Below are 112379 nucleotides of genomic sequence, written 5' to 3' on the forward strand. Positions count from 1 at the left end.
GGCCTTAGTAAGGGTGGCTTTGGTCCCATTATACACAGAAGAGCCTAAAAAGGGGAAGGAGGAGACACCGTCATGTACTTTACCACCTCCAAGTCCCTCAACCCTGATATCACCAGGCCAAAATAACAAAGAGGAAATGGAGGTTTTGCCTGAGCCCCCTCCTCCAATAGATAGGAAAAAAGACAGGAGACACACTCCAGCTATGGGACCTTGTCTTAAGCAAGCGGCATTGGAAGGGGAGCTCTTAGCCTGCCTGGTAATGCAAGACCGACAAGGCAATCAGGTACGTGAACCCATTTCTTTTAATGCTTATAAGGAGCTAAGAAAAAGCATTAAAGAAAACAGAGCTGCTAGCCCATTTATGAAAGGAACGGTTGAGGCCTTGGCAGACCACTTTTCTATGACCCCATGGGACTGGTCAATGCTAACTAAAACAACTTTGGAGCCTAGCCAATACCTCCTCTGGAAGGCAGAATATGATGAGCTGTGTGAACAACAAGCTAACCAGAATCAGGTGGCCGGGCAAGACATAACAGCTGCTATGCTCCAGGGGAAGTATCCCCATGCCTATGTGCAACAACTAGATTTTGATCCCCAGGCCTATGCTCAAGTGTCTTTGTGTGCTCTCAGGGCTTGGGACTGAATTCCTGAAGGTGGAGTTCAGCAGGGATCTTTTATAAATGTTCGACAAGGGCCTCAGGAGCCATTTGTTGAGTTTGTCAATCAGTTAACCTAGGCAATTAAGAGACAAATTAGTCACACCCAGGCCACTGGTATCTTATTGTTGCAGGTGGCTTTTGAAAACGCTCATGTGGATTGCCAGCAGGCAATGCAGGCAATCAGAGGAAAGGCAGCCACAGTCGGGGAACTTATATGAGCACGTCAGCTGGTGGGAACTGAGACACACAAAGCCAAAATATTGGTTATGGCACTAAGGCCTCCTAAAGTGAAAAGGGAGAGAAACCAAAATTGTTTTCTATGTGGAGAGCCAGATCATATGAAGAGGGAATGCCCCAATAATAGAGACCAAGGTAACGCAGGGAAAGAACCCCCTCCTATATGCCCCTGATGTAAAAAGGGGAAATATTGGGCAAATCAATGCAGGTCAAAATTTGATAAAAACAGAAACCCCATAAGTAACCAGGCAGGAAACCTCATGATGGGCCGGCCCTAGGCCCTGCTTCAAACTGGGGCAATCCCAGCAGCTTTCCTCGGTCCGATGGAAGGCCCAGGGTCCTCTCTCCCGGAGCAGCCACCACTGGAAGTGCAGGACTGGACTTATTCTGCCCCAACGAATTAGTGCTGAAAGAAGGAGAAGACCCTAAAAGGGTTGCAACTGGGATCTGGGGCCTTCTGCCTCCGGGAGCAGTGGGATTAGTCCTAGGGTGGTCTAGCCTATCCAGTAAAGGAATTAATGTGCTCACTGGGGTAATTGGTAGTGATTACCAAGGTGAGATATTGGTTATGATGGAATGTAAAGGTCTGCATATTCTTCCCCCTGGATCAAAGATAGCTCAGTTATTGATTTTGCCATACTGGGTCCCCAGTGACCACGGAAAGGAAAGGAGAAAGGGAAGTTTTGAGAGCACAGGAGCCACGGGAGTATATGGGACTCAGTTAATCATTGATCAGAGACCCATGATCACCTTAAAAATTGGAAATAAGAATTTTACTGGCTTATCGGACACAGGGATGGACATTTCAATCATTAGTGGTCAAAACTGGCTAGAAATTTGGCCTTGGGTCACTCAGAAATAAAAAATTGTCTGCATCGGGAAAGCACACACAGCCAAGCAGAGCACACACCCCGTAACCTGTTGTGATTCAGAAGGAAGAAAGGCAGTTATACAACACGTAAGCATGCTCATCCCTGTTAATCTTCGGCGACGGGACTTATTAGCCCAATGCGGGAGGGGTGACTCTCAGACCCCTTTGTAACAATGGCCACTGTTATTATTCCTCCCCTACCCCTGTCATAGCTCTCTCAAGATCTGATTTGGGTAGAACAGTGGCCTCTGAAGGGAGAGAAGTTACAAAAAGCCTATGAATTAGTTGAAGAGCAACTAAAAGCTGGGCATGTAGAACCATCTATCAGTCCTTGGAATTCGCCCATTTTCATCATTCCCAAAAAGTCTGGGAAATGGAGACTTTTGCATGACCTATGTGCTATTAATGCTAGTTTGCAACCTATGGGACCCCTTCAACAGGGCCTCCCATCCCCTGTGGTGATTCCTCAAGATTGGCCTATAATCATTATTGACTTAAAGGACTGCTTTTATACGATTCCCCTAGCAGAACAGGACAGAGAAAAATTTGCATTTACAATACCAGCTAGCAATAATGAAAGGCCAGCTTGTCGATTTCATTGGAATGTGCTTCCTCAAGGGATGCTAAACAGTCCTACCATGTGTCAGTATCATGTAACTCAAGCTTTTCTCCCAGTAGAAAAGAATTTCCTAATTGCAAGATTATTCATTTTATGAATATTTTACCAACAACCCCAACAGAGTCAGTACTTTTAAATTTATATACCTCTGTCATAAAGAATAAACAGCTAAGAGGTTTAATCATTGCACCTGAAAAAGTACAACTTTCTTCCTTGGAAATATATCTTGGGTATATGCTAACTTCCTGGTCAGTAAGACCTCAAAATGTTAAATTAAATACTAGCAACATACCTTAAATGATTATCAGAAATTACTAGGTGATATCAACTGGCTCTACCCCACTTTAGGCATTCCTACTTATAAGCTGCAAAAGCTGTTTTCTATCTTAAAGGGCAATATAGCCCTGAATTCTCCCAGATATTTAACCTCTGTAGAAAAAAGGGAAATTGAGGAAATAGAACAAGCCATCTCTCAGAGGCAACTAGATCACATAGACACCCATTATTCCATCCAGTTGTTTATTTTCCCCACCAAACACTCCCCTTCAGGGTTAATAGGACAGATGATCCCAGGACTGCGCCTTCTAGAATGGGTATTTTTTGCTCACATACCAGGACTGAAACACTCTTTCCCTATATTCAGTTAATTAGTAAAGTCATATATTCAGGCCTCAAACAGTGCAGTCAGTTGCTAGGCTATGATCCTGATATCCTGAAATCATCAGGATTCCTTTAAGTAAAAACAATTAGAAGCAGTTTTGTCCCTATTGTTAGATCTGCAAATAGCTCTCTCTGATTACACAGGACAAATAGAGCATGTTCTTCCTGCTAATAAACTCCTTCATTTCTTATCTCCTACTTCTGTGATCTTGCCTACAAAAATAGTTCACTCCTCCATACCTAATGCTTTAACATTGTTTACTGATGATTCAGGTAAACATGGAAAGGCGGCAGTCTGGTGGAGACCACATAATTCACTCACTCGATCTGGGTTTACTAGCACTCAGAGAGGTGAGATCGGGGCCCTGATATTGGCCTTGGAAACTTTTTCTACTCAGCCCATCAGTATAGTTAGCAATTCTGCCTACTTTGTTTATTTATTGCAAAATCTTGAAACAGTCCTAATTAAGTCCACTCTGGAGCCCACCCTGTGTGCTCTTTTTCTCTGATTTCAGCAATTGCTAGATCAATGTACACATCCTATTTTTGTTACACACATTCAAGCCCACAGCTCACTGCCTGGCCCATTGGCTTATGGCAATGATCAAGCAGACCTTCAGGCTATGACATCACTGCTTGACCAAGCCACCCAATCGCATCAATTTTTCCACCAAAATTGGAGAAACTTATCTAAGCAATTTCAACTTACCCAGAGACTGGCTAAACAAATTATCCTACAATTCTCGAGTTGCCAGCTAACAGGCACGTCCCCTCCTTCAAAAGGTGTTAACCCTAGAGGATTAGAACCTAATCAGTTATGGCAAACAGATGTGACACCCATCCCTGAATTTGGAAAACTAACATATGTACATATATCCATTGATACCAACACTCATCTAATTAGTGCACACGTTCTTCCTGGAGCGTCCACTCAATATGTCATTAAACATCTTTTTTAACTTTTGCATTTATGGGGCGGCCCACAAAAATTAAAACTGATAATGGTCCAGTTTATGCCAGCTCACAATTTCAACAATTTTGTCATATGTGGAATATCCAACATTCCATAGGCATCCCGTATAACCCCCAAGGACAGGCCATAGTAGAACGTGCCCATTCCACCCTTAAAAATATGCTCAAAAAACAGAAAAGGGGGAGTATGGGTAAAGACCCTGCAACACTATTGGCACAAGCCTTATTTACCCTTAATTTTTAAAATGTAGGTGATAAATTTCAATCAGCTATAGAGAAACACTTTTTGCTAAAACTTCTCAAGACATAAAACCTGCAGTTTTACGGAAAGATGTAAACAGTAATGTATGATGTGGTCCAAATGAATTGTTAACTTGGAGAAGAGGGTATGCTTGTGACCCAGGTGCAGGAACAGGCTTGGTTTGCCTCGTCTATCACTAATTACAATATATCTAATTTAAATATTACTAGTGTCATGGTATTAAGGAGAAAATCTGAGGCATTCCTACCCAGTCAATTTGACATGTGATTGGCAAGGTTCCTCTGCCCTTGCCACCTAAGAATGTGCCCTGTCCTAGGCCAGACCCAAAAGATGCATAGGCACACTTACAGCCTTTACAGTCTCAGCCACAGTCATCCTAGCAACTGCTAGTGTGGCCGTAGCATCTATTACTGAATCAGTACAAATAGGTGCTTTTGTAGATAATATGGCCAGAAATGTGTCTAATGAACTTCTCTTACAGCAGGGTATAGATCAAAAGATTCTTGCACATCTGCAAGCCCTTGAGGCCCTTGAGGCTGCTCTGGAATACATGGGGGAGTGACAAGACGCACTGGCATTCTGACAGCAATTAAACTGCGACTGGGAGCATAAACATATCTGTGTCACTTCTCTACCATAGAATCAATCAATACATAGTTGGGATGAAGTGAAACAACACCTCTGGGGAACCTTTCATGACAATTTAACAGCAGATGTAAAGCAACTTAAAACTAAAATTTTAGAATCTACACACACAATAAACAGCCATATGGAAGGGTGTGCAAGATCATCACTCCTAGTTAGACCCCGGCTCCTGGGGTTCACTCTTTGACTGGAAAAGAATGTTGCTAATTATACTCATGATTGTCTTATGTTATTTGCTAATTCTAGGATGCAAAGCTGGAATAAAAGCAATGACTGCCTCACCTGACAGACCTGTTGCTGCACACATCTGTAAGCTTCAGTCAACAGAACCCGATGCAAAAAACAGAAAAGGGGGAGATGTGGGGGTTCAGTCAAGATGGTGGGAGAAATTGTAAAATTATAAGATAATAGACACAAACCTTCTTAGAAGGCCAGAAGGTAATTGCAAAAGTCTCAAGATAGGATTATGGCTGAAAGCAGTGTAATCCTTACCTTGAGTTATTTGCTTGGGATGCAGATACAAAGGAATGTAGAGTAGTTTATCTAAATAGCTTGTTACTCATATGGTCATATGGTCGTAAGACCAACCTTTGATCAACTGCGGGTGCATAATTGCTCTCTACTGGGGGGGGTGTGGGGGGGAGGTCGGCAACCAGGTCAATTACCCTCTAGTGGTGTTTACTCACGACCTCTGTCATTTAATCTTTACTGAACAAATGTGAGCTTCGCTGGCTGATCACGGCCGTAGCTGCAACTCTTTACAGCACCTTCCTTGATGTCTCTGTGTGGCCCGGACCCTCAGCCAAACTGACAAGCAAGATATCTGTGTCAGTGTACGCCTCTAATCCATTGCTGGGTCAGGGGTCTGCAGGTCAGATGCCCACAGTCTGGTTAGCAGTTTATCAATTTGTTTATCTTTTCAAAGAACCAACTTTTTCTTTTATTGATCCTTTGTATTTTTTAATGTCAATATTGTATTTTGTTCTGCTCTGATCTTTATTATTTTTCTTCTGCTGATTTGGCATTTTGTGCATTCTTGCTGTTGTATTTTGTTGAAGTGCATTGGTAGATTGTCTATTTGAAATTTTGGTACTTTTTTGATGTGGGTGTTTATTGCTATAAACTTCCCTTTTAGTTTTCTTATGTTGTATTACACAGGTTTGGGTATGTTATATTTCCATATTTATTTGTTTCAAGAAATTTTTTTGATTTCTCTCTTAATCTCTTTTTTTTTCTTTCTTTTTTTTTTTTTTTTTTTTTTGTTTGAGGAGGAGTTTCACTCTGTCACCCAGGCTGGAGTGCAGTGGCATGATCTCAGCTCACTGCAACCTCCACCTTCTGGGTACAATCAATTCTTCTGCCTTAGCCTCCTGAGCAGCTGGGACTACAGGAGCATGCCACCATGCCCAGCTAATTTTTGTATTTTTAGTAGAGACACAGTTTCACCATATTGGCCAGGCTGGTCTTGAACTCCTGACTTCATGATCCACCCACCTCAGCCTCCCAAAGTGTTGGGATTACAGGCATGATCCACCGTGCTGGCCTCCCTCTTAATTTCTTTATTTACCCAGTGGTCATTCAGGAGCACATTGTTTAATTTCCATGTATTTGTATAGTTTTCAAAGTTTCTCTTGGTATTGATTTCTAGTTTTATACCACTGTGGTATGAGGAGATACTTGATATAATTCCAATTTTTAAAAATTTGTTTAGGCTTGTTCTGTGGCCTAACATATGGTCTATCCTGAAGAATGTTCATGTGCTGATGAGAAGATTGTGTATTCTACAGTTGTTGGATAAAATATCCTGTAAATGTCTGTTAGGTCCATCTGGTCTAAAGACCATTTTATGTCTAATATTTCTTTGTTGATTTTCTGTCTAGATGATCTGACTACTGCTGAGAGTGGGGTATTGAAGTCCCCCACTAATATTTTATTGGAATTTCTCTCTCTTTTTAGATCTAGTAATATTTGTTTTATAAATCTAGGTGCTCCAGTGGGTGTGTATACATATAAAATTGTTATATTCTCTTTCTGGATTAATCCCTTTATCATTATATAATGACATTCCTTGTCCTATTTTACTGCTTTTGCCCTAAAGTAGGTTTTATCTGATATAAATATAGCTACTCCTGCTCTTTTTTATTGCATAGAATATCTTTTGCTATCCCTTTACTTTCAGTGTATATGAGTCTTTCCAGGTAAAATGCATTTCTTGTAGGCGGCATAGAGTTGGATCATATTTTTCACCCATTCATCCAGTCTCTCTCTCTTTCTTTCTTTTTCTTTCTTTCTCTCTTTCTTTCTCTTTCTTCCTTCCTTCCCTTCCTTCCTTCCTTCCTCCCTCTCTCCCTCTCTCTCTCCTTTCTTTTCTTTTGTTTTTCCTTCCTTCCTTCCTTCTTTTCTTTCTTTCTTTCCTTTTTTTGACCCAGTTTCACTCTGTCACCCAGGCTGGAGTGCACTGGCATGATCTTGGCTCACTGCAACCTCCACCTCCCTAGTTCAAGTGATTCTCATCCCTCAGCCTCCCAAATGGCTGGGATTACAGATCCATGCCACTACACCTGGCTAATATTTTTATTTTATTTTTTCAGTAGAGACAAGGTTTTACCATGTTGTCCAGGCTGGTCTCACACTCCTGACCTCAAGCAATACACCCACCCTTGGCCTCCTGAAGTGCTGGGATTACAGTTGTGAGCCACTGCATCTGGCCCAGTCTGTATCTTTTAAGTGGAGAATTTTAAAATTTCATTTATATTCAAAGTAATTATTGATACATGAGGTTTTGTTTCTGTCGTATTGTTGATTGTTTCTTCATTATCTTGTATATTCTTTATACCTTTTTTTCTCTTCTGTTTTTCATCATGGTTTTTCAGTAGTCACACCATTTGCGTGGTTTCTCATCCTCATTTTTGTGTTTGCTTAAGAGTGAGTTCTATATTTTCATGTATTTTTCATGATGATAAATGTCATCTATTCACTTCCAAGTTAAGAAGTCTCTTGTGCATTTCTTGTAGGATCACTCTAATAAATAATGAATTTCCTCAACTTTTTCTTCTCAGGGAAAGATTTTGTTTCTCATTCATTTATGAAGGATAATTTTCTGGGTATAGTACCCTTACTGGCAGTTTTATTCTCTTAGCACTTTGAATATAACATACCATTTTTCTTCCAGCCTGCACGGTTTCTACTGGGAAATCCACTGTTAATCTGATGGGGGTAACTTTATAAATGACTGAATACTTTTCTCTTGATGTTTTTAGAATTCTCTCTTTGACTTTAGACAGTTTGAATATAATATGTTGGAAAGAAGACTTTTTGCATTATATCTGTATTGGTATTTTTTGGGTATATCTGGATGTCTAAATCTCTTTCTAGACATGAGAAATTTTCACCTATTATTTTGTTAAACAGGTTTCCTAACCCTTTTGTGCTTTTTTTGCCTTCTGGGACACTGATACTTCAAATATTTGATCACTTTATGGTGTTCCCTATGTCATAAAGGCTTTGCTCTTTTTCTTTTTTAAAAATTTCTATTATTTATTTGTATTTTAAAGACAGGGTCTCTCTCTGTCACCCAGGCTGGAGTGAGTGGCTCAATCTTGGCTCACTGCAACCTCTGCCTCCTGGGCTCAAGAGATCCTCCCACTTCAGCCTTCTGAGTAGCTGGAACTACAGGTGCACACCACCCTGCCTGGCCAATTTTTGTATTTTTTGTAGAGATGAAGTCTCACTATGTTGCCCAGGCTGGTCTCAAAGTCCAGGGCTCAAGTGATTCACCTGCCTCGGCCTCCCAAAGTGCTGGGATTACAGGTGTGAGCCACTGCACCCTGGCCTGCATTGCTCATTGTTAAAAGCCTTTTTTTCATTATTTTTTTCTGACTGGGTTATTTAAAAAGACATTCCTTCAAGTTCTTAGGTTCTTCCTCTTCTTGGTCTAGTTGATTGTTAAGGCTTTCAAATGCAGTTTGTATTTCATTCAAGGACTTCTTCAGTTCCAGAATTTCTCTTTGGTTCTTTTTTTATGTTATCTATCTCTTCGGTAATTTTTTTGTTTAAACCTTCAATTGCTTTTCGGATTTATTTATTTTGCTTCTTGGAGTTCTCTTGTATCTCACTGAGCTTTGTTAGTATCACAATTTTGAATTCTTTTTCTGGGATTTTGTGAATTTCTTTTTTATCAGACTCTGTTTCTGGAGAATTATTGTGTTCCTTTGGAGGTGTCATATTTCCTTGCTTTTTCATGCTTCCCATGTCTTTACATTTATATTTGCACATCTTGTGTAATAGTCACTTTTTCCAGTTTTCTGAGTTTGTTTTCACTGAGGGGAAAAGCAATTCTCCCACCTCGGCCTCCCAAGTAGTTGGGATCACAGGCACATGCCACCTCACCTAATTTTTATTTTTATTTTTTGTAGAAATTGGATCTCACCATATCACCCAGGCTGATCTCAAACCTCTGGACTCAAGAGATTCTCCCACCTCAGCCTCCTAAAGTGCTGAAATTACAGGCATGAGCCACCATGCCTGACCAGATCATTTCTTTGGAGAAAGCTGGAGAATCGAATCTGAGTTAAGTCAGAGTTTGTCTCAAGGAAAGGAAACAGTTGGCAACTTGGAATGGAAGGGATTGATAACAGGTTAGAACCTGTGAAGTAGAAGTAACTCAGAAGTGCTCCTCAGAGAGTAAACAGCTATTTCTCTAACAGTTTCCAGCTCAGTAGAATTTAGAAAGGCTTCTAGGAGGCCAACCAGTCTTTCTGATCCAATATTAAATTGTAAAACCGGATATGGAAGCCAAATTTCACAGTGGATCTAACAGACTAGCTAATGGGTACTATGCTTCTGAGAAATTGAACAGGCCTCTGAGAGCTGTAACTAGAAGAAAAGTAAAGACTCTGGACTCCAGCACCAAGCAGGCTTTCCTTAGCAATTTACAACGTGAAGCTCCAAGGAAAAACTATTTTAGCACACACCAAAACTATTCCCATGTGCCAACAGGTATGGAGACTTGTACTTATATTCTGTTTTATCCTTCTCTAACTCGTTTCCGTGCACTATTTCTTGTTTTCTCCTTAGTTTTACCTTGCCTGGGTTTGCTCATTTTTTATTCATACCTGTTTATCAATCCCAAAATACTAAAAGGATCCAGGCAGGGCAGCTTTAATTGGTGACTGCACGGCGTGCTACTTCCTGTGAGGCAGCAGTTCTAACCTTAGTTGGCATATACTTCAGTTTTTCTCAACAGCAGAGGACATGACCTTCCAAGAACCCACTTCAACCCTCAGTTCTCTCACTTCTATGTCCACGTGACACCTCCGATACATTTTCTCACTATGAAACAGAACTGTTCTCTTGATAGCATGCCATACCTCTCCCTTCTCTGCAACTCACTCAAGACAATCTCAGTACCTCTATTACCTGGTCACAAGTGAGGATGCCTCACACTCAAATCTCATTGGCTGGAGGGAAAGTCATTAAGCAGAAGTGATAATTCTTGTCATCACAGCTTTCTCCAAACCTGCTCCATCAGCATTTTACTCTCACTCTTAGAGCCTAGCTTCCACCATCAAACAGACAGTTGAGTGTTCAACAGTCCCTTTATGGGACAGATTTTTTTAGTTGACTGTGTATTCTAACCCTGAGCAATGGAGCCCCTGGCTAAGAGAGAGAAGGGAAAGCAGAGAGGGAAGTGTTGCAATGCTACCTTTTCAGAGAGGAAATAGAGACAAATAGTTTTTATGGGTGTAATACACAGCTTCCACTGTCCCACAATAAGAACAACTGGGCTTAAATACCAAAAAGGGCTTTTCTACGTGAGCTGAAAACAGAAAGAGAGAGCAAATGGGAGGATGGGCTGGAGTGATCTTGCTTGAAGTTCTCTCACCCTAAGGAAGAACATTTTCTCCCTCTGTCATACACGAGTGCTTAGGGCTTACATAAGCCCCATCTGCACGTTGCTAGGAGCAGATCATCCTACTCAAGACAATAAAAAAGGAATCATCATGTACCTTACATATTTAGAGATACGTGAGTACACTTTTCTCATAAATAAAGCAACACACTCCTGCCTGACCTCCTAGGACCTCCATAATTGAGGTATAGTTATTTGGAGTCAGAGATTCTTAAACCAATCCTGGTTCTGCTTTTTTCACTTCACCAGGCCAAACTTGACCAGATTCTTTAATGGCTCCAAAATCACAACCCTTTGAACTGTTTTACTCTTGTTTTCCATTTTCCTTTATACCACTGTCCAGGTGGTACAGATTTTTCTTAAAAATCTATGTCTGAGTGTACAGAGCTTCAAGTAAAGTTCAAGCAGGGAACAGTAGATCTATCACCTTCCTTATTACAGAAATATTGCTGATATTAATGCAGACTAATGTTATATTAAGTCCTTTGACAGGTGTATCAGACTATTGGATCTTATCCAGCTGGTGGTCAACCAGATAGTTATAAGTGAGATGGAGAGACAGGTCATTCTCTTCCCATAGCCCTCTCTTCCTTACCCTATTTACCCCAAAATGCTGAGGCAGGAAATAATGCATACTCCTTTGTGCACTGCTCCTCCATTTCCCATTTTTAAATGGAGACATACTTAAGGCATAATCTTCAGCCCTTTGCTCATCTCTCTACACTCATTCTCCTGCAGATCTCAGTCACCCTCATGGCATCAATCATGGTGCGACAGAAAAACCCATTAGTGTATAGTCTTTGGCTTCATCTTAGTATATGTACTGGGCACATCCATCTGGATGTTCCATCATTACCTCAAACTCTGTCCTTAATTTTTTTGTTAGAAACATCTCTTCTCTGCAAACCATGCTTTGTGTTCAGCATGCTCATCTGGCATCCAGTTTAAGAAGGATATCTTCTGGCCATTACTTGATTTTTATATGAAAAAAAGCTTTGTTGTAGAAATCAGCATACTATTTTTTTAAATATGGAGAGAAGATATTCTGGTGACTGAAAGTGTGGTCGGGTGTCAGATATAAATGTGCAAATGCCTTCTTGCTGTCCTGTTGGTCTCAGTACATTCACCTTATAGCTGCTGGCAATATCGAAGGTTCCTTTTTTGTTTGTGTAAACTCTAATTTCTATCAAGGTGTCATGGACTTTTAAAATTAGTATTTCATTACAAATGTCTCAGCATTGGTTAATTTTTGCCAGGACCATTATTGATCAAGCAAATAAATTCAACAGCCATTAGGGAAAAAAAAGAAAGCCATCTTCTTTTTTCAATAAATGTATTATATAGTTAATAGTTTCATTTATACAGAATGCATAGAAACTGTTCACAAAATGTCCAGCATTTTGTATTTTTGCAGTAGGGAACATTTCTTCACTGAATTCCACTTTCACATTAGATAATTTAATAGTTTTATGGAGAAAGTAAAATGCCTGCCCCCTCCCACCAAAATTGAAAATTTCAGTTGTTGGTTTTCATGGACACAGCTTATCAGGTAATTCCCTTTTATTCCTAGTTTTCTAGGACTTTTGGTCATGAATGAGCAAATGCCTTTTTCTGCATCCATTTACATAATTATATAATTTTTCTTTTGTATTCTGTTAAGATGTGGAATCACATTGATTTTTGCATGTTAAACATGCCTTCCATTCCTGGCATAAACTTTTATGATCATATTATACCATCCTTTTTAATATATTATTGAATTTAATTTTATAATATTTTGTTAAACATTTTTGTGGCTATGTCTGTGTGTCTTTAGTTTCGTTTTCTTTTAATGTCATTGTTTGGTGTTAGTATATTGGATTTGTAAATTATTGGAATGTGTTTTCTTCTGCTCTTTTATTGAAAGAGTTTGTATTGGGTTGGTATTGTTTTTTCCTTAAATGTATAATAGAATTAATCATACAGACATTAAAAGTATTATGACAGTATTATGACAGAATACTATGAATTCATCAATGAAGCCATCTGACCTGGAAACCATTTGGCCTTATCTGTGAGAAGGATTTTTAAAATTACAAACTTAATTTCTTCCATTGATAGAGATTTCTTCTTGATTTAGTTTTGGTAATTTGAATCGTTCAAGAAATATTTCTATTTCATGTCATTAAAATAAAAATTTTAGACAAGTTGAATTTAACAGAGTTTATTTAGCAAAGAACAATTCATGAACTGGGCAGCCCTCAGAACCCAGAAAGATTCAGAGAGCTCTATCCAGCAACATGTGAAGGCAGTGTTTATAGATAAAAACAGGAAGTGATACTCAAAACAAGCCGATTTGTTACAGCTCAGCGTTTGCCTTATATGGGCATGGCGTGATGAGGCATTTGCCTTGTGGGGGACATAGTATGATCACTTGGCAGCCTGTAATTGGCTGAGACTCAGCTATTTATTACAACACTCTTAAGTTAGGCTGTAGTTTGTTTGCATAATGCAGTTATGTTAGGTTAGTTTGCTATGTAGGAATTTAAGATATGGAGAAAGATTTACACCAAATTTAATTTAATTTAACAATGTAAATTGTCGAATTTATTGTCATTTTTGTTTATTGGCATTTTCATAGTATTCTGTCATAATACTTTTAATGTCTGTATGATTTATTGTGATGTACCCACTTCCATTTCTGATACTGGGGATTTGAGTCTTATCTCTTTTTCTTGATCCATCTAGCTAGAGATTCATGAATGTATTGAGCCTTTTTGAAAACCAGCAATTGATTTTGTTTATTTTCTTTATTGTTTGTCCATTTTATTGCATTTATTTCTGATCTTCTGAGTTCTATATTTCTGATATTAATACAGCCACCAACATTTCCATGGTTGGCATTATTTTTATTTTCGTTTTTTTTTTACTTTAAGTTCTGGGATACATGTACAGAATGTGCAGGTTTGTTACATAGGTATACATGTGCCATATAGTTTGCTGCACCTATCAACCCATCATCTAGGTTTTAAGCCATGCATACATTCAGTATGTGTCCTAATGCTCTCCCTCCCCTTGCTCCACATCCCCTGACAGGCCCTGATGTGTGGTGTTCCCCTCCCTGTGTCCATGTGTTCTCATTGTTGAACTCCCACTTATGAGTGAGAATGTGTGGTGTTTGGTTTTCTGTTCCTGTGTTAGTTTGCTGTGAATGATGGTTTCCAGCTTCATCCATGTCCCACAAACAACATGAACTCATTTTTATTTTATTTTATTTTTTTTTTTTGGAGACAGAGTTTCGCTCTTGTTGCCCAGGCTGGAGTGCAATGGCTCGATCTCGGCTCACTGCAACCTCCACCTCCCAGGTTCAAGCAATTCTCCTGCCTCAGCCTCCCGAGTAGCTGAGATTACAGGCATGCACCACTATGCCCGGCTAATTTTGTATTTTTAGTAGAGACGGGGTTTCCCCATGTTGAGGCTGGTCTCGAACTCCTGACCTCAGGTGATCCACCCACCTCAGCCTCCCAAAGTGCTGGGATTACAGGCGTGAGCCACCGCATCCTGCCAAATGAACTCATTTTTTATGGCTGCATAGTATTCCACGGTATATATGTCTTTTCCCATTCTTTTACTTTTTACCTGTCTTTGCCTTCATATTTAAAGAGGGCATTATGTAGAGAGCATAAAGTTGGCCTGTACTTTTTTTTGTGCATTCTGACAATCTTTGCCTTTTCATTAGAATATTTAGGCCATGTGCATTTAATTCAATTATTAGTATGGTTGTTTTAAACTCTACCATCTTGCAGTTTGTTTTCTCTTTGTCTTATCAGACTTTCCCTTTTTTATTTCTTATTTTGAATTAATTATGCTTAGTATTCTATTTATCTTCTCCATTGGCCTCTTAGCTATACCTCTTTTTTTTCAGTAGTTGTCAGGAGTTTAAAATATTCATCTTAATACATTCTACCTTCAAATAATAACACACCACTTCACATGTATAAGAAACTTACAACATTATACTTCCATTTCTTCCTTCTATTCTTTGTGCCATTGTCATCATATTTTACTTCTGGGTATGTTATAAACCCCCAAATAATTTTCACTTTAAACAATTCCTTTTTTAACTTAAAAATAAAAAAAAAACTAGAAAACATGTTTTTATATTTATCTGCATTTTTACCATTTCATGCTTTTTTCATTGTAATATCTAATGAACACTCATAAAGAAACAAAATCCTTGCTCAAATAAGATATTTTTATTTATAATCACCACTATTCGCAAACCTTTGAAAGCTCTGGTAATCATGATTTAAGTTCTCCCACATGGAGTGACTATGGCTGATAAAAATTGCAGTGAATGAGGGCATTTTTAAAATTTTATTTCTTGGCTCTTAGTTTATCATGTAGAAAAATCCTCCATGAATTATTGCTATAATTACAATCCAGCCTTGGGAAGGAAGCTCAGGGGCTGTGAATGGAATCCTAATCTGCCTGAAATCTTGATCCAGACAGACGAAATCTCTTCCCTCAGAGACTTCAAACACTGCAGTCTTCAAACTACATCCAAGAAAATCTTCATCCAAGTAAAATTTCCCCCAAATATCCTTTCTCTACCCCACCCTATCCTGTAGTTAGGGAAGAACCCAGGGCTGAATCAATATCCTCAGACCTTTCCGTTCAGGTGGGATCAGAACCTTTAATAACCACATCTGCAACAGAGGTTGAAACCACACCTTCAAGAAATAGTATTCACATGTGACCTGGTCCTAGACTTCCAGTAAGAATGACTCAGAGTCTCTCAGCTCTGAAATACTGAAGTATTTATTGTTCTTAGGGTATTCTCGGGAAGGTGACAGTGAGGGGTTCTTCAAAGGAGACCAGAGGATAAAAGGCTCAATGAAAAGATAATCGCCATATTAGTGCTACCAAAGTGTCAACATTTATTCATTAATTTCTATTTGTTGGAAACTTTACTAAGGAATGACTGCTTTGAGGTAACGAATAAGGACAGAGCTTGAAGGGTCAGCAATTCAGTCAGCCACTGGGGTAGTTTTCACATGAAGTGAGAAGAAAAGCTGAGATGGAGTTTGTAGGGCAGCTGGAGTTCAGATCTCTCCTAAGTCCTCTTCTGTTCGGATATTTTGTCACCTGCAGCAACACACACAGTCACTGTCATTCCTGGGTTCAGTACTGTAAGCCCAGACCCATCTTCCCCACTCCCTTTGCTTCCCATTTCTCTGCCCTGTTCAGGTCCCAAGGAGAAGGTGGTCATCCCTGCACATGCCCTGGTCCTCCAGGTGAACAGCACATAGGAGCCAAGGAGTTCACTAAAGTCATTGAATTTCACCCTCAAACCCCAGCTGACTTTGAGGGCATCCCACATGCTTCATGTCTCCAAAATATCCTGACAAGGGGAAGGGCCACATTACTGAGGGCAGAGAAGAAGCTTAACCCTGGAATGAGAATTGGAAGGGACAAATATCCAAACCATATCAATGACGGCAATGAACGAAGGATACTTGCTCACATTGTGTAAACTGCTCTTTGAAAGGATTTCAAAAACCAAGGTAAATTTTCTAAAATGACCTCTGTTGAACATCTGACAGCAGTAATTCCTCCTTCCTGGAATTCTTCAATTCCTTGGCTTATGTGACAACATATTCTCCTAATTCTTCTGCCTCTCTGCTTCTTCTCCATTTTCGTTAAATACTCCTCTTTTGATGTTTTGTTAATCATATATCTTTGCATTAATTTTGCTTTTTCAAGGTATTTCATTAAAATATGATTTATTACTGCGTTCTTTTGGTATCCCCCAAATTTTGCACCTAAGTCAAGTGCATCCCTTACATCACCCTAGTCCCAGCCCTCTTTTCCATTCTTCCTCTTAACATCTGACATTCTACATTCACTTCATTCTGTTACAAATCATTATAGATACAATTATAAATGTGTGTGAACAAAGAAAAATAAAGAAGAGTTTGTCCTACTGGATACTAACACACACTACAATGTCATAGTAATCAAAATACTAGGACACTGGCACAAGAAGAGACAAACAGAACAGTGGAACAAGATGGAACTCAGACACAGGCCCATCTGTAATGGTAACTGTCAGTATAGCAAAGGAGACACTACTAACTTATGGGGAAAAGGTGAACTATTTAGTAGTTGTGGGAACACACTGGCCCATTATAAAGAGAAAAATAAAACGTGATCCCCATCAAACACAAAGATGAATCCCAGATGAATTAAAGTAGTACATGTGAAATTTAAAACTGTAGGAAATGTTTTAAGAGTATCTTTGATATCTCAGTATAGGGAGGACTTCTTTTAAAAAAGATGCACAAACAAAAATACAGTTGATGGACTTCATTACAAAATATTAAGGATTTCTCTTCAATAAAGGAAACCAAGGAGAAAGTTGCCAGAAGTCAGACTGGGGAAAACATTTGCAATGCCTAAAACTGACAAGGGACTACTAGCAGGACTGTATAAGGATCACCTGCAAATCAATAAGAAAATGATAGAAGCACATAGTACAAAAATGGACAATGAATGTGAACAGGCAATTTATAGAAAAGGAACCCCCAAGTGGCTAATCAGTCCTAATTATAGCCCCAATTATTAGTAATTAAAGAAATGCAAAATAAAACAGCATATTTCTTTATGCACATGAAATTGGCAAAAGTTAGAAAACTGGATAATGTCCAGTGTTGAAGTGCATTTAGGAGTTGCAGGACATTTCAAGTACTGACAAAGGAAGTACAGATGAGTACAGCCATTCTGATGAGAAGATGAGCAGTATTTAGTCAAATTAAGGAGCTGCATCTCCAGCAACCCTGCAACCCCTTTCTAGGATACATACACTCCAGGGATGCAGGTCAGGCCCACCTGCATATGCAGTTCCATATGCGATACAAGCATTGCATGCAATAGTAGAGAACCAGGGATAATCCAGGTATCCCAGGAACAATATAGATATGTGGATTAATATGATTTGGATATTTGTCCCTTCGAAGTCTCATGTTGAAAATTGATCCCCAGTGTTGCAGGTGGGGCCTGGTGGGAGGTATTTGAATCATGGAGGAGACCCTCATGAATGGCTTTGTCCCCTCCCCAGGGTAATGAGTGAGTTCTCACTCTATTAGTGCACATGAAACCTGGTTGTTAAAAAGAGGCTGGCACCTCTTTCTATGTCTCTTTCTCCCTCTATGACCATGTGATGCACCGGCTCCACTTGCCTTCCACCATGAGTAAAAGCTTCCAGAATCCCCAAACAGAAGCAGATGCTGGTGCCATGTTTCATGTACAGCCTGCAGATCTGTGAGCCATTTAAAGCTCTTTTCTTCATAAATTAGGTAACTTCAGATATTCCTTTATAGCAATGCAAAATGGACTAATGCATGGACATATAGAGTAAAATACTATGGAAGATTTGGAAGAAACAAACTGGATGGACAAAATTAGGTCTATAATTTAATGCCATTTTGGTTAATTAAAAATACATGTACACTGGAAACTCTACATATTACAGAGGATCTATGCAAATAAAAGGAAACATCAGATTCATTAAAATGTTTACCTATGAGGTAGGGGTAAGAGGTTAGATATGGGAGTAAGGACTAGAGATAAAAGGGACCAAATAAATCAAGAAAGAGAGAGAGAGCTCGGAGGCACCAATGATGATAGTATAATGAGCTGAGAAGTTCTTAACCTTTTGTACCTGAGGTCCAGCATGAACAACACTAATAATAATGAATTAGATGTGGTCATCTGCATGGAAGTTCACTATCTAATGCTAAGAGAATTCCCAAAACATATAAAAATATAAAGCATGGTGAGTGTTATGGTAAATAAAAACCCATAAAATCTCAGGAGGGACATTTTTTGTGTGAGCATTGCCATGGAATGAGTCCAAGTGGAGACAGTAAGTAGTTACAGGCGCCCACCACAGTGTGTTGTAATTATGTATAGAAATATAGATCTGGCTCCATTATTAGACAATGGACTCTTGGAGAATTTCAACTTGGTCTTTTCCTTCACAAAATAGGGTGAATAGCACAGTGGATAAACAGTCTTGGATCCAGACTTTCTGGACTGGAAGCTAGCCCTACTACTTCATAGCTGTGGGAACTTTATCAAAGTGCTTCAGGTCTCTGTGTATGTAAAAAGATGTAAGTATCTCTCATGTGAAATGGTGAAAATGATAGTACCTACCTCAAAGACTATTTGGGGGAATAAAGTGAGTTAATAAATGTAAATGCTCAGAATAGCACCTGAGCATATTAACTACTGAGTTAGTTATCAATGTTGTTGTTGTTATGTGGCTGAATGCTTTTAACCAATTAGGATATCAATGAACACTTGTCAGATTGAATTTTTCCTCCCTTCCTTACATTCTACAGATTCTAGGGCCTCCTCTTTACATTCCCACCTTTACAGTATTTCACAGGGGCCCCTGGGCCCGGGGGTCACGACCAGAACGTATAGCCTTTAAGATGAGGATGGTGCCCACGATGATGCCCACTAGGCCGAGCACTAGGCCCAGGGCACAGAGCACAGTCTCCGTTGTCTCAGGCATCTGGATTGGCTCTTGGGCCTCTGGGGGAAGAATGAAGAGATAGGGTCAGGAGGTGCAGTGAGGGTGGTTCTGGCCTGGGATTGGTGTGGGAATTGAAGGTTATGGACCAGTTAATTGGATGTTAGGACGAGGAGAGGACTGAGACCTGGCCAGTGGGGAAAGCTGGTGCAGAGGACACCAGGTCTTTGGAATAGAGGATGCCAGGAGATGATGGAGAGAAAAGCAGGTGCATACCCCAGTGCTTGAGGAGTGGTTGGTCCAAGCCCCAGTGCTCCACCCTGCAGTCATAGAAGTCCTCTGCTGAGGGCACAAAAGTCAGGTAATGGAACTTGTGGAAGCTGTAATCTGTTCTGGGCAGGAAGAGGCTCTCAGCGACACCCTCAGTGACTGGCTCCCCGTTGCACAGCCACGTAACGTTGAGCACTGGTGGGAAGAACTTGTCAATGTGGCAGATGAGGGTGTTGGGCTGGCCCAGCTCCACAGGCTCCTTGGGAAACATGGTCACCTCAGGGGGATCTGGGAGGAGACAGCACCAGGTTAGGCCCCTCTTCTGGGATGAATCACAAAGGCTCCACCTCTTGGGGGAGGGTGGTCGTCTACCTCAGCCTTAGATTTTATGGCAGCTCTGAATCACAGAGAGGGGTATCACACCACTGACCAGACTCACTCTGCTCACCTTTCTCTCTCCTGAGAAGACAGGATGCAAGCCCTTGCTGTAATGGGATCAGCCCACGGCCACTAGGGGAAGAGGATCACACAGCAGGGGGCACTTAGGCTTCCTAGTCTGAGGGTGGCAGAGAGGCCCTCTCATCCCTTCCAGTTAGGCTACAGAGGAAGAGGCAAAGATAGACAGTACCATTGGGGGCCTGAGTGTGGTTGGAACGCTGGATCATGATATCCAAGTTGTTGTTCAATATAGCAATGTTAGCCAGCCCGCCCTGAGCCTCAAAGGAAAAGGCTCGGCCAAACTCCTCCAGATGCCAGACGGTCTCCTTCTTATCCATATCCACATAGAACTGCTCATCTTCATCAAATTCAAACATAAACTCCCCTGTTGGTCTATGGGTCTGTACAAACATGGCATAAGTTGACACATGGTCCGCTGCATAAAGAAAGTAGAGAAAAACACGACAAAATGTCAATTTGAATATGCAAGTGGTGAAAGCTCGAGAATGAATAAAGATGTATGAATATAAAAAGGAAGAAGGTAAGAGGTCAAAGGAAGGACATATGGGGAAGAAGATGGAGCAACACCATAAAAGAAATAATATGGAGCAGATGAGCAGTTATAAAAAGAAAGGAGCGAAGAACAAAATGAAAAGTTTATCATTGATAAGTCAAGCTGCTTCCTGGTCTTTGAAAGTCTGGGCATCCTGACCCTACACAATAGTAATAGTAACAATGACAGCTGACATTTCTTGAGCACTTACTTGCGCCAGGCATCCTTCTAAATACTTTACATATTTCACTCGTTGAATTGTCACAATAACCGTATGAAGCAAATACATAGCATACATTTTCAGGTAAGGAAATGCAGAGAGGTTACATATTAATAACTTGCTAAGGTCATATGGCTACTGGTGGAACGAGTAGAGAGATTTTCTCTCCCCTTAAGATCTTAATTCTTCTAGGACACAGATGTAAAATTGTTTTTAGAGTCGTGGGGGTGGGGGAGTGGACATTTTCTTTTTCTTATTATAGAAAAGGCAGAAAAAAATACAAAATTGAAAGGAAGAAGAAAATATCCTTCAAATTTTAGGGCTCTTGACAGTTTTAAAGTTTCTGTCTTAGTTTATGAACATGAAACTATAGAATGTATAGCTTTGTTGATAATATTTTTCATTTGGGGCATATAAATTCAAAAGCACAGTACAGTTATTTTGGCATTTGTTCCAAACTTTTGTTCCCTTTTTAAAAATATTTCAACATTTATTTTATGTTCAGGAGTACATGTTCAGGTTTGTTGTATAGGTAAACTCATGAATCAGGGGTTTAGTGTACAGATTATTTCATCACACAGGTACTAAGCATTCTAAACTTTCCTTACATTTATATTTTGATTTTTGTTTCAGAGGCCAACTAGAAATTATTGCTGAGTTTGGAACACCTGTAGGATTTAATTTATTTTGTTTCTTAGTCTTTATTAATTTGCAAGGAGTAGCAAAGATAAGAGGATAAAAGCAACTATCATCATGAAAGAAAACAATGAGTGTGTATGTGAAAGTCTGGGTTTAGAATGATAAATGCATCAGAGTGAGAAGGAACTACGGGGCTCTTCTGCTCTCACCTCCCAACTCACGGATTTCCCTGTGAGTTTGCAGCCCTGACATGTGGGGACCCAGTCTGTGCTTGGCCACTTACAGTGTCAGGAGAATGACTCCCTGTCACTGTAATTGTAAGTGTCTGGAGGGTATGACTTGTGTCTTATTTTTCACTGAGAATGACTCCCTGTCACAGTAAGTGGCCACGCAAAGAGTGGTATTTCAAACTAAACAAAATAAATCCTATAGGTATTTCACTAGGAAACTTAGCTTGCTCCTCAGTTTGAAGGACTCAAAGGACTCATCAGGAAAAAGAGGGTAAAATAAAAAGACACAAAGTCTTCTAGCAGTTATTGGAAACTCATCTTCTTAATACGTGAATGTCCCTTGTACTTTTTAAAATGCTTTTTAAAAAACACTTTCACAAGTTCTGTGGTCCAAAGATCAGCCAGATGTGGAACAGATTATTTTACTTCAAAATATCATTTCCATTCAGACAAAAATATGTATTAAAAGACTACTATATGTCAAACACTGTTAGATGCTAGATACCCAAATAAAAATAATAACATACATCCTGTTCTGCAGACGCGTATAAGTCACAGAAGGAAACACAAGTAACAAGACAACAGCAGGTTCAGAAGGATAAGTGCAGATACGTGGGTATACACAAGATGCGATCAAACAACACATCAGGGAAGGCTTCCTGGGGAACACATGGCTTCAATGTAGGCATTCTGAAAACAGGGCAAAAGCCACTTCTCACAGGGGGAAGACAGCCTGACTGGGAGAAGATACTGAGTTCACTGTGGGGCTATTGAACTTAGAAGATCTGAAAGTCATCTAAGGAGAAATAATACATAGACATTTGTGTATGAAAGGGTGATCTCAGAGAGGAGTTTAGACCAGAGAACTGAGAGTCATTAGTGGCAGGTGCAGGTTAGATGAGATTTTCCAGGAAGAGTGCTGAAAATCAGAATTGCAGAGATCTCAGGGTATAATGAGAGAGCATGATAATAAAGAGGTGATTTAAAGGATGATAAGGAGGATCCAGGGAAACAGGAGAAAAATAAGGACAGGGTAGTTCATCAGAAAGAAGTGGATTACAGTGCAAACGTTACTAGTAACTCAAGTCAGAGGCACTGAGAAGAACCCACTGGATTTGACCTTCTGCAGAGGTTCCTGATGGCCAAGATGAGAGGATCCTCAGGGATGTAGCGGAGACAAGTCAGAAGCTTAGCTCCAAGTGTGAGGACACAGAGAAAGTGTCTCTAGGGTAGGATGCAGACGGAAGGCAAGGTTGTTTTTTATCAATTGGTTTGCACTTATGTTTTTAAGGTAAATGACATGTTTAAATATTAAGAGACAAGGAACCACTAGGCAGGGAAGCCCTGAAGAGACAGCTGAGCTAATTAGGAATTTCTACCAAGAATCCTAAAAAGTATTCACATCTACGAAGAGATGCCCATTGTGGTGTTTATTATAACATAATATTAGAAATAACCCAGGTGACCATGAACAGGGCAATAGATACTTCTGATTCTCCCTAGCCTCACCTCCTCTTTATTCTACACATCTCAAATAAAACTGTCTGAGGCCAGTGTGCATCTTGTACGTTATGGATTCTAACCTTCCCCATCACTAGATTTTGGAATGACAGCAACATACACCGGCTTGATGCTATTCTCCCTAATTTCAGCTACAGGAAAAAAGAGCATTCACTATGGTCCATCTCTGGCTGATTCCTTGCAGCTATCCAAAGTCTAGGCCTCCCTTGCAGTCCTGGATCTCTCAGAACCCGAATCACAAGGCTGTCAAGACCATGCAACCCTGCTGTCTTGAGAGAAGAAAGCTTGTGACCACCCACAAAGACCCAGGAAGGGCCCTAGGGTCCTAGGAGGGAGGGAGGATACAGAAATACTCTTTGCACTTCCTCTCCTAATGCAGAGTCCACAGCTCGGAGTTCCTGTGAAGCAGCCACGAAAGACAGAGGCTGGGGATCCCAGAGAGATAGGAGGGCCCTGACAGTAGGTCACTGTGTGTAGGAATCTGGGGAAAGCAGTGTATGACCCTCAGAGCTGGGTCTGGACTTCAAACTTGGCTCATTGATCTGCTGTGTAACCTTGGAAAACTTATTCATCTTTTTGAGCTTCAGTTTTTTCAAAATAATTTCTAAATAAAAAGAATAATTTCTAAATGAAGGGAATGGTATCTTCATTGAAGGTTCCTGTGAGATGTAAATGGGGAAAGAAACTATGCAGGCGTCTCATAAATTCTGGCTGTTATTGCCGTCATTATTATGAGGGCCAGAGGGAACATAGACTATGAGGACCAGATAGATCAATGAGCCCCTAAAATCTCTGATTCCTGAAGCAACAATTGATGTGAACCACCCCATCACTCACCCCAACGCTCTTGCGTCCTCCTGACCACTCACCCTTGATGGCCCCAGCTCCTCGGAGACTCAGCAGGAAAGCCAAGGAGAGGGCTCTCAACATCATAGCTCTGATATGGAACAGTCTCTCTTCAGGGCACAGGTTGTAGGGTCTGTAATTGATGACTGTGAACACAGGAACAGTGATGAGGAACTGAGGCCGAGTGGAGGCAGATGAGACTCTGAAACTGTGGGCCTCTAGCACTGGAAATGGGTGGAGAAGAGTCAGCACGGCTGGGATTCACCTATCAGAGAAATCATAGAGCTGACACTCTCTGTTGCTGGGTAAAGACGATACTGGAAGGTGCTGGGGAAGAGATGGGAGAATTTTAGGTACCAGCATGGTCAAGAGAGCTCCAGTTCACAGTTCATTTTCAGAGTTAGAGAAAGAGATGTAAAAAGATAAGTCACACCTTCTTCTGACGGCAAATGTTTTCCATTATGTTCCTTCTCCCAAGCCCCACCCCCATCCCAGACAGTCAGATGATCTTTGATGATTTTTGGTCACTATATTTTAAATCATGTTTTATGTTACATTGTCAATATTTTACAAAAATATTCTGCTGATAATTAAGAATGAATGTGCTATCTAATAAAATACACAATTAAACTTTCTTTCAGGTCCACCTCCCTGAAATACCTCCTTTTCATTTAATCATTTCTGCAGAAGTGTTATAATTTCTATTTAGAGGTTTTAATTAACTTGAATGAAGTTGATCTTTAATTATTTATATATTCTTGGTTACCTTTGTTAGTGAAATTTCTAGATAATTTTTATTTTTCAGATTTCTTAGTATTTGATTTTTCCTGGTATTTAAACAGTGTAATAACATTTTTATCTTTAAATTACTAGTCATGTTATTTCATTTTCATATAAGAATACCCAGGACAGCATTACCTGTGGTAACAATGTGCGCCCATATTTTGATCTTGTTTTTAAGAAGAGTTTCTCTAATGCTTTTCTGTTACAGGCAATGTTAATTTTTTATTTTATATTCTCTTTACCATATTTAAGAAATGCTTTTCTAGTCTCATTTTAAATATTTCAATTTGGAGCTATTTATTTGATACTCATACAGAAGATCACAAAACATTTACTATTTAAAGTAATGATGAACTACATATATTACATTAACATTTTATCTTATTTGTGGTAGCCTTACCTTGCATAAATAATAATTACTAACAGATTAGGACATGAGAGATGCTGTTATTAGTGCTTTGCACACGTTACCTCATTTAAACCTCACATTAAACCTGAGGGAGGTATTATTAATGTCTACTGTAAAAATAAATTACCTGAGACATCGAGGAATTAAGTATTTGTCTAATTATCTATGGCAGGTAAATGACAAGGAGAAGAGTCCCACCCAGGCAGTTACTAAAAAAACTGAGTTTTTCTCCACAATCCTTTCCTGGCCCCTCAATCCTACTAGACACCTTCTACTACTTAATTATTTTATTCTCTTGCATTTTACATGCTAGCCTTCTATTTACATTTTAATATCGATTTAAAGAAATGACGCCAATTTGATTCTTTTTTGAAATTAGAATTGGTGGTCCAACAGGATCACATTTATAAGTGTCTAAAGTAAGAAGTAATGTTCTTTGAAAGTTTGTAAAAATATTCACTCTAAACAAAATAGAATCAGATGTTTTGAAGGAGGTGGGGGGTCTTTGATGATTGTTTTTTCACTTTCTTCCTTATTTACCAGTCAATTTATATTCTCTATGGACTTTATTTTTCCAAAGCAATTTCAGACCTATTGATCTCATTTGATCTTAAGAGCTTTGCTATAAGGCAGGTTATATCATCCCAATATTGAAGACAAGGAATCGAAGTCCAAGAGAGGCAGTGTCGTTAAAGCTGCACATTTACATGGTAGGGTAGGTGGTGTGTCCACACTCCTGGTGTAAGGTCCCTAAACTGAGCCCTCCTGACCCTGATGACAGTCTTGTGGAAGAACCTGGTATCCCCTGCACATCGCAGGACTCACAGACCTCTGGGAGAAAGTAAATATGAATGGGTGCTAATCTTAAACACACCCTTGGACAAAGGCAAGACAGACAGACTCAGGCCTCATTTGAGTTCTGAGACGGGTACTCTAATCCCTCTAAGTCATGCCACTGAATGACCTTTTACACACTAAGATAGCACTTCTTCCACAACAGACCATGTCCTGTGGGTGTGTGAGGTGTGGCAGAATTGGGGAAATGATAATCCCTGTAGATGGGCCAGCAGAATATTTGAGATCACCTTCAGAGCAAAGAAAACACATCATCTCCCCAAACATCATGACTTATCTGACTGGTTAAAGTGAGTGTCACTGTCCTCCCTCTGTCATCTTAAGTGCATCACAGGCTTTATATTTTCAGACCTTTCATACTAACTTTTTGCCCAGTGAGCAATGACTCATACAAAGCTCAGTGTCCATTGGTTCTTTTCTCAGAGTCTGTCCAATCCCAGGGTCACAGAAGACTACTTGGGTTCATGGTCTCTAATAGTTCAGACAGGAGCTCCCTTTAGCGAGTCCTTCTGTTCCTGACTGCAGCTCTTTTCATTTTGCCATCCTTTTCCAGCTCCATGATGGTTCTGCAGGTTTCTGCGGCCCCCCGGACAGTGGCTCTGACGGCGTTACTGATGGTGCTGCTCACATCTGTGGTCCAGGGCAGGGCCACTCCAGGTAAGAGCAGAGCTGCCATTCTTGGAGGGTCTGGCTCAGGAAACAATTCCTAGGGGACTTTATCTTTAAGGGATCAAATTCTGAGACAGGCTGTAGGGGCTCCTGCCCTAACGCAGTGTCCTCCCTTCCCAGCTAGAGAAAGAGGTTCATCCCCTATAGGATAGCTCACTACCCTACAGGCCTATTCTCTCTCCAAGGACATGGGTATAGCAAACAGAGAGAGGTGCCCAGTGGTCAGTATGCTTGTCTTTGGGGGAAATGGGACCAAGAGGTCCAGGATAACCTTGGACGGACAAGGTTTGCAGAGAGAGAAGTCGGCAAGTGCAGGCTCCTGGGCGTGTTCACATCTGCATCCAGCCTGGAGGGGACTCAGGCAGAGAGCCCTAAGCTGGAGTGTCCCGGCTCTGAGGATCACTGAGGATTCAGTGCTCACGAAGAATGCCTCTCATTCCCCAGGGTGGAGCAGGAGCCCACACCCCTTGGACAATTAAGGAGAGATGGGAGGGAGGGGGACAGGTTCTAGCTCCTGAAGGCATTCTCATTAAAGGTACTTCTCCCAGCCTCCCCAGAACTTGGTTAGAGTACTAGAGTGGGTTGAGACTTGTAGGAAGAATGAGATGAGGTTGTGTGGGTGCGTGACAGGGATTGAGTGTAGGCTATCAGACAGCCAAGGAAGCAGTAACCAAGTGAAAAATCTCTTCTTCCTGCTGCCTCCTTGTGGCTGGTGTAATATTATGACATCTGTGATCCATTGTTTTTCTGTCAGGATACTCTCAGGATATTTCTAGTCCAAATTCACACCGACACTCTGAAAGGAAGGACTGCAAAGTAGGTACTTTAGTTTTCCACTGACTTCCACCTTTCCTGTTTACACCCTTCCTCCTAGACCCCTCCACACCCCTCCTAGGACACACCTAGAAGGTACTGACATCGTGTCACCTCCTCATCTTTCAGGATAGCAAGGTGGGAATCTCCTGAATACAGCCCCTCAAACACTCAAACCTCTTATCTATTACCTCAGGTTCATTGTCCGGGAAGGGGAGGAGAACTTGAACCTGTAGTCACAGAGGGGTGCTGAGAACTAACCAGCAGGACAGCTCAGCCCTGGGAACTGCAGGGGAGTGAGGCTGGGGAGAGAGGAGGCTGGAGCAGCGCTGGTGACACTGAACAGTGTCCAGCAGGAGGTGAGGGGACGCAGCACCCCCGTCCCACAGGCAGAGCTGTCGTGTGGGATGAGGGACAGTGTTGGGAGCCACCAAGGAAACCCAGAGATGGGGGAGCAGAGAGCAGAAGGGGGCATGTGATGCTGGGCAGTGAATAGGAGGAGGGGCAAAGGCTGAGGTGAGGTTTGTAGGGGGAATGAGATGAGGCAGTGGAGCCATGTCACAGGGACTGAGGGTGGATTACTGGAGCTCCCTGCGTCAAATGAATGTTTAATCAAAACCTGCTGGAGGGAGAGCTGGAGCTATAGGGGAGTGGGTAGAGAGGGCAGGGCCAATTCCACAATGCCCTGCATGCTCTTCCAACTCCACACACATCCCAAACCTCAAACAGGGCACAAGACAAAAGGGCTGAGAAACCAGGCTGTGGCTTAAAGAGGCTGCGAGAGAAAAGCTTGGCTGAGACAACCCATAGGGGGCTAGAGGTTTTTAATATATCCTGTTCTGAGTAAGAGATGAATTCATTCAGATCAGTGGTTTTCAATCTGTGCTCTGGGCAACTCAATCATTAAAGGTTCCAGAAACAGAATAAAGTTTCGTATATACAATAAAAACACAAAGGTTTCAAATTACACCATAAAACCCCTCATCGCTTATTCCTACTTGGCAGGTAAAATTCCATTTCAAAAGTTAAATGTACTTAAAAAATTACCTAAGACTGGGTAAATAAAAAAAATTAAATACAAAGAAAAAATTCAAAATTCTTATTATTGAGTGAAAAATGTTCTCTTACTGGTGATTGAGGAGGAGAAGCAAAGACTAACAAATGAAAATGGGAGAATCCACACTCAGGGCGAGGCAACTGAACAGGGAGGGGCGGGTGGATGGCAGAGGAGGAGGCATCTGGACTCAAGGAGCTGGGGGGCGCTGGGCCTGGAAGTTTACGGGGCTGGGGTCCAAGGCACCATGAGAAGAGACAGGTCAGGATATCTGAGTCAAGACCTGGGATCTTGCCTTAGCAATGACACTGGAGACCAAAGGTGGACTCCATGGTGACCTTGAGCCCAGCCCCACTCCATCTCCACTATCCTCTGCCACCAGCTGTGCAGCTTCTGTGAGGGGTGAGGTTAATAAACTGGAGAAGTTAATTTGTGGAGCATGAAACAGATGAACAGAACAATGACAGCACCTTAATTTCCCCAATGTGCCCAAGAACAGAGCAGGCCTGAAGAGACTCAAACAGAAACAAACATGTGCCATGTCACTGATAATTCTGTGTAGACATACACCTGCCACACACTGCTCATGGCACTCCCTAGGAAGAGCAGCATGAGGGAAAGGCTGCCAAAGTTCTTTACGTAAAAATTACATCAATGCTCTCTTCCTTGGCGCTGCCTATGCAGCTGGCAGCCATCTCTTCCTCCGCATCCTGGTCTCCCTCAGACTCCTCATGAAGGATAAGATCCTCAAAAAGAGGACCAAGAAGTTCATGTGGCACCACTCAGACTGAAATGTCAAAATTAAGCATAACTGGCGGAAACCCAGAGGTCTTAACAATAGGGTTCGTAGAAGGTTCAAGGGCCAGATCTTGATGCCCAATATTGCCTACGGGAGCAACAACAACAACAGGAAAAACGCATGCTGCCAAGTGGCTTCCAGAAGTTTCTGGTCCACAACATCAAGGAGCTGAAAGTGCTGCTGATGTGCAACAAATCTTACTGTGTTGAGATTGCTCACAAAGTTTCCTCCAAGAACTGCAAAGCCATCGTGGAAAGAGTCACCCAGCTGGCCATCAGAGTCACCAACCCCAATGCCAGGGTACACAGCGAAGAAAATGAGTAGAAAGTTCATGTCTACGTCTTGTGTTTAAACAAAACCATAAAAACTGCCCCAAAAAATTACATCAATGCCTCCAAACCCAAAGGACTCCACCCCACAGGTCTCTGGTTGTTGTGGTGATTTTCATTGTTTAAAATATTTTTCACATCTTTTGACACCAAGTGTTTCTGCAGCCATGTTTGAAAATTAACTTTCAGGCTACAGAGTTTTTCTTATACCAAAGTTGAAGAAAGTTTTAAGAAATATATTTCTACATTTCCTAAATGCAAAACAACAGGAGCAGCTTGAGGAATTCTCAAGAAACTGGTAGAGAAGAGAGCGTCTAGCTATGGAAAAGAGAAAGAAGGAAGGGAGGGCTTCCTGGAGGAGGCGGCATTTGAACTGGGACTGACATCAGGATGGAAATGTCAGGCAGGGAGTTGAGTAGGGGGAGCAGCTCCGCCCTCCACGTCCCCAGCTCCTCCCGCCCCTGTTTTTTTCTCCCAGCGACCCCACGTGAAGCGTCTCCCCCTCCTCCAGCCGCCAGCAGAAGGGACTGCCTTCCCATCAGTGTTCGCACCTCACTAGAGATCACCCAGTCCCCCTGAGCAGTGAGTCTCATTCTTTTCGGTAAATTTTCTCTCTGCGTGGTGAGAAAACAGGCCTGGAGAGGCTCTGCGACCTGCTTAGGACCACAGAACTCGGTACTAGGAAACCTCCTATTTTAAAATCCAGCCCAGAGTGGGAAGATTTGGGAAGAATCGTTAATATTGAGAGAGAGAGGGAGAAAGAGGATTAGGTGAGAGTGGCGCCCCCGCTCATGTCCGCCCCCTCCCCGCAGAAAATTACCTGTACCAGGGACGGCAGGAATGCTACGCATTCAACGGGACACAGCGCTACCTGGAGAGATACATCTACAACCGGGAGGAGTACTTGCGCTTTGACAGTGACGTGGGGGAGTTCCAGGCGGTGACAGAGCTGGGGCGGCCTGACGCCGAGTACTTCAACAGCCAGGAGGACATCCTGGAAGAGGAGCGGGCAGTGACGGACACGATGTGCAGACACAACTACGAGCTGGACGAGGCCGTGACCCTGCAGCGCCGAGGTGAGTGAGGGCTTTGGGCCGGCGGTCCCAGGGCAGCCGCGCGGGCCAGTGCCCAGGGCGCAGGAGCAACCGGGCCGGCCTAAGGGACCTTAGTGCCAGGCGGAAAGGGGACTTTGGGCTGGGGATTCATGGGGGGGGGCCATCTGGAGCATGTCAGAGGAGGGAGTGTGGGGACCTAGACTGGGCTGAGTATGGAGAGCGGAGAATGGGAGCAGAGAGACCCCCGGGACTACATCAGGCCTGGCAGCTGACTGCATGTGGGGTGAGGGGAAAGGAGGCCACAGGACAGCGTGCAGGGGTGTGGTGTGGAGATGGAGGTGGAGATGGCACAGCAGGCCACGCAGAGAAGAAACCTGCAGGGAGACGACTGGGTTTGAGAATCTTGAGGGGCCAGATGGATGGTCTGATGGGCAGGTACACAAAAGGGTCTGCAGCTGGGGAGGAGCCTGGGTTGCGTGAGACCACCCAGGGAGAGAGGACCCAGGGGGAAGAGCAAAGGACTGGATCCTGGAAACTGGACAGTTGTGATTTGGCCAAGACAGAAAAGCCTGTGAAAGAGACAAAAAAAACTCAAGTGCAGTGTGAAGAGAGGCCCGCAGAGAAGAGTCCTGGAAGCTGAGGGGAGGGGACCTCAGCAGCATAGTGGACAGCGGTGCCAGTGACTTGGGAAGGTCAGAAAACAGAAGATGGAAAGTGGGTATGGAAACGAGGGAGACCTGGAAAGAGCAGGTTGGCTGCAGCAGCGGGAGGAATGAGAGGGGGTGGATGAGGCTGAGCGTGGCGCATCCTCCTCAGGACTGAGACGGATTTTACTTGTCTTGGGTTCCCCATGGCTGGCACAGGGCAGTGTCTGAGCTCATTTGTCTTTTCCTTCAGGAAGTCTGGGTGTAAAGGGATGGAGAGAGGTGAGGTGTGTGCAGTAAGAGGATTTCTCAAGGATGAGACAGGAGGGCCTTGGAGCTTTGGCTTCCTCCTGTGAACTTGTGGGGTGGGGAGCATGGTGCACCACCCTGAGGGACCTGAGGGAGCAGCATCAGGATGTGGGGTTGAGCCCTGGACCTTTTTCCTAGAGAGAGGAAAAAATGAAGGGAGGAGGAGGAAGCTGGGGAGATCACACCTTTGATTTCCTTGTTCCTGGAAAGTGAAAGGAAGTTCACCTGCTAAGAGAAGGTGGACACATTGGGTGGGGATGAGGTGAGTGACATGAGCTTAGGAAAGTTGCTGAGGTAATGGTTGAGAGAGGTGTTCAAATAAAAGTAATGCAATTGGCAAAAACTGTTACTAAGACTTCATAGAGGCACAAATCAGTGACATGGCAGCATTTTCTTTCACATTAATCAACTGCCAGATTGCAGGGAGCGCTGATGCCAGCCTAAGGAGTGTGGGTTTCTCCTCTAGGCCCACAGGTCCCCAACCTCACTCCTCCGAAGACTCTCTTGGAGATCCTCTGTGATGCACAGATACCCAGACTTACTGCCCAGAGACTCAGATTCCCTGGGTAGGGAGGTCTGGGCATCTCTGTTTGTAATCAGGCTCCCTAGAGGTTCCCATATAGCCAGATAAGTATTGTCAGAACACTGAACATTTTTGAAAAATGAAAAAGAGAAGTTTGGAGATGTGTCTTCAGAAGACTACCAAGGGTGCTGGGTAGAGGAGGGACCAGAGGCAAGGAGATGAGGTAGGAAACTGCTATTATATGTCAGGGAAATTGCAATCAAGGCATTAATTAGAACAGGGAAAACACAGAGGCAGGGGAGAGGTGAAAGGGGGAAGAAAGGAGTAGTGACAATTCCAGGGTGGATGCCCACCCAAATCTAGAAGTAATTGAGCAAATGTTTTCTGGGCATTAGAGAAGGCAACTAGAACAAACAGGAATCCTTGCCTTGGTGAAATGCATTTGAACTGGGTCAGAAATGAGGCCATTGGGTATCAAGCATTAACTCCAGCGTCCCCTGGAGGTCGCTGATGTGGCTCCAGGCTGACCTGTTCCTGTCAAAGAATATTGAGCAAGATGCCTCTCATGGAATGTTCTGGGACCTTCAAACAGATACCCAAGTATTCCCCCTGATTTCATGGTTCCCAGAAGCTCTATGGGGAAGACATTGTACGTAATTCACAACTGAGATTTAGACATCAGTTGAATAGTGTAATGGACTTTGAGTTAACCGAGGTAATGAAGTAGTGAGACACAGGTGCCCCTGAAATAAAACTCACATTGAGAGAAGAGGCTGACAACGTGGATCAGTCTGTAAACAAGGCAAAAATACAATAGGGAGTAAGGGTTGTGTGTCAGCTCAAGACTGTACTTTTACCTGGCCCAGCGCCATGTTGGGGTATTTGTGTTCTCCAGAAAGTAGAAAGGAAAGAACCGAGTGATTAGGCACCTAGAAGACTAATTTGAGACATTCCTCTTGATGAGCTGTTCTCTAGGGTATTCCTCTGAAAGAGCTGTTCTCTAGTGGATCTCCCTGAATGAGCTGTTCTCTAGTTCTTGACCCTTTTCTTGTTTGTTTTTTGTTTTGTGTTTGTGTTTGTTTTTGAGACAGGTTCTCTTTCTCCCAGGCTGCAGTGCTGTGGCACCATCATGGCTCACTGCAGCCTCAACCTCCTGGGCTCAAGTGATCCTCCTGCCTCAACCTCCGATGTAGCTAGAACTACAGATACATGTACCACCAAGTCTGGCTAATTTATTTTTCTTTTTAGAGATGGGTTCTCACTATGTTGCCCAGGCTGGTCTCGAAACCCTGGGCTCAAGTGATCCTCATGCCTCAGCCTCCCAAAGTGCTAAGATTATAAGCATGACCACCATGCCTGGCCTTTTCTGCCTTCTGAGGAGGAAAAAGGTACTGGTGGCAGAGATCCAAAAGAAAAGTTGCCAGTGGCAGTGTGGAAATTGACCTGAGAACAACAGAATAAGCTGGGACACAAATGCAAAGATGCAGAGGGAGGCAACACCTGGTTATCTATGAGACCTTCATGGGATCTGAAGACACAGCACAGAGGAGGAACTTGGAAAAGGATGAGATTTCTACTACTCAAGCATGTAGGGGCTCAGGATATTATGTAAATATGAAGATTTTGAGTTTTTGTAGGTGAGGTAAAAAAATACCTAGGTTATTTACAGAATAAGACATGTCAAGCTCTCTTCATTTTCTTTGTATTTTCATGAAATAAAGGTATTAGACTAACAGGCCACCATAATGCCATTGTCTGTATGTCTGAATTTCAAGGTATTTTTTGAGTAAATTTTGCATCCTTTGTATCAAGATAGAACTTTGAAAAGATAGGTAATTTCACAGTTGATTAAATATTCTTTGCCCAAATTACTTTTGGTTAAAATTTCTCCTAAATGCGCTACAGAGTGCAAACTCTGTCTCCCTGCCATTCCGTTATATACTTACTAATGATTATTTTAATCAAGAACATGCATGCTCTACTTGAAGGTCTATTTCTATCTTTTCAGTGCTACCCTTACCCACTAGCCTAATCACATTATTCCTGTTTTCAACATCTAGGAATCAATTACATAGTGCACATGCCTAAGAAATAATAATCTGGGCAGATGCAGTGGCTCAGGCCTGTAATCCCAGCACTTTGAGAGGCCGAGCGGATGGATCACTTGAGGTCAGGAGTTGGTCAAGTGCTCCTAGAGAACCAGCCTGACCAACATGGAGAAACCTTGTCTCTACTAATAATACAAAAATTAGCCGGGTGTGGTGGCAGACACCTATGATCCCAGCTATTTGGGAGGCTGAGGAAGGAGAATTGCTTGAACCCAGGAGGTGGAGGTTGCAGTGGGCCAATATTGCACACTGCACTCCAGACTGGGCAACAGAGCAAGACTCTGTCTCAACGAAAAGAAAGAACGAAAGAAAGAAAGAAAGAGCGAGACTACATCTCAAAAAAAGAAGGAAGGAAGGAAGGAAGGAAGGAAGGAAGGAAGGAAGGAAGGAAGGAAAGAAGGACAATCTCAAATGCTATTTCACTATTTTTCTTCCCCACTCGTAGTCCAGCCTAGGGTGAACGTCTCCCCCTCCAAGAAGGGGCCCCTGCAGCACCACAACCTGCTTGTCTGCCACGTGACAGATTTCTACCCAGGCAGCATTCAAGTCCGATGGTTCCTGAATGGACAGGAGGAAACAGCTGGGGTTGTGTCCACCAACCTGATCCGTAATGGAGACTGGACCTTCCAGATCCTGGTGATGCTGGAAATGACCCCCCAGCAGGGAGATGTCTACACCTGCCAAGTGGAGCACCCCAGCCTGGACAGTCCTGTCACCGTGGACTGGAGTGAGTTAGTCTCTGATGACCCTCTAGAGCCCACTTCTGAAGAGCAAGGACTCTCTGGCTCTGGGGTCCACTCATCTTATCTTCTGCATCTATACCCTGGGGCCATGTCCAAACCCCATCTTTCTTCTATACCAGCTCCTGAGCATAGTTTGAAGCCAGAGCAATGGAGACTTCCTGACCCTGGCCTACCGGTTCCTGAAGATTCATAGTTCTCCCCCTTGTCAGAGAATCTAGGGACACAGACACCTTCCTGAACTGACCCCACACATAGGAACAGTTCTCTTCCTTCAGCATTTTAGCCTCTTCTCAGGCATTTTGAGAGACAACTTGCAGAATCAGCATTTGCCACCTTGTTGAGGTCATACCCTATGTTCCAGATATGAGGGTGACTCTTTCTGAATTTCCTCTTAAGCAAGCTTCCCCCCTCCCCACACACACACACACACACTGTCCTCATCCCGATATTCTGCATCAGGCTCCAGAATCTCAGACAGGACATGAGTAGGGGTGTAGCTGGTGGAGGTGACACTAAACCTGGGTCTGTCCTTCCCAGAGGCACAATCTGATTCTGCCCGGAGTAAGACACTGACGGGAGCCGGGGGCTTCATGCTGGGGCTCATCATCTGTGGAGTGGGCATCTTCATGCACAGGAGGAGCAAGAAAGGTGAGAAAGCCTGCAGGGTGAGCGGGACTTGCCTTAACCTGGCATATTCACATTATTCCATGATGAGGGGTTTAACAGAAAAGAAATGTCAGAAAGCTCTAGAGGCCACTGAAATCAGATAGTCGGGGAACAAACATGACCTATAGCGAGAGAGGGGTCCCAGGCTGGGATCTTAATGCAGCCAGATGCATGAGGTCCCAAGTACTCAGGCTCCTGCGGGGCGTCCATTGAGTGATGGACAATGGAATTTGGTGGGATGGAAATTGTTCTCTAATTATCTGAGGTGGTTTCAATGGCTGAATACATAACCTTTCCTCTTTCATTTCAGTTCAACGAGGATCTGCATAAACAGGTAATATTCCTGCTTTGATTTCCTTGCGGTGTGGGTTACAGGAGGATATGAGTCCTTTCTGTGCATTGTAACACGGAGGCTCCTCCAGGAAGAGAATCTCAGGCATGAACCCCTCTTTCAACCTCAGCCTTCGGGCAAGTGGGGAAAGAGCATTGCATGGCTCCATTGCTGAAGGAAGCAGAGATCAACTCTGTTCTTTATCAGCCTGAGACGCAGCCTCTCACCATAATTTTTCTCTCCTGGACTTAAAGGAAGGAGGCTGGCAACCTGGGATAACTTGTCCTTTACCCCCACAGGGTTCCTGAGCTCACCGAAAAGACTATTGTGCCTTAGAACAAGCATTTGCTGTGTTTCATTAGCATCTGGTTCCAGGACAGACCCTCAACTTCCAAAGAGGATACTGCTGCCAAGAAGTTGCTCTGAAGTCAGTTTCTATCATTCTGCTCTTTGATTCAAAACACTGTTTCTCTCGCTGGGCCTCCAACCATGTTCCCTTCTTCTTAGCACCACAAATAATCAAAACCCAACATGACTGTTTGTTTGCCTTTAAAAATATGCACCAAATCATCTCTCATCACTTTTCTCTGAGGGTTTTAGTAGATAGTAGGAGTTAATAAAGAAGTCCATTTTGGTTTACACATAGGAAAGAAGAGAACCATGAAAATGGGGATATGTTAACTATTGTATGTGGCCTGTTACACATGGCACTCTTTTGAATTGACTGTATTTCAGTGAGCTTTCCCCAAATCAAGTTTAGTGCCCTCATCCATTTACGTCTCAGACCACTATTTTTAGCTATTCAATGGTGAGCAGACTGCAGATCTGCCTGATAGGTCCCATATTCCCACAGCACTAGTTCAACATATACCTTACTGAGAGCATGTTTTATCATTACCATTAAGAAGTTAAATGAACATCAGAATTTAAAATTATAAATATAATCTAATACACTTTAACGATTTTCTTTGTGTGCCATCACAAATACTACTTAACCAAATATGGCTTGGACTTTTGAATGCATCCAGTAGATGTCATTTGTCGTGTAAGTCTGCATTCATCCACCAGTCTAGACCTCCTGTCTTAATTTTCGTACAGACAGAAATGACTCCCCACTGGGGAAAGAGCAAAGCTATACGTGTAGCACTCTTTCTCAAACACTGGTCTTTTTTCTTTTTTCTTTTTAACAATCCAACATTGTTATGTGTTTTGCGTCTCATATTGACACCTTTCGGTCAAGGTAGAGGACATGTTTGTTGTAAGCTTTCTTTTTTGTGTAGAGGATGGATTCTTTACTCCTGATACACATAATCAGTGCACAGCAGCTCTCTGATACATCCAGTTGATGCCTTCAGTCTCCCTGGCTTCTTACAAGCATCTTCTGGGCCTTGTGTGTCCCTGGGTGCCTGTCCCTGGTCAATTCCTGAAAGCTACTGTGCTCCTCTTGCCCATCTCCCCTTGCAAATAATATCCTCCATCTGGGGACCGGCTTCCTCCAATTCCAGGAGAGGTGGGGCTGAAGGTACAGACTTGGTTATCACTGGCACAGATATAAGTAAATATAGCTGGAGTCTGCAGAGAGGCTGGACTAAGTCAGGGAGTCAGGAAAGAGAAGCCACCCACAAGGACAACCAATCATGTTTCTCATAATCCTCTTAACCTAGGGAATAGGACACAATCATTTTTTCTTTTTTAAACATCTTTATCCCTGATCAGCCTCATTTCCTCAAAAACTATAGAGGAAAATGCTGCTGACTTGTTTTTGTGTAGTAATTTCAGCTGTCACATAAAAAGGTAAGGAGGACAGTACATAGTAAATAAATGAGGACCCTTTATCTGTCTTATTTTCCCTTTTGGCTTCACAGGAAACTTGTGAGAAACCTATGCAGCATAAAATTAATATGATTTCAATCCAGGGATTCAACAATGGAAGGGGGTCATGAGAATTGCAGAAAGTCTTCAAATCGAGATCACTATGAAATCCTCAGACCCAGAGCACATAAATCCTACCCTCAGAGCCACTGAGCAGTTAACATTACAAACCATATCCAATCAGAGTCATTCTCTTTCCTGCTTGTCACCTGTACTCATGTTACAGGTTAGGGCAGTACCCAGAGTGGAGTGAACAATCTCTGGACTAACACTTGGCAGGATCAGAAGCTGAGGTATCTACACCCACATTACAGGAACAGGATATGTGCTGCTAGGGAACTGAGGGCGTCAAGAGATGAGGAAAAGCCCTGGCGTCACAGAAAGAAGGTATCAGACGTGTCTCACTCTGACATATGCAGGTGTTTATGAAACTCTGGGATTTCTAAGGAAGGATGCAGTGCAGAGAGAGGTCCCAGAGGAGACAAGAGCTGAGAGACCATCCAAACTGGGGACCACCTTGTCACTACACTTCAAATTTTCAATATTTATAGAGTGCTTTCTAAGAGTCAGGCCCTTTGCTGAGTGCTATGTGCAGCAGGATCAAAGGCAGCCAGGAGGTAGAGGAGTCTTGAGGTACATCAGCCATTGGAGTTGAAGAGCAGAGATTCAAAGGAAAGCTGGGACTGGAGCTTTAAAGGAGATGTGAAGTGGGTAACTCAACCTCTGACTCAGAAAATTGACACCAGCAGAAGAGCAAACCCGGCGGGCTTAGGACTCGCAGCTGAGTGTTGTATCCTCCATCCCTTTCCACCTGGTCCCTTCATTTTCTACCCCTCACAGTCCCCTAACAAGAAGGTGGTCCACCCAACGGATGATGCTGCCTCAGATGGTTATCAAGGGGTACCCTAAGAAGAAATCATTTCACCCTCTCTTAGTCCCCGTTTGTCAAGTAGCAGTGAGGCCGAGCCAGGGGATGGTGAAAGTGGAAGGAGGTGGGAGTTGGGCATCGGGTGTGAAGATGCTCTTTAAAGGGGTTCTAATAACCACTTGCTACCAGGCCAGTGAACACTTAACATAGTTGATGCCTTTTGAGCATGTTGCATTCTAAACTGTCCCTGAAATTCCTGTGCTTAATGGGATGAAACATCCTCCTAGTTCTCTTGTCTCTCAGCTTCTCTGAAGTCTCATTGAGTACCTTCTCTTCAATTCCTTTTACACAGTAAGAATAAGATCAGCTGTGCTAAACTAACAAATACCCAGATATCCAGGTTTGGCTCATGCTACACGTCCAAAGTAAGTCGTCCAGGAAGCTCTGCTCATCATCGTACTCAGGAAGCCAGGCTGACAGGCTTTCTCCTGCACATCTGCTCCCAGAACCTCCCCAGCAGAATGAAGGGAACCTAAGAGTTTATTCACTGGCTCTTAATGATCCCTCCTAGAAAGAACACACTTCTCACATTTCATTTTCCAATGTAAATCATATGGCTGCAACTAACTTCAAATGAGTGGTAATCCTTGAAGGTGGAAAACATTTAAGAAGTACATACTAAATAAATAATAAAATACTTCTACAAGAGATATTTATGGAGGACCTACTGTGTACCAGGAGCAATACTAGGCATTATGGATATCAGCAGCCTTTGGCTCCTGAAAAGCTTACACACTACCTCCTGGCCTAAGGAGGAGCACAGGGATGCTGGCAACAGTCTATTTCTTCACCCAGGTACTAGTTACGTGGGTGCTTGTGGTGATGATCACTCAATGTACATTCTATTGTTCTGTGTGTTTCTTCCAAATGTCCCCTAGTTCACAATAAAAAGGGCTTAAATAGAGAAGTAAAGGAGAATTTGGGAATTTGAAGCAAAAGCAAGAAGCCACTGAATCAAGCACAAATATTGAGCTTTGATAAAGATTGGAATAAGAAACATAATAAATGAGATAAGAAATAGGACTTTTGGCCAGGCACGGTGGCTCACGCTTGTAATCCCAGCACTTTGGGAGGCTGAGGCGGGCAAATCACGAGGTCAGGAGATCGAGACCATGGTGAAACCCCGTCTCTACTAAAAATACAAAAAATTAGCCGGGCGTGGTGGCGGGCACCTGTAGTCCCAGCTACTCAGGAGGCTGAGACAGGAGAATGGCGTGAACCCGGGAGGCGGAGCTTACAGTGAGCCGAGATCGCACCACTGCACTCCAGCCTGGGCGACAGAGAGAGACTCTGTCTCAAAAAAAAAAAAAAAAAAAAAAAGAAATAGGACTTTTGCAACTGAAGTGTAATTAATAAACAAAAAGCCAAACTGAGAAACTGTCCCAAGGACAATATGATAGAGTAAACAATAGAAAATATAAAGGACAAGTGAAGAGAAATGAAGGATAGAAACAGACATCTAACATCTTGATAATTAGACATCTAGAAAGTCAGGGAAATAGTGGAGGAAGAGGAAATAACTGAAAACATAATAGATGTTTAGTCTTTATAGAAAGGTGAAATAAGTTCATTCAAAATGCTGCATAGAATGTCAGACTATTTGTTAAACAATTTTGTTAGAGTCAAATGACCGTAAACAAATGAGCTAATTATGTGAATTAAGAGGATAGAAAAGTAGAAAAACAGCAAAAAGAAAATACATGTAAACAATAAGGACAAAAGCTGAATTCAGTGAAATATAAAAATAGGGAAGACAAACAAAATCGAATTTCGAGGCAATGAAAACTTTAATGAGACCTCTGGCAAGACTCCTAAGGAAAATACAGGAGATTCAGAATGAAAAGAGTAAATGACTATTTATACACACATTTTAAAATGCAAAATCTTACGACCAACTCTATACGTATAAATTTGAAAATTTAGATAAAATGGATATGTTTCTAGAAAGATATAAAGGTCAAAACTTACAGGAAGAAATAGAAAACTAAAATAGAGTTGAGAATATCAAAGAAATTGTAATGGGAAGCAAAGAATCGCCTTCCAAAGGGCCCTGTCCTGATCATATTGCAGATGAGGGCGTCCTCCCACATTTCCAGGAGCAGATCATGCCTCTTACACGTGTGATTCTAAAACGTAGAATGGAACAGAATTTTTGAGATCATTTTATGAGGTTGGTTCATTCATATTTCCAGAGCCAGCTAAGAATAATACAAGAGAACAGGATTGTGGACTAATTTCAGCCATGTAACTGAATCCAACAGTACATTACAAAAACAATCAGTTTTGACCAATTTAGATTTATTCTAGGAATGCAATGATTCTTCAGTGTCAGAAAATATATAATGTGGTTAACACATTAGTGGACTCCGCAAAATTCATATTAATTTAAACTGAATTCAGCTCAAGACATAGACAGAATTTAATCAATTTCATGACATGTTAAAGGTAGTGAACCAAAAATCTATAGCATATATATTTCAAAGAAATGAGGTGGATTGCCTTTGAGATTGTGCAAAAGATAGGATGTCCTTCGTTACTGGAAATGTTTAACATAGCATTGGAAGTTCTGAATATCACTCTGCAGGCAGAAGAAAATTAAGGCTGTGTAAAATGTAGGAAGGCAGATAGTGAATACAGATGAAATAATCTAAATACTGGACAAGACTGCAGCCACTGCAGCCACTGCCCAAAACCTGGGTTTAAATCCAAGCTTTGCACTTTGAAGCTGTGTGGTCTTCACCTCTCCCGGTGTCTGATTCCCCCTCTGTGACATGAAATAAATAAGAACCAACCTCCACGTGTAAATAAGTGAACACATGAGAAGCACTTAGAATAGTGCCTGGAACATAGTAAGACACTCAACGAATGTCATTTCTCATTACATTTGTTAATGTTTTTGTCCAGCCCAATGGCACTAAAACATCAATGCTCAAAGAGCCCCTGGTGAAGTGTTTCTCTTTCCCACTCTTCACCCCTAACTTGTTACCTCATCTTTTCCACTCTGTCCCTAATACACCTCTAGGATGACTCATAGGATCCCCTGGACCCAGGGATGCTGTCAGATCGCTTGGTCTTTGAGACGATGGTGCCATTGAGGACCCCTGCCAGGCCCACCAGCAGGCCCAGGGCACAGACCAGCATCTCCATGGTCTCAGGCACCTGGATTAGTTCCTGGACCTCTGGGACACCAAGGGAAGACAGAGTTATAAGGTACAGAGAGCAGGGGCTGGTCTCGGATGTGGGAGGTGTTGGGTATTTGAAACCATGAGATGGTGAAATTTGGATAAAGTGACCATAAAACATGGGATTGAGGGATTGAGGAAGGCAGGTGCTGAGGGGCGATGGGTCCAGGAAATAAAGGTGGTGCCAAGGCCGTGATGGCAGAGGGAGGGCGCTCCATACCCCAGTGCCTGAGGAGAGGCAGGTGCAGGCCCCAGTGCTCCCCCGGAGGTCACAGGTGTCCTCAGCCATGGGAACAAGGGTCAGGTAGTGGAACCTGTAGAATCTGAGTTTCTTGCTGGGCAGGAAGATGGTCTCTGCAATACCCTCAATGACTGGCTCACCATTGCGCAGCCACATGATATTCAGCACTGGTGGGAAGAACTTGTCAACATGGCAGACGAGGGTGTTGGGCTGGCCCAGCTGCACAGGCTCCTTGGGAAAGATGGTCACCTCGGTGGGGGCTCCAAAAGGGGATAGAACCCAAGGAGCCTACTGCCATTGGCTGATTCTTAAAGGTTCCACCACCCCAAGCCCTATATTCACCAGATTAGGGGCTACCTCTCCCAGGCCCATCCTCCTGCTCCCCCAGGGCTCCTGGACAGGGTCACAGCTTCTCATGCTCCTGACCTGGCCCCCTCAGCCCAGCCTTTCTCTTGAGTAAGAAGAAAATGCCTCCTCCTCTGCTGTCCTAAGAACCCAGCTGTGTGGACCCAACATTTCTTGCTCTCAGGGAAGGGGCTCATTCATGAGTGGGCATCATGGCCTCTAGTTCTATGTGTGGCAGAGAGGCCCTCCCATCCCTCCAGCTGGACTGTAGAGGAACAGGCAGCTATAGGCAGTGCAATTTGTGGCCCAAGTCTGTTTGGACCATTGATCCAGGTGTTCAGGTGCTTTCTTGCCACGACGATGCCAGCAATACCCCTCTGAGCACCAAAGTCAAAGGTGTGAATAAACTCTGGTAGATGCCAGACCATCTCCTCATCTAGGTTCACATAGAACTGCTCCTCCTCCTCAAATTCAAACATATACTCCCCAGAGGGTCTGTGCATCTGCACAAACTCTGCATATGTTGACACATGGTCTGCTACATGAAGAAGACGGAGAATGGGTGAATATGTAGGATGCTACACAGAATGCAGGAAGCAAACAGGTAACAGGAAGGTTATTGGGAACATGAAGGAATAACACAGAAAATGAGAAATGCAAATGAAAGAAAAGAAAAGGAATGAGAAGAAACAAAGACAGAAATGACCCATGGACGATATAGGTTGTTTCCCTTGTCCCTGAAGACTTAACATCCATCTATGATAATGGTAATGCTGAATACAGTAAGATAATATTTGTTGGGCACTTACTATGTGCTAAACTTACTCATTGAATCTTCACACCCCCATGTAGAAGAAATTATTTTCCATAGCAGGGAACTGACCCCAGAGGTAAAGTAACTTGTCCAAGTCACACAACTCCTGGTAGAAACAATACTGAGTAGTCCTCCTACCCCATTCCCAGAAGATCTCAGAAACCCTACAGGACAATACATTAAAAATTACTGATATAGCCATAAAGCAAGGCAGGGAAGTGGAAGGATGGAATAAATATTTCGGAGTAGAAAAAAATCGTGAAGGACATGAAAATACCTCCAGAGTCTTAGTGACATTTATAGACTTCAAGTTACGTTCTTACTTTTAGAAGAAAAATGATACCTTCTATAATTTTATCCACAACACTTACATTTTAGGCAGAGTAAATTTAAAAGTATTATCATTCACATAACATTCACAAAATTGTCTTGTGGAGTGTAGTTTTCAAGTGTAGTTTCACCTGGAAATACAAGTTGTTGCATTTGAAAGACCTATGGGATAGTATCTTAGTTCTACCTGATATATAGGAAGCAGCAACTGGTTGATAACAAAAAGTGAATTATTATTACAGTAAAAAAATAAAGATGAGAGAGTTTGGGGTTAGCCTGGAAGAGGAAGTGAAGCGAAATGACACTGCATGGTTGATGGTCCCTAAGCGAGGGTTTCCCCTCCCAGCCCAGCACGGGGAGAACCAGTCCTCTACTTAGATGCATAGAGTGACAGCAGGTTCAGTGTCACACACGGATGGTGAGGGTCCCCCACTGAGTTTAGGGTCTAGAGAATTACTCATCTACAGAAACGAAGCCCAAAGGAAAAAGAAAAATACATGGTGTATAGACTGGGCTACACAGATGTAATTGGTTCAGCTTAGGCTACTTTATATTTATTATATTCACAAAATCTGAAAACTAAAGGAAGGTCTGCACATTTTGAAGCAAATTCCACACTTCAAATGTTAATTTTCATTCAGTTAAATAAATGCTTATTGTGAACTTTCACTTTCCAGGTAATAAGGATGTAACTCTAAAGATAGGGACTTTGTCCTCAATCTACTTGAAATTCAAGAACAAAAGAGACAAAGAAAAGATGATGGCTACATGTGCGGTTTGATCACCACTGAGTATCACAAGGTATACACAAGAGCTACTCAGGAGCAAAAGAAGACATTGAAATTAAAATACTATTTAGGAAAGGTTCCTAGGGACAGTGTTCACCTGCAGATATCAAAACAGAGAAAGGGGAAATGGCGTTTCCAGCAGGAGAAGCAGGCTCAGGAGCAGAGAGGCACGAAGTTGCAACAGTTCTTCAGTGTGACTGAAGCCAGGGGAGATGTGGGCCGGGCTGCACTGTAACCTGCCTTGTGTGCTGATGGCAGATGTTGGCATTTTATCCCACACGACATGGGAAATTGCGAAGGTGAAGGACCTTAAGCAGGAGAGTAACATGGTCAGATTTGTGTTTGCATGGGGCACCAGTAGGAAGGATGGGCTGGAGGAGGCTGGACTCAAGGCAAGACCAGTAGGACTTTTCAGCTCTCTGGTGGAAGTAATGAGGGCGTAGGCCAGGGCAGGAACATGGGGTGAGGAGGACAGCAGATGGCTTTAATGGCAGTAATGACATGAGAGGCCACAGGAATCACTAAATCATGTGCCAGAAGTAGGGATATGAAGGAGTCTAGAATAACCAGGCAACATGGAGAATTGTGGCATCCGTGACTGCAAAGGTGATAATTAAGTGACTGAGAGAAGATAAAATTTTCTGTTTGAGACATACTGAATTTAAACTTCTAGGGGAACAAATGTAGTTGATTTGAAGGCAGTGAAATAAATGGGTGGGTCCCAGGCTACACTAGGTTAGTGACATAAACTGGAAGGAGGCTCATGGTGGGTGAAGTTCTAATTTTGGGTCAGGTCACTCAAGAAAAGTACACAAAGTCAGGATAGCAGGGATCTGAGTGTGTGCTCCTGCATCCAGACAAACACAGACATGAAGAAAGAGGTTGAAAAGGAGAGGACTCGAAAGTGGTAGGAAAACAGAGAGGAAGTGGGTTCATAAAAGACAACAGACAGGAGAAAACTTCCAGGAAAGAGGAGAGGACGCATCTCAAACACACTAATGACACACATAAGACAGAAACAGAACAGTGACCACTGGCTTGAGTTGTATAAAAGTCATTGGTTGCCACCCTGAGAGCAGCATCAGAGATGAGGGAAAGGAAAAGGGAGAGTGCATTGGGTTGAGGACTGAATGAAATGGGAGAAAATCGATAATAGGCTGGGAACAGTGGCCCATACCTGTAATCTCAGTGATTTGAGAGGCCGAGACACGAGGATCACTTGAGGCCAGGAGTTTGAAACCAGCCTAGGAAACATAGTGAGAGTCCATCTCTAAGAAAACAATTTTGGATTCCCTGCCTTCCATGAGCAACACAGCAAACATAAGCTCTGCAGATGTGCTCAGACTTGAGCCTGACTCACTGAAGAGAATCTGGTGCTGCCAGGCCTCAGACACCAGATTATAATCAGCCTCTTCCCAGGCCCTGCACAGGAGAGGCCCACTCTGTGGGGCAAACAGTGCCCAGGAGTGGTACAGGCCCTACAGAGACCACAGACTGTTCACCTGACAAGAAATATCTTGAGGAACTCACTTCACAGATCCCTCAAGAAAGGAACCACTGCAGGAGAATACCCAGAAAATCGAAAGAATTCACAGATCCTTTTAAAGAAGTGAGGGGCCACTGCAAACTCCACCGGACAGGTGAAAAACTGTGCATTCCCAAAGCGTGAGAGGGGAAAAACCTGCCTCTGAACTCATGTCCCCACTGGGGAACCCAAAAATCCAGATTACAGGAAAAGGATTTAACTTTACCTAGACTTGAAACAGATTTAGCATTAAATATAAAAGTAGGCTGGGTGCTGTGGTTCACACCTGTAATTCTGGCACTTTGGGAGGCCGAGGTGGGCGGATCACGAGGTCAGGAGATTGAGACCATGCTGGCTAACATGGTGAAACCACGTCTCTACTAAAAATACAAAAAAATTAGCCAAGCATGGTGGCGGGCGCTTATAGTCCCAGCTACAAGGAAGGCTGAGGCAGGAGAATGGTGTAAACCCAGGAGGCGGAGCCTGCAGTGAACCAAGATCCCGCCACTGCACTCCAGCCTGGGTGACAGAGTGAGACTCCGTCACACACACACAAAAAAATAGTAGATGCAGCAGTGGGAAGAGCCTTGTAGGTACGCCCAGTCTTTAGCTCAAGCCCAGGGAAGCCATCCCTGACTATATCTCGCAAGGGCCCTGGGGGAAGGCAGATGGCAAAATTTGGAAGGGGTCACGGTGTGAAAGAAGCGTCCAACTGAAATTTGTTATAATTTTGACTGGGCACAAATCCTCTGGAGCAGAATCTGGGGGCAAACGGGAACTGCTGGAGAAAGAGCAGAAGTTACTGCCAACATTGTGGGCAGACAGGGAGGCACATGGCCTGAAAGCTGTGCTTGCTTTCTCAGCAGGAAACTTATAGTCTGGAGTGAGGTCTGAGTCTCTCCTGAAGGCTGCAGGGAGATAAACTCAATGCTGTTAGTGTGGCACTGCAGGAGCAAGACCTGCCTCACCAACTGCATGGGAGCTGAGTGAAGCCTATTGCTACCAGGTTTCCCCTACTTCTCTGGTGACAGAGGCAGCCATAATGCCCTCTGGAACATAATCCCATTGGCTGGAGAAAAACCCCCTACCGCATCCCTCACAGTGGCCGCAGCAAGCCCCCCGCCCAAGGAGAGTCTGAGCTCAGACCTGCCTAACCCTGCCCACACCTGAGGGCATTTCTCTACCCACCTGGTAGCCAATCACAAAAGATGTAAACTCTTGGGAGCTTTATGACACCACTCATTGCCTGAGAAACTGAATATTTATCTTGGCCAACTTAGGGAAAGCTTATATCCCCCTTCTACTATTGTAGCTGGTGCTCTCTTGAAAGCACCACATCGTGGCTGGAGGCCGACCAGCTCAGGACATTACAACAATTCATGACAGAATAACTGCTCTAAGAAAGGAGAAAACAGCTAATTCCACTGCCTGAAAGATCCTGACTAACCAATGGTCCTCAGTCCACGTGACAACTGCACTGCTAGCATAACCAGCATTTGAGAAAGCCACCACACTAAGTCTATCTACAACCAAGGACTCTCACAGAGTCTACTTCACTCCCCTACCACCTCCACACTGGACCCCAGCAATAGATCCAAACTAAGAAGAAACCTCTGAATTGCTAGATAGAGAATTCAGAAGGTTGATTTCAAGCTACTCAAAAAGATACCAGAGAAAGGTGAAAAACAACTTAAAGAAATGTTTTAAAAACACAGGATATGGATTAAAAATGTTCCAGGGACGTAGATATCATAAAGAAGAAACAATCCAACTTCTGGAAATGAAAGACACACATAGGGAAATACAAAATGCACTGGAAAGTTTCAACAATAGGATCAAACAAGTAGAAGAAAGAAATTCATAGCTCAAAAAACAAGGCTTTTGAATTAACCCAGTCAGACAAAGACAAAGAAAAAAGAACTTTAATAAATAAACAAAGCCTCCAAGAAATTTGGGATTATGTTAAATGACCTAAGAACAATTGGCATTCTTGAGAAAGAACAAAAATCTAAAAGTTTGGAAAACATATTTGAGGGAATAATCAAGGAAAACTTCCCTGGCCTTGCTAGAGATCTACACAACCAAATACAAGAAGCTCAAAGACCACCTGGGAAATTTATCACAAAAAGATTATCTCCCAGGCACATAGTCATCAGGTTATCTAAAGTCAGGACAAAGGAAAGAATCTTAAGAGCTGGGAGGCAAAAGCATCAGGTAACCTGTAAAGGAAAACCTATCGGATTAACAGCAGCCTGTAAGCCAGAAAGGATAGGGGTCCTATCTTTAGCCTCCTCAAACAAAATAATTTCCAGGCAAGAATTTTGTATCCAGCAAAACTAAGCTTCATAAATGAAGGAGAGAGAAAGTCTTTTTCAGACAAACAAATGTTGACAGACTTCACCATGATGAAGCCAGCACTACACGAAATGCCAAAACGAGCTCTAAGTCTTCAAACAAAACTCCAAAATACACCAAAATAGAACCTCCTTAAACATAAAACATAAATCTTGCTCTTTCCCTAAGCAGCCTGAGGTAATCTGTGAAAATGGTTTGCTATTCACTTGACCCGGAGAACCCCACGAAATCACGCAAATCAAGAGGTTCCAATCTTCGTGTTCACTTTAAGAACACTCGTGAAACTGCTCAGGCCATCAAGGGTATGCATATACGAAAAGCCACGAAGTATCTGAAAGATGTCACTTTACAGAAACAGTGGGTACCATTCCAACGTTACAATGGTGGAGTTGGCAGGTGTGTGCAGGCCAAGCAGTGGGGCTGGACACAAGGTCGGTGGCCCAAAAAGAGTGCTGAATTTTTGCTGCACATGCTTAAAAACGCAGAGAGTAATGCTGAACTTAAGGGTTTAGACGTAGATTCTCTGGTCATGGAGCATATCCACGTGAACAAAGCACCTAAGATGCACCGCCGGACCTACAGAGCTCATGGTCGGATTAACCCATACATGAGCTCTCCCTGCCACATTGAGATGATCCTTACAGAAAAGGAACAGATTGTTCCTAAACCAGAAGAGGAGGTTGCCCAGAAGAAAAAGATATCCCAGAAGAAACTGAAGAAACAAAAACTTATGGCATGGGAGTAAATTCAGCATTAAAATAAATGTAATTAAAAGGAAAAAAACATAAATCTCACAGGGTCTATAAAACAGTAATGCAAAGAAAAAAATAAGGAATTCAGGCAACAACTAGCAAGAGAAATAGAACAGTACCTCCCATCTCACTATTAACATTGAATGTAAATGGCCTAAACTCTCCACTTAAAAGATACAGAATGGCAGAAAGGATAAAAATTCACCAACCAAGTGTCTGCAGTCTTCAAGAGTCATCTAATGTGTAAGGACTCACAAAAACTTAAGGTAAAGGAGTGGAAAAAGATATTCCATACAAATGGAAAACAAAAGCAAGCAGGAGTAGCTATTCTTGTATCAGTCAAAACAGACTTTAAAGCAACAACAGTTAAAAAAGACAAAGAGGGACTTTATACAATGATAAAAGGATAAGTCCAACAGGAAATTATCACAATCCTAAACATATATGCACCTAACATAGGAGCATCCAAATTTGTAAAACAATTGTTACTAGACATGAGAAATGAGATAGGCAGCAACACGATAATAGTGGGGACTTCAATACTTCACTGACAGTACTAAAAAGTCATCAAGACAGAAAGTCAACAATGAAACAATGGACTTAAGTTACACTAGAAGAAATAAACTTAACAGATATTTACAGAACATTCTACTCAACAACTGTAGAATATATGATTCTTCTCATCAATGATTCTTCTCAATATGATTCTTCTCATCAGCACATAAAACATCCTCTAAGATAGACCACATAATAGGCCACAAAACAAGTCTCAATAAATTTAAGATAATCAAAATTATATCAAGTACCCTCTCAGACCACAGTGGAATAAAACTGGAAATTAACTCCAAAAGAAACCCTCAAAACTGTACAAATACATGAAAATTAAATAATCTGCTCCTGAATGATCTTTGGGTCAACAGTGAAATCAAGATGCAAAATTCTTTGAACTGAACGATAATAGTGACACAACTTGTGAAAACCACTCAGACAGAGTAAAAACAGTCTTAAGAGGAAAGTTCATAGCATTACATGCCTACATCAAAAAGTCTGAAAGAGCACAAATACAAAATGTAAAGTCACATCTCAAGGAACTAGAGAAACAAGAACAAACCAAACCCAAACCCAGCAGAAGAAAAGAAATAACAAAGAGAGCAGAAATAAATGAAATTGAAACAAAAAAATACAAAAGATAAGTGAAACACAAAGCTGATTCTTTGAAATGATAAACAAAATTGATAGACCATTAGTGAGATTAACCAAGAAAAAAGAAGATCCAAATAACCTCAATTAGAAACAAAATGGAAGAAAATGCCACCGATATTACAGAAAGATAAAATATCATTCAAGGCTGCTATGAACACCTTTACAGGCACAAACTCGAAAACCTAGAGGAGATAGATTCCTGGAAATATAAAACCTTCCTAGAATAAATCAGGAAGAAATAGAAACTCTGAACAGACCAATAAAAAGCAGAAAGATTGAAATGGTAATTTTTTCAAAACTGCCAATGATAAAAAATCACAGGTTCACATGGACTCACAGCTGAATTCAATCAGACATTCAAAGAAGAGAATTGGTACCAATCCTACTGAAATGATTCCAAAACAGAGAAAGAGAGAATCCTCCTTAAATTATTCTGTGAAGCCAGGATCGCCCTAATACCAAAACTAGGAAAGGACATAACAAAAAAGAAAACTACAAAGCAATATCTCTGATGAAAATAGATTCAAAAATCCTCAACAAAATACAAGCTAACATAATCCAACAGCATATCAAAAAGATCATACATGGTGATCAATTGGGTTTCATGCCAGGGATGCAAGGATGATTTAATATACACAAGTCAATAAATGTGATATATCACATAAGCAGATGTGAAAACAAAAATCATATGATCACCTCAATAGATGCAGAAAAAGCATTTGACAAAATCCATCATCGCTTTATGATTAAAGCTCTCAGCAAACTTGACATACAAAGATCATGCCTTAAGGTAATAAAAACGGTCTATGACAAACCCACAGCCAACTTTATACTGAACGGGAAAAAGTTGAAAGCATTCCCCTGAGAACTGGAACAAGACAAGGATGCCACTCTCACCACTTCTATTCAACATAGTACTGGATATCCCAGTCAGAGCAATCAGACAAATCAGTAAATAGGAAGTCAAACTGATCGTCGCTGATGATGTGATTGTATACCTAGAAAACCATAAATACTTATCCAAAAAGCTCCTAGATCAGATAAATGAATTCAGTAAAGTTTCAGGATACAAAATCAACATACACAAATCAGTAGCACTGCCATACACCAACAGTGACCAAGCTGAGAATTAAATCAAGAACTCAACCCCTTTTACAGTAGCTGCAAAAGAATAAAATACTTAGGAATATACCTAACCAAGGAGGTTTACTGGAGGAACTAGCCCCCAATATTTCAAAGTAGGTTCTTTTCTATTTTCCCTAACTGTGGGCCAGTCTGAGAAATAAAGAGAAAGAGTACAAAAGAGAGAAATTTACAGCTGAGTCTCCAGGGGTGATACCACATGTCAGCAGGTTCCGTGATGCCCACCTGAGCTGCAAAAACAGCAAGTTTTTATTATGGATCTCAAAAGGGGAGGGGGTGTGCAAATAGGGAATGGGTCACAGGGATCACATGCATGCTTCAGAGGGCAATAAAAGATCACAAGGCAGAGGGCAAAACTAGAATCACTGATGAGGTTCCGTGTCCCACTGGGCATGCATTGTTATTCATAAACATCTTAACAGGAAACAGGGTTCCAGAGCAGAGAACCCGTATGACTAGAATTTGCTAGGCTAGAATTTCCTAATCCTAGCAAGCCTGAGGGCACTGCAGGAGACCAGGGTGTATTTCATCCCTTATCTTCAACCACATAAGACAGACACTCCCAGAGCGGCCATTTTAGAGACCTCCCCCTGGGAATGCATTCTTTTCCCAGAGCTATTCCTTGCTGAGAAAAGAATTCAGCGATATTTCTCCTATTTGCTTTTGCAAGAAGAGAAATATGACTCTGTTCTGCCCGGCCCCACAGGCAGTCAGACCTTATGGTTATCTCCCTTGTTCCCTGAAAATTGCTGTTATCCTGTTCTTTTTAAGGTACCCAGATTTCATATTGTTCAAACACACATGCTTTACAAACAATTTGTGCAGTTAATGCAATCATCACAGGGTCCTGAGGTGACATACATCCTCAGCTTACAAAGATGACAGGATTAAGAGATTAAAGTAAAGACAGGCATAGGAAATTATAAGAGTATTGACTGGGGAAGTGATAAATGTCCATGAAATCTTCACAATTTAAGTTCTTCCACTGTGGCTTCAGCCAGTCCCTCCACTCAGGGTCCCTGACTTCCCGCAATAGAGGTTAAACACCTCTACAAGGAAAATTAAAAACACTGCTGAAAGAAATTATAGATGATACAAACAAGTAGAACCATGTCCCATGCTCATGGAAGGGTAGAATCAACATTGTGAAAATGACCATACTGCCAAAAGCAATCTACAAATTCAATGCAATTCCCATCAAAATGCCATCATCATTCTTTACAGAACTAGAAAAAACAATCCTAAAATTCATATGTGAAGGGGTGGGTTGCCCTTCCACACCTGTCAGTGTTTCTCGTTAGGCAGAACGAGAGACTTGGAAAAGAAAGAGACACAGAGACAAAGTATAGAGAAAGAAATAAGGGGGCCCAGGGGACCAGCGTTCAGCATATGGAGGATCCCACCGGCCCCTGAGTTCCCTTAGTATTTATTCATCATTATTGAGTGTTTCTCAGAGAGGGGGATGTGGCAGGGTCATAGGATAATAGTGGAGAGAAGGTCAGCAGGTAAACACGTGAACAAAGGTTGCTGCATCATAGACAAGGTAAAGAATTAAGTGCTGTGCTTTAGATATGTATACACATAAACATCTCAATGCCTTAAAGAGCAGTATTGCTGCCCGAGTGTCCCACCTCCAGCCCTAAGGCGGTTTTCCCTATCTCAGTAGATGGAACATACAGTCGGGTTTTACACTGAGACATTACATTGCCCAGGGACGGGCAGGAGACAGATGCCTTCCTCTTGTCTCAATGGCAAAGAGGCGTTCCTTCCTCTTTTACTAATCCTCCTCAGCACAGACCCTTTACAGGTGTCAGGCTGGGGGATGGTCAGGTGTTTCCCTTCCCACAAGGCCATATTTTAGACTGTCACATGGGGAGAAACCTTGGACAATACCTGGCTTTCCTAGGCAGAGGTCCCTGCAGCCTTCCGCAGTGTTTTGTGTCCCTGGGTACTTGAGATTAGGGAGTGGTGATGACTCTTAAGGGGCGTGCTGCCTTCAAGCATTGTTTAACAAAGCACATCTTGCACAGCCCTTAATCTGTTTAACCCTGAGTCAACACAGCACATGTTTCAGGGAGCACAGGGTTGGGGGTAGGGTTACAGATTAACAGCATCTCAAAGCAGAAGAATTTCTCTTAGTACCGAACAAAATGGAGTCTCCTATGTCTACTTCTTTCTACACAGACACAGTAACAATCTGATCTCTCTTTCTTTTCCCCACACATATGGAACCACAAAAGAGCCCACATACCCAAAGCAAGATTAAGCAAAAAGAATAAATCTGGAGGCATCACATTACCTGACTTCAAAATATACTGCAAGGCTATAGTCACCAAAACAGCATGGGAATGGTATAAAAACAGGCATATAGAAAAATTGAACAGAATAGAAGTCCCAGAAATAAAACCAAATACTTACAGCCAACTGATCAAACAAAAACATAAAGTGGGGAAAGGACATCATATTCAACAGATGGTACGGGGAAATTGGCAATCCACTTGCGGAAGAATTAAACTGGATCCTCATCTCTCACCTTATACAAAAATCAACTCAAGATAGATCAAAGACTTAAATCTAAGACCTGAAACCATAAAAGTTCTAGAACATTGGAAAAACTCTTCTAGACATTGGCATAGGCAAAGAATTCATGACCAAGAACCCAAAAGCAAATACAAAAGAAACACGATAAATAGATGAGACCTAATTAAACTAAAAAGTTTCTTCAAAGGAAAAGAAATAATCATCAGAGTAAACAGCCCACAGAGTGGGAGAAAATATTTGCAAGCTATACATACAAAAAAGGACTAATATCCGGAATCTACAACGAACTCAAACAAATCAGCAAGAAATAAACAAATACTCCCATCAAAAAGTGGGCTAAGGAGAGGAACAGATAATTCTCAAAAGAAAATATACAAATGGTCAACAAACATATGAAAAAATGCTCTACATCACTAATTATCAGGGAAATGCAAATCAAAACCACTATGTGATACCAACTTACTCCTTCAATAATGATCATAATTTAAAAATAAAAAAAATAGACGTTGGGGTAGGTGTGATGAAAAGGGAACACTTCTATACCACTGGTGGGAAATTAAACTAGTACAACCACTATGGAAAACAGTACAGAGATGCCTTAAAGAACTAGAAATATATCTACCATTTGATCCAGCAATCCCACTACTGTAGGAAAAAAGTCATTGTATGAAAAAGACACTTGCACACACATGTTTACAGCACCACGATTCACAATTGCAAAAATATGGAACCACCCCAAACGCCCATCAATCAATGGGCAAATGAAGAAAATGTGATATATATATCATATATGATATATATGATATATGTGATATATATGATATATATGATATATATGTGATATATATATGATATATATGATATATATACCTTAGAATACTACTCAGCCATAAGAAGGAATGAAATAATAGCATTTGCAGCAACCTAGGGGGAGTTAGAGACCATTATTTTAAGGGAAGTAACTCAAGAATGGAAAACCGAATATTGTATGTCCTCACTTATAAGTGGGAGCTAAGCTATGAAGACACAAAGGCATGAGAATTATATAATGGACTTTGAGGACTTCGAGGTACAAGTAGGAGCTGGGTAAGGGATAAAAGACTACACACTGGATACAGTGTACATTCCTCAGGTGATGGGTGCACCAAAACCTCAGAAATCACCACTAAAGAACTTATCCATATAACCAAACACCACCTGTTCCCCAAAAACTATTGAAATAATTTTTTAAAAAACTTTTATTGGAAGGACCCTCTGGAGTTCTGAGGAGGAGGCCTGAGCATATGTGGGGAAGGCACAGATGAACACATAGGAGGGATCTCTGAGAAAGCAATGGCCACCAGGTCACTGCTAGACTCACCGCGGGGCCTTCTAAACTAGGGGGCCCCTCCACGAGCATATCCTGTGGAGTCAAAGGTTAAAACTCACAGGCAACAGGGCCAGCACACCAAACCCCACTTGCTTCTCCTCTTTGCACCACCTCAGCCCTGTGACCAGCATAACTTACAGGTTCTAGCACTGCAGGCTCTCTCTTCTCTCCCTTCAGTCCCCAGGGGCCCATGGGCAGCCTGAGGGAGACACACATGTAATGCCAGTGGGGCCCATGAGCAGCCAGGACACCAGGCCTGCCCTCATCTCAACTCTAACCTTGATTTTAGGTCCTCTGGAGACCAGACCAGCCCTACTTCCAAGCCGCACAGTTCTCCTCTAAAGCCTCTGTTCACAAAACTCTCAGGCATGCCAAGGAGACCTCAGGCTTCCCTGCACCCCAGTTCCCAGTCCCACCTCAGCAAACACAACCTATCCAAATCCCAAAGAGCCTCTTTCAGAAAGAGGACTTTAAGTCTTTCAGTCTTTCTCCAGAAAAGAAAAAGTATATGCCCTTATGCACAAAATTTTATTTAGAATTTGAAGTTCAAAAATGTAAAAACCCTGCACAGGTTAAGTATCCATACTCCAAGTAAATTTGGAGAGCATTCCCCAAGCTTCATAACTGGCTTTTGCAAAACATACAGTTCTTGGGCTCAGTTATCCCAGCCCCAGAGCAGCCCACTACAATACACCCCACAGTTCCTCTCCCAGCAAGGATGCTTTGCCCTTCCTCTGGCCCTCATGTACACTCCAAGCCAACCAGTTCCCTCCCTTGCACACCTCCATTCAGATGCCTGTTCCCAAATCCAGGCCACAGCCAAGATAAGGGTAGGGAGAAGGTGAAATATTCACCACCACTCCAACTCCCCGAAACAAAGATCTTCAGAATGCCCTTCTCCACCTTCAAACTGACAGCAATGATCAGTTTCAAAATTCTCCCATATCCCACATCAACCCCAAAGACCCAGACAGCAGCATAAAGGAAAGGCAGCAGAAGCTCAAGGGTGCCAAGAGCGGGAGGTGTGGGATGCAGCAGCAGGGTAGAAAAGGCAGCCATAACTGCAAGGCAGGCAGAAGATGTAGCAGAGTAGACAGGAAGCAGTCCAACTGACAGGGAATACCAGAAGATATGAGAACAACTAAGGGACACAAAACAAAATGACAAACACTTGGATGCAAGAGTGATGCCAGGACCAAGGAAAATTAAACATGGCCAAGATGGCCACAAAACAAACTGGACAAACAGGAAGTGGCTGTACGGACAGGAAGCAGCCAAGAAAAGAGGATCCAGGAAGTGAACCTTGAACAATATGGCTACCATGACCCAGAGTGAAAAGAAAGGCACAAAACAGGTACAATGGGACTCCTGCAAAGGAAATTATGCATGTAAGGCTTGGTGGGTAGATGAGCAGGAGGTACAGAGTAGATGGGATCAGATGAGTGAATAGATAGATGGGTGGAATTGAATATGTGGTTGAATGAATAGTTGGATGTGAAGTGAGGGGGTGAAGACATGGGTGCATGAGTGTATTGAAGGAGAGAGCGGTTGAGTTCCAGGAAGGATAATGGATAGATGGGTGGCTGAACAGATGCATGCATCCTTGTATGCATGGGTAGATGGGGTGTGTGAGTGGGTGGGTGAGTGAATAGATAGATGGATAAGTTGAAGAGGACAGATGAACAAAAGCATAGTCGAATAGATGGGTGTAAAGAAGGGGAGAGTCATTAAGCAGGGGGAGGATGGACAGGTGAGTGGATGTAAGCCTTCATGCATGAGTAGATGGGTAAGTGTGTGATGCATAGGTGGGTAAATGGTTGGGGGAGTGGGTGGTGGATGTGTGCATAGGTGGGCTGGTGAATGAGTGAATGGATGGGGTGGATGAGGAGAGAGATAGGTTCAAGGGATGGATAGATGGAGAGATGAAGACTGAAGGACAGAATAAGTGGCTGTGGATGGTCCTGCCACATAAGTGGACATCTAGTTATTCTGCAGAGATCAGCAGACCTGAAGATAGGAAATGTAAATCAAAATTCACAAGAAAAAAAAATGAAGGCTTAGGATATAGGAACATTGCATACTGGGGCCAGAAGAGGAGTGGGCACAAGACAGGGGGCCAGAAGTCACTCTTTTCTCTGATTTCTGTGGTTACCTGAAAGACTTCTTCATCTGGGATACAGGCACCAATGATTATCACCCCACAGGTGTCCAACACTGGGCTGGTGCTTCAGGGGAGAGGCCGGGTGACTCACATCTTGCAGTCAACAATGAGGGTGACAGACTGGCCCTTCATGGCCACAGCCACACAGTGCTACCTGGTCATGGAGTGAGAGGTTCAAGTGACTGACTGAAGCGGGGATGTCAACAGGGTTGGAGATCAGTTGATGAGAGTTGAAACCAATGATGATGAGAGCAGTAATCACAATAGCTGCCATTTATCGAGTGCTTACAGTGCACCAGACATTGTGCTATCACTTTCTCACTTGATTGTGCTGATTGTGTTTACCATCCATCCTACAGATGTACAAACTGAAGCTCAAAAAATTTAAGTAACTTTCCCAAGGTACAGGCTAACACAACATGCAGAGAAGGAAGCACTCTAAGCCCAAACTCTGGGCTAGAAGTGACTGAACTTTGGGCAGTGGGTAGGTGCGGTGTGGCCAACAGGAGGAACAGGGTTTCACAGTTTATAGTGTACAGGTTCTAGGGCACTTTCTCCCAAAAGTGTGGGCCAGGCAGACCAGAGGAGCAAATAGACTTACTTGCCAACTACTAGGGTGAGGCCTCAGAAGATCGGCTGAGCAGGAGGTTGAAGTCGTCCAGTCTGATCCTCATACAGGAAGCGGACAAGTTGGCCCAGCTCCAGGCTCAACTGTTGGACACCCTGGGCACTGCAGAGAATCAGGAGGGGAGCTTGGAGACCAGGACGGGTCCAGAAAAGTCAGGAGAAAGAAATCTTTGGGAAATCCTCCTGGTACCCGAGAGAAATACACACAGAGTGAGAGACAAAGACAGCCACAACCCCTTTCCTCCTGGTGTCTGATAGGAAGAGATAGAGGGTGGGTGTGCTGAGATGGGCAGCTTATGACACTCAGTAGGTAGACAGATACCCCTTGCCCTCCAGACACCATCAGGGAAAGAGGGAAACCTCAGGCCTGGGAGCAAATCCACAGGGGGGGCACCTGGGAGAGTCCATGAGGGTCAGGGGAAGGGACATCCCCTCAGTAGGGAATAAATGGGGGACTTTGTCTCAGAAGGGAGTGGAACTTGCGCTTGTGGTCACAGAGGGCTGCTAAGAACTCCTCAGCAGGACAGCTCAGCTGTGGGAATTGGGAAGGGGTGAGACTGGGAAGAGAGGAGGCTGGAGAAGTGAGTGATGACACTGAACAGTGTGCAGCAGGAGGGAAGGGTTGCAGATGAGAAGAGAACTTGAAGGGCCAGCAATTCCATCAGCCTTTGGGGTAGGGAGCACATGAATTGAGAAAGAAAGCTGAGATGGAGTTTGTAAAACAGCTGGAATTCAGATCTCTCCTAAGTCCTCTTCCTTTCATATATTTTGTCACCTGCCTCGAGACACACACAGTTACTGTCATCTCTGAGTTCAGAACTGTAAGCCCAGACCCATCTTCCTCACTTCCTTTATACCTGATCCTCCTATTTCTCTGCCCTGTTTAGGTCCCAGGCAGAAGCTAGGTGGTCATCTCCGTGCCTGCTCTGGTCCTCCAGGTGAACAGCAATTAGAATTCAATGAGTTCCCTAAAGTCAATGAATTTCACCCCAAAACCCCAGTTGACTTTGAGGGCATCCGCATGCATCACGTCTCCAACATATCCTGACAAGGGGAAGGGCCACATTTCTGAAGCCAGAGAAGAAGCTCAATTCTGGAATGATGGGGATGAAGGAGAAATAATTGCTCACATTATGTAAAACTGCTCTCTGAAAGGATTTCAAAACCTAGGTAAGATTTCTAAAATGACTTCTGTTGAGCTTCTGACTCCACTCTACTTCCTCTTTCTTGGAAATCTTTACTTCCTTGGCTTATGTGCCAGTATAATCGTCTAATTCTTCTGCCTCTCTGCTTCTCCGTTTTCTTTGAATAGTTGTCTTTTGACATTTTGTTCATTATATATTTTTTCCATTAATTTAGATTTCTTAAGATGTTTCATTAAAATATGATTGACTTTTATTACTGAGTTCTTTTGGTATCCTCCTAGATTTTGTACCTAAGGTAAGTGCATCCATAGTCCCAGCCTGGCTTTCCACACTGTCTCTTAATATCTAACATTCTCTATTCATTTCATTCATTTCATGTAAGTAATTGTAAATCCTTATAGATAGAATTATAAATGTGTGTAAACAATGAAAAATTGAGGCCAGGCGCGGTGGCTCACGCCTGTAATCCCAGTACTCTGGGAGGCCAAGGCGGGTGGATCACGAGGTCAGGAGATCGAGACCATCCTGGCTAACACGGTGAAACCCTGTCTCTACTACAAATACAAAAAATTAGCCGGGTGCAGTGGAGGGCGCCTGTAGTCCCAGCTACTCGGGAGGCTGAGGCAGGAGAATAGCGTGAACCCCGGGGGGCGGAGCCTGCAGTGAGCGAAGATTGCACCACTGCACTCCAGCCTGGGTGACAGCGAGACTCTGTCTCAAAAAAAAAAAAAAAAAAAAGAAAAATTGAAAAGAGAGAGAATATATCCTATGTCCTACTGGATATTAACATATACTACAATGTCATAGTAAAAGAATAGTATTAAAAGCCTACTATATGTTGAACACTGCTAGATGCTAAATATTCAAATAAAAGTAAGACATAGGTCTTGTCCTCCGGATGCTTACAGTTCACAGAAGAGAACACAAGTGACAAGACAACAGCAGGCCCAGATGGATAAGTGCAGATATGGGGCATGCACAAGATGCTGCTGTCAAGGCATCAGGGAAGGCTTCCTGGGGAACAGATGGCTTCAATGTAGGCAGTCTGAAAACAGGGCAGAAGCCACTTCTCACACAGGATGAAGCAGGTTCAAAAGTGTGAGCCCAGTGTGGCAATGACACATTTGAAGAACTTCAGCTGCTTCAGTGTGAATGGAGCCAGCTTTGTATGTGGAACAGCAGCAAGAGAAAAGGAAAAATAGACAGGCAGGGGCTCGATCATGACAAGATGTTACATGCAAAGCTCAGGAGTGGTTACTCCGTCCTGGAAGTCATAAGGAATTATTGAAGGATTTTAAGCAGGAGAGTGATGGCGCATTTGCAATTTAGGAAGATCACTATGGCAACAGTGGGCAGCATGAGTGGAAGAAGTTGGTTCAAGAGGCAAGACTAATAGTGCCTGAACAAAGAGAGAGGAAATGGGCACAGTAGTAAAATGATGGAAGGAGAGGACTTAATTTGACATTAAAGAGATTATTGGTGAGTGATGTCGGTGGTATCAGACGTAGAAAACTCCCAGATAACTCTTATTCCTAGACTGGCCAATGCAATAATCTCTTGTGTGTGTGTGTGTGTGTGTGTGTGTGTGTGTCACTTTTCTAAATTATTTTGATTGACAAAAATTGTTTATATTTATCATGTATAATATGTTGTTTTGAAGTGTATGTACATCGTGGACCAGCTACATCAAGCTAAAGAATTTATGGCTCACCTCACATACTTATTTTTTGTGGTGAGAACACTTAAAATCCACCCTTTTAGCAATTTTCAACAATACATTCTTAGCAACTATAGTCCATGTTATACAATAAAACTCTTAAAATTATTCCTCCAATCTCAATGAAATATATCTTTTGAAATGTATCCTAAATAAAATGAAATGGATGTATCCTTTGACCAACATCTCCCCAACCCAATGCAAACAGCTTGATTCCATTCATTAAAAAGGGTAATGAGAGAAGACAGCCTGACTGAGAGAAGACACTGAGTTCAGTGTGGGGCTATTGCACTTAGAATATCTAAAAGTTATCTAAGGAAAAATAATATGTAAACATTTGTGTATGATGGGTGGTCTCAGGAGAGGAGTTTAAGCCACAGAACTGAGAGTCATCAGGCATAGTTGCAGGTTAGATGAGCTTTTCCAGGAAGAGTGCCAAAAATCAGAAATGCAGGGATCTCAGGTTATGATGAGAGAACATGATAATTAAGAGGTGATTTCAAAGGAGGATAAGGAGGATTCCATAAATAGGAAAAAAATAAGGACAGAGTAGCTCATTAGAAAGAAGTGAATTACAGTGCAAATATTATCAGTAACTCCAGTCAGAGGCACTGAGAAGAACCCACTGGATTTGACCTTCTGCAGAGGTTCCTGATGGCCATGATGAGAGGATCCTCAGGGGTGTACTGGAGACAAAAGTCAGAAGCTTAGCTCCAAGTGTGAGGACACAGAGAAAGTGTCTCTAGGGTAGGATGCAGACTGAAGGCAAGGTTGTTTTTTTATTAGTTGGTTCATGGTTATGCTGTTTTTTCCCCCGTAGGTTATAGTGATACAGGTGGTATTTGGTTACATGAGTGAGTTCTTTAGTGATGATTTGTGAGATTTTGGTGCACTTAACACCTGAGCAGTATCCCTCGCCCCCTCCCACCTTTCCCCTCAGGTCCCCAAAGTCCATTGTATCATTCTTATGCCTTTTCATCCTCTTAGCTTAGCTCTCACATATCAGTGAGAACATATGTTTAGTTTTCCATTCCTGAGTTAGTTCACTTAGAATAATAGTCTCCAATCTCATCCAGGTTGCTGCAGATGCCATTAACTCATTCCTTTTTATGGCTGAGTAGTATTCCATCATATATATATTACAGTTTCTTTACCCACTCGTTGATTGATGAGCATTTGGGTTGGTTCCATGATTTGTGATTATGAATTGTGCTGCTATAAACACGTATGTGCAAATATCTTTTTCATATAATGACTTCTTTTCCTCTGGGTAGATACCTAGTAGTGGGATTGTTGGATCAAATTATAGTTCCACTTTTAGTTCTTCAAGGAATCTCCTCACTGTTTTCCACAGTGTCTGTACTAGTTTACATTCCCACCAGCAGGGTAGAAGTGTTCCTTGATCACCACATCCACACCAATATCTACTGTTTTTTGATTTTTTTTCTTATGGCCATTCTTGCAGGAGTGAGGTGGCATCACACTGTGGTTTTGATTTGCATTTCCCTGATCATTAGTGATGTTGAGCATTTTCTTATATTTCTTGGCCATTTGTATATCTTCTTTTGAGAATTGTCTATGCATGTCCTTAGCCCACTTTTCGATGGGGTTGTTTGTTTTTTCTGACTGATTTGCTTGTGTTCGTTGTAGATTCTGGATATTAGTCCTTTGTCAGATGTATAGATTGTGACTATTCTGTGGATTGTCTGTTTATTCTGCTGATGATTCCTTTTGCCGTGCAAAAGCTCTTTAGTTTAATTAAGTCTCAACTATTTATCTTTGTTTTCATTGAATTTGCTTTTGGGTTCTTGGTCATGAAATCCCTGCCTAAGCCAATGTCTAGAAGGGTTTTTCTGATGTTATCTTCTAGAGCTATATAGTCTCAGGTCTCAGGTTTAAGTCCTTAATCCATCTTGAGTTGATTTTTGTATAAGGTGAGAGATGACAACCCGGTTTCATTCTCCTACTTGTGGATAGCCAAGTATCCCAGCACTATTTGTTGAAAAGGGTGTCCTTTCCCCACCATATGTTTTTGTTCGCTTTGTCGAAGATCAGTTGGCTGTAAGTATTTGGGTTTATCCCTGGGTTCTCTATTCTGTTCCCTTTGTCTATGTGCCTATTTTTATACCAGTACCATGCTGTCTTGGTGACTATGGCAGGGAACGTGAGCTTTTTCCCCGCAATCCTATCCTGGCTCCTTCTACTGCATAATTATTTTCTTCTCTTGAATTTTACATGCTAGTCTTCTATTTACATTTTAACATTTATATAAACAAATGATGCCACTTTTACATTTTCTTTATTAGATTAGAAGGTCATACAGGATCACATTTATAGGTCTTTAAATTAAGGAGTAATATTCTTTGAAAGTTTATGAAACTATTCAGTATAAACACCACAGAATCAGATGTTTTGGAAAATGTAGGGTCTTTTATGACATTTTTTCATTTCTTCCTCATTCACTGTATAATTTATAGTCTCATTTTTCCAAAGCGATTACAGATCTGTTGATCTAATTTGACCTTAAAAGCCCTGCTATAAAGGCAGGTCATATCATCCCCCTATTGAAGACAAAGAACTGAAGTCCAAGAGAGGCAGTGTCCTTAAAGCTGCATACTTCCACGGTAGTGTAGGTGGTGTGTCCATGCTCCCAGGTGTAAGGCCCCTAGATTGAGCCCTGCTGACCCTGATGACAGTCCTATGGAAGGAGCCAGTATCCCCCGCACATCTCAGGACTCACAGACATGTGGGAGGAAGAAAATATGAATGTGCACTAATCTGAAGCACGGCCTTGAACAAAGGCAAAACAGTCTCCAGGCCTCATTTTCAGTTCTGGGATGGGTACTCTAATCTCTCTAAATCATGCCACTGAATGACCTTTTACACACTGAGATAGCATTTCTTCCACACCAGGCCATGTCCTGTGGGTGTGTGAGGTGTGGCAGAATTGGGGAAATGATAATCCCTGTAGATGGGCCAGCAGAATATCTGAGATCACCTTCAGAGCAAAGAAAACACATCATCTCCCCAAACATCATGACTCTGACTGGTTAAAATGAGTGTCAGTGTTCTCCATCTGTCATCTTAACAGCATCACTGGCTCTATATTGTCAGATCTTTCATACTAACTTTCTGCCCAGTGAGCAATGACTCATACAAAGCTCAGTGCCTATTGGTTCTTTTCTCAGAGTCTGTCCAATCCCAGGGTCACAGAAGACTATTTGGGTTCATGGTCTCTAATATTTCAGACAGGAGCTCCCTTTAATGAGTCCTTGTTTTCCTGACTGCAGCTCTCTTCATTCTGCCATCATTTTCCAGCTCCATGATGATCCTGCAGGTTTCAGGGGGTCCCTGGACAGTGGCTCTGACAGCATTACTGATGGTGCTGCTCATATCTGTGGTCCAGGGCAGGGCCACTCCAGGTAAGAGCAGAGCTGCTATTCCTGGAGGGTCTGGTTCAGGGAACAATTCCTATGGGACTTTCTCTTTATGGAACCAGACTCTGAGACAGCATGGGGCTCCTGCCACAGCCTAGTGTCCTTCTATCACAGCTGGAGAATCAAACTCACCTCCTATAGGATAGGTTGCTATCCACCAGGTCTATTCTCTCTCCAGGAACATGGGCACAGTAAATAAAGGGAGGTGCTCAGGGGTAGGGTTGCTTGTCTATGGGGAAATGGGGCCAAGAGGTTCAGGATAATCTTGGACAGACAAGGTTTCAGAGAGAGAGGTTGGCATGTGCAGACTCCTGGGTGTGCTCACATCTGCATCCAACCTGGAGGGGACTCAGGCAGAGAGCCCTCAGCTGGTGTGTCCAGACTACAAGGATCACTGAGGATTCAGTGCTCATGGAGAATGCCTCTCATTCTCCAGGGTGGAGCAGGAACCCATGCCCCTTGGACAATGAAGGCAAGATGGGAGGGAGGGGGACAGGTTCGAGCCCCTAAAGGCACTCTTGTTGAAGGTATTTCTCCCAGCCTCCCCAGAACTTGGTTAGAGTATTAGGGTGGGTTGAAACTTGTCAGAAGAATGAGATGAGGATGTGTGAGTACGTGAAAGAGATTGAGTGTAGGTTATCAGACAGCCAAGGAAGCAGTAACCAAGGGAAAAACCTCTGTCTCCTGCTGTCTCCCTGTGGCTGGTGTAATATTATGGCTTCTATGACCCATTGTTTTTCTCTCAGAATGTTCTTACCTTTCTGGTCCAAATTTACATCAACACCCTGAGAGGAAGGACTGCAAAGTAGGTGCCTTACTTTTCCACTGACTTCCACCTTTCTGCATAGACCTTTCCTCTCAGACCCTTCCACATCCACCTAGACACACCTAGAAAGTACTGTCCTCATGTCACCTCCTCATTTTCCAGGGTAACAGTATTCGAATCTCCTGAGGACAGCCCCTCAAACCCCAAAGCCCCTCACCTATTACCTCAGGTTCATTGTCTGGGAAGGGGAGGAGAACTTGCACTTGTAGTCACAGAGGGGTGCTGAGAACTAATCAGCAGGACGGCTCAGCCCTGGGAACTGCAGGGGAGTGAGGCTGGGGAGAGAGGAGGCTGGAGCAGCACTGGTGACACTGAACAGTGTCCAGCAGGAGGTCCATAGCAACAGTGTCCATACGCAGAGTTGTTTGTAGGATGAGGGGTGCTGTTGGGAACGCCATGGAAACCTCAGGTGCGGGGTAGCAGAAAGCACAGGAGGGAGTCTGATGATGGTGGGCAGTGAACACGTGGAGGGGTAAAGACTGGGTTGAGGTTTGTAGGGGAAATGAGATGAGGCAGTGGAGCCATGTGACAGGGACAGAGGGTGGGTTACCAGAGCTCCCTGTGTAGAATGAATGTCCAATCAAAACCTGCTGGAGGGAGAGCTGGAGCCATAGGAGAGTGGGTAGAGTGGGCAGGGCCGATTCCACAATTCCCTGCATGCTCTTCCAACTCCACACACATCCCCAACCTCAAACAGAGCACAAGAGGAAATGCACAAGGAGCCAGGCTGTGGCTTAAAGTGAGGGAGGGGAATGTGGAGAAAAGCTTGGCTGAGACAACACCTAGGCAGCAGGAGATGACACAGCAGGTGAAAAAAACAGACTCCTGGAGGCAACACCCTTTTGTCTCTGACAGGCTTTGAAATGGGCTTTTTACAGCTGAGTTTCTTACCTCACCCCACCCACTACCCCAAGCATTAGGGCCACACTCCCGAGTCCTCCTGTCACACCAGCTGGGCATTTGCAGAAGCTCATTGTGTATTTGAGTCTTTGGGTACTTACTCTTCCGTTAATCTAACTCCTCAAATAAAATCACTAGCACAAAAGAGAGGTGGGAAGATCCAGTCCGCAAACAGCCAACAAACACTTTTCAACCATTAAGATCTGGTGCCCATGGAATGTCTTCTTGAGGTTTTCCAGTAGCTCATAAGCTGATCCAGTTCCTCTTTCATATGCATTTATTTAGAATTTTGCTCCTATTCAGACAGGTCACACAGTGAAAAGAGGAAGGGAACTAACATAGATTGAGCAGTGACAGATACAATACTATGTATTTTACATATGTGAGCTCATTTGGTTCTCACAGCAATTTTGCAAGGTAAATAGTATTATTACTATTTTGCCTTTCAAGAAATGGAGAGTTAGAAGGTTGTTTCTTGCCCAAGATAACCTAGTAATGAGTCGTAGTGCAAGAACTGGAATCCCTACCTGTGACATGTTCCTTTTCTTACCCATATGGCCTCCATTATCTTCTGCAATTATATTTTAATATACCCTACTCTGAGTGAGAGATGAATTCACTCATATCATTGGTTTTCAAATTGTGCTGAGTAACTCAATTGTCAAAGATTCCACAAACAGGATAAAGTCTCCCATATACAAAAAAAAAATGAAGGTTTCAAATTCCACCATATACTCATCACTTATGTCTGCTTTGAAGGTAAAATTCCATTTAAAAAGTTAAATGTTGCAAAAGAAAGTTTTGAAATTCTTACTCTTGACTAAAACATGTTCTCTTATTGGTGAATGAGGAAGAGAAACAAAGACTAACAAACTAAAATGAGAGGATACGCACTCAGAATGGGGCAGTTGAATATGGAGGGGCAGACTAAAGGGGCTGGGGGCGATGGGCCTGGGTGTTTAGGGGGCTGGAGCCCAAGGCACCAGGAGAAGAGGCAGGTTAGAATATCTGAAGTCCTGGGATCTTGCCTTAGAGATGACACTGGAAACTACAGGCTAAGTCTATGGTGCCCCTGAGCCCAGCCCCACCCCTTCTCCACTGTCCTCTGCCACCAGCTGTGCATCTTCTGTGAGGGGTGAGGTTAATAAACGTGAGTTCTTAATTTGTAGAACATGAAACAGGTGTCCAAAACAAACCTTAATTTGCTGTGTGCAAATCACAGCACCTTAATTTCCCCACTGTGACCAGGAACAGGTCAGGTCTGAAGAGGCTCAGACAGAAGCAAGCAGACATGTGCTGGGTCATTGCTACTTCTGTATACACATGCACCTGCCAGACACTGCCCGTGGTGCTCCCTAGGAAGAATCGCAGGTGGAAAAGGCTGCCACACTTCTTTATGTAAAAATGACACCATCAATGCCTCTAAACCTAAAGGAGTCCAGTCACTTAGTTTTCTGGTTGTTGTGGTGATTTTCATTGATTAAGATATTTTCCAGGTGTTTTGAGATCAAGTCTTTCTACAGCCATGTTTGAAAAGTGAAAATTAACTTTCAGGCTATATTGTCTTTCTTATGGCAAACTTGAAGAAGTTTTAAGAAATGCATTTTTGGCTAAGTGCGGTGGCTCACGCCTGTAATCTCAGCACTTTGGGCGGCCGAGGAAGGCAGATCTCGAGGTCAGGAGTTCGACACCAGCCTGGCCAACATGGTGAAACCCCGTCTCTACTAAAGATACAAAAATTATCCGAGTGTGGTGGCACACGCCTGTAATCCCAGCTACTCAGGAGGCTGAGGCAGGAAAACTGCTTGAACCCGGGAGGTGGAGGTTGTAGTGAGCTGAGATTGCACCACTGGACTCCAGCCTGGGAGAGAGAGTGATACTCTGTAGAAAGACAGGAAGGAAGGAAGGAAGGAAGGAAGGAAGGAAGGAAGGAAGGAAGGAAGGAAGGAAGAAAGGGAAGAGGAAGGAGGAAGAGGAAGAAGGAAGAAGAAAAGGAAGAAGAGGAAGGAAGGAAGGAGGAAGGAAGGAAGGAGAAGGAAGGAAGGAAAGGAGGGAAGGAAGGATACTCCATAGAAAGAAGAAAGAAGGAAGGAAGGAAGGAAGGGAGGAAGGAAGGAAGGAGGGAAGGAGGGAAGGAAGGAAGGAAGGAAGGAGGAAGGAAGGAAGGAGGGAAGGAGGGAAGGAAGGAAGGAAGGAAGGGAGAAATGCATGGAAATGCATTTCTGCATTTCCAGCATGCAGACATTTCCAGCATGCAGAACAGCAAGAGCAACTTGAGGTATTCTCAAGAAACTGCAGAGAAGAGAGAGCACCTAGCCGTAGAAAGGGAAAGAAGGAAGGGAGGGCTTCCTGGAGTAGGTGGCATTTGAGCCAGGACTGACATCAGGATGGAAATGTCAGGCAGGGAGTTGGGTAGGGGGAGCAGCTCTGTCCTCCAGGTCCCCAACTCCTCCCATCCCTACTGTTTCTCTGCCTGAGGGCCCCTCCCCCTGATGAGATTCTGCTCCTCCCTGAGACTCCACGTGAAATGTTTCCCCCTCCTCCTCCAGCCGCCAGCAGAAGGGGCTGCTTTCCCTTCAGCGTGCGCCCCTCCCTAATGATCACTCAGCCACCCTGAGCAGTGAGTCTCATTCTTTTCAGTAAATCCTCTCGCTGCGGTGGTGAGAAAACTGAGGCCTGGAGAGGGTCTGTGACCTGCCTAGGACCACAGAACTCGGTAGTAGGAAAAATCGTATTTTTAAATCCAGTCCTGAGTGGGAAGATTTGAGGAAATAGCTAATATAGAGGAGGGGGGTGTTGTTGGGGGTGCCACCACCCCGTCTCTCCCCCCTCCTCACAGAGAATTACGTGTACCAGGAACCGCAGGAATGCTATGCGTTCAATGGGACTCAGCGCTTTGTGGACGGGCTCATCTACAACCGGGAGGAATACGTGCATTTTGACAGCGCAGTGGGGGAGTTCCTGACAGTGATGGAATGCTGGGGCGGCCCATGGCCGAGTGCTTGAACAGCCAGAAGGACTTTATGGAACGGAAGCGAGCCGAGGTGGACACCGTGTGCAGACACAAGTACGAGCTGATGGAGCCACTCATCCGGCAGCGCTGGGGTGAGGGCTGTGGAGCAGGGCTCCTGGGGCAGCCGTGGGGGCCGGGCCCAGGGAGTTGGGGCAGCCGGGCTGGCCTAAAGGACCTTAGTGCCAGGAGGGAAGGGGACTTTGGGCTGGGGATTGGTGGGAGGGGCCCAACTGGAGCTTGTCAGGAGGGTGAGCACGGGGACTGGGCTGAGCATGGAGTGAGGAGGATGGAGGGAGAGGGACCCCTGGACTTCATCAGGCCTGGCAGCTGACTGCATGTGGGGTGAGGGGAAAGGAGGCCACAGGACAGCGTGCAGGGGTGCTGTGTGGAGATGGAGTTGGAGATGGCACAGCAGGCCACGCAGAGAAGAAGCCTGCAGGGAGATGGCTCTATTTGAGGTGCTTGAGGGGCCAGATGGATGGTCTGATGGGCAGGTGAGAGAAGAGTTTGCAGCCGGGGAGGGGCCTGGGCTACATGAGACCACCCAGGGAGACAGGACCCAGCGGGAGGAGCACAGGGCTGGATCCTGGGAACTGGACATTGTGATTTTGAAATGGCTCCATTGTCTGAGGTATATACCCTGGTTCTTTGTCATGGCAGAGAAAATTCACGACAGACACACATGAGGAGTGGGTTTGGGAGTGGAACGTTTAACAGAAGAGAGGGAGAAAATCCTTCCTCATGCTGAGAAAGTGGGTTGCCCAAAAGAGGGTCTGCGGTTTGTGGTGGGATGCAATCGGTTTTGTACAGAGGCTTGAGGAGGCAGCGATTGATTTACACAGGGCTCAGGGGGTTGGTTTGACGAGTTGTGTCATTTACATAGCCCACGAAAAGACTGACTCTCCCACCCTAGTCTTTTATTATTCAAGTGCAGCCTCCAACTGGTGGTGGACAGGATACCTGTACATGTGGTTTTACCTGGAGGCTGCCATGACACCTGTAAACCTGGTGACAAGGAAAAGAGAGTGGGAACCGCCATATTGGATGTACCTGATTTCCAGGTACAGCTGCATTTACATATAAAAGCTTCCAGTTTGCGTATCTATGCCTGAGTTTTCAGGCTGCTTTCTGTTAGAGAAGAAATGGTTTGCGGCTGCTTTTTATTAAAGGAAAATTCTACTGAGAACTTTTACCCTTTCTAGCTGCCTAAAAATAATTTATTAATAACTCCTGTATTATTTCCTCCCTCAGGAGACGTAACCATAACTGCTGTTAGGGGGTGTTGGACGACGATTCTTTCTGGCTACTTCCTGCTGAAAAGGGGCGTCGTGTTGGGTGGCTGCAGTTGGGGCTCCTCCTGAGGTTGATCTAAGGTTTCTTGGAAGAACGGCATGTCCGTAAGTGGCTTTGTTTGCAGCACCATTTGAAGTTTGATTGCTTCTAGAAGAAAACAGATAAATTTTACAAGAAGGTTTAAAATATAGGGTTACCATATGAGTATTAAGATTACCACCTGCAGACCATAATTATGACAGTAGAGTTTGATACCTGTTAGTTACACCAATGGATTGTAATACTGGTTTGTCTCCACTAGATGTCGCTGTACATCACCAGAAACGTTAATATAAAAGCAACATTTCCTTTGAGAAAAACATCTATTTCCCCCTTGACTTGCTATTAGGGCATAATTTTAGGTTTAGGCCATTCTTTATAACTTATGATATGATTGAGAGAAAAACGTTATTGGGTGGCTAAAATAACTTTGGTGTTAATCTTGGCAATTCCTTTTTAAACAACCAGTTTTTAAACAACCAGTCATTTCCTTTTAGGACAAGAATTTACTATACAAGATCATTTCTTATATAAAATCTCTTTCTTTGTCACCTTCTTTCCATAGCTTAGAGTGCACCATATTACCAATCTTCAATAAAAAGTCCTATCAAACTTAGTGATAGTGAAATCACGCTTACTTCTTGTCTGTAACTATTACTCCTGCTATAAGCAAAACAAACTCGACCAAACCCTCCCTGCAATTATTAATTCTGTCATAAAGATAATTAGGCAAAATATTACAGCAATTAGAATTTTACAGCCAGAATTCCACATTGTGGGTGCCACAGTATACAGTTCTATTGCAAATAATAGCGTGACTATAACAATTCCCACAAAAGTGACGTAGCAAATAATTCCCGTTTAGAACTTTACTTGCCAAGATATAATGTTTCCCTTTGGAGATTTACAAAGTAAAAGATGCAGTCCCATGTGTAATTAAAATCTCTCTGCAAATATGCATTAAAAATAAGTTCTAATACTGGGCAGTGAATTTTGAGAGGGAAGGTATAAATGATAAAGAGTACCTGGTGAGGTAGGAATGGCACTAAGGTGAGTAGCCCTCACTCATTTACTTATCTTTTATGATTTTCAGCTTAAGATCTTCTATTTCTCCACATTGATATTCAGGATGTTCCTCTGGGCTGTCAAAGGTTGCTCCCTCAGCTTTTCAGGCTTTGACTTGAGTGTAATATATTCAGAAGTTGATACCTGTAACTTTTACTGCTGAGGGGGTTGAAAGAAGAACTGTGTAGGGCCCTTCCCAGCTTGGCTTAGGGAAGGAGAAAGAGATGAGTTTTCACCAATACCAAATTTTCTGGCTAAGTAAAGGTGGTCCAATTTCCTGGAGTTGGCCTTTTGCTAGTAGTGTCAATTCCTGTTGGAAGTGAGCTAGAGAGGTTACATTTTTAAATAACTTAGAGGTTTTCTGCCTGAAAACAATCTCTGAGCACATTCATAAGTTTTATCCTTTTCTACGTGAAAAAGCTTGGTGAAGGATTTTAAGGACTTTCCATTGACTGGAGGCCAGTAAATGGATTTTGTCATCCTCAGGGCTGGAATACCCTTGAGAAGTGGCTTATTTTATTTCTGCAAGGGAATACTGAGGTTTAATTTCTTTTATGGAGGCTTCCGAGATTAAAAGGGCTTGAAGTGTTTTAATGCCTTGAGGCTTCCCTGCCTCCTGCTTAGCTCCCTGGTCAGCTAACCTATTTCCTTTGGCTACTTCATCTGTTCCCTTTTGATGTTCCCTATAATGCATTGCTGCTATTTTTCGTAAAAGGAAAACTGAGGGTAATAACCTGTTAATTTCCTGGTGATATTTTATAGGAGATGCTTTAGTCATAAGAGAATGTCTTCCCTTTTAAATAGCAGCATGAGCATGGAGAACTAAGAAAGCATACTTGGAGTCAGTGGAAATGTTAGCTATCTTTCCCCTGCTTAATTTAAGTGCTCTTTCGAGAACTATTAGTTCAGCTAATTGAGTGCTTGTGTCTGGGGAGAGACATTAGAGTGACTACTGCTTATCCTGCCTTATGTATTTCTTGCTTTACCTGCTGTTTGTTAGCTAAAGGCTCCCCTAGAGGACAGTAATCCTGCTACATTATATGGGGTGTAAACAGTTAAATTATTTCCTAGGGTTAATTTGGAGGCTTTTTTTGACTAGTAGAGCCATAGTGGCAATGGCTTGGAAGCATGTGTAAACAATAGGTCCTCCTAACTGCAATTAGGAGGTGGAGAAAAATACTGGAATAGTTTTTCCTGAGACACCCCTTACGATCATGCTATGGGAAGAAGAGAGGCCTGGATTAAAGAGGAGAAAAGAGAGAGAGATTGGCTTTAGTGTTTAGAAGGAGGTCTACTTTCCTTCCTTCAATTTCCAGAATCACCTGGTGGCTCCCGTGCTGTAATGGCAGTTTGAGCCACTGGAGCTGGGGTTTGAGCCCCGGGACCCATCAGTCCTGCTGGACCATCCGTGAGACTGGCTCTGACCCCAGTGACCTTCGTCTCCGGGAGCAGTTTGATCTCCAGTGTCTCCACCACAGGCTGGACAGGGTTGAGGTGGCTTTCTCTTGCTGTTTGGGCACTCCTTTTTCAAAGGCCCTGGCTTGCCACACCGATAGCAACTAGCGGATGCACCTCGGGGATCCTGGACTTTGCAAGCCTGCAAAGCTGTTATTAGAGCTTCTTTCTCCTGAGTTTTCTCTCTTTTTTCTGGGTCTCCTCCTGGTCCCTATTATAAGTGGCTACCCTCAGGAGGTTCTCCAAGGTGCTATCTGGTCCTATAGCTTGCTTCTACAGTTTCCTTCTAATATCAAGAACTGCCCGTGCAATAAACTTGTCCTTTAGAGTGAGCCATCCCTTGACTGAATTAGGGGCTCTATTAGTGCCTCTCTCAGCCTTTCCATAAAAGCTGCAGGATTCCCATCTGGCTTTTGGTCTATTATAGACAGTTGAGAGGAATTAAGAAGTCAGGCCTTAGTTCTTCATAGACCCTCTAATATGCATATTAAAAAATGCTTCCATTTCTATTCATTTGCAGAGCTATTGGGGTCCCAATTGGGGTTGTCGAGAGGAACTGTTTCCCTTCCTATTGGGAATGGTGTTTCTGCTATTTTTTTCACTTTCCCTATCTCTTTTCTTCCCTTTTGGTGTATTATAGGAGATATGTTGCTCATCTCCAAAATTATCTGCTGCCTGCACAGCTGCCTGCTTTTCAACTGCAGTTAGAGTTTGGTTTAGGAGCAGCATAACATCCTTCCAAGTGAGGTGAAACACCCAAGTTAAATTCTGGAAAGCTTCTACATACCTATTGGGGTTGTCAGAAAATTGGCATAAGTCTTTCTTTGTTTGCCTAAGGTCTTGTAATGAAAAGGGAGCTTGAGGTTGAAGGGGGCCAGCCCCTCCACACCTGTGGCTATTTCTCGTCAGGTGGGATGAGAGACTGAGAAAAAAAAATAAGACACAGAGACAAAGTATAGAGAAAGAACAGTGGGCCCAGGGGACCGGTGCTCAGCATACGGAGGACCCGCACCAGCTCTGGTCTCTGAGTTCCTTCAGTATTTATTGATCACTATCTCTACCATCTTGGTGAGGGGGATGTGGCAGGACTATAGGATAATGGGTGGTGAGAGGGTCAGCAGGTGAGCAAAGGACTCTGTGTCATAAATAAGTTTAAGGAAAGGTGCTGGGCCTGGATGTGCACGTAGGCCAGATTTATGTTTGACTTTACACAAACATCTCAGTGCAGTAAAAAGCGGTATTGCCGCCAGCATGTCTCACCTCCAGCCATAAGGCGGTTTTCTCCTATCTCAGTAAATAGAATGTACGATTGGGTTTTACACCGAGACATTCCATTCCCAGGGACGAGCAGGAGACAGATGCCTTCCTCTTATCTCAACTGCAAAGAGGCCTTCCTCTTTCACTAATCCTCCTCAGCACAGACCCTTTACGGGTGTCTGGCTGGGGGACGGTCAGGTCTTTCCCACCCCATGAGGCCATATCTCAGGCTGTCTCAGTGGGAGGAACCCTTGGACAATACCCAGGCTTTCCTGAGCAGAGGTCCTTGCAGCCTTCTGCAGTGCATTGTGTCCCTGGGTACACAAGACTGGAGAATGGAGATGACTTTTACCAAGCATACTGCCTGCAAACACAGTTTTAACAAAGCACATCCTGCACAGCCCTAAATCCATTAAACCTTGAGTCAATACAGCACATGTTTCTGCCAGCACAGGACTGGGGCTAGGGTTACAGATTAGCAGCATCTCAAGGCAGAAGAATTTTCCTTAGTACAGATCAAAATGGAGTTTCTTATGTCTTCTTTTTTCTACATAGACACAGCAACAGTCTGATTTCTCTTTATTTTTCCCACATTGGTGACCCCAAATAGAGGGAATTCTCAGATGGTTCCCTTGGACATGGCCTTTCTAATTCTGGGGGATTATTTTCTATAGGCCTACCTGATATGCCTATTTAAAAAGCTGGGCTGATCTTACAATGCTTGCAAAGGTTTAGTAAAAATGCCTTGCCCTTGTGCAAAAGAAAATGAGTCACTGTTCTCTTTAAAGTCCTGAGGTTAAAGGAGTTCCAGTGTTTCAGAGTGCACTCCAGAGGGGTGCAAGCTGAAGCTGGTCTGTCACCCATCTAGAAAACAAGTGAGAATAAAAGTATCTTTTCAGTCCCCATTCTTTCATTGTGACCCAGGGTGGAGGGGAAGGCAGTGGAAGTGTCCTCCCTACTGTTTTCTCTCCTTGGTTCCTGGGTCCTGGCAACGTGTTAAATGTGCCACCCATGGTTGTAGGCGTGGTCCTCCAAGCCATGGAACTGGATAAACTAAGTGATGGGATTAACCATGCTTTACCCACACAACCTTAGCTTATCCACCTTATGTAATCCCCTTTGACATCCTAAATTTGTGTGATCTGCCTGGCTCCCAGAAAAATGGATCTCGAGAGACTATGTCGTCTTCATGTAGGCTCCCTTAATAGAGGCAATGTGCTAGATTGCCTGTCATTACGGCCCATGCTAAAACATTTACCCTTAGCAAAATGGCTCTGGTTAACTTCCGAACCTAAAATCCCTTTGCTAATTAAGTACTGTCCTAATTGGAGACAGAAATGAACGTAGGAACCTAATGGCAGTTGTCCTGCTGATGGGACAGTATCAGAACTAAAATTTCACTACAGATGACATTTTACTCCTGTTGAAGACAGAGCTTTCCCGTTCACAGTAGAGGCTTTTCTAGCGGCACGAAAAGAAAGAATTTGGAAGCTGCAGTGTTACGGTAAAAAACCGACAGGGTGCCTGATGAAGAGGATTTCTATTTCCAGTAGGTGGTGCTGTTGGGCTAGAAATACCTTGGGCTCGCCAGAGACGGGATGGAGAGGAACAGCCTGTGGCATTTGCCCATCTTCCCTAACAGGGCTGTTTCCCTGAACTGTAAAACTTCCCGCAAATTGCACACACAAAGAGGACAAGAGACATAGTGACCACGGATAGAAAGGAAAGGAAAATTTTGCACCAGGATAGCTGGAGATCCATTACCAACATCTGGACAGACTGTTGGAGGCTAGGTTCAGTCCAGAAGCCTTTGAATAACACCAGGGTGTGCCCTGGCCAGAAATTTTCAGTTGCCCCAAGACTTTTCCCAGCCTTATGCGAGGTGGTGAAGTTGTCCGTGAAAGGAAACTGGTATGAAGACAGCCTTGAGATTAAAGAACAGATTTGAGGTTTGCTCTATATTCATCACTCAGATGTTCCTATCTTCCATTCTGATTCAGATCCTGGATTAGCTCCCAAAATGAAACAGCTCCATTGTCTGAGATATATACCCTGGTTCTTTGCCATGGCCGAAAAAAAATTCACAGCACGGACACGCACAAGGAGTGGGTTTAGGAGCAGAAAGTTTAATAGACAGAAAAGAATAGTGACAGAAAAAGCTTCCTAATGCTGAGAAAGCAGGTTGCCCAAGAGAGGGTCTCCTGTTTGTGGTGGAACGCAACTGGTTTTGTACAGAGGCTTGAGGAGGCAGTGATTGATTTACATAGGGCTCAGGGGATTGGTTTGACCAGGTGTGCCATTTACATAACCTGCAAAAAGACTGGCCCTCCCACCCTAGTCTTTTATTATACAAACACGGCCTCCCCCTGGTGGCAGCCATGATACCTGTACACGTGCTTTAACCTGGAGGCTGCCATGACACCTGTAAAGGTAGAAGGAAAAGAGCGTGAGAACCACTATATTGAATTACCTGATTTCCAGGTACAGCTGCTGGCATTTACATATAAAAGCTTCTAGTCTGCATATCTATGCCTGAGTTTTCAGGCTGCTTTCTGTTAGAGAAAAAGTGATTTTGGGCTGCTCTTTACTAAAGGAAAATTCCACCAAGAACTTGTACCCTTTCTAGCTGCCTAAAAATAATCTCTTAATTCCTGTATTTGGCCAAGAGAGAAATCCTGTGAAGGAGACCAAAAAGCACTAGTGAGCCTTGCACTAAACAAGGACCTTTGTCCTAGAGAGAGAGGAAAGAATGAAGGGGGAGGAGGAGGAGGCTCAGGAGGTCACACCATTGATCCCTCTGTTCCCGGGAAAATGGAAGGAAGGTCATCCGATAAGAAGGAGAAGATGGACACATTGAGTAAGGATGAGGAGAGTGACATGGGTTTAGGAAAGTTGCTGAGGTAATTGGTTGAGAGAGGTGTCCAAATAAAAGTAATACAGTTTGCAAAAACTGTCACTAAGACTTCATAGAGGCCCAAATCAGCAACATGGCAGCATTTTCTCTCATAGTAATCAGCTGCTAGATTGCAGAGACCCCTGATGCCAGACTAAGGAGTGTGGGTTTCTCCTCTAGGCCAGCAGGTCCCCAACCTCACTGCTCAGAAGACTCCTTGAGATCCTCTGTGAAGCAAAGATTCCCCCAGACTCACTGCCTAGAGATTCAGATTCCCTGGGTGGGGAGGTCTGGAGATCTCTGTTTTTAATCAGCTCCTAAGTGATTCCCATGTAACCAGATAAGTGTCAGAACACTGAAGATTTTTGAAAATCTTCCGAAATCTTAAAATGACAAGGCTGGAAATCTGTTTTTGGAAGACTGTGAAGTCAGTTGGAGAGAGCAGGAACCAGAGGCAGGGAGATGAGATAAGAAACTGCTATTACTGTCCAGGGAAATCATAATAAGGGCATGAATTAGAATAGAGAAAAACACAGGGGTAGGGGAGACGGAGGAAGGAGGAGGATAGAAGTTCTGGCCATTCCAGTGTGGATGCCCACCCAAATCTAGAAGTAACTGAGCAAAGGCAACTAGAACAAACAGGAATCCTTGCCTTGGTGAAATATATTTGAACTGGGTCAGAAATGAGGCCATTGGGTATCAAGCCTTAGCTGCAGCGCCCCCTGGAGGTCTCTGATGTGCTCCAGGCTGACCAGCTCCTGTCAAAGAAGATGGAGCAAAGTGTTTCTCATGGAATGTTCTGGGACCTTAAAACAGACACCCGTATATCCCATGACTTTCATGCTTCCCAGGACATCTATGGGGAAGAAGTTCCACTTAATCCACAGTTGGGATGCAGACATGGGTTGACCAGTCTGATGGATGTTGAGTTTATGGAGGTGGTTGAAATAGAAGGAGAGCCAAGTGCCTCTGAAATAAAATCACATCGAGGGAAGAGGCTGTGAATGTGGATAATCCTGCACACAAGGCAAAAATACCATAAGAAGTAAGGGTTGTGGGTTAGTTCAAGACTGTTCATTTACCTAGCCCAGGCCCATGTCAGGGTATTTGTGTTCTCAAGAATAGAGTAAATAAGGACCTAGAAGCTCTGATTTGGAATATTGCTGTAATTGGGCTGTTCTCTAGGGGCAGTTGGCCCTTTTCTGCTTTCTGTGGAGGAAAAGGATACTGGTGGCTGATGTCCAAAGGAAAAGCTGCAGGTGGTAGTGTGGAAATTGATCTGTAAGCAGCAGAAAAAGAGGGGGCAAAAATAGAGAGGTGCCAAGGCACAGCCAACACCTGGTTATCTGTGAGAACCTCAATGGATGTGATAACACAGTGCAGAGGAGGAACGTAGGGAAAAGGATGGGATTTCTATTATTTAAGCATGTGGGGGCTCAGGATATTATGTAAATAGGAGGATTTTGAGTGTTTGTAGGCGAGGCCAAAAAATCCATAGCTTACTTGCAGAATAAGTCATGTCAAGCTCACTTTATTTTCTTGATATATTTATGAAATATAGTTATTGGATTAATAGACCATGAGAATGTCATTGTTTATATGTATATTAATTTCAAGAAATTATTTGAGCAAATTTTTCATCTTTTGCATCAGGATAGAGCACTCAAAAGATAAGGTAGTGTCACTGCTGATTAAATATTCTTTGTCCAAAGGCTGTTAATCAGTGGCTGATAGATAAGATTTCTTTTAAATGTGCTACAGACTGGTAAGTTTGTGTGCCTCCTATTCTTCTCAATACTATTTCTATAGTTTCAGTACTCCCCTTATCTGCTGAACTAATCACATCATTCCTACTTTTTTTTTTTTTTTTCGAGACAGAATTTCACTCTTGTTGTCCAGGCTGTAGTGCAATGGTGCGATCTTAGCTCACCGCAACCTCTGCCTCCGGGGTTCAAGCGATTCTCCTGCCTCAGCCTCCTGAGTAGCTGGGATTACAGGCATGCACCACCACACCCAGTTAATTTTGTATTTTTAGTAGAGATGGGGTTTCTCCATGTTAGTCAGGCTGGTCTCGAACTCCTGGCCTCAGGTGATCCACCTGCCTCGGCCTCCCAAAGTGCTGGGATTACAGGTGTGAGCCACTGCGCCTGGCCATCATTCCTATTTTCAACATCTAGAAATCAATTCCATAATGAGCATGTCTAAGAAATAATAATCTCGCATGCTATTCCACTTTTCCACTTCCCCACTCCTAGTCCAGCCTAGGGTGAACATCCCCCCTCCAACAAGAGGCCCCTGCAGCACCACGACCTGCGTGTCTGCCACATGACAGATTTCTACCCAGGCAGCATTCAAGTCCAATGGTTCCTGAATGGACAGGAGGAAACAGCTGGGGTCGTGTCCACCAACCTGATCTGTAATGGAGACTGGACCTTCCAGATCCTGGAGATGCTGGAAATGACCCCCAAGCAGGGAAACATCTACACCTGCCAAGTGGAGCACCCCAGCCTGGACAGTCCCGTCACGGTGGAGTGGAGTGAGGGTCTGATGACCCTCTAGACTCCACCTCTGAAGAGCAGGGGACTCTCTGGCTCTGGGGTCCACTCATCTAGTTTTATGTGTTTATACCCTGGGGCCATGTCCGACCCCATTTTTCTTCTATACAAGACCTTGAGTGTAGTTTTAATCTGGGGACAATGGAGACTTGCCTGACCCCGGCCTGGGAGGTCCTAAGGATTCATAGCTCCTCTCCTTGTCCAAGAATCTAGGGATGCAGACACCTTCCTGAACTGATCTTACTCATGGGAACTATTGTCTTCCTTCAGCCTTTTAGCTTATTGTAAGTTATTTTGAGAGGCAACTAATTGAATCTGCATATTTGTCTGTTGTTGAGGTCACACCCTCTGTTCCAGAATTGAGAGAGTGACTGTTTCTCAATTTCCTGTTATGTAAGGTGTATCCCCCTCGCTGTCCTCGTGCTGATATTCTGCATCAGGCTGCAGGATCTCAGACAGGACATGAGCAGGGGTGGAGCTGCTGGAGGTGACACTGAACCTGAGCCTGTTCTTCTTAGAGGCACAGTCTGATTCTGTGCAGAGCAAGGCGCTGTCAGGAGCCAGGGGCTTCGTGCTGGGGCTCATCATCTGTGGAGTGGGCATCTTCGTGCACAGAAGGAGCAAGAAAGGTGAGAAAGCCTGTGAGGTGAGCGATACTCGCCTTTCTCCTGACTAGCTCACCCTTCTTCCGCGATGAGGGGCTGAGACAGAAAAGCAATGCCAGAGAGCTTGCTGAAATCACATAGTCAGGAAACAAAGACAGCTTCTAAGGAGAGAGGAATCCCAGCCTGGCATCTTAATGCAGCCAGAGGCATGAGGTCCCAGTTACTCAGGCTCCTGCAGAGCGTCCATTGAGTGATGGGCAATGGAAGTGTGATAGAAACGTTTCTCTAATTGTCTGAGGTGGTTTCAATAGCTGAATTCGTTCTCTTTCCTCCTTTCATTTCAGTTCAACAAGGATCTGCATAAACAGGCAATATTCCTGCTTTGATTTCCTTGTTGGGGGAGTTACAGGAGGACATAAGTCTTTCTGTGCATTGTGACACTGAGGCTCCTCTAGGAAGAGTCTCAGGCCTGAACCCCTGTTTCAACCTCAGCCCTGGGGTGAGTGGGGAAACAGCATTGCATGGCTCCATTGCTAAAGGAAGCTCGGATCAACTCTATTCTTTATCAGCCTGAGATTCAGCCTCTCACCATTATTTTTCTCTCCTGGGACTTAAAGGAAGGGGGCCAACAACCTGGGATTACTGTTTTTTTACCTCCGCAGGGTTCCTGACCTTGCCTAAAAGATTAATGTGCCTTGGAACAAGTATTTTTTGTTTCTTTAGTATCTGCTTCGAGGACAGTATCTGCTTCGAGGACAGACCCCCAGCCTCCCAAGAGGATTCTGCTGCTGAGTAGTTGCACTGAAGCCAGTTTCTATCATTCTGTTCCTGGATTCAATGCATGGTTTCTCTCATGGGGCCTCCAACCAAGTTCCTTTCTCCTTAGGGCCATAAATAATCAAAACCCAACATGATTGTTTTCTGTTAAGAATAGACACCAAGTCATGTCTCATCACTTTTTTTTCTTGAGGGTTTTGGCAAACAGTAAGAGTTAATAAAGAAGTTCATTGTGGTTTATACATAGGAAAGAAGACAACCATGAAAATAGGGCTATCCAAACTATTGTATAAGGTAACCCATTGGACATAGACCTCTCTTGGATTTACTATATTTCAGTGAGCTGCCCCATCATCATGTTTGGTGGCTTCATCCATTTAGGTCTGAAACCACTATTCTTAGCTATTCAATGGTGAGCAGGCTGCAAATCTGTGTTATAGAACCCATATTAACATAGCACTGATTCAACATATAACTTACTAAGAGCATGTTTTAGCATTACTGTTAAGAAATTAAATGAGCATCAGAATTTAAAATGATAAATATAATCTAACACACTTTCAACACTTTCTTTGCATGCCATCACAAATACTCCTTAACCAAATATTGCTTGGCCTTTTGAATGCATCAAGTAGATGACATTTATCCTCTAAGTCTGCATTCATTCACCAGCCTAGACCTCCTGAGCTCTCTGGAGGTGCAAAGCAATAGGTGCGGCACTCTTTCAAACACTGATCTTTTTTTCACAATCCAAAATTGTTATGTGTTTTGCATTTCATATTAAGTTACTGTAAATCAAGGTAGAAGACATGTTTGGTCTAAGCTTTCCTTTTTGTGTAGAGGATGGATTCTTAACTCCTGATACGCATAATCAGCACTCAGTGACTCTGATACATCCAGTTGTTGGCTTCCTTCTCCCTGACTTCTCACAAGCAGCTTCTGGGCCTTGTGTGCCCCTGGGCACCTATCCCTGGTCAGTTTCCCAGAGCTACCCGTGTTCCTCTCACTATCCAATCAGAGTCATCCCCTTCCATTTTTGTCCCCTGGACACATGCTGTGTGTGTCAGCAGTACCTAACTCTTGCAGGATGCAAAACTGAGGTATCCACACCCATAATGCACCTGTATCCTACAATTACAGGTCCAGGATATGCATTCCTAGGGAACTGAGCATATAAGGAGTCACAGAAAGGCATCAGATGTGTCCAGCTCTGACATACACAGGTATTTATTGAACTCTGGGATTTCTCAGGAAAAATGTGGTGCAGAGAAAGGTCCCTGATGAGATCACAGCATACAGACCATCCAGTGTGGGCACCACCTTGTCACTACACTTTAAATTCTTCATATTGATTGAGTGCTATCTAAATGTCAGACCATTTGCTGAGTGCTAGGTGCAGGAGGATCATAGGTAGCCAGGAGGTGGAGGGGTCTTGGGGTACATAAGTCATTGTGGTTGAAGAGCAGAGATTCAGAAGAAAGCTAGGCCTGGAGCTTTAAAGGAGACCTGAAGCTGGTGACTTTGTTATGTCAACTTCTGACTGAGAAAGTTTGACACCTGGAGTAGAACAAACACAGTGAGTTAGGACTGCCAGCTTAGTGTTTTGTCCCCCATCCCTTTCCATCCCTGGTCCCTTCATTTTCCACCCCTCACAGCATGAATAAACTCTCACAGATGCCAGACCATCTCTTTCTTGTCCAGGTGCACAAAGAACTGCTCATCTTCATCAAATTCAAACATATACTCCCCAGAGGGTCTGTGTGTCTGCACAAACTCTGCATACATTGACACACGGTCTGCTGCATGAAGGGGAAGAAGACTGCAGAATGGTGAACATGTAGGAAACTACACAGAATACAGGAAGCAAGCAGGTAACGGGAAAGTTTTTAGGAATGCAAGGGAATAACACAGAAAATGAGAAATGCAAAATGAATGAAAAGAAAAGGAATGTGGATAAACAATGATAGAAATGACTCATAGAAGATTTCAGTTGTGTCCCTGGTCTCTGAAGACTTACACATCCCTCACACCATTCCAATAATGATAACACTGAACACGATCAGAAAATATTCACTGAACATGTACCATGTGCTCAACTTACTCATTGAATCCTCACACTTCCACATAGAAGTGTTCAAAGAAAAACTTCTGGCCGGGCACGGTGGCTCACGCCTGTAATCCCAGCACTTTGGGAGGCCGAGGCAGGTGGTTCACTTGAGGTCAGGAATTTCAGATCAGCCTGGCCAACATGGTGAAACCCCTTTGTCTCTACTAAACCTCTTTCTCTCTACTAAAGATACAAAAATTAGCCAGGCGTGGTGTCTGTAGTCCCAGCTACTTGGGAGGCTGAGTCAGGAGAATCACTTGAACCGGGAGAAGGAGGTTACAGTGGGCTGAGATTGTGCCACTGCACTCCAGACTGTGTGACAGAGTGAGACTCTGTCTCCAAAAAAAAAACAGAAAAAAGAAAAAAAGAAAAACTTCAGCTGAATTTAATTTAAAAGAGTCAAATTGAGCAATGAACGATTCGTGAATCAGGCAGCCTCCCAAGGCAGAGTAGGCTCGGAGACTCCATTGCAGGCATGTGGTGGAAGATTTATGGACAGAAAAAGGAAAGTGACATACAGAAAACAGAAGTGAGGTACAGAAACACCCAATTGGTTACAGCTGGGTGTATCCTTATTTGAACACAGTTTGAACAGTTGGCTACATATGATTGGCCGAAACTGGGTGATTGACACAAGTGTAGGCTGTTTACACCTCCACTTGTCATAGTTCACGATGTACAGAGAAACCTTTAGGCCAAACTTAAAATATGTAAGGAGGCAACTTTAGGCTAAACTTGATTTAACAATTTTCCTCTTTCGGTCATCTTCTCAATTTTGAGAGATTTACCAAAACTTTAGTCATCGATGCCACTATCACCATTGTAAATATACTTATTTGGTCTTGAAACCCCCTGGGAAATAGCAGAACAATGAGTTTTGTAAGGGGGAACGAGGACTTCAGGTTATTTTATTTTATTTTTGTAAGGGTTAGATTAGAGGGTACCTCCTTTTGCTGGAACGTTCTGTTTATAGGAGAAAAAAACAAAACCTGGTCTGTTCTAGGATCTATGTGTTTCCTTAAAGTCGTAGTTTAATTATGTCACATTTAGCATGAATGACTCCATTTTGGTTTGGTCTGGTCTGTTGGGGCTTAGTGCATTTGGACTTTCATTAAAGTCCAAAACAATGGCCTCCCATGATTTTGTTTAAAAATGTCCCCTTTTTGATCAGGTTCTCACTTAGGTGAGAATGTGACCAAAGTTTAGGGCCTTAGCGCCACTCTCAGTTACCATCATTTTTGGTTTCCAGTCTCGGCACATCATTCATAGGTTAAAGTGCCCTCATGGTCATACATTTCTATCACTCTTGTCATTCTAGTTGAAGAGAGACAATTTGACATTCTAGAGATGGCTGCATGCAAACATTTAAAACTTTCGAGAGAATACAGTGCACCAGGTAGACTACTATTATGACTATCAGGAGGATAATACCAAGAGTTTGGAGTATGCTCCTTACCCACGGTCCCCATAAACCAAACCACCTGAAATTAAATAGATCAAAGAATGAGCTAAATAAAGAGTTTACTCATTTAACTAAGCAGTCTCTTCATTAATTACCTACAACTGAATCTCTGTAATACCTGACGTGATGTATTTCTCCATAGGCCACAAGTGCCAGCAGCTGCACAGATACTTCTCTGTTTAGCCGGTAAGTAATCTACAGCAATCCTATTATTAAGCATAACTTTCACAAAAGAATTTAAAATCTGTTGTGTAACCATAGCCCTTACAGTAGACTCTGTCTAGAGCCTATCATGAGGGATACATTTCTAATTATTGCCTGTTTTACTCCAAATTATGATAAAAAGGACCTAACGAACAATGCCCTTCTAGAAGAGTGAAGTCCTCCTGGCAATGTTCTCTTTAACCCATGATGTGGAATAGGGGAGTGAATCAATGTTCTGTTTCTGACTGATTATGAGGCAACCTATGTACCATTAAAATTTCTTACCTACATTGGGCCTTCATCTTTCATCTATCAAGGTGTGAGGTTATCCATGTATAAGGCTGGCTGCAAAACCCTTCACCAATAAAAGTATACCTACCCCATGAGTGCACATAACAGACCCCCTTTTCACTTCTATTGTTCATAGAGGCATAAGCAAGGGAAAAAATACTCAAAGATAAGAGCCTCATTATAGCAGAGAAGTCTTGATCTGTGATCTTGGTAAAAGCTGTTCATATCAAGGATACCATCTTCTCCTAGGGAGAAACTACCCTGGTTAGCTTTACCTTAAGGGTTCCAATGGGTGTATATTTCCGAGAATGTGGAGGCATCCTTCTCAGTTGTGAGATTATGAACCCAAGGTTCACGGTTCTGATGTTTGCTGCAGCGTGGATGGCAAGGGCAGTCTTTCTCTGATGTTCTCAGAAGATCCAATCTTCAGGTTCTAGATTGTGAAGGGGTTGATTGTCCTCAGTCAGTAAACCATAAAAAGCTTTATTTACCTGGTGAAAATACACTGTGAAATAATAATCTACTGTTATAACATCAGTTCACTTGTATAGGAAAGCTTTTACACAACCAGAAAACATGCATTGAAAATGACAATTGACTGAAATCCTTTCATAAATGTTTAAATGGCTCATGAGGTAGCAGAAAGTACCTGAAGCTTTGATTGTCTTCCCAGGAATATGGGTTTGGCAAACCAAACATTGGTCATAAACTATTTTAGCAATTTAGAAGTCACCACACCAATATGCATTTAACTTGGATCATTTTATCTTTTCCATGATAAGTCATGGAATGCAGAACTTTAAATTATAAAAGCTTTAAAAGCTCAGGAAGGATAAGGCAGCCACCCTTGGTTCTCCATGAGTCCATGCTTAACACGGTTGTTTCTCCAGTTGAGGTGCATAGCACTGATAACTGATGGGTTATCACAGGTAATTTGAGTTAGACCACAGAGTTTATTCAAATTGTATATCTAAACAATTTCAGTATTGGCTGATTTAGCATGAAAGACTTGCAAAGTATTTTCTTGGTATTCAATTAATTTGTGTTCTAATTGGGATAGCAGTTTTATAAACCAGTCAGTCTTTTCATTAAAGCTCCAGGAAGCGGGAGAATGGCGTGAAGCTGGGAGGCGGAGCTTGCAGTGAGCCAAAATCGTGCCACTGCACTCCAGCCTGGGTGACAGAGTGAGACTCCGTCCCAGTGAAAAAAAAAGCTCCAGGAATTCTTACCCAGTAAAAATGATATGATTCTAAAGTTATCAGAAACCTGTAATCAAGAATACTTTTTGGGATCCTTTCCATCCTTTCAGGAACCTCCTAAAAGACACCATATTCTACAATTGTGCCTACTTGTGAAGTTTTCAGAAACTGCACCAGCATTGAGCAGTTAACTGTGGAAATGCCCTTCCTTCCTTCCTCTATCTCTCTCTTTCTTTCTTTCCTTTATTTTGAGACAGAGAACCACTCTGTCACCCATGTTGGAGTGCAGTGGTGCAATCTCGGCTCACTGCAACTCCGCCTTCCAGGTTCAAGCAATTCTCATGCCTCAGACTCTCCAGTAGCTGGAACTACAGGTGTGCAGCACTGCACCAGGCTAATTTTTGTATTTTTAGTAGAGACTGGGTTTCGCCGTGTTGGCCATCCCCAAAAGGATATTTAGCCTTAGATTTTGAGACGGATCTATCTGCTTTTGCTTCCTGGTGTTTCGTGAGGAAAACAGAGGTATATCCCAAAACAGGATCTGTAGTGCCTCCTCTGTTTTTCCCAAGGAGTCCCAGGCTGTTAGAAGTTACCTTAGGTCCTCTCATGTGTGCAACAAAAGTGGCAAGAAGACAAAATGGAGAAAAACAATTCAGTTGGCTAAAAAGAAAAAAAAAAAGATCCAAGAAGAGAAAAAAACCAAAAGGCCTTTTAAATATACCTATAGCTTGGATATCCACTTTTAATTAAGCTGACTTTTTACTATAGTGCTCTTTCTAAAAAAAAAAAAAACATTTTGTTTGTTTTTTGAGATGTAGTCTTGCTCTGTTGCCCAGGCTGGAGTGCAGTGGTGCAATCTCAGCTCATTACAACCTCCGCCTCCCAGGTTAAAGCGATTATCCTGCCTCAGCCTCCTGAATAGGTGGGACTACCAGTGCAAGCCACCACATCCAGCTAATTTTTGTATTTTTAGTAGAGACGGGGTTTCTCCATGTTGGTCAGACTGGTCTCAAACTCCTGACCTCAGGTGATCCACCCTCCTTGGCCTCCCAAAGTGCTGGGATTACAGGCATGAACCACCGTGCCCAGCCTAAACAAAATCATTTTAAATCTTTTATTACTCGACTTTAGCCAGCCAAACAGCCAATATGTCTGGCTTTTCAACTTTACCAAAGGTAATCTCCCAGGTGAAACCAATAAGCCTTAACAAGGTTATGACTTAACCACAAGTGTACAAGTTATTTTCAAAAAGGTAGCAAGCAATTTTTACAAACTCTAGAATTTCCAAGCATAGCTCAGAGAAAGGAAAATTCAAGACAAGGAGTCAGAAGTTGTTCATGAGGGGAAGAGAATCAGCAAATAGCAAAGATCACAAAGATATCAAATCAAACAGGTCTCATTCCCTGAGCCGGAATTGAACCCTAGCCGCCATCATAAGATGGCAAAGCCTTAGCCACTAAGCTACACTATTGGTGGTTTCCATTGTTCCTCCCAGAAGGAGGAGCCTGGAGCAGCCAATTTTCAGCTTGCAAAGGCTTTTAACTGCTCAAGATAATTTTTAGAGCTAACTGTGACATGAACTCCAAAATTCCTGTCCTCCAGATGGTGGAGACCAAAAGAAAGTACCATCATGTGGTCATAAGGTCAAGCTCCCAAGGACATAAAATAAGACGAGAGGGAAACCCTATCCAGTGTTTTTTGTTTCAGGGACCTGCAGTTTGTAACTGACCAGTTTGCCAGGCTGGCTTGAACAGCAGGCTTCTGGGAGTCCTAGGCCCACATTTTATCCTATTTAACCCCTTTTTATGACCAAATGACACAGAAAGACCAATTCATAGCACAGAGTACACCAGATTTGCTACAGCTTAAGATTGGCTCACAAATCCTTTTTATCATTAATTAAAACTTCACAGAGGAGACAGTGATTTTTACCATTCCTACAACCATTTCCACACAGAGAGAGAGGCCAGAAGTCTGACTGCTAAGAAATTCTTACCCTTTTGCTAGCATGCCAGGCTTCTGGGTTCCCTCTTTCTGAGTGGCCCTAGCGACCCTGTTAGCTGCACCATAGCCTGGGGACCAAGCCACCACACAAAGGAAAATCATCTTTTTTTATTTCATAGAACCATAGGCAAAAGCCTCTCAATTTTGTAAGATGATGCCGAAGAGATTGCATGAGGGAACTGAATTAACATTTTCCCTTCCAGCCACAGCAAAATACATGTGACAAAACATAGACATTAGCCACTCTGCTTAGTGCCCAATATTGAACTGGTAAGGCTTAAACTTGCCCCTGGTGGGGCTCTGCCATCTTTAATCCATTCAAAGTGGGGTGGAATGACCTCCAGCCAGGAGTTTCAACACGTGGTCTCTAGGCAAGATGTAATAGAAAGACAGAAAAAGGAGGCCGGGCGCAGTGGGTCACGCCTGTAATCCCAACATTTTGCAAGGCCGAGGCCAGCAGATCACGAGTTCAGGAGATCGAGACCATTCTGGCTAACACAATGAAACCCCGTCTCTACTAAAAATACAAAAAAAAAAAAAAATTAGCCGGGGGTGGTGGCGGGCACCTGTAGTCCCAGCTACTGGGGAGGCTGAGGCAGGAGAATGGCATGAACCTGGGAGGCAGAGCTTGAAGTAAGCCGAGATCGCACCACTGCACTCCAGCCTGGGCGACAGGGCAAGACTGCATCTCGAAAAAAAAAAAAAAAGAAAAAGGAAAGAAGAGAAAGAGAGAAGGAAAAGCATTGTCTGCAGCAGGGTGGGGAAGGCAGAGTTCAGGGAGGCCAGAGAAGGACCCACCTATTGCAGTGACACTAAATTAAAAGTTCAGGGCTGGGTGCAGTGGCTCATGCCTATAATCCCAGCACTTTGGGAGGCCAAAGTGGGCAGATCACCTGAGGTCAGGAGTTCGAGACCAGCCTGACCAACATGGTGAAACCCTGTCTCTACTAAATACAAAAAATTAGCCAGGCATGGTGGTGGGTGCCCATAATCCCAGCTACTCGGGAGGCTGAGGCAGAAGAATCACTTGAACCCGGGAGGCAGAGGTTGCAGTGAGCTGAGATTGTGCCACTGCACTCCAGCCTGGGCGACAGAGAGAGACTCCATTTCAAAAAAACAAAAGTTCAGGCAGCTGCTTGTCAGTCATGAAGGATCTTTTTCAGCCATCTCATCAGCTCTTAAGCTTCCCGCTTTGGGGAGAAAAAAGTTCCCCATGTCCCATGATCCTGTACATGCCTAATCCTGTCACCCACAACCATCAGCAAAAAGTGCAAGGCAGATTTAATTTTTTTAATCAATTAGTTGTTTAAGCTTTTTAATTCTTTTTTTGTAAAGTCTTTAAATGCAAATATTGAAATTTTTTAGAAGCTTCTGCATATCAATAGGCATCCCTACATGAGACTGTACATGAGACTAATGTACATGAGGGAGTCCTCATGTACATTAAATGAAGGAGCCCTCATTTTCAAATGCACTTCAGTGCAGTGTTGTTCTTTTGGAATGTTCTACTGCAAGTTATCTTTAGTAAAAAAAAAAAAAATTTTTTTTTGAGACACAGTCTCTGTCACCCAGGCTGGAGTGCAGTATTATGATCTCAGCTCATGGCAGCCTCCACCTCCTGGGTTCAAGTGATTCTTGTGCCTCAGCCTCCCGAGTAGCTGGAATTACAGGCACATGCCACCATGCCTGGCTAATTTTTTTTAACTTTTAGTACAGACAGGGTTCCACAGTGTTGGCCAGCCTGGTCTCAAACTCCTAGCCTCAAGCAATCTACCCACCTTGGCCTCCCAAAGTGCTGGGATTACAGGTGTGAGCCACCATGCCTGGACAATTTCTGTAAGACTTTGCTCCTTCCAGGGCCTAAAACTTATGCATGTATAATCCAGAAGGAACTCAGTTCTTCAGAAATTAAGTATCACATTTTTTACCTCAAATATTGGCTTTGCTCTCAGGTTCCCTTGTTCAACTTAGCCAATGATTTTTTTTCCTACCTAAGTGCACAAGAAAAATAAAGGAGTAGAACACAAAAATCCCTGTGAATTTCCAAAAGCCAAATTTTACACCCCTGCAATATTGCCATTTAATACTGGTTTCTTTCTGATCCAGTTAGATGTAAGAGGCCTCTAACCGGATCAGAGCCAGTTAATTACTAGAGCCAATCCGATCCTGGACTCAGTTCAATTTCTTTCTCGACTTTCAAACCCAATCAGGATCAAAGAATTTTGATCCTGATTGGGTTTGAAATTTACTCAAAGAAACTCAGAGAGCTCAACACACAAATCCATGGAGCTTCGGAATCTGAGAGAGAACTTACCACGATCCCCAGCTGCTCTGAGAAAGAAAGAGACACAATGGGCCCGGAGGGTACCTCACTAGGTCACTCAGCACTGCTGGGGGTCATTAGAAGCTCTACTTCCAACCCCACTTATGACACCACCTGATAAAAGAAAAACTTCAGCCGAATAAATTTTAAATGAGGTTAATTGGGCAATAAACAATTCACAAATCCGGCAGCCTCCCAAGCCAGAGTATGCTCAGAGTCTCCAGCACAGCCACATGGAGGAAGAAAGTTTATGGACAGAAAAAGAAAAGTAACATACAGAAAACAGAAGTGGAGTACAGAAACAGCCAGATTGGTTACAGCTCAATGTTTGCCTAACTTGAACACGGTTCAGTTAGCTACACATGATTGGCCAAAACTCAGTGATTGGCACAAGTGTAGGCTACGGTCTGTTTACAACTCCACTTGCTATAGTTCGTGATGTACAGAGAAACCTTTAGGCCAAACTTAAAATATGTGAGGAGGCAGCTTTAGGCTAAACTTGATTTAACAGAGGAAATTATTTTACATATTGGGGAACTGACCATAGAGGTAAAGTGGCTCGCCCAAGTCACACAACTCCTGGTAGAAACAAAATTGCGTAGTCCCCCTACCCCATTCCCATAGGATCTCAGAACCCCTACAGGACCAGACATAAAAAATACTCATATAGCCACAGAGAAAGGCAGGGAAGTGGGATGATGAAATAAAAATCTTTCAGGGAAAAAAAATAATGAAGGACATGAAAAGACCTCCGGAGTCTTAGTGCTATTTATAGACTTCAAGTTATGTTCTTACTTTTAGAATAAAAAGGGAACCTTATATAATTTTATCAAAACACTTTCATTTTAAGGCACAGTAAATTTAAAAGTGTTGTCATTCACATAACATTCACAAAATGTTCTTGTTGAATGTATATCTTCAAGTGTAGTCCTACCTGGAAATAAAAGTTGTTGCATTTGAAACACCTATGGGATAGTATCTTAGCTTTACCTGATGTATAAGAAGCAGCAAAAAGTTGACAACAAAAAAGTCTATTACTATTACAGTAAAAGAATAAAAATTAGCGAGCATGGGGTCCAGCCTGGAAGAGGAAGTGAAGCGAAATGACACTGCATGGTTGTTGGTCCTAAGCAAGGATTTCCCCTCCAAGCCCAACACGGGGAAAACCAGTCGTCTCCTTGGATGCATCAAGTGACAGCAAGTTCAGTGTCACACACGGATGCTCAGGGTCCTCCACTGAGTTTATGGGCTAGAGAATTACGCACCTACAGAAACGAAGCCCAAAGAAAAAAACAAATGAAAAACATGACATACAAGCTGTGCTACAGAGATGTAGTTTGTTCACCTTAGGTTACTTTGTTTTTATTATATTCACACAGCCTAAAACTAAAGGTCTGTGCATTTTAAAGCAAATTCCACCTTCAAATGTTAATTTTCATTCTGTTAAATAAACACTCATTGTGAATTTTCACTCTCTAGGCACTAAGGATGTAACTCAGAAGACCTGGGCCTTGTCCTCAAGCTGCTTGAAATCCAAAATCCAAAGAGACCAAGAAAAGAAGATTGCTACATGTGTATTTTATTTTGTGTTTTTTTAATTTTTTATTTCCATATGTTATTTTGATCACCACTGAGTACCATAAGACATACACTAGAGCCACTCAGGAGCATAAAGATGGCATTTTTTAAAAATGAGATTTAGGAAATAGGGATAGTGTTTACCTGAGGTTAGCAAAGCAGAGAAAGGGGAAATGGCATTTCCAGCAGGAGAAGCAGGCTCAGGAGCAGAGAGGCATGAAGTTGCAAGGAGAACTGCAGTTCTTCAGTGTGACTGAAGCCAGGGGAGATGTGGACCGGGCTGCACTGTAACCTTTGTGTGCTGATGGCAGGTGTTTGCATTTTATCCCACAGGACACAGGAAGTTGTGAAGCATCTCAAGCAGGACAGTAACATGATGAGATTTGTGTTTTGAGGGGGCAGCAGTAGGGAGGATGGGTTGGAGGAGGCTGGTTTGAAAGCAAGACCAATAGGACTCTTCAGCCATCAGGCGGGAAGTCATGAGGGTGTAGGCAGGGGCAGGAACATGGGGTGAGGCGGACAGCAGATGGGTTTGAATGGCAATAATGAAATGAGAAGCCACAGGAATCACTAAATCATGTGCCAGAAGTAGGGATATGAAGGAGTCCAGAATACCCAGACAATGTGGAGAACTGTGGCATCAGTGACTGCAAAGGTGACGAAAAATGAAATAATCGAGAGAAGGTAAGATGTTCTGTTTGGAGCATGCTTAGTTTGAATTTCTGTGGGAACAAATGGAGTTAATCCGAGGATAGTGAGCTAAATGGTTGGGTCCCAGGCTACACTAGGTTAGTGACATAGACTGGAAGGAAGCTCATTATAAGTGAAGTTCTAAATTTGGATCGGGTCACTCAAGAAAAGCACGTAGTCAGAATAGCAAGGGTCTGCGTGTGTGCTCCTGCAACCAGACAAACACAGACATGAAAAAAGAGGCTGAAAAGGAGAAGACTAGAAAGTAGGAGGAAAACAAATAGGAAGTGGGTTCATAAAAGACAACAGACAGGAGAAAAAGTCCAGGAAAGAGGAGCCGATGCATCACAAACACACTAATGACACACAAGAGATAGAGACAGAGAAGTGACCACTGGTTTGGGTTGTATAAAGGTCACCCTGAGAGCAGCATCAGAGATGTGGGGAAGAAAAAGGGAGAATGCAGTGGGTTGAGGACTGAATGAAATGGGAGAGAGTCACTAACGGGCTGGGTGTTGTGCCCCACACCTGTAATCTCAGTGCTGCGAAAGGCTGAGACAGGAGGATCACTTAAGGCCAGGAGTTTGAGACCAGCCTAGGAAATATAGTGAGACTCCATCTCTAAGGAAAAAAAAAAAAAAAAAATATATATATATATATATATATATATATACGTATGTGTGTGTGTGTGTGTATATATATATATATACGTGTGTGTGTGTATATATATACGTATGTGTGTATATATATACGTATGTGTATATATATATACGTATGTGTATATATATACGTATGTGTATATATACGTATGTGTATATATATACGTATGTGTATATATATACGTGTGTATATATATACGTATGTATATGTGTGTGTGTGTGTGTGTGTATGTGTATATATATATATATATATAATTATCCAGGTGTAGTGACAGACACCTGTAGTCCCAGTTACCCAGGAGACTGAGGTGTGAGGATCCCTTGAGCCTGGGAGTTCAAGGTTGCAGTGAACTGTGATCACTTGATTGCACTCCAGCCTGGGCAACAGAGCAGGACCCTGTTGAGAGGGAGAGAGAGAGGAGAAAGAGAGAGAAAAGAAGAAGAAGAGGAGGGGAGGAGGGAGAAAAGGAAGGAAGGAAGGAAGGCAGGAAGGAAGGAAGGGAGGGAGGGAGGGAGGGAAAAAACCCACATTGCAGACTCCTATTTGAGGAAGCTGACCTCTACAATTTATGAGAGAATCTCCAGAGGAGGTTGCCAAGCCCTGGCTCTTCTCTCTTCAGCGCGAGGACATGGGGGAAAGGAGACATTTATGAATCTCTTTGAGTCTCAGTCTTTTCATTTCTAAAATTGTGTTAATAAAAGCCTTTCTGAAAATGGTGTTGTGAGGAAGGACATGAGGTTTGGCACTTAGGAGGTGTTCAGTAAATGGTGGTTATTATTGTTGTTAGAATGAGAGAAAAAAAAAGAGAGCCTCATGCAAAACAGTAAAGAACAGAGAAAAGAAACAGGAAATAAAACAGCATCTGTGGGCTCCAGAAGCGCCCAGAGCCCCCACCCTCCCTCGCCCACCTGCGCTCCCACGCCTGATGGCCCAGGTTCTGAGAGGCTCAGCAGGGCAGCCAAGGCCATGGCTCGCAGGAGGATCCTGGCTCTGCGCTGGCTCCTTCAGTCTTCAGGGTGTATTGGCAATGGCCACTGTGCACCAGACCCCGAGGAGAAAATGAGGCGGTGCAGAGAAAATGAGGCGGTGCAGGGAAGGAGGAGCTCCGAATCCAGCACTCCTTTCCCTACCCCTGTCCAGGGAGAAAGGCTGGAGATGAAACAGCCTGATGGGGCTCGACCAACCAGAAGACATCAGAAGGGACGCCTCTGTGGCTGGGAAAGGAAGATGCTAGAGCTGCTGGGAGGAAGTGGGAGAATTGTCAGGCACCAGCATGGCCCAGGAAGCCCCTGCCTACTGCAGAGTGTGCGGGTAAGTGAAGAAAACGAAAATTAGGACATCATAATCACCTTCCTCTTAATGAGGAAATACATTATGGAAGTTGGGATTTTTTATTTGTAGTTTCGTAAATGGATGATATTTCTTCATAATTTTACATTGATTCTTTGCATCATAGAGGAATTCATTTGTTACCAGGTGATATTATATTGACCCTTTTATAGCTTTGATAATTTTGGAGAAAATCTTTGATGTTTTCAAACATATAAGGAGAAGGAAATAATATTTAATTATTTAATTAGTAATTATTATTTTATTTCTGCTTCATCTAAAAATGTGGTGAGGCTGGGCGCACAGCTGAATGAAATTTAAAAGAGTCAGCTGGGTGCGGTGGCTCATGCCTGTAATCCCAGCACTTTGGGAGGCTGAGGCGGGTGGATCACCTGAGGTCAGTAGTTCGAGACTAGCCTGGCCAACATGGTGAAACCCCGTCTCTACTAAAAATACAAAAATTAGCTGGGCATGGTGGCACGTGCCTGTAATCCCAGATACTTGGAGGGCTGAGGCAGGAGAATCACTTGAACCCAGGAGGCGGAGGTTGCAGTGAGCCGAGATCACACCATTGCAGTCAAGCCTGGGCAACAAGAGCGAAACTCTGTCTCAAAAAAAAAAAAAAAAAATATGGTGATACAAAGAACCCCACTCTAAATTTTTATGTTTAAGAAGAATTTCTTTTTCTCCTTTATTTTCTGTGTGTGTGTGTGTGTGTGTGTGAGAGAGAGAGAGAGAGAAAGAGAGAAAGAGAGACAGGGTCTCATTCTGTTAACCAGGCTGGAGTGCAGTGGTACGATCTCAGTTCACCGTAGCCTCCACCTCCTGGGCTCAAACAGTGCTCCCACTCAGCCTCCCCAGTAGCTGGCACCACAGGCACATGCCACCATGTGCCTGCATTTTAATTCATGTACTTCCTCTTTCCCAGGTTCTCTAGTTTATAGCATGTCCCTTCCTGAGGAACATAAATCACGTGTTATTGTCTGCCTTTCATCCCGAGAGGAAGGAGATAGTCACATGGCCATTTTATGGTTGAAGGATTTGGTGATCACTGGGTCAAATGAAGAACCTCAGGATGAGTCAGTATGGTTTTACCCAGGCATGGAGAAATTAACTTCTTGATGATGATCAAGTCTCCTTATTAAATAGGAGTGCAACCGATAGAGGATCTCCTCACATTTGCTTTATTTCGTGGTGCCGCCCAAATTCATGCTGTACCCTCAGCAGCAAGGAGTGGGACCATCACTCCTGGCATTCCCAGATGGAACAGACACCAAGCCTGGCTTTGCCATGAACACAATACGGGACTGATAAAGGTCAGTTCTTAGGAATATGCTTCCCAAATGTAGAAATCAACATAAGATCCCAATTTTAAATAACACGTATAATAGCAGAATATCTTATTTTATTTATTTAGAGATGGAGTCTCACTCTATCACCCAGGCTGAAATGCAGTGGCATGAGCTCAGCTTACTGTAACCTCTGCCTCCAGGGTTCAAGCTATCTTCCCATCTCAGTCTCTAGAGTACCTGAGAGCTAATTTTTTGTTTTTGTTAGAGCTGAGGTTTTACCATGTTGGCCAGGCTGGTCTTGGACTCCTGAGCTCAAGTAATCCACCCACCTCAGCCTCCCAAAATGCTGGGATTGCAGAAGTGAGCCACCATGCCCAGCCGCATAATACATTATCATTCTCTTTGTATATTATTTGTACCGTTATAGATACACAGTTATTCCATAACTCTATGTTCACCAGATCACCTCTTGCAGGTTGTACAGTGAAAACACATCCTTAATTTCAAAAGATATGTGTATACCAGATTTTTCAGACATAGGCTTGCTTTTAGAATACAGTTTACTATGATTTTTGTAACTTATCTTAATTGATGTTTAATACCAAGACAGAAGTCATATTTTCTCCAGTCATTTCATAGTATGATGTGCCACTAATTCCAAATCTTATATAATAGTAATCAGGAGGCCAGGCACAGTGGCTCATGCCTGTAATCCCAGCACTTTGGGAGGCCAAGGTGGGCAGATCACCTGAGGTCGGGAGTTCAAGACCAGCCTGACCAATACAGTGAAATCCTGTCTCTACTAAAAATACAAAAATTAGCTGAGTGTGGTGGTGGGCGCCTGTAATCCCAACTACTTGGGACGCTGAGGCAGGAGAATCGCTTGAACCCAGGAGTCGGAGGTTGCAGTGAGCCGAGACCACGCCATTGCATTCCAGCCTGGACAACAAGAGCGAAACTCCATCCCCCTGCCAAAAAAAAAAAAAAAAAAAAAAGTAATCAGGAAAACTCACAGTTGCTACAATATTATTAGATTAATATGAATTTTCAAAAATGGCAGAGCCTTAACCAAGCTTAAAGAGTTTTTCTTTCTTAACTGACCTTCTTGGATGTGACTACACGAAATTTTGATGAAATATGGTCATAAATTATGATGACAAGTTAGTTTTGGGGGATTTTATATATTACCAGATACCAATGCCAAAGGAAGAGCTATGTTAGGGGTCCTCAGAGCCACCTCAGGTGAGATGATGCCCCAGGAGGACTCATGGGGCTCATCATGCAGTCCTACTCAGGGCTCTGATTCATTACAGTAAAAGGATGCAAAGCAAACTCAGCAGAGGGAAAGACACACAGGGCAAAGCCCAGGAGAAACCAGGCGTAGGCTTCCAAGGATCCTGGAGCCACACAGGACACACTTAATTCCTCCCACAAGGAGCTGGGATGCCATGTGTAAAATATCGTCTACCAGGAAGCTCGTAACAGACCAGCACTAGGGCCTTTGGGGGCTTTTATTAGTCAGACTTCTACAGAGAAACAGAATTTATTGGATATATATAGGTAGATAGATGAGAGAGGATTTATGCTGGGGATTCACTCCCTCAACTATGGAGGCTGAGGAGTTCCACGTTAGGCCATTTGCAAGCTGCTGAGACAGGGGAGCCTGTAGCATGGCTCAGTCCAAGTCTGAAGGGCTGAGAACTAGGGGAGCTGGTGGAGTAACTCTGAGTCCAAGACCAAAAACCTGGGGGGCTGCTGATGCAAGTCCCTGAGTGTGAAGGCCAGAGAACCTGGAGATCTGATGTCCAAGGGGAGGAGAATATAGGACTCCCTACTCCAAAACAGAGAGAGTGAATTCACCTTTTTTCTGCCTTTTTGTTCTAGCCAGGCCTTCAGCCTATTGAATGGTGCAGTGAGTCGAAATCACACCACTGCACTCCAGCCTGGGCAACAGAGTGAGACTCTGTCTCAAAAAAAGAAAAGAAAAGAAGAAAAAAAAGTCATATATTGGTACAGAAGATACTCTTAAATCCTACTTTTCTGGAAATATTGGTTATTATAGAAGATATAGGACTAAATTCATTTTTAAATTTTTATTCTGAAATTATTATTACAAATGTTTTATGAATCATTTTAGCATATAGGCAAGTTTTGGAAAACCAAAGTTATAAACCAGGGATGCAGATGAGTGTTCTGTGAAAGTTTTAATTTTTGCAGAATACCATGAGAAATACACATTTTCTATTTTATATTTCTTGTAGGAAATAGAGGCCGCCCATCTCTCAGTGCCACACATGAGAAAGGGAAGTTGTCATTTTATATATCCACTGTCAAGCATCTTGGTAAAACAAAAGAAAGCAGGCTGGGCCTGGTGGCTCATGCCTATAATCCCAGCACTTTGGGAGGCCAAGGAGGGCAGATAGCTTGACCAGCATGGGCAACATGGCAAAACCCCGTCTCTACAAAAAAATTTAAAAAATAAAAAATAAATATAGTCCCAGGTACTCAGAAAGCTGAGGCAAGAGGATCACTTGAGCCCGGGAGGTAAAGGCTTCAGTGAGCCGTGATAATGCCACTGCTCTCCAGCCTAGACAACAGAGTGAGACCCTGTCTCAAGAAAAAGAAAAACAAGAGGGAGGCAATCTACTTTGTACCCAAAGAATTTTACATGCAAGGAATTTGACTGTGAATGAGCCTCCATTGCTTAAGAGAGACTTCACTATTTGGGATTTTAAGAAAGAAATATACAAATGAGCAAATCTCATCAGCAGAGGACTGAGAAACCAGTGTTTATAATACTCAGTGATTAATTTAATATTGTATTCAGTCATCATTAAAAGGGACTTGGTTTAAAAGTCATTTTGATTGATCGCTGACTCAGAGTCCTCAACATTTCACCTTTTGCTTTATGAAAAGAACTAGTAGATTAATTTAGAGTTTAACAAGGAGAAGCAGGTCTCCCTTGATTTTCTGTTTGGCCAAGAATTTATCCTAACATGGTACCATCAGAGTACTGTCAGAAAGCTGTGAGTCAACTCAGATTTCTCACCATTGAGTCAAGCTGTGAAGCCAGCCGTCTTGGGGGTAAGGATTTCCATACAGAAACACTGTAAGTAAATAATTTAGCACTTGTTTCCTATTCCTTTTTATTGGATAACTACAGAGAATTAAAACTGTGAGTTGTTTTGAATTCACAAAAGAAATGTTTTAAAGCTTTCGTGGAAAAAGCCAGATTATCCATTGCAAAGCATCGAAATTCAAAATCATGCTAAGGCTATAGAGAAATAGGATCCTATCCCCACCTAGTGGCCAACACTGAAATCTAGGCTTAGAACAGGAAACAAGCGAATTTGTCAACAATTTCGGAATACTCCAGCATTCTTTACAAAAAAAAGTTAGAGAAAAGGTTAAGCACACAAAAAAACACAAGTCAAAATAAATACAACCAAATACATAGGTTTTGGCAGCACATAGATTTCTGTGGTTTTGCTATGCTTTTAGCAGCAGCTGTAAAAAGCATTGCACACTAAGAATTGCTAGATGGCCAAACAAACCTAATTATATTTTTTTGTTTGTTTTTTTGTTTTTTTGAAAACTTCCTAACCTCTGTGACCTAATTATGTTTTTAATGAGTTGAATGTAAAAACTAACATCAACGAATACAAAATTTCAGCTAGACAGGAGGAATAAATTCAAGATATGTACTGTACAACATGGTGACTCTAGTTAATAGCAATGCACTGTGTACTTGAATATTGCTAAGTGAATAATTTTAAGTGTTCTCACCAAACACAAAAAATATGTAAGGTAATGCACATATTAATTAGCTTGATTTAGCCATTAAACAATGTGTGTGTATATATATATATCAAAACATCATATTGTATACCATAGATTCAATTTTTGTCGATTAAAAAAAGAATTAAATGAATACATATATTTTTGTTGCACAGATGTATGAGAGATTGATCAATAAAGATTCTAAAATATTTGTTAAAAGTTACAAACTGAGGGAAAGCCTTCAACATCATATTTGGAAGAAAGAAAGTGTACATAGTTAGACAGTACTAGGATCTGTAAAGTGGGTGTGATCATCAGAGAGCAATACTTTGAGCAGTGCTGTCCCAAACAACGTTCTGCTGTTAGGGAAATGTTCTATGTCTATCCAACCGAGCCGCCACTAGCCACAGGTGGCTCTTGAGCACTTAAAATGCTAGCAGCTGGTGAGACGAAGAGGCTGAAGTTTTCATTTAATTTTAAATTAAGGCAAAACCACCTATAAGAGAAAGTGCTAGAGAATTGGAAAAATGAAAAAGAATTTGAGAAGCCAGTGGGAATGGAGCTAAAGTGTATGGTCATGGCTCGTTAGATTTGGGGATATCAGAATCCCAACATCACAATGGGCTCATTAGAAAATTAATAAGATTACAAAACAGGTTAAAGGAAGCATCAAAAATAGTCCAATTTTAGCAGATACAGAAGCTACAAATTTAGCAATAGTTTTGGCAGACCCTCAACTCATGCAATTTAACAGTGCTAAGAACCGAACCAAAGGGGAATGCCAAGACAAAAAGCTTATAAACGTTAAGAGCACATTTCTCTTAGAACATACAGAAACAGGGCACTTCCACACCTTCGATTCATTCTCCAAGCTTAAAGAGTTTTGACTTAAAACCAGATCCTCTCCTACGATGGGACAAACAGCCCCAATGTTCTTCCCTCCAGATCTGCTCCAGCCTGTGTCTGGAGACACTCTGCCCTCAAGTTAAAACAGTTTAGACAAAAGACAATGTTTAGGAATTCCAGAAACTTTGGGATTTAACATCAATGGCAACTTTTAATTACGAAAACCAAATCTAATAAGAAGGGCTATTTTGAATACCCAGGTATGTGGAGGGGAAAGTATCAAGGTGGAAGGTTATGAAACATTAATGGGAGATACAGAGAACCAAGAAAGTTTCTGTGGTGATTTCTCCTGCCCCGGGCATGTTATCTGAACCTACGATTCAACTCTGGGAGCTGAAAAAGCTCTTAAGAACCTCTAGGATTCCACTTCCCCACAAAACAACGTAATATGAAATAGTGACAAATCCCTAGGAGAATATGTAAAATAACAATTATGATAACATTGTTGGAGAAATCTGACATAATCCCACTAGTAGGACTCTTTAACAACTCATTTTGGCCAGCCAAGAGGTAGGTGGAGCTTGGAAGTGAATTGTGAATTACACCAATATTAAGAAAAGCAGCTAATTCTGAAGTAGTATTAAGTAGCAGTGACTATTCTAATCACTTTAAATATTTAACTCAATTACGAAAAATAAAATGTGATTAGCACTGTACATAATATTATTTCCTTAGCAGAAGATCTTGCTAAATCAACCGTTTATTAGCATTCATGCATCAATCTGGCTGATGTAGCCTTTTCAATCCCAATAAATTATATTCACCAACAGTCTGCTTTCACTTGGCAGCCCCACCTTTACTAAGTGGCCAGAGTAAATTCTCCCACCCCCGAGGTACAATCCATTGAGCAAAATTTAAACAGCCTAAATCCAATTCAAGAATTAACATTGTTTTATTACCCTAATGACACATTAACCAGGAGTGACTTGAAAAAAACTGTGTCCGTGAGGAAACTTTTTGGGGTAATAGAAATATTATCTTCATTGTAGTAGTAGTTACGCAATGAATATGTTTGTCAAAACTCATAAACAACTGTACAGCTACGGTTTCACTGTATTTAAGTTATATCTCAGTAAACCTGATTTTATTTTATTTATTTATTTATTTATTTTTGAGATGGAGTCTCACTCTGTTACCCAGGCTAGAGTGCAGTGGCGCAATCTTAGCTCACTGCAACCTCCACCTCCCAGGTTCAAGCAATTCTCCTGCCTCAGCCCCAAGTAGCTGGGATTACAGACACACACCACCATGCCCAGCTAATTTTTGTGTTTTTAGTAGAGACAGGGTTTCACCATGCTGGCCAGGCTGGTCTCAAACTCCTGACCTCAGAAGATCCGCCCGCCTCAGCCTCCCAAAGTGCTGGGATTACAAGTGTGAGCCACTGCACCTGGCCTGAACCTGATTTTTTTTAAAGCAACTGCATCCAAAAACCTCTGTCTTCCATTATTAATTTTATGAGTTAAAAGGAACAGACTATAAAAGAGCGTAAATTTCAGTAAAATTTTGGGGAGAAAAATTCTGCCCAAGACCAGGCAAAAGCCTTTGTGCTTGAAACCCCTTACTTGAAAAAGAGGAACAGAAATTAATTGGTGTGTTTGAATTCTGAAGACTGCATATCCCACGTCTGTATCAAACTTGGGTCTCTTCATTTGAATTATTACATGGGTCCTTAAAAGAGCCTCAGAGCTGTGCTGTCTAACATGGTAGCACTAGCTAGCTACCTGTGGCCATTTAAATTAATTAAAATTAAAATTAAATTTCAAATTGAGTTTCTTAGTGCACTAGCCATGTTTCAAGTGCTCAATAGCCATATGTGAATAGTGGCCACCACATTAAATTGCATAAATGTAAATATTTCCATCATCACAGAAAGTGCTATCAGACTTAGAGGCCAAACTGTCTTAGAGGCCAAACAGGTATATAGACCACTGGAGTTTAATGACTTAAGTATTGAATACAAAATTAGGTGGCATATGCCTCTGAAAATTCAATTGGCTGATATTTCTAACCATTGAAACCATCTTGAGATGGCCAGGAGCAGTGGCTAATGCCTGTAATCCCAGCATTTTGGGAGGCTGAGGCGGGTAGATCACCTGAGGTCAGGAATTAGAGACCAGCCTGGCCAAGGTGGCAAAACCCTGTGTCTACTAAAAATACAAAAAATTAGCCAGGCATGTATCTGGGGAACCCACCCCCAATATTTCAATGTAGGTTCTTTCTATTTTCCCTAAGTGTTGGCCGGTCTGGGAAATAAAGAGAAAGAGTACAAAAAGAGGAATTTTACAGCTGGGCCGCCAGGAGTGACATCACATATCTAAGTCCATGATGTCCACCTGAGCCACAAAACCAGCAGGTTTTTATTAAAGACTTCAAAAGGGGCGGGGGTGTACGAACAGGGAGTAGGTCACAAATATCACATGCTTCAAAGGGCAATAAAGATCACAAGGCAAAAGGCAAAGCAAAGATCACAAGGCAAAGGGCAAAATTAGAATTACTGATGGGGGTCTATGTTCAGCTGTGCACGTATTGTCTTGATAAACATCTTAAACAATAGAAAACAGGGTTCCAGAGCAGAGAACCGGTCTGACCTCAAATTCACCAGGGTGGGGTTTTTCCCCACCCTAGTGAGCCTGAGGGTACTGCAGGAGACCAGGGCGTATTTCAGTCCTTATCTCAACCACATAAGACAGACACTCCCAGAGCGGCCGTTTATAGACCTCCCCCAGGAATGCAGTTATTCTCCCAGAGTATTAATTATCACTATTCCTTGCTAGGAAAAGAATTTAGCGATATCTCTCCTACTTACATGTCTGTTTATAGGCTCTCTGCAAGAAGGAAATATGGCTCTTTTAGCCCAACCCCGCAGGCAGTCAGACCTTATGGTGTCTTTCCTTGTTCCCTAAAATCGCTGTTATTCTGTTCATTTTCAAGGTGCACTGAATTCATATTGTCCAAACACACATGTTTTCCAATCAATTTGTACAATAGTGGCCCTGAGGTGATGTACATCCTCAGCTTATGAAGATAACAGGATTAAGAGATTAAAGTAAGACAGGCGTAAGAAATTATAAGAGTATTATTAGGGAAGTGATAAATGTCCATATTAAAATGAAATCTTCACAATTTATGTTCCTCTGCCTTGGCTCCAGCTGGTCCCTCCATTTGGGGTCCCTGACTTCCCGCAACAGGCATGGTGGCGGGCACCTGTAATCCTAGCTACTTGGGAGGCTGAGGCAGGAGAATGGCTTGAACCTGGGAGACAGAGTTTGCAGTGAACTGAGATTGTGCCACTGCACTCCAACCTGGGCGACAGAGAGAGACTCTGTCTCAAAAAACTAAACTAAAATAAAATAAAAAAGTCTTGATCCACGTTGCAAATATCCTAGTGGTGTACTAACAAAGCCAGAGGCCTCCTCAGACAGCCAGACACCTCAGAGGCAGACATATATGGAGAGGTAACTAATGGTGGCCTCACAAGGAAAGGGGGCAGCTACTCCATGAGCACAAGCTCTAGATACTTATAACAGCCTTCAAATACTTCAAAAAACAAAACAATCCCTTGGGGAGAGATTTCCGAGCAAAACAAAACAGCCCATTTGTTTTTAGACTCCTGCTATAATGCTTTGCCTAAAGGTATTGGCCAAGGCAGGTGGATCACTTGAGGTCAGGAGTTTGAGACCAGCCTGACCAACATGGTGAAACCCCATCGCTACTAAAAATACAAAAATTAGCCAGGTATGGTGGCATGTGCCTGTAATCCCATCTACTCAGGAGGCTGAGGCAGGAGAATCACTAGAACCTGGGGAGTGGAGGTTGCAGTGAGCTGAGATCCACTACTGCACTCCAGCCTGGGTGACAGAGCAAGACTCCCTCTCAAAAAAAAAAAAAAGGGCGGGGGGGTTGTCCTTATTTCCCCTTTCTCCTTCAGCTGACTGGAACACAAACATGAAAGCTGGAATTCAAGCAGTCATGTTGGACCTGAGAGAGAAGAGCTATGTTGAGGCTGGTGGAAGAAAAAGATAGAAGGAACCTGAGTCTCTGACACTTAAACACTATACCAGCCCTAGGGTTGTGTGTGAGAGAGAAATGAACTTCTATCTTGGTGGAGACACTGTTGTTTTCAGGGTTTTCTGTTTCTCACAGCTGAAGCTAATCCTAACCAAGCAGAACAAGCACAAAGTCATCAAAACATAAAATGGAGTTTGCAAAGTGCATGTCACTTCCAAGCATCAGATACAGTAAAATGATGAGATGTTTGTCCCAAGCCCTGGCTCAGGAACCCCCCCAACAGCTCCCCGACAAGCCCTTTGTCTTCTTAGTGATCATGCCTTGCATGGTGCCTTTTCCAACATCATGCCCCTCCGCGGAGCTCATTAGTAAGGAGCAAGTGAGATTCTTTTTATTTATCTAATCAGTGAATTCCAAAAACTGACAAACAGGATAAAGAAGGAATATCAGCCACTGTTATGCATGTCGATAAGATGTTTGTTCAGTTCAGGACCATCTCAATTTCAGAAGGGACCTGCATAGATTTATTTGCAGCAATAAATCAATAACTCAATTCAGTGGCAGTTATATTTCTCAGTTTCCCACACTGCATCTATAGCTGCCAGGTACAAGTCTGAGTATCTTCAAAGCATTTGCAATAGCCATCAAATGGCTCTTTCAAGACAGCAAAGTGGTGGCAGGCATTTCTACAGCTCAAGGGTGCCGAACACGTCTAATGCATCTTTTCTTTATTGGTGAATGTCATGTTTGACAGTGATGTAAATGGAACAGCTATTATGAAAAACGTGCTTATAGTTTAGCCAAAGAAAATATGTAAGGCTAACATTGTGGGAGGGTAGAGTATAAAGATATGAAGAGTCTGGGACCCTGATGGCATCATTAAATGGTCAAACCAACGCTGGAAGCTGTCATCCTCAGATTTCTTGTGAGAAAAATGAATTCCTGTTTATTTTAGCCCCTGTTTTTGGGGTTGTCTGGGCCTGCACTTGCAAGCATTTCTGCTGAATGCAGCAGATCCCAGGAGGCCCTTTCAGACCTAGGGTATTTGGTTGCCTTTCCCACTCTGTGCCTTTGCTTATTCCTTTTTTTTTTTTTTTTTTTTTGAGACAGAGTTTCACTCTTGTTGCCCAGGCTGGAGTGCAGTGGCGTGATCTCGGCTCACCACAACCTCCACCTCCCAAGTTCAAGCGATTCTCCTGCCTCAGCCTCCTAAGTAGCTGGGATTACAGGCATGTGCCACCATGCCCGATTAACTTTGTATTTTTAGTAGAGACGGGGCTTCTCCGTGTTGGTCAGGCTGGTCTCAAACTCCCGACCTCAGGTGATCCGCCTGCCTCAGCCTCTCAAATGCTGGTATTACAGGTGTGAGCCACCACACCCGGTTGTCTTTGCTTATTTCTTTTTTTTCCTTTTTTTTCTTTTTTCTTTTTTTGAGAGAGGGTCTCATTCTGTCTACCAGGCTGGAGTGCAGTGGCATGATCTCGGCTCACTGCAACCTCTGCTTCCCTGGTTCAAGTGATTCTCCTACCTCAGCATCCCTGGTAGCTGGGATTACAGACACGTGCCACCACACCTGGCTAATTTTTTGTATTTTTAGTAGAGACAAGGTTTCACCATGTTGAACAGGCTGGTCTCGAACTCCTGACCTCAAGTGATCCACCTGCCTTGGTCTCCCAAAGTGCTGGGATTACAGGCATGAGCCACTGCACCTGGCTGCTTATTTCTTACTGGGATCTCTCCAGTTTAGAGCAGAGGTTCTCAACTCAGCCTGCACTTTGGAATTGCCTGGGGAAATTTTACACAAGTCCCTTTGCTCACGCCCCAAATGGATTGAATCCCGAGCTCTAAGGGTGAGCACAGGTGGGCATGACTATTTTTAACAGTTCTTCTAGATTAGTGATTCCCAATTTTTTTAAATCTCAATTTGAAAAAAATCTCTCAATTTTTTAAGAATATAAGCCCCTTATACTCTTAAAAATTACTGAAAACACTGAAAAGCTTTACTTATGATATTGTTATTGATATTTACTGTATGCAAAATTAGAACTGGAAAAGAGTTTTAATATGTATTAATTCTTTTTAAAATAGCAATAACAGGCAAGACTCAGTGGGTCACGCCTGTAATTCCAACACTTTGGGAGGCCAAGATGAGCAGATGGCTTGAGCTCAGGAGTTGGAGACCAGCCTGGACAAGATGGCAAAACTCTGTCTGTACAAAAAATACAAAAATTAGCCGGGCATGGTGGCTGGCGCCTGTAGTCCCAGCTACTTGGGAGGCTGAGGCTGGAGCATCACTTGAGCCTGGGAAGCGGATGTTGCTGCAGTGAGTTGAGATTGTGCCACTGCGCTCCAGCCTGGGAGACAGAGCGAGACCATCTCAAAAAAGAAAAGAAAAAGAAAAAAAGCAATAATAAACCACTTTTGTATAGGCTTAAATTTGTCCATAATAAAAGCAAACAAAAAGTACTTTAAATAAATAACGGAAAATGTAGATCTTTAAAAAATTAGAAGACTATCAACTTTATTTGGATTGTGAGTCAAACACACACACACACACACGCAAAACCTACAAAACAGTCTTGGAAATCTGAACACTGACTGGATATTTGATGACAACAGGAATGATTATTAAAATTGTGGTAATAGAATTGTGATTACATTTTAAGAGTAAAACAGTAAAATCTTTAACAAAGACACATGGAGGGCCCATGGATCCATCATGTAGAGTAGCCACAGTGCCTAGGGCTCACAATATTCCCAGGGGCCCGTGGCAATGTTTACATTTCTTTTAAAATAGAAAAAAAATTATTTTAAGGCTGAAGAAAATATTTTAATATATAATATTAATATACTTGCCTGTATATCAACACAATCATAAGTATGATTTTGAATTTATTGTTTAGAAAAGTGCATAGGGCCCGCAGAAGTCACAATGCAGCCCTGGATATAACAGCCACGAAAGTTTATGTGCTGAATCACAAAGTGGCAAAATATGAGCTGGCAGAGATGTTGGCCTCTGAGGTTAGAGAGGTCATGGCCACAGCCGCTGAATGTGACTTTGGGTTGGCCACCCAGGAGATTGAGTGGCAGGGGGATCAAATGTGATCATGAAGGGGCTGGTTGTATCACGCTGGTCAAATGCATACAAAGGAGTCTGTTTAGACAGAAGTGAAGAAGGGAACGAGAGCGGACATCTCCTGGGGGCCTCAGGATGCCACATTATCTGGGAACAGTGCCCCCAACACCCCTCCACCTCCACCAAAAGGCGTCCTACATACCTGTTTGTTGGTACACTGGGCCCTCAGCCACAGAAAATTGGTTCTCAGGGACAGAGATGACCCAAGCTAAGCCAATCAGATTGTCTCTCCATGACTCTGAACCACGGAGCCCAGAGACACAGAGGTCAAGAGCAGCTCTGCTGAGTGGTGGGTATCCACACTCCAGGGACAAAGTCCATGAGCCCCTGAGGTTCCCAGAACTGCTCTCACTCTTCCCTACTGAGTCAACTCTGTCTTCAAATCCTGAAACCCAATATGTTTACAATCAATTCCTTTTGGAGCTTAAGCTATTCTGAATCAGATTTTGCTATTTGTAACAAAAAATAATAATAGTAAGTAGGGAGTTTTAACAGCACTAAAATCAAAAGTGTAAAAGGGACAGCAGCATGCCCCAGACACCCGCGTGTCAGCAATAACCAAGACGTGGAAATGGAACCAAGACAGCTTGTCAGGTCCCTCCCCTCCCTTTCTATTGCAAAGGCTGTCACTAAAGGGGGAATTATTCCTTTACAGAGCAAGTATTATCCCACTTTGCAGGTGAAGAAACTGATGCTGAGGTTAAATGTGCAACTCAGAAGCAAAGCATCCCTGACAAGCTAAAGGAAGGAGAAGTCTCAGTAGGAAATATAGAGAGCCCTGCAGCCAGCTAGAATCAGTGCCACCTTTGGCTCTAAGTCTGCTCAACCCACCCAAAACTAGACCACCTGCCACTCAAACTCTTTTGTCTGAGTCCCTTTCTCCCCAGGGCCCCAATCAAACAGGGTGCTATTTCTCATCTTCTCCCTAATCCTAATGTCTGAAACATGTTTCTTGGGTTTGGGGTTTGTTTGTTTCTATAGATTTGCAGTTCTAAAAGTAAGGAAAACCTGCAGGTATTAATACAAATAACCACAACTGGAAAGTGACGGAAATATAAGAAATCTCTCCCAGCATTAGTAATACCGGTATGCCTTATTTCATGAGGAGAGCAGGCCAATTACCTGACCCAACAATATAGCCCAGGCCCGGGGCAGATGTGAACACAACGAGGAAGATATCTCTATGACCCACATTCTTTGGCTCGAGGCTCTGCTGGAGTCCAAGCCTCTTATAGGTGAAGTGGCCAAGACCTGGAACATGACCTTTACATGAGCTGCCATACAGCCAATGTGGCTTTTATCTGTTGTACTTTGGGAAACCATCCATGTCTCAGGAACCAAAAGTCCTTCAACCTAGAGTAAGGCGTTTTTAATAGAAAGAGAGGCCAGTGCTGGGTGCGGTGGCTCACGCCTGTAATCCCAGCACTTTGGGAGGCCGAGGCGGGTGGATCACGAGGTCAGGAGATGGAAAATGTCAGGCCTCTGAGCCCGAGCCCAAGCCAAGCCATCGCATCCCCTGTGACTTGCGTGTATGCATCCAGATGGCCTGAAGTAACTGAAAATCCACAAAAGAAGTAAAAATAGCCTTAACTGATGACATTCCACCATTGTGATTTGTTTCTGCCCCACCCTAACTCATCAATGTACTTTGTAATCTCCCCCACCCTTAAGAAGGTTCTTTGAAATTCTCCCTGCCCCTGAGAATGTACTTTGAGAGATCCACCCCCTGCCCCCGAAACATTGCTCCTAACTCCACCGCCTATCCCAAAATCTATAAGAACTAATGATAATCCACCACCCTTTGCTGACTCTCTTTTCGGACTCAGCCCACCTGCACCCAGGTGAAATAAACAGCCATGTTGCTCACACAAAGCCTGTTTGGTGGTCTCTTCACATGGACGCACAGGAAAGAAACCACCCTGGCTAACACAGTGAAACCCCGTCTCTACTAAAAATAAAAAAAATTAGCCGGGCATGGTGGCGGGTACCTGTAGTCCCAGCTTCTCAGGAGTCTGAGGCAGGAGAATCACTTGAACCCGGGAGGCGGAGGTTGCAGTGAGCCGAGATTGTGCCGCTGCACTCCAGCCTGGGCGACACAGCGAGACTCCATCTCGGAAAAAAAAAAAAAGATGCCAGATAATCCCAGCACTTTAGGAGGCTGAGGCAGGGGGATCTCTTGAGCCCAGGAGTTTGAGACCAGCCTTGGCAACATGCAGAAACCACGTCTCTACTAAAAATACAAAAAATTAGCTGGGCATGGTGGCACTCGCCTGTAGTCCCAGCTACTCAGGAGGCTGAGGGGGAGGAATCACCTGAGCATAAGAAGTCAAGGCTATAGTGAGCCATGATTGCACCACTGCATGCTAGCCTAGGCAAGGGGAGTGAGACCCTATCTCAAAAACAATAAAAAAAAAAGAGGCCAGAGCAAAGTACACAAAATGGATTGACCTGCGCCTGCCCACTGAGGGAAAGCCAGACAGGGTGATATGCTGGCTCTCGCTGAAGCTGAGAGCTGTGTTCATTCTATCATGCTGGCCGTGTGGGGAGAGCCCTAAAGGAGAAGCCCATGTAGATATCCTTGGTCTTTATTCAAGGACTAGCAGGACGGGTCTTCCCTACTGAGATGGCAGTCTGCTGTCAGTGCCAGTCCCCATGAAACTACTCTGAAGATGAGAGAAAAGATAACAGAAGGCCAATTGTAAGCACTCAAAGTGACTTCTGCTTACTCTAGGTTTGAGTTGAGAAACATAACTATGGCCTACACGTGTACAGTCTCTGTGAACTGCACAGCTCAACAGAAAGAAGCTCCAGTGTGGCCCTGATGCTCCCTGCTGACCACACCACACTTGCAGGAAAAGGGGCTAAACAACCACAAAACAAGGTGGCCACCAGCTACTACACAGAAACTTTTTTCTGAGGCAGCTGGAGCCCTTTGTTTGTTTGTTTGTTTGTGATGGGGTCTCTCCCTGTCACCCAGGCTGGAGTGCAGTGGCAGGAGCATAGCTCACTGCAACCTCAAACTCCTGGGCTCAAGCGATCCTCCTGCCTGAGTCTCCTGAGTAGCTACAACTTCAGGCACATGCCACCATACCCAAATAATTTTTAAATTATTTTTTTGTAGAGAAAAACGGCCGTGCGTGATGGCTCATACCTGTAATCTCAGCACTTTGGGAGGCCGAGATGGGCAGATCGCTTGAGCCCAGGAGTTCTAGACCAGCCTGGGAAACAGGGCAAAATCCCATCTCTACAAAAAATACAAAAACTAGTGGTACATGCCTGGACACCCAGCTACTCGGGAGGCTAAGGTGGGAGGATTGCTGGAACCCACGGAGGTCGAGGCTGCAGTGAACCATGATCTTGCCACTCCACTCCAGCCTGAGTGACAGAGACCCTGTCTCAAAGAGAGAGAGAGAGAGAAGGGGTTTTGCTTTGTTGCCCAGACTGAGAGTCTTGTTTTGATTTACTCCCTCCTCTGTTTTATCTCCACCCCCACCTGCCCTGGTCCATTCAAAACTACGAACTTCAGCATGCAAGACAGCCAAGGGAGGGCAAGAACAGCTCCGTGTAGCCCACGGCCTTCTAGGATATGTGGTGCTCCCACCCGGGTACAGTGATGTAAGTGGTCTGTAAGTTATTTTTTAACTATAAGTTACACATGCTAAAAATATAAGCCCAACGCTGAAAAGCAGCTCCAAGGGTGTGACAAGCCAGAGGACCCACCCCACAGCCCTCCCTCTCTATACATGATCTCCCACGCGGTGGCTCACGCCTGTAATCCCAGCACTTGGGAGGCTGAGGCAGGAGGATCACGAGGTCAAGAGATCAAGACCATACTGGCCAACATGAGGAAACCCCGTCTCTACTAAAAATACAAAAATTAGCCAGGCGTGGCAGTGCGCACCTGTAGTCCCAGCTATTCAGGAGGCTGAGGCAGGGGAATTGCTTGAACCTGGGAGGCAGAGGCTGCAATGAGCCAAGATGGCGCCACTGTACTCTAGCCTGGGCGACAGAGAGAGACTCTGTCTCAAAAAACAAAAACAAAGCATGATCTGTCTGTGCACCCCATCCCAAACCCTCCTCTCCTCCGCCACCATGC

The 112379-nt window shown here is 43.1% G+C and overlaps 4 protein-coding genes, 1 long non-coding RNA gene and 3 pseudogenes across 6 annotated transcripts; 4 read left to right on the plus strand and 4 right to left on the minus strand.

Annotated features, from left to right (window-relative positions):
* Positions 1–15620: 15620 nt before the first annotated feature.
* LOC116460248 (HLA class II histocompatibility antigen, DP alpha 1 chain) lies at positions 15621–24287 on the minus strand. The gene is made up of 5 exons (XM_032141214.2): positions 24095–24287; positions 20253–20498; positions 19631–19912; positions 19250–19416; positions 15621–15963 (listed from the first exon to the last, which is right to left on the minus strand). The coding sequence occupies exons 1-4, from the start codon at positions 24156–24158 to the stop codon at positions 19262–19264; spliced, it is 747 nt and encodes a 248-aa protein (XP_031997105.2). The 5' UTR covers positions 24159–24287; the 3' UTR covers positions 15621–15963; positions 19250–19261.
* A 2303-nt stretch (positions 24288–26590) lies between these two features.
* LOC116460249 (HLA class II histocompatibility antigen, DP beta 1 chain) lies at positions 26591–39672 on the plus strand. Its single transcript, XM_032141215.2, has 6 exons — positions 26591–26775; positions 30595–30858; positions 34867–35148; positions 35702–35812; positions 36141–36164; positions 36461–39672. Exons 1-5 carry the CDS (start codon positions 26676–26678, stop codon positions 36158–36160), a joined length of 777 nt encoding a protein of 258 aa, XP_031997106.1. The 5' UTR covers positions 26591–26675; the 3' UTR covers positions 36161–36164; positions 36461–39672.
* Positions 28957–29777, plus strand: LOC116460393 (large ribosomal subunit protein eL32-like; annotated as a pseudogene).
* Positions 39673–41989: 2317 nt separating the features above from the next.
* On the minus strand, positions 41990–47227 carry LOC116459784 (RLA class II histocompatibility antigen, DP alpha-1 chain-like). The gene is given in 7 exon segments (XM_058432241.1): positions 41990–42016; positions 42019–42140; positions 42364–42405; positions 42408–42644; positions 43052–43267; positions 46022–46103; positions 47204–47227. Coding segments are annotated over 7 exon segments (750 nt in total).
* A 1470-nt stretch (positions 47228–48697) lies between these two features.
* Positions 48698–49309, plus strand: LOC116460250 (large ribosomal subunit protein uL22-like). Its single transcript, XM_032753984.2, has one exon. The coding sequence runs from the start codon at positions 48732–48734 to the stop codon at positions 49284–49286; it is 555 nt and encodes a 184-aa protein (XP_032609875.1). The 5' UTR covers positions 48698–48731; the 3' UTR covers positions 49287–49309.
* Positions 49310–51274: 1965 nt separating this feature from the next.
* On the minus strand, positions 51275–59364 carry LOC116459785 (collagen alpha-2(XI) chain-like; annotated as a pseudogene).
* Positions 59365–64497: 5133 nt separating this feature from the next.
* On the plus strand, positions 64498–80901 carry LOC116460251 (HLA class II histocompatibility antigen, DP beta 1 chain-like; annotated as a pseudogene).
* A 1530-nt stretch (positions 80902–82431) lies between these two features.
* Positions 82432–93788, minus strand: LOC116460252 (uncharacterized). Of its 2 annotated transcripts, XR_004245762.2 has the most exons (4): positions 92627–93788; positions 90896–91018; positions 85654–85883; positions 82432–82871 (listed from the first exon to the last, which is right to left on the minus strand). It is a non-coding gene; the product is annotated as an uncharacterized LOC116460252 (long non-coding RNA). The 2 variants fall into 2 exon arrangements; XR_009211356.1 differs by lacking the exon at positions 90896–91018 and having other exon boundaries at positions 82435–82871.
* Positions 93789–112379: the final 18591 nt, after the last annotated feature.

Source organism: Hylobates moloch, unplaced genomic scaffold, assembly GCF_009828535.3.
Source record: "Hylobates moloch isolate HMO894 unplaced genomic scaffold, HMol_V3 SCAFFOLD_20, whole genome shotgun sequence".
NCBI lineage: Eukaryota > Metazoa > Chordata > Mammalia > Primates > Hylobatidae > Hylobates > Hylobates moloch.

Excerpts from the sequence above, each read along its gene's own strand:
- LOC116460250 (XM_032753984.2), top strand. The coding sequence starts at position 48,732 with ATGGTTTGCTATTCACTTGACCCGGAGAACCCCACGAAATCACGCAAA.
- LOC116460249 (XM_032141215.2), top strand. The coding sequence starts at position 26,676 with ATGATGGTTCTGCAGGTTTCTGCGGCCCCCCGGACAGTGGCTCTGACG. Across the intron at positions 26,776-30,594 it reads CCAGGGCAGGGCCACTCCAG|AAAATTACCTGTACCAGGGA; the intron begins GTAAGAGCAGAG and ends CCCTCCCCGCAG. Across the intron at positions 35,149-35,701 it reads TCCTGTCACCGTGGACTGGA|AGGCACAATCTGATTCTGCC; the intron begins GTGAGTTAGTCT and ends TGTCCTTCCCAG.
- LOC116460248 (XM_032141214.2), bottom strand. The coding sequence starts at position 24,158 with ATGATGTTGAGAGCCCTCTCCTTGGCTTTCCTGCTGAGTCTCCGAGGA. Across the intron at positions 20,499-24,094 it reads AGGAGCTGGGGCCATCAAGG|CGGACCATGTGTCAACTTAT; the intron begins GTGAGTGGTCAG and ends TTCTTTATGCAG. Across the intron at positions 19,913-20,252 it reads CCACACTCAGGCCCCCAATG|ATCCCCCTGAGGTGACCATG; the intron begins GTACTGTCTATC and ends GTCTCCTCCCAG.